At 37.4% G+C, this 144,179-nt stretch overlaps 6 protein-coding genes and 1 pseudogene across 8 annotated transcripts in view; 4 read left to right on the plus strand and 3 right to left on the minus strand.

Annotated features, from left to right (window-relative positions):
• The first annotated feature begins 11,666 nt into the window (after window positions 1-11,666).
• Window positions 11,667-46,441, plus strand: LOC132547260 (polycystin-1-like protein 2). Its single transcript, XM_060211025.1, has 21 exons — window positions 11,667-12,412; window positions 13,649-13,824; window positions 15,897-16,052; window positions 17,645-17,949; window positions 18,431-18,571; window positions 23,332-23,358; window positions 25,154-25,294; window positions 26,413-26,509; window positions 28,726-28,814; window positions 30,701-30,949; window positions 32,405-32,882; window positions 34,019-34,119; window positions 34,621-34,845; window positions 39,839-39,999; window positions 40,259-41,126; window positions 41,247-41,376; window positions 42,000-42,244; window positions 42,612-42,783; window positions 43,182-43,850; window positions 45,158-45,682; window positions 46,301-46,441. The coding sequence occupies exons 1-21, from the start codon at window positions 11,667-11,669 to the stop codon at window positions 46,423-46,425; spliced, it is 5,826 nt and encodes a 1,941-aa protein (XP_060067008.1). The 3' UTR covers window positions 46,426-46,441.
• A 5,418-nt stretch (window positions 46,442-51,859) lies between these two features.
• LOC132547270 (uncharacterized) lies at window positions 51,860-62,678 on the plus strand. Its single transcript, XM_060211033.1, has 7 exons — window positions 51,860-51,928; window positions 53,309-53,592; window positions 53,773-53,985; window positions 54,492-54,575; window positions 55,667-56,303; window positions 58,475-58,631; window positions 60,343-62,678. Exons 2-7 carry the CDS (start codon window positions 53,323-53,325, stop codon window positions 60,569-60,571), a joined length of 1,590 nt encoding a protein of 529 aa, XP_060067016.1. The 5' UTR covers window positions 51,860-51,928; window positions 53,309-53,322; the 3' UTR covers window positions 60,572-62,678.
• An 8,591-nt stretch (window positions 62,679-71,269) lies between these two features.
• LOC132547278 (stress-activated protein kinase JNK-like) lies at window positions 71,270-90,993 on the minus strand. 2 transcript variants are annotated; one of them, XM_060211044.1, is made up of 12 exons: window positions 90,906-90,993; window positions 87,470-87,714; window positions 87,066-87,195; window positions 86,807-86,865; window positions 86,220-86,358; window positions 85,216-85,381; window positions 83,566-83,637; window positions 82,745-83,055; window positions 77,698-77,761; window positions 76,850-76,936; window positions 75,919-75,932; window positions 71,270-73,844 (listed from the first exon to the last, which is right to left on the minus strand). In XM_060211044.1, the coding sequence occupies exons 2-12, from the start codon at window positions 87,595-87,597 to the stop codon at window positions 73,818-73,820; spliced, it is 1,197 nt and encodes a 398-aa protein (XP_060067027.1). In that variant the 5' UTR covers window positions 87,598-87,714; window positions 90,906-90,993; the 3' UTR covers window positions 71,270-73,817. The 2 variants fall into 2 exon arrangements, with proteins under 2 accessions (XP_060067027.1, XP_060067026.1); XM_060211043.1 differs by lacking the exon at window positions 75,919-75,932.
• Window positions 90,994-108,367: 17,374 nt separating this feature from the next.
• LOC132547275 (rho GTPase-activating protein 24-like) lies at window positions 108,368-126,767 on the plus strand. Its single transcript, XM_060211039.1, has 5 exons — window positions 108,368-108,605; window positions 109,316-109,339; window positions 120,828-120,950; window positions 122,209-122,338; window positions 125,438-126,767. Exons 1-5 carry the CDS (start codon window positions 108,368-108,370, stop codon window positions 126,765-126,767), a joined length of 1,845 nt encoding a protein of 614 aa, XP_060067022.1.
• Window positions 126,768-128,961: 2,194 nt separating this feature from the next.
• On the plus strand, window positions 128,962-135,382 carry LOC132547273 (uncharacterized). 2 transcript variants are annotated; one of them, XM_060211037.1, is made up of 2 exons: window positions 128,962-134,136; window positions 134,351-135,382. In XM_060211037.1, the coding sequence occupies exon 2, from the start codon at window positions 134,365-134,367 to the stop codon at window positions 135,316-135,318; it is 954 nt and encodes a 317-aa protein (XP_060067020.1). In that variant the 5' UTR covers window positions 128,962-134,136; window positions 134,351-134,364; the 3' UTR covers window positions 135,319-135,382. The 2 variants fall into 2 exon arrangements, with proteins under 2 accessions (XP_060067020.1, XP_060067021.1); XM_060211038.1 differs by having other exon boundaries at window positions 128,962-134,091.
• LOC132547261 (uncharacterized) lies at window positions 133,245-133,636 on the minus strand (annotated as a pseudogene).
• Window positions 135,383-138,767: 3,385 nt separating the features above from the next.
• Window positions 138,768-144,179, minus strand: part of LOC132547262 (sphingosine-1-phosphate lyase 1-like) — an 18,497-nt gene continuing 13,085 nt past the window's right edge. The window contains exons 12-16 of the mRNA XM_060211026.1: window positions 143,386-143,506; window positions 143,042-143,159; window positions 140,354-140,500; window positions 139,937-140,060; window positions 138,768-139,696 (exon numbers count right to left, since the gene is read on the minus strand). Coding sequence (XP_060067009.1) covers window positions 139,595-139,696; window positions 139,937-140,060; window positions 140,354-140,500; window positions 143,042-143,159; window positions 143,386-143,506 — 612 coding nt within the window. The 3' untranslated portion in view covers window positions 138,768-139,594. The remainder of the gene's footprint in view (window positions 139,697-139,936; window positions 140,061-140,353; window positions 140,501-143,041; window positions 143,160-143,385; window positions 143,507-144,179) is intronic.

The raw sequence follows: 144,179 nt of genomic DNA on the forward strand, positions 1-144,179 counted from the left end.
TGTCCTAAACTGTATAGAGTCTGTCCTAGACAACAGTGTCTGTCCTAAACTGTATAGAGTCTGTCCTAGACAACAGTGTCTGTCCTTCAAATTAGAACCTCTTCCAGACTAATGCCAGACTCTCAAGACAGTAGTGTCTGTCCTTGGCTTAATTGTCTGTCTTACACAGTATTTTTTCCTATACAGCAGTGTCTGGCCTTATAAGTAGTATCTCCTAGTATTGTCTGTCCTAAAATGTGGTTTCTGTCCATCGTTAATACATTAAATTGTTTCAGTGGTAAGAGAATGTATGCTGCAATAATGGAACTGAACTATGTATGGGAAGGTTGGATTTGGGTGGTCACACAAGACTGGGTCCACATTGCTGTCACATGGCAGAGGAATCTAGGCCTGAGGTTCCATACAAACTTCCGTCATGTGTACACTGTTCCTAAGAGGACTATCCTACCAGTGTTCTCTCCCGAGTCAGTACCCTCCAGTAACCTCTCCGTAGGCCTGTGTGCAAACTCTGTCCTACTGCTCCTGGACGACCTGGAAGTATATAACTACGCACTTGAATCCAGGGAAGTTTTAGAATTACAGAAAACCCAAGGTATGATTCCAACCATTACATCCTTTACACTACAAGTATTGTCAATAATGAGACTATATATTCAGTGAAGTCCAGAGGAAGATCCATGGATTGATATTAATTTTTTGTGATAGTGGAAAAGTGATCAACTTTAATAATTATGTATTACAGCATGAAGATCCCTTTGTACCCTCTTATTTCAGATATTGAGAAAGTGATCGACTTTAACATAGCTATGTCCACCACTAATGTGAATTTGGAGAAGAACGGCTCTCTAACCAGCATAGCATGGAGAAACTCCCTGTTTGAGACCATCATACGAGTGGACAACCCTGCAGGACAAAGCCCAGCTATGTACAGTAATCAGCTACCACACTGCTTTACCAGGGCAGGTAAGTGTCATCAGTAAGACAGAGGGTAGGGGAGGGTCCACATCTCTCTGATGAGGACAGGTGTGTAATATTGGACATTGAGGGTTAGAGGGAAGGGGGTCATCATCTCTCTAATGAGGACAGGTGTGTAATATTGGACATTGAGGGTTAGAGGGAAGGGGGTCATCATCTCTCTGATGAGGACAGGTGTGTAATATTGGACATTAAGGTTTAGAGGGAAGGGGGTCAACATCTTTCCAAATAGGCCAGATTGCATGTAATATTGTATTTTATGAGGAAATGAAGTACACAGGTATGGATAAGTTTGCTATTGCAAGGGTTATGTCAGCCAAAGAGAAATAACTTTGAAACTTCCTCACAGAATTAACAAATGACCGTAAATGTTGACGCTAAGAAGTTGACATCAGTATGAAGGCATTAGGGTGTTGTAGATGGGTACCTGTTGGTCTGGAAGGTTTGATTTGTTAGGACAGTGTTTTATGTCTACAGATCTATGCAGTGGCCCCTTTACCACCTCCCTGTGGCTGAGACCGATGGATATGGAGACTGACCAAGTGTTCCTAACTGCTGGGACAATTATGGACTTGGAGATGACCTCGCTTAAGATTTGGTATGATTCCTATGTCGACACCTATATACTAGAAGTGTTCTATGACAAAATTCACTTCACCATTCAATTCTACCTAACCCTGTACAAGTGGTCTCACCTGGTCATCAACGGAGATCTCACAAACTCGGAGCTGCATCTCTATGTGAATGGACAACTGGCTGTCACCACAACCACGGTGTTCGTGGTGGACAGAATGTCACCACAGTATGATGTGACCTTTATATATGTTGGTGTGGTAGGGACATTCGACATTGACGATATACGCCATTTCCCGTCTATTAAACAAGCTCAAGATCTGTATGGTAAGTGTCACAGTCTTATAGAGGTGTCCTCCATGATAAGTGAATGTCATTGAAAATGGTAATAAAGCATAGTCAAATATACTACAGTGTATTGTTACCATCTTGTCACACTATTTTCCACCTTAGTGTACAAAAGATTTTAATACAGTACATCAGTGCTAGTACGCTCCACACTGGTCATTTATCTGATGAAGGTGGCCATGTAGTGATTGAAATGTCATGCTCCAATCTTCTACTGGTTGTGTTATAAGAACTTCTATTCTATTGACATGACCATCTTGAAGAATGTAACATTTACAAATGTCTTTGAGAATGACCTACACCATTGTATTTGTATCTGATCACATATTGAATTGTCACCTACCACTTTTTACCAAAATAATTCAAATAAAATTGAAAAATCATTTTGCAAGTAGCTCATTAACTGAAACTTTAAATTTTAATTTGTTTAGATGTGATACTTAAATAATGATGATATCTCGCAATGTTTGATATATTATCTGTATATGTGTGGATTTTCACCAGCTTTGAAGTCCTGCCATGAATATGAACTTGCTGGATTTAATGGTATACAACAACTGACAATAGATCTCGACCCTTGGGACAATATTATTGGATTCTCAAACAGCACATGTGACCTCCAAGGTTGGTTGATTAAATCAGTGCTAAATTTCATGTGGAATGTTTCTTATCAGCTGTTTTTGTCAACATTTTACGAGAGAATGATAATCACTATTTGATCTGACTTATCATGAATATTTGATATATTTTTTCAGATTTCCAGACTTTTCATTTTACGATGGATAAAAATGAGACACAGACTGGACTATATAATATCACTTTAGAGGATAACAATACAAACGCTATGGTATTCACAGAGGGTGTTCTAAATGAAGCTATTCTTCTGAATACCTCTGGGTTGATTGTTAACATCACTAGTGAGACCTGTTTTGGGAGTGTAGCCCATTGTTACTTTGGATTTTCTATGGCTATGTGGATAAGGCTGCAAACTGACCATTTGGTAGCCAGCGGTGACCAAGTGGTTGTCATGAGGATGGGTGGCAACTTAACTAGAAATGAGAGTGGTATTGCTGTAGTGTGTGCCAACCACACAGGACAGTACCAGTCTGACAGTGCCCTCTGCTCTCTTGTCCTGGTGAATCACACGGTCAAGTGGTCAACAACTTTCTACGTATTGTACAACAGCTGGAGCCACTTGGCCATCACATGGAATCCCTACCACACTCTTAACTTTTACAAGAATGGTCACTTGATATCAGACTTAGGAGAAATAACGACAACAGAAGTCATCCATGCATACAGCTTTGTCAACCAATCAGAAACAAGCTTTTGTATTGGTTGTTCCCTTGGTAACACTGGCTTGGCGATGGCTGTAGATGAACTGTACCTTCTTGATATGGATATGTCCAAGGAAGATATTCTCAAACTCTATGGTAAGCTTGGTCAGGTAACAACAATCACACAAACTCTATGGTAAGCTTGGTCAGGTAACAACCATCACACAAACTCTATGGTAAGCTTGGTCAGGTAATCACACAAACTCTATGGTAAGCTTGGTCAGGTAACAACAATCACACAAACTCTATGGTAAGCTTGGTCAGGTAATCACACAAACTCTATGGTAAGCTTGGTCAGGTAACAACAATCACACAAACTCTATGGTAAGCTTGGTCATGTAACAACAATCACACAAACTCTATGGTAAGCTTGGTCATGTAACAACAATCACACAAACTCTATGGTAAGCTTGGTCAGGTAACAACAATCACACAAACTCTATGGTAATCTTGGTCAGGTAACAACAATCACACAAACTCTATGGTAAGCTTGGTTAGGTAACAACCATCACACAAACTCTATGGTAAGCTTGGTCAGGTAACAACAATCACACAAACTCTATGGTAAGCTTGGTCAGGTAACAACAATCACACAAACTCTATGGTAAGCTTGGTCAGGTAACAACCATCACACAAACTCTATGGTAAGCTTGGTCAGGTAACAACAATCACACAAACTCTATGGTAAGCTTGGTCAGGTAACAACAATCACACAAACTCTATGGTAAGCTTGGTCATGTAACAACAATCACACAAACTCTATGGTAAGCTTGGTCAGGTAATCACACAAACTCAACAATCACACAAACTCTGTGGTAAGCTTGGTCAGGTAACAACCATCACACAAACTCTATGGTAAGCTTGGTCAGGTAACAACAATCACACAACTCTATGGTAGCCAATTCACACTTAATTTTACTGTATGTGTACAGCAGTTTAACACCCTGTTCACTAGACTTGACAGCTACAGAAGTGTAAACCTTAATTTTGTTGGTAAGGACAAACAAAGAATATACACTGGAAATTTAGATATTGCCTTCACACACATTACCAAGTTATATGAATTACTCAGAGTATGTTCCTTGACTTTGTAGGAATTCATCACCTGTGTTCTAAAGACTGGAGGTATTTGTTCCACACAGACAGGTGTTACCATTTCTCTAGTGACAGTCTAACACATTATAACGGTGAACTTACTTGTCAGAGCTCTGGAGGTAACCTAGCTGATGAAGTCGACCTGCTGACACACCAGCTTTTAGGACAGATGGCAGATCTGGGTAAGAGATTTATTGTCTAGCTTGTATCCATACTTATTATTAAATCTTTGTACAAAGTCTTGATTCAATTTATTATCCTGGCCTTGCCACTCTGTGTCCTTCCTGTCTCACCCCAAATAAATTTATTTTCACCCAAGCACCTTACTGCAACTTTTTTTTAAAAACAAATTATTGAAAGATTTATTTTCAAAATTAGATTTATTTAGAAATAGTCAGTATGTATACTGTAATGATTCATAGCCTAAATGAACTGTTGATATATGTGATTACTGTCTCCATAGATGGATTGACTGGACAATACTTCCTGAACTATAAACAGTTACCAAGGGAGGGAACTCATGCTTTGCGAGTCCCAGATGGCAGTGTAAGGAACTTTGCCAGCTTCGGCATGCCATCATCAACCAACACGAGGATGTGTGGCATGCTAACAAGGACATCAACATGGATTTGGGATAACTGCAACTGTAATTCTGTTAAAAAGTACATGTGTCAGACAAAGCCTTGGTGTAAGTATCTACCTCTGTAGTAGAAAAATAGTATTTCAGTTTATAAACAGTGGAGCATAACTTTGCCCACAGACAATGTGCTCTGTACCAAATTCAAAGCTGGTGACCCCTCAATTACAGAGTTATTGTCCTTTGTTAAAAATATCTTGTCCAGAGCATAACTTTGCTTGCATTTTGTTTTTTTCACAAAAGACACACAAGTGAATAGCACCTTTTCATAATTAAGAGTGAGATAAGTAAAACCAAAAACTGAATTAAACTGCATTATGGAGCTGTTTCATCCTTCTAGGACTTGTCAGTGATGCTAAGGGCCTCAATTTTGAAGCCTCGGAGGCGACAAAGGAAATTCAAAAGCGATCAAAAGAAAAGTCAAAATCTAGACGGGGAGGTGTAACAGCCCATATTAAATAAATTTCATAATTTTCATACATCAGGTAATTTTAAGTTAGGATAATTAAACTTGGTGTATACATTGATAATACAAAGGAAATATGCAGTGTACGAATGTAAGGTCCCACAACCCCTTAATTACAGAGTTATAGCCCTTGGCTAAAATTTTGTGTCCAGAGCTTTACTTTGCCTGTATTTAAACTAGAATATTGAAATGTGTTGATACATCAGTCATTCAAAAGCAAGGTACAGTGCAAGAGCAAAGTATGGGTCCATGACACACCTCAGTACAGAGTTGTTGCCCTTTGTTAACTTTCTGTCAAGAGCATAGCTTTGTTTGCTTTAAAATTAAGATAATGAATCTTGGTGTATACAGTAGTCATATTAACAGTATGTTCAGTATACCAAATTCAGTGTCTGCAACCCGTTAATTACAGAATTATGGCCCTTTGTTAAATTTTTGTTTCCAGGAAGCAGTCATCAGTTTTACTGTTACTCTTATCTAGATTTTATTTCTGTATTTCATAGATGCTATGGCTGAACTATTGACTCTGAATCACTCGACAGTCTCTCTAAGTCCAGACCCGTTGGCTGGTCAGTGGACAGGAAGTGTAGGATATAAGAGAGGTGTGACTTTGACTAGTATGACATTTAACAACACACACATTCATCAGGTATTTTCTGACCAGTGCTTGGTCAACCACAACTTCTGTCACAACGGACTGACTATCTCCTTTTGGCTGCGGATATGTAACACATCCATGACAGAGGGTAAACAGACAGTGCTGTCCACCATGACTGGGGATACAATGTATGGACTAGCAGTTTACTGGGAAAATTCAACGACCCTGGTGGTAGAGATGAGGACAGAACACAACTTCACCAGACATAGTGTTTTTATCTCTGAGTGTCACTGGAACAACTTTGTCTTATCAGTGGACAACGCTACAGATGTCAAACTGTACGTCAATGGAAAGGAGACTGTAGCAGAGTTGACCTTCAATGAGATAGACACTGCTGTTCGTATCCTCGGAGAGGAAGTACGTGTGTCTGTAGGAACACAGTTTAATGGTGGGGACGGACTGATTGCCATGTTGGATAATGTTACAGTCTTAGAGCACAAGGTGTTGGACGATATCCATCTTCACAAGACTGGTACTGTCTTCTCATGTTCTTTAACTATTTCACTGAAGTTTTGAAATTCTGAGATAGAGTTTATTGAAAATCAATCTTGAAACTGTAAATATAATTGCTATATTTTCTTACTTTGTTATAGTGTATGAGAATTTCCCAGACTTCCATCTGTCCTTCGACAAACACTCACTGGTACTTCCAAGCTCAGGTGTGACAACTAGCTCCGGTTGGCATGGCGATTGTCTGACTTTCAGTGGAAATGTCTCTTCCCAGTTTGAAGGTTATTTATATCAGGATTGCTTGGTTGCCCCTGCTTTTTGTTGGGAAGGATTTACCCTATCTCTGTGGCTATATCCAACAACAGATACACTAAACCAGGGAATCTTGTCAGCTAGGCGGGACTACAGAGGCTTGGCCATGGCTTACTATCTATCATATGAAGGACTGGCAAACCATTACTGGTTCATTGTACAAGAGAATAACATAGCATACAACATACCATTCCAACTCTACAGTCAGGTGTGGTCTAATATCATCCTTACCTGGTATAGAAATGGCAGTATCATACTACATGTAAATGGTGTAGATCAGAGTCAGTCTGTGTCAACAAATGATGTAACCACTGGCAACCCACCCCAGCCAACAACCTTGACCCTTGGTGGTATCTCTGGTTACAATGATATAAATGCTGATGGATTTCAGGGAGCTATAGATGAATTCTGGTTTCGGCCACGACCATTGAATAGCAGCAGTATGCTGGAACTTTACAGTAAGCATGGACAACATATGATAGGTTTTATAAACATAGTGCACAGATCTGTAATATTTTCCAAATGCTTTTTAAACTGTCTTTTGAGTTTAAATCAGAAGTTGCCATTTGTGTACAAACTTACCAGGTATGTGAACAATATGGTTTTATATGTATTACTGTGTTGCATAATACTAATAAAAAATTATATTTATTATGTAAATCAATTGAAGATCTTATGCAGTTGCTGAAAATTAAAGCACTTTTGATGTTGCAGAAAATTCTACATACGTACGCACAAAGTTTGTAGAAAGTTTTGAAACATCGCCATCTCCTGAGGATGGCCGAGCGACTCCTGTAGAGGCTGTGTACATGAATGGCTCCAGTCTGGTGTCTGGTGTAGACTGGGTCAATCTGACCACCAAACTGGCAAACCAGTCTACCTGTGTCCTTGACATTGACAGGTGTGAGCACGGCTTCACCATTAGTCTGTATCTACAGATGTCACTAGAGAATGATACTGATCAGGTGATCTTCACCACCGGAGGTCATGACCCTCATGGCCTGGGCATTGCCCTCCTCTACACAGCCATGAACAAAAGTCTACCGTTTAGGCGCTACTTTGAAGTGACTATACTGCAGACCTCCATGGAGTATAGAACTTGGTTTAACTTGCAGTGGTGGACGTGGAATTTGGTTACTCTAACTTTCCACCCGATGTTTGGTGTCAAAGTCTATGTAGATGATGTCTTGTCATCTATGAGTGATACAGGAACTGTGAGGTCTACTGCTCCGACCACAACCACCCAGCACCTAATGTTTGGTGACACTCCGTCTCAAGCTGCAGTGATGGGTAGATTTGCTGTGGACGAGTTTCAAATATTGGACAGGGCAAAGTTTGATGGTAAGTTCATAAAACGAAGAAAATATGAGATTTAAACTTTATTATACTTTACCTAACTTTTTATCTAGGTCAATTAATGACCAATGGAGTCCTTTGATTCGTTGTCATGCACCATCTGCCTCGCGTTAACTTTTTACGTTTTAAACTTTTCAAGTTCTACTGTGGGATTGAGCTTGAATGAAATGATTCTGAGCTGATCCTGACCAAATTTTGTTATTTTTTGGATTGATCCAAAATCCAAGATGGCCGTCGTGGCCATTATTTTGAAAAGCACATTTTTAAGTTCTGCAGTTCCCCTGATGCCATTGAGCTGAAATTTTGGAATGTTGAGAAACTGAATCGAAAAGAGTTTTTTGCCATTACTGCTAAAGTATTCTGAACTGTTTTACTTAATTTATAATTGTTCCCACAACTGCTACTGCTGTTACCAGCATATAATATATATGTCTTTATAGTCAGATGACTATTAATGCCCATGGACCTCTTGTTTGTTTTTTTTGTAGGTTTTTTTTTTGTGGCTCATTCACCTTCAGAGGCTCTATCTATACAAACTAAACTGATTAATACAATTTTTGTTATAGCCCTTAAGTGACATTTTCAAAATAAATTTATTATAAGACGTGATTTTCCTAATATTGTAGTTGTTATTTTCTAACCTTATAAGTATGGTAACATCAACTTGTACAACTCATTCAATTCTTGCTTTGATGTGTCATGGCCAGAGGGGAAAAGGTCACATTTCATCATTATTAAAATTTCTATATTATACCTTTATATGTTAACCTGCTCCTTTGTTTTGACCGTCCCATCAGGTGACCTATGGATGCAGTATGTGCACACTGACCTCCAGGATGATGGCTGGACAATGTGGGAAGATGTGACCAGGGATGAATGCCACCACATCTGTGACAATGACACCTGTTCTGTGTTTGGTTTCTGTGATGATAGAGCATTTGGTTCCTGTATGGTGTATCATGCCAACATCACTAGCAACTTCTCCGAGAATGACATTCATCATCACCCCAGCTGTGACCTGTTTACAAAAATCATAACACCTATTAAAGGTAATACGAATGACACCATCACCCCAGCTGTGACCTATTTACAAAAATCATGACACCAATTACAGGTAATATGAATGACACCATCACCCCAGCTGTGACCTATTTACAAAAATCATGACACCATTACAGTTTGACAGTTTAAAACATTAACTGTTTGTTTTGTAATAACATAATGATTTTACTGTAGATCAGTTCATTTGTCTTTTCAGTTCAGAAGTATGGCTGTTTTCCCACATCAGTTGAGAGTGACCTTCTGCAGTTATTGGGGCCTGGTGACATCACTTCCTGTATACAGGCCTGTCAGGACAGTGTTACAGATGTGAGGTTTGCAGGCTTCCATCTTCAGTGTTACTGTGGTCTAGAGACAGCTCCGTTAACAATCACACACAATGACTATGAAGTCAACCCTGTGTGTGGTTACAATGATTTCCTCATCTACCAGCTGAGTGGTCTTCGTGACTTTCTAAATGTTACTGTCCCAGTTACATTGCTGGACATTACTTTAGACCCTGGCATGGCAGTCTTAGTTGACCAGGTTCTATCTGTTACCATGGTTGCAGGTACGGAGCTTGCATTTGCAGGTTTCAGTATCAATGGAGGAGATGGCCGTGACACGTACTACACCGGCCGTAATTACACAACACTTGTTTATCCTAACGGAGGCTTGTATACTCTGCAGATAGAAGCCCTGAATGAAATCAGCTGGAAAAAGGTTTTAGTTCCCATCTATGTACTGACCTCTTTAGAAGGTGTAGAAATATACTCGGACAATGTTACAGCCACTGACACCTTACTCAACATTACAGTGAAAGTTTTAGGTGGAAATTTTGTGACCTGTACACTACAGTATGGTGATGGATCTCAGAACAGTGTTTACCATGAGAACACGTCAGAACCATTCCAGTTCAGTCACATTTACTCTCAAGAGAATACGAATCTGTTAAATGTGTCCTGTACTAACAACGCCTCTGTGGCTGGGACTTCTAAAACCCTGATCAGTTTACACCCTATAGTGAACCTCACCCTTCTCTCTCCTCAGTGTTACCAGTATGGTGATGTTATCAACATCACTTGGCTTGCTGACAAAGGATCCAATACCTCAGTCAATCTCTACTACAAAAACCTAACACTTTTAAATGAGGAATATGCTTCTCTGAGTATCCCACAGAGTTTGTTTGTGAATCAGTCTGTCTACCAAACAACTGGAATACATACCTTCAACTTGACTGCCTCAAATATTGTGTCAATGGTTCTTCATCAAGCTACATCTGTAAACATAGGATCAGAACTTCTCTTCCTTACACTCAATACCTCAAAGCAATTTGTTAAAGTTGGTGAAATTTTTTCTTGTGATCTGAGTGCACTCAATATTTCCATAGCTGATGTCTTCATTAACTTTGATGATGGAACAGTTGATCATTTTGTGGTGTACCACCTTTTAGATTACAAGTACTCTGTAGCACACTCGTTCTCATCCAGTGGAAGTTTCCTGATCAAGACCAATGCTTCTAACTGCTTGAATTCTGTGTCTAATTCATCCATGGTTATTGCTGAGCATCCTGTTGATGTACTGTCTGTGTCTATCATCACTGTGGCTGACCCATTTCATCTTGTTAAAGTCAATCTGACGTTGGTCAATGTTTCCCACCCTACAGATGCTGTATGTGATATCTATTTTGGTGATGGTGCTTCCGATACATTTGACCCTCTCATTCTGGTTGATGGATACATAAACACAATGCACAATTACACTGTAAATGGATTTTTCACAATCTCCATCTTCTGTCATAACAATGTCAGCAGTTTCTTGTACAATGAGACAGTTCAGGTTGGAAGTGAAATAGAAAAGCTGTCTGTAGATGCTGCCAGTTATCTCCCCCTAGGTATGATCTCCACCATTACTACTGATATAGATGCTGGATCACTGGTTTTCTACTCCATTGATTTTGGTGATGGAAGCCCACTATACAATACTACCACACCTGTCACCTACCCAAATGGCAAGGTGAACATCACCCATGTTTACACCCAGATATCAGTGTACACTCTGATAGTGACAGCTACCAACTCATTTGGAACAGTCATCAACAACACTGAAACAATATCAATCATGGAAGAAACCAGAGGACTCATCTTATATGGGGACAGAATAAGTAAAATCAGCTGGCCTGTAGAATTTACCATTAGATTTTTAACCGTTGGCACCAACACATGTATTCACTTCAGTCCTGGTGACGGGAGTAACTATGTATTTGGAGGTGCCAACTGTCCATTAAAGCCAAAATACAGTGGTTTCATTTTCACAGCCTCTTCAGGAAACTCTTTGTCTATCACTCATTCCTACAGCCTAGCTGATACTTACACTGTTACTGTAGAAGCTGAAAATGAAGTGTCTCTTGAGCATGCTCAGATGTCTGTTGTCATTCTAGAATTTCCTTGTACTTTCCCGAAGGTAACCATATTGGGATTTTCCAGTAATAGTTCCAAACCTAGTAACACTTATCCCTCGGTGGCGCTCAGGTTGCGGGCGTTGGCAGATACCTACTGCATGCCAATTCAGCATGTTGTGTTTTTGTGGAATATTTCGCGTCCTGATGGTGGAAGTTTCAATGAGTCTGCAATTAACATGGCTTCCCTTCCGTACCTGTATATACCACCAGCTTCTCTCAGATATGGTCTCTATGCAATCAATGTTACCATATACATAGACGGATTCTCGTTTTTCAATGATACAAGTGTTGTTTATCTTTATGAAGAGCCAACTCCTCTGGTGCTAGAACTGGAAGGAGGTGACCAGCGCACCGTCCTCTTGGGAAATTCTTTTAATCTGGATGCCAGGAAGTCTTTAGATTTGGATTACCCTATCCACAAAACTTGGTATGACATTACTTGGTACTGCTGGATGATAGGTGACACAACAAAGTTTGATCCTAACCGCCATGAAAATTCTGCTGACTTGAAATCCCTGGAATACTGCTTTTCTTCTTTGGCGATAGGCGCCGGTGAAAACACTACTACTGTTACTATTCCGGGCACAGATTTACAATCGGCGTCAATGAAGAGTGTTGTGGCCAAAATGACTCAAGGAGGACTAGTGCAATGGAAGGCACAAGACATCATAGTGATTCAAAATTCAGCTGCTATGCTCTCAATTAAGTAAGTATTGCTGATGAAAATAAGTTTCTCCTAGTATACTTGGTTGGTTAAAAAGCAAAAACAGAATCATTTAATGGACAGTAATCCAAACGCTATTTTCCAGGTGAAAGGCTCATAGTATAGATACACATATATATCCTATAATTAGGTTACAGCCCCCTTCCCTCTCCCCCACATATATATCCTATAGTTAGGTTACAGCCCCCTTCCCTCTCCCCCACATATATATCCTATAGTTAGGTTACAGCCCCCTTCCCTCTCCCCCACATATATATCCTATAGTTAGGTTACAGCCCCCTTCCCTCTCCCCCACATATATATCCTATAGTTAGGTTACAGCCCCCTTCCCTCTCCCCCACATATATATCCTATAGTTAGGTTACAGCCCCCTTCCCTCTCCCCCACATATATATCCTATAGTTATATAGGTTACAGCCCCCTTCCCTCTCATATATATCCTATAGTTAGGTTACAGCCCCCTTCCCTCTCCCCCACATATATATCCTATAGTTAGGTTACAGCCCCCTTCCCTCTCCCCCACATATATATCCTATAGTTAGGTTACAGCCCCCTTCCCTCTCCCCCACATATATATCCTATAGTTAGGTTACAGCCCCCTTCCCTCTCCCCCACATATATATCCTATAGTTAGGTTACAGCCCCCTTCCCTCTCCCCCACATATATATCCTATAGTTAGGTTACAGCCCCCTTCCCTCTCCTCCACATATATATCCTATAGTTAGGTTACAGCCCCCTTCCCTCTCCCCCACATATATATCCTATAGTTAGGTTACAGCCCCCTTCCCTCTCCCCCACATATATATCCTATAGTTAGGTTACAGCCCCCTTCCCTCTCCCCCACATATATATCCTATAGTTAGGTTACAGCCCCTCCCCTCTCCCCCACATATATATCCTATAGTTAGGTTACAGCCCCCTCCCCTCTCCCCCACATATATATCCTATAGTTAGGTTACAGCCCCCTTCCCTCTCCCCCACATATATATCCTATAGTTAGGTTACAGCCCCCTTCCCTCTCCCCCTCATATATGTTAACAGGTATATAGAGAATTGTTACAGCATCTCACCTGTGTTATATTTATAGAGAATTGTTACAGCATCTTACCTGTGTTATATTTACAGGTGTATAGAGAATTGTTACAGCATCTTACCTGTGTTATATTTACAGGTGTATAGAGAATTGTTACAGCATCTTACCTGTGTTATATTTACAGGTGTATAGAGAATTGTTACAGCGTCGTAAGTGCCTCCTTACCTGTACGTTTGAAGGGAGAGTGCCTTACCTGTACACTGTACAATCGACTTGACCTTACCTATACTTGGCGTCTCTATAAAATTGATGATGGAAAAGCATACCTGATTGACTATTTGGATGCCTGGACATATACTGGTATTTAACATCTATTTAACTCCATTATCATATTAAGATCCTAGCCTGATATTTCTGATGCTAATGAGTTTTCTAATACTTTTGTGGTCTGTCCATCTGTTAATGATAATTGTACACTATTTCTGGTTCAGAGTTTGTTATTGAGTTTCATAGGAAGACATCTTCAGAAAATCCTTATCAACACTCTACTTAATTTCAAATCCTTAAGAGAGTCGACCATCATTAGTCAATTAAGGCTGAATTATGAAATGTATTGTTCATGTTGCCATGTTCAAAATTGAAGGAATGAATCAACAACAGGTGTTTGTTTGGTAGGAATGAATCCACAACAGGTGTTTGTTTGGTAGGAATGAATCAACAACAGGTGTTGGTTTGGGAGGAATGAATCAACAACAGGTGTTGGTTTGGTAGGAATGAATCAACAACAGGTGTTGGTTTGGTAGGAATGAATCAACAACAGGTGTTGGTTTGGGAGGAATGAATCCACCACATGTGTTTGTTTGGTTGGAATGAATTCACAACAGGTGTTTGTTTGGTAGGAATGAATCAACAACAGGTGTTTGTTTGGTAGGAATGAATCCACCACATGTGTTTGTTTGGTAGAAATGAATCAACAACAGGTGTTTGTTTGGTAGGAATGAATCCACAACAGGTGTTTGTTTGGTAGGAATGAATCAACAACAGGTGTTTGTTTGGTAGGAATGAATCCACAACAGGTGTTTGTTTGGTAGGAATGAATTCACAACAGGTGTTTGTTTGGTAGGAATGAATTCACAACAGGTGTTTGTTTGGGAGGAATGAATCCACCACATGTGTTTGTTTGGGAGGAATGAATCCACAACAGGTGTTGGTTTGGGAGGAATGAATCAACAACAGGTGTTTGTTTGGGAGGAATGAATCCACCACATGTGTTTGTTTGGGAGGAATGAATCAACAACAGGTGTTGGTTTGGTAGGAATGAATCAACAACAGGTGTTTGTTTGGTAGGAATGAATCAACAACAGGTGTTTGTTTGGTAGGAATGAATCCACAACAGATGTTTGTTTGGTAGGAATGAATCCACAACAGGTGTTTGTTTGGTAGGAATGAATCAACAACAGGTGTTTGTTTGGGAGGAATGAATCCACCACATGTGTTTGTTTGGGAGGAATGAATCAACAACAGGTGTTGGTTTGGGAGGAATGAATCAACAACAGGTGTTTGTTTGGTAGGAATGAATCCACAACTGATGTTTGTTTGGTAGGAATGAATCCACCACAGGTGTTTGTTTGGTAGGAATGAATCCACCACATGTGTTTGTTTGGTAGGAATGAATCCACCACAGGTGTTTGTTTGGTAGGAATGAATCCACCACAGGTGTTTGTTTGGTAGGAATGAATCCACCACAGGTGTTTGTTTGGTAGGAATGAATCAACCACAGGTGTTTGTTTGGTAGGAATGAATCCACCACATGTGTTTGTTTGGTAGGAATGAATTCACAACAGGTGTTTGTTTGGTAGGAATGAATCCACAACCGATGTTTGCTTGGTAGGAATGAATCCACCACAGGTGTTTGTTTGGTAGGAATGAATCCACAACAGGTGTTTGTTTGGTAGGAATGAATCAACAACAGGTGTTTGTTTGGGAGGAATGAATCAACAACAGGTGTTGGTTTGGTAGGAATGAATCAACAACAGGTGTTTGTTTGGTAGGAATGAATCCACAACCGATGTTTGCTTGGTAGGAATGAATCCACCACAGGTGTTTGTTTGGTAGGAATGAAACCACCAAAGGTGTTTTGTTTGGTAGTAATGAATCCACCACAGGTGTTTGTTTGGTAGAAATGAATCAACAACAGGTGTTTGTTTGGTAGGAATGAATCCACAACAGGTGTTTGTTTGGTAGGAATTAATCCACCACAGGTGTTTTGTTTGGTAGGAATGAATCCACTGCATAGCTGTATAGTGCAATGTCAGTTTTAATAAATTTCTTTGAAAAAAAATGAAAGTCTGATTTAATGAAATATAAAAGGTAAAGATTATAAATGGCAAATATGTGGACTGTATCTTATTAATATGTTTCTGTTACACCAGGAACCAGCAGTGCAAACCTAGCTATCAAACCAGGTCTTTTGGAAGTGGGAGAATCTTATGAAATACAACTGCTTTCTGGGAATGATTACACCAAACGTTCATTTTGGGTAACATGGCCACCATACAATGGAAAGTGTAGCACCAACATCAACATAGGTATGTATAAGATAGAAAAATCAACACGGGTAACATATCACGGTCAAAAAGTAACATCAAGGTGGGTAACATCACAGTCATAAAGTAACATCAAGGTAGGTAACATCACAGCCATGAAGTAACATCAAGGTGGGTAACATCACAGCCAATAAGTAAAATCAAGGTAGGTAACATCACAGCCAATAAGTAACATCAAGGTGGGTAACATCACAGCCAATAAGTAACATCAAGGTAGGTAACATCACAGCCATGAAGTAACATCAAGGTGGGTAATATCACAGCCATGAAGTAACATCAAGGTAGGTAACATCACAGCCATGAAGTAACATCAAGGTAGGTAACATCACAGCCAATAAGTAACATCAAGGTGGGTAACATCACAGCCATGAAGTAACATCAAGGTGGGTAACATCACAGCCATGAAGTAACATCAAGGTGGGTAACATCACAGCCATGAAGTAACATCAAGGTGGGTAATATCACAGCCATGAAGTAACATCAAGGTAGGTAACATCACAGCCAATAAGTAACATCAAGGTAGGTAACATCACAGCCATAAAGTAACATCAAGGTAGGTAACATCACAGCCATGAAGTAACATCAAGGTGGGTAACATCACAGCCATGAAGTAACATCAAGGTGGGTAACATCACAGCCATGAAGTAACATCAAGGTGGGTAACATCACAGCCATGAAGTAACATCAAGGTGGGTAACATCACAGCCATGAAGTAACATCAAGGTGGGTAACATCACAGCCATGAAGTAACATCAAGGTGGGTAACATCACAGCCATGAAGTAACATCAAGGTGGGTAACATCACAGCCATGAAGTAACATCAAGGTAGGTAACATCACAGCCATGAAGTAACATCAAGGTGGGTAACATCACAGCCATGAAGTAACATTAACACAGTAACATTCCAATCACCCGATGCCTGCGGTCATCTGTTCATGAATTATTCTTGTTATTACAATTTCTTCAGAAGCACTGGTTGTATATTTCTCAAAATTCTGGTGTTGTTGCACCTTGGTTCCTAGTTTTGCCATTCCAATTTTGGGACTGATCAAGAAAACAAAATGGTCAACATGCATCCATTTTGCATTTTTACAATGAAAGTTTGTTTTTGTTATTTCTTGTGAAATTCTCACATTTTTTATGTAAGTTCTCATAGGGCCCTAGTTGTTCCATTTTGGTTTTGATCAGAATAACAAAATGGCCACCAAGCAACAACCTTGGATTTGGCTATTGAAAATTCTTTTTGGCTATTTATCATGGGAATGCTCAAATTTGATAAAATTAAGAGTGAATTCTGAGGAAAGAAGAGAAAAGAAAGGAAAGGATCTAGTTTTTAAAAAATATAAAAAGATCAAACAATGATGGGGGCCAAGATCCCCTATGGATCTCTTTGTTAGTTCTAGCAACACTCATAATGTAAATTGTCATTTCTTGTTTCTTGTGAAAATGTCTTCCCCACAACATAGCTGTTAAATCAACATAGAACATATAGCAAAATTTATACAATCTTGGAATTATGTTATTTCTTCACACAGAAAGCACTTTTGTAGTTGGACATTTCTTTCTGTTCTCAGGTACAGCATTCAGAAGTAAATTTATTGTATCGTGCATGGATTGGCTGGATGAAGGGGTTCAGAAGACACGAGATGTATCAGTAGATAAAACGTACAGACGTAACTTCGATTTTACCTTCTACGTTGCCTCGAACACCAGTAGTGAGTACAAGAGGACTCCATTTTTCCGTGTACTGGGATCATGGGCTACAGCTCCAGAGATGATCCTCGGTGAGGGTGATCCTAACAACGACTACAAGGTGGACCTAGTGGTTACGATAAAAGACTTTTATGGAAGTGTCATAACTGTCACTAACACTGTGCAGGTAAACAGTTAAACAGGAGGGGATTTATTCAGAAAATCTGGGGGTTTTTTAAACAAACTCGTTAGACACATTTTCATCCGTCAGTGGTGTAGGAGCAGACAAAAGTCTATTTATATTGAATTTTCATCAGCCTTTCGTTTGGCATCAATCTTTAAACTCCACATCAACATTTTATGTCTGAGTGTCAGTCAGATTAAGTGTGTTCCAACTAAACTATAGGATGTACAAATTAAGTGTGTTCCAACTAAACTATAGGATGTACAAATTAAGTGTGTTCCAACTAAACTATAGGATGTACAAATTAAGTGTGTTCCAACTTCTAGGGAAAATAGGTAAAAGTCTTTTGACTACTTTTTATTTCTTTTAACGAAGCAATTTCAGCAAACTTAATGAGGTGAGCACTACAGACCCTATGGGCCTCTTGTTATTGATGACACCAACTGTGTCATTGTAAAGTAAACGAGAGTTTTATGGACTTCAGGTGATGCCTCCAGATTACACTCTCCTAGAGGTCACCAACTGTACAGAGATGTTATTATATGAAGCAGAGAAAGACATGATGGGAATCATCATGTTGTCTAATGGTCTGATACACAAATTGACACAGGACATCAACAATAATGTAAGTATCTCACAGACTGATACAGGACATCAACAATATCCCACAGACTGATACAGGACATCAACAATAATGTGGGTATCCCACAGACTGATACAGGACATCAACAATATCCCACAGACTGATACAGGACATCAACAATAATGTAGGTATCCCACAGACTGATACAGGACATCAACAATATCTCACAGACTGATACAGGACATCAACAATAATGTAGGTATCCCACAGACTGATACAGGACATCAACAATAATGTAGGTATCCCACAGACTGATACAGGACATCAACAATATCCCACAGACTGATACAGGACATCAACAATAATGTAGGTATCCCACAGACTGATACAGGACATCAACAATAATGTAGGTATCCCACAGACTGATACAGGACATCAACAATAATGTAGGTATCCCACAGACTGATACAGGACATCAACAATATCCCACAGACTGATACAGGACATCAACAATAATGTAGGTATCCCACAGACTGATACAGGACATCAACAATAATGTAGGTATCCCACAGACTGATACAGGACATCAACAATATCCCACAGACTGATACAGGACATCAACAATATCCCACAGACTGATACAGGACATCAACAATATCCCACAGACTGATACAGGACATCAACAATATCCCACAGACTGATACAGGACATCATCAATATCCCACAGACTGATACAGGACATCAACAATATCCCACAGACTGATACAGGACATCAACAATATCTCACAGACTGATACAGGACATCAACAATATCCCACAGACTGATACAGGACATCAACAATATCCCACAGACTTATACAGGACATCAACAATATCCCACAGACTGATACAGGACATCAACAATAACCACAGACTGATACAGGACATCAACAATATCCAGACACAGACTGATACAGGACATCAACAATATCCCACAGACTGATACAGGACATCAACAATATCACACAGACTGATACAGGACATCAACAATAATGTAGGTATCCCACAGACTGATACAGGACATCAACAATAATGTAGGTATCCCACAGACTGATACAGGACATCAACAATATCCCACAGACTGATACAGGACATCAACAATATCTCACAGACTGATACAGGACATCAACAATATCCCACAGACTGATACAGGACATCAACAATATCCCACAGACTGATACAGGACATCAACAATAATGTAGGTATCCCACAGACTGATACAGGACATCAACAATATCTCACAGACTGATACAGGACATCAACAATAATGTAGGTATCCCACAGACTGATACAGGACATCAACAATAATGTAGGTATCTCACAGACTGATACAGGACATCAACAATAATGTAGGTATCCCACAGACTGATACAGGACATCAACAATATCCCACAGACTGATACAGGACATCAACAATAATGTAGGTATCCCACAGACTGATACAGGACATCAACAATAATGTAGGTATCCCACAGACTGATACAGGACATCAACAATATCCCACAGACTGATACAGGACATCAACAATATCCCACAGACTGATACAGGACATCAACAATATCCCACAGACTGATACAGGACATCAACAATATCCCACAGACTGATACAGGACATCAACAATATCCCACAGACTGATACAGGACATCAACAATATCCCACAGACTGATACAGGACATCAACAATATCCCACAGACTGATACAGGACATCAACAATATCCCACAGACTGATACAGGACATCAACAATATCCCACAGACTGATACAGGACATCAACAATATCCCACAGACTGATACAGGACATCAACAATATCCCACAGACTGATACAGGACATCAACAATATCCACAGACTGATACAGGACATCAACAATATCCCACAGACTGATACAGGACATCAACAATATCCCACAGACTGATACAGGACATCATCAATATCCCACAGATATCCCACAGACTGATACAGGACATCAACAATAATGTAGGTATCCCACAGACTGATACAGGACATCAACAATAATGTAGGTATCTCACAGACTGATACAGGACATCAACAATATCTCACAGACTGATACAGGACATCGACAATATCCCACAGACTGATACAGGACATCAACAATATCCCACAGACTGATACAGGACATCAACAATAATGTAGGTATCCCACAGACTGATACAGGACATCAACAATAATGTAGGTATCTCACAGACTGATACAGGACATCAACAATATCTCACAGACTGATACAGGACATCGACAATAATGTAGGTATCCCACAGACTGATACAGGACATCAACAATAATGTAGGTATCATACAGACTGATACAGGACATCAACAATAATGTAGGTATCCCACAGACTGATACAGGACATCAACAATATCCCACAGACTGATACAGGACATCAACAATAATGTAGGTATCCCACAGACTGATACAGGACATCAACAATATCCCACAGACTGATACAGGACATCAACAATATCCCACAGACTGAATGTAGGTATCCCACAGACTGATACAGGACATCAACAATAAATATCCCACAGACTGATACAGGACATCAACAATAATGTAGGTATCCCACAGACTGATACAGGACATCAACAATATCCCACAGACTGATACAGGACATCAACAATAATGTAGGTATCCCACAGACTGATACAGGACATCAACAATATCCCACAGACTGATACAGGACATCAACAATATCCCACAGACTGATACAGGACATCAACAATATCCCACAGACTGATACAGGACATCATCAATATCCCACAGACTGATACAGGACATCAACAATATCACACAGACTGATACAGGACATCAACAATAATGTAGGTATCCCACAGACTGATACAGGACATCAACAATATCCCACAGACTGATACAGGACATCAACAATATCCCACAGACTGATACAGGACATCATCAATATCCCACAGACTGATACAGGACATCAACAATATCCCACAGACTGATACAGGACATCAACAATATCCCACAGACTGATACAGGACATCAACAATAATGTAGGTATCATACAAACTGATACATGACATCAACAATATCCCACAGACTGATACAGGACATCAACAATATCCCACAGACTGATACAGGACATCAACAATATCCCACAGACTGATACAGGACATCAACAATATCCCACAGACTGATACAGGACATCAACAATATCACACAGACTGATACAGGACATCAACAATAATGTAGGTATCCCACAGACTGATACAGGACATCAACAATATCTCACAGACTGATACAGGACATCAACAATATCTCACAGACTGATACAGGACATCAACAATATCCCACAGACTGATACAGGACATCAACAATATCCCACAGACTGATACAGGACATCAACAATATCCCACAGACTGATACAGGACATCAACAATAATGTAGGTATCCCACAGACTGATACAGGACATCAACAATATCTCACAGACTGATACAGGACATCGACAATAATGTAGGTATCCCACAGACTGATACAGGACATCAACAATAATGTAGGTATCATACAGACTGATACAGGACATCAACAATAATGTAGGTATCCCACAGACTGATACAGGACATCAACAATATCCCACAGACTGATACAGGACATCAACAATAATGTAGGTATCCCACAGACTGATACAGGACATCAACAATATCCCACAGACTGATACAGGACATCAACAATAATGTAGGTATCCCACAGACTGATACAGGACATCAACAATAATGTAGGTATCCCACAGACTGATACAGGACATCAACAATATCCCACAGACTGATACAGGACATCAACAATAATGTAGGTATCCCACAGACTGATACAGGACATCAACAATATCCCACAGACTGATACAGGACATCAACAAAATCCCACAGACTGATACAGGACATCAACAATATCCCACAGACTGATACAGGACATCAACAATATCCCACAGACTGATACAGGACATCAACAATATCCCACAGACTGATACAGGACATCAACAATAATGTAGGTATCTCACAGACTGATACAGGACATCAACAATAATGTAGGTATCTCACAGACTGATACAGGACATCAACAATAATGTAGGTATCCCACAGACTGATACAGGACATCAACAATAATGTAGGTATCCCACAGACTGATACAGGACATCAACAATATCACACAGACTGATACAGGACATCAACAATAATGTAGGTATCCCACAGACTGATACAGGACATCAACAATATCTCACAGACTGATACAGGACATCAACAATATCCCACAGACTGATACAGGACATCATCAATATCCCACAGACTGATACAGGACATCAACAATATCCCACAGACTTATACAGGACATCAACAATAATGTAGGTATCCCACAGACTGATACAGGACATCAACAATATCCCACAAACTGATACAGGACATCAACAATATCTCACAGACTGATACAGGACATCAACAATATCCCACAGACTGATACAGGACATCAACAATATCCCTTAGACTGATACAGGACATCATCAATATCCCTTAGACTGATACAGGACATCACTTATAATGGAAGTGACATACAGACGTGTATTATTGTTGACATGCTCTGTCAGGTGATATCATGTTAGATGCACAGTTTTGCTGACATCACATTTAATTACAGACTTACAGATAATGTTAGGACACATGAGTTATAACTTGATGAATCACATTTGATCAGAGAACTACAACATTGAAGATATTTCCTTTTTATCTGTTACAGGATAACAACCTGTCACATGACGTTAAGGTAAGTAATTTTATACCTGTGAATGGTTGATTCTATGTTGACTGTTTAGCCATCCGTCATTGTTTACTTTTCTCTAAAAGACTGATGGTCCAGATGATGTTATTTTATTTGAACTGGTGACAACTTGCATATGGCTCAAATTTGTAAGGAGCCAGCTGTAGACGAGAGTAGAATATACTGTTTAGAAACCTGACTTCAGAATTAGCTCCTCTTCTGTCTTGTTTAGGTTGTTCACTACAAATAGAAACCTGCATACTACGAGGTATCTACAAGAAGCCTGACATATGAACTACAACACATACTTTGTAGGATGTTGATTCTTGGAGAATTTCTTCTGCTCAAGATTTTGCTCATGAACTGGATCATCAGAGAGATAATTTTTATGTACTGACAATTCCAATAATAGTATTAAGTCCCATCTTATTTGCAATTAATAGGATGGAATTGAGGCCATTCATGTCTCAAAGACAAAATAAATGTCCCTCCTTCCCCACCGTCCCGCTACCCTACCAACCACATCCCCCTCCCCCTACAACCACCTCCCCCTCCCCTACCAACCACATCCCCCTCCCCCTACAACCACCTCCCCTTCCCCTACCAACCACATCCCCCTCCCCCTACAACCACCTCCCCCTCCCCTACCAACCACATCCCCCTCCCCCACCAACCACATCCCTCTCCCCCACCAACCACATCCCTCTCCCCCACCAACCACATCCCCCTCCCCCACCAACCACATTAACTCTCCCCCACCGACCACATCTCCCTCCCCCACCAACGACATCCCTCTCCCCCACCAACCACATCCCTCTCCCCCACCAACCACATCCCCCTCCCCCACCAACCACATTAACTCTCCCCCACCAACCACATCCCCCTCCCCCACCAACCACATTAACTCTCCCCCACCAACCACATCCCCTCCCCCTACAACCACCTCCCCCTCCCCTACCAACCATATCCCCCTCCCCTACCAACCACATCTCCCTCCCCACCAACCACATCCCTCTCCCCCACCAACCACATCCCTCTCCCCCACCAACCACATACCTCTCCCCCACTCTCCCCCACCAACCACATCCCCCTCCCCCACCAACCACATCCCCCTCCCCCACCAACCACATTAACTCTCCCCCACCAACCACATCCCCCTCCCCCACCAACCACATCCCTCTCCCCCACCAACCACATACCTCTCCCCCACCAACCACATCCCCCTCCCCCACCAACCACATCCCCCTCCCCCACCAACCACATCCCCCTCCCCCACCAACCACATTAACTCTCCCCCACCAACCACATTAACTCTCCCTAAAACTAAAAGTAGGGAAATAACAGTATCTTAAAATCTCACCATCAGGACAAGTGAAGGAAGTTTGACTTGAAACGCCTTTACTATTTAGAACCTTCAAATTTGGCTTAAGAGATTGGCTTTGTTGGATGGTATCGTTGAAAAGTGTCTGTTCAGATTTTGCTCAAGACGATGACTATGTTCGATGATCTTGAAATAATTAAACTCATTGAGTATTGATTAAGAAATATTGGCCGACATGCAAATTCTGAATCAAAGGTTTTAAACGTTTCCTTTCTGCATACTTTTGTCTATATTTCTCTAATTCATGTCATACAAAGTAAGGGTAAATTCTGTAGCAGTGTTAGAATGGCTTGAGGACGGTAAAACCAGGTAATGATAAAACATAGTGGTTAATAACAAGGTAATTTATGTACATTCCCTATTTATATCAGTTTTGTAGCCGCTGACTTATAGTTTTAGTTTATTTTATATCTTACAAAGGTTATGACAGCAACTATTGACAGATTGTCAGCCAATGAAAACTTGATCCAAGATGAGGTTTTAGCTGCCAGTACAGTCGACACCTTAAATAGTATGTTGTCTCTGGAGACTACGGTGACAAGCCTAAGTAGAGAGAGCAAGGTTGGTGCCCCCTTCTTAATTACCTTTAATTTGGACTAACTATGAACCACGTGACATCACTCAATACCTTTAATTTTTAACTTTTACTGTACATCTGTCCCCAAAAATAATGTTTCATCCTCAAAATATTATACATATCAGAGATCTTGTTTATCACTTTATAACACTTATTTTGTAAATCAATGATATGACAGAGCATCCACCAAAAGATAAAAAACATGTAAGGCTGATGTTAATTCCATCCTGTAATGTCCCACACTGTTACAACAGTCTTACACAAACTCCATCCTGTAATGTCCCACACTGTTACAACAGTCTAACACAAACTCCATCCTGTAATGTCCCACATTGTCACAACAGTCTTACACAAACTCCAGTCTGTGGTGTCCCTCACTGTCACAACAGTCTAACACAAACTCCATCCTGTAATGTCCCACATTGTCACAACAGTCTAACACAAACTCCATCCTGTAATGTCCCACACTGTCACAACAGTCTAACACAAACTCCATCCTGTAATGTCCCACACTGTTACAACAGTCTAACACAAACTCCATCCTGTAATGTCCCACACTGTTACAACAGTCTAACACAAACTCCATCCTGTAATGTCCCACACTGTTACAACAGTCTAACACAAACTCCAGTCTGTAATGTCCCACACTGTCACAACAGTCTAACACAGACTCCATCCTGTAATGTCCCACACTGTCACAACAGTCTAACACAAACTCCATCCTGTAATGTCCCACACTGTCACAACAGTCTAACACAAACTCCAGTCTGTAATGTCCCACACTGTCACAACAGTCTAACACAAACTCCATCCTGTAATGTCCCACACTGTCACAACAGTCTAACACAAACTCCAGTCTGTAATGTCCCACACTGTCACAACAGTCTAACACAACAGTCAACACTCAACATCCTGTAATGTCCCACATTGTCACAACAGTCTAACACAAACTCCAGTCTGTAATGTCCCACACTGTCACAACAATCTAACACAAACTCCATCCTGTAATGTCCCACACTGTCACAACAGTCTAACACAAACTCCAGTCAGTAGGGTTTTTCCTCAATCATGGTAATAACTATTTCAATTTATTGTGTTGTAGATGAAAATTGGAAGCTCCTATCAGAATATTGCCAGCTCTCTTGAAACTAACTTCAAACTTTCCATGTCATCAGATGAGAAACAGGCGTTAGCACAAGGTAAACAAACATATTTACAGATACCTGTCATCAGATGAGAAACAGGCACAAGGTGAACAAACATATTTACAGATACCTGTCATCAGATGAGAAACAGGTGTTAGCACAAGGTAAACAAACATATTTACAGATACCTGTCATCAGGTGAGAAACAGGCGTTAGCACAAGGTAAACAAACATATTTACAGATACCTGTCATCAGGTGAGAAACAGGCATTAACACAAGGTAAACAAACATATTTACAGATACCTGTCATCAGGTGACAAACAGGCACAAGGTAAACAAACATATTTACAGATACCTGTCATCAGGTGACAAACAGGCACAAGGTAAACAAACATATTTCCAGATACCTGTCATCAGGTGAGAAACAGGCATTAACACAAGGTAAACAAACATATTTACAGATACCTGTCATCAGATGAGAAACAGGTGTTAGCATAAGGTAAACAAACATATTTACAAACATGTCATCAGATGAGAAACAGGTGTTAGCACAAGGTAAACAAACATATTTACAGATACCTGTCATCAGATGAGAAACAGGTGTTAGCATAATGTAAACAAACATATTTACAAACATGTCATCAGATGACAAACAGGTGTTAGCATAAGGTAAACAAACATATTTACAGATACCTGTCATCAGATGAGAAACGGGTGTTAGCACAAGGTAAACAAACATATTTACAGATACCTGTCATCAGGTGAGAAACAGGCATAAGGTAAACAAACATATTTACAGATACCTGTCATCAGATGACAAACAGGCACAAGGTAAACAAACATATTTACAGATACCTGTCATCAGATGACAAACAGGCATTGACACAAGGTAAACAAACATATTTACAGATACCTGTCATCAGATGACAAACAGGCATTGACACAAGGTAAACAAACATATTTACAGATACCTGTCATCAGATGAGAAACAGGTGTTAGCATAATGTAAACAAACATATTTACAGATACATGTCATCAGGTGAGAAACAGGTGTTAGCACAAGGTAAACAAACATATTTACAGATACCTGTCATCAGGTGAGAAACAGGCACAAGGTAAACAAACATATTTACAGATACCTGTCATCAGATGAGAAACAGGTGTTAGCACAAGGTAAACAAACATATTTACAGATACCTGTCATCAGATGAGAAACAGGTGTTAGCACAAGGTAAACAAACATATTTACAGATACCTGTCATCAGGTGAGAAACAGGCACAAGGTAAACAAACATATTTACAGATACCTGTCATCAGATGACAAACAGGCACAAGGTAAACAAACATATTTACAAACATGTCATCAGATGAGAAACAGGCATTAACACAAGGTAAACAAACATATTTACAGATACCTGTCATCAGATGACAAACAGGCACAAGGTAAACAAACATATTTACAGATACCTGTCATCAGATGAGAAACAGGTGTTAGCACAAGGTAAACAAACATATTTACAGATACCTGTCATTAGGTGAGAAACAGGCACAAGGTAAACAAACATATTTACAAATACCTGTCATCAGATGAGAAACAGGTGTTAGCATAATGTAAACAAACATATTTACAAACATGTCATCAGATGAGAAACAGGTGTTAGCATAATGTAAACAAACATATTTACAAACATGTCATCAGATGAGAAACAGGCATTAACACAAGGTAAACAAACATATTTACAGATACCTGTCATCAGATGAGAAACAGGTGTTAGCATAATGTAAACAAACATATTTACAGATACCTGTCATCAGATGAGAAACAGGTGTTAGCACAAGGTAAACAAACATATTTACAAACATGTCATCAGATGAGAAACAGGTGTTAGCACAAGGTAAACAAACATATTTACAAATACCTGTCATCAGATGAGACATCTTTACAGGTAAAACACCAATAACAAAGGTGAGTTTATTTATCAGGAAAATGTGCAATATAACAGGTTAGTTTAGCGACAAAATGCTTTTCTATAAACATTGGGAATATCAAATTTTATCCTCCTTTTGACCATTTAAGAGGGAACTAAAATATTTCTCAACTGAAATCCTACAGTTCAATGTTTACCATGTGTCTTACAGTATATTTCTGAGAAGATAATGATTTCTCGACTCATTCAGCTAATACTAATGCTGTTGCTGTTTTCTCCATGAGTTTAGATAATTGTTGTATGTAACAGATATAAGTAAATTGTTGCTACTGGTATTTCAGACCTGCTAAGTGGTGTGGTGACTTTCGCTCAGAATACAAAGTATTCTACTGATTGTTCCTCCAGTGATTGTGACGAACAGTTCAAACAGGTGAGGACAGTTGGGAGTTTGAATGTTTTATTTCAACTGTGCCATGAAACACTGAAGAAATCACACATTAATTTTTCTGTACAACAAGAACATAATAGATAAGATTTATCTATGTTTTCTGTACCACACAGACACCATAGATATCATCTGTTTATGTTTTCTGTACCACACAGACACCATAGATATCATGTGTTTATGTTTTCTGTACCACACAGACACCATAGATATCATGTGTTTATGTTTTCTGTACCACACAGACACCATAGATATCATGTGTTTATGTTTTCTGTACCACACAGACACCATAGATATCATGTGTTTATGTTTTCTATACCACACAGACACCATAGATATCATGTGTTTATGTTTTCTGTACCACACAGACACCATAGATATCATGTGTTTATGTTTTCTGTACCACACAGACACCATAGATATCATGTGTTTATGGTTTCTGTACCACACAGACACCATAGATATCATGTGTTTATGTTTTCTGTACCACACAGACACCATAGATATCATGTGTTTATGTTTTCTGTACCACACAGACACCATAGATATCATGTGTTTATGTTTTCTGTACCACACAGACACCATAGATATCATCTGTTTATGTTTTCTGTACCACACAGACACCATAGATATCATGTGTTTATGTTTTCTGTACCACACAGACACCATAGATATCATGTGTTTATGTTTTCTGTACCACACAGACACCATAGATATCATGTGTTTATGTTTTCTGTACCACACAGACACCATAGATATCATGTGTTTATGGTTTCTGTACCACACAGACACCATAGATATCATGTGTTTATGTTTTCTGTACCACACAGACACCATAGATATCATGTGTTTATGGTTTCTGTACCACACAGACACCATAGATATCATGTGTTTATGTTTTCTGTACCACACAGACACCATAGATATCATCTGTTTATGTTTTCTGTACCACACAGACACCATAGATATCATGTGTTTATGTTTTCTGTACCACACAGACACCATAGATATCATCTGTTTATGTTTTCTGTACCATACAGACACCATAGATATCATGTGTTTATGTTTTCTGTACCACACAGACACCATAGATATCATGTGTTTATGTTTTCTGTACCACACAGACACCATAGATATCATGTGTTTATGTTTTCTGTACCACACAGACACCATAGATATCATGTGTTTATGTTTTCTGTACCACACAGACACCATAGATATCATGTGTTTATGTTTTCTGTACCATACAGACACCATAGATATCATGTGTTTATGTTTTCTGTACCACACAGACACCATAGATATCATGTGTTTATGTTTTCTGTACCACAGACACCATAGATATCATGTGTTTATGTTTTCTGTACCACAGACACCATAGATATCATGTGTTTATGTTTTCTGTACCACACAGACACCATAGATATCATCTGTTTATGTTTTCTGTACCACACAGACACCATAGATATCATGTGTTTATGTTTTCTGTACCATACAGACACCATAGATATCATGTGTTTATGTTTTCTGTACCACACAGACACCATATGTATCATGTGTTTATGTTTTCTGAACCACACAGACACCATAGATATCATGTGTTTATGTTTTCTGTACCACAGACACCATAGATGTCATGTGTTTATGTTTTCTGTACCACACAGACACCATATATATCATGTGTTTATGTTTTCTGTACCACACAGACACCATAGATGTCATGTGTTTATGTTTTCTGTACCACACAGACACCATAGATATCATGTGTTTATGTTTTCTGTACCACACAGACACCATAGATATCACTCATTTATGTTTTCTGTACCACACAGACACCATAGATATCATGTGTTTATGTTTCTCTACTACAGGGACAATATGTCGTAGAATTTATAAGTATCACCCACAACATATCAGCTATTTTACTGGAGGGTACAGTTCCTGGGGAGGAGGAGATTATCATATCCATCCCCCAGGGTAACACTGTCATGGCTGTCAGGCGCTTGGAAACCTTGGAGGTGTTTAATTCAACCTTGTCTCTTCATGGCCATCCACTCGCTGAAGTGCCTGACCTGTCTGACGTTGTCAACTGTGAAGAGCATGGCCATATGGATGTGGAGGTAAGTTCATCAAAGAAACAGAGACAGGAAAGTCATGTGATCGTGACTGATACAGAGACTGATGATAGAGAGGTCATGTGATCTTGTCTGATACAGAGACTGATGATAGAGAGGTCATGTGATCATGTCTGATACAGAGACTGATGGTAGAGAGATCATGTGATCGTGACTGATACAGAGACTGATGATAGAGAGGTCATGTGATCTTGTCTGATACAGAGACTGATGATAGAGAGGTCATGTGATCTTGTCTGATACAGAGACGTATAATAGAGAGGTCATGTGATCATGTCTGATACAGAGACTGATGGTAGAGAGGTCATGTGATCTTGTCTGATACAGACACTGATGATAGAGAGGTCATGTGATCATGTCTGATACAGAGACTGATGGTAGAGAGATCATGTGATCGTGACTGATACAGAGACTGATGATAGAGAGGTCATGTGATCTTGTCTGATACAGAGACTGATGATAGAGAGGTCATGTGATCATGTCTGATACAGAGACTGATGGTAGAGAGATCATGTGATCGTGACTGATACAGAGACTGATGATAGAGAGGTCATGTGATCTTGTCTGATACAGAGATTGATGATAGAGAGATCATGTGATCTTGTCTGATATAGAGACTGATGATAGAGAGGTCATGTGATCATGTCTGATACAGACACTGATGATAGAGAGATTATGTGATCATGTCTGATACAAAGACTGATGGTAGAGAGGTCATGTGATCTTGTCTGATACAGAGATGTATAATAGAGAGGTCATGTGATCTTGTCTGATACAGAGACTGATGATAGAGAGGTCATGTGATCTTGTCTGATACAGAGACTGATGATAGAGAGGTCATGTGATCTTGTCTGATACAGACACTGATGATAGAGAGGTCATGTGATCTTGTCTGATACAGACACTGATGATAGAGAGGTCATGTGATCTTGTCTGATACAGAGACGTATAATAGAGAGGTCATGTGATCTTGTCTGATACAGAGACTGATGATAGAGAGGTCATGTGATCTTGTCTGATACAGAGACTGATGATAGAGAGGTCATGTGATCATGTCTGATACAGAGACTGATGATAGAGAGGTCATGTGATCTTGTCTGATACAGAGACTGATGATAGAGAGGTCATGTGATCTTGTCTTATACAGACACTGATGATAGAGAGATCATGTGATCTTGTCTGATACAGAGACTGATGATAGAGAGATCATGTGATCATGTCTGATACAGAGACTGATGATAGAGAGGTCATGTGATCTTGTCTGATACAGAGACTGATGATAGAATGGTCATGTGATCTTGTCTGATACAGAGATGTGTAATAGAGAGGTCATGTGATCATGTCTGATACAGACACTGATGATAGAGAGATTATGTGATCATGTCTGATACAAAGACTGATGATAAAGAGGTCATGTGATCATGTGAATTGTGTTTGCAGATTATGGTGGGAGACAACTTGTACACGACAGATGCCTCCTGGACTCAGGTAAAGACACAGACCAATGCTGTAGCTCTTATTGTGGATGGAGAAGTCCTACAAGTGGCTGACCTTGTGACACCCATCAGGATCCTGTCTCATCCACCTATCCTACAGGGCCTGAATTTTACCTCTGTCAACCTGTCATCTGACTCCAGCCTCTTCTATATACAGCTATCAGTTAATGAATCTTATGTGACCCCTTTGTTTGTCCTCCAGACACCTAATCAGAATGTGAGTCTGAGGTACTATTTGAAGGTTGGAATCCCTCCAACCTCAGAGGATTATGATTTCAGTGGACCAGTAACTCCTCTGGATTTACAAGATATAAGTGGAAATGGAACCCGCTGGCAGGTCATCATACAGTTATCTGACCCAGCCATAGCCATGTCACTAGATACCTCCTCCAGTAACCTGTTATATCTAGGACTCTGTTCAGGTATGTATATACAAAAGTCACATTCACATTAACATTGGTGAAAATATTATTGTTTATGCTTTTTGCATTTCAGTCAATGGTTACACACAAAAATTGGTAGTTTTTTCTGATAGAAATAGCTTTTCCAATGGTTACACACAAAAGTTGGTAGTTTTTTCTGATAGAAATAGCTTTTTTTACACATCCATTTGGACAGATCCACACCGATCTTGACAGATTGTATTGTGATCTGCCTGACATTTATACATCTGTAATCTCTTCTATCTTCAGAATAGAATTGTAAGCTTCCCAAATTCTATGTATCTAACAATAGTCTAATTACTGATTCTGTTGTACTATTTTTCCAGAGTTATTGCCCCTTTTTGACCCACCATCCCTCACCACATGGTGGATAAGGGCTGTTTGTCACTTTTTCTTGATAAGCACTGAAGAGATATTTCTCAAAATAATTTGTAACTTCCCCTTTGTCCCTAGCTGTGCCAATTTTGACACTAACTAGTAAAATGAAAATGATGGACAGACAACCATCTTGTATTTTGATGTGTGTATATTTCAGTGACTGTTCAGTGAAACAAAATGACCAGCAGCTGGCTATGTTGGATTTTTGCAATTGAATGTTGTTATTGTTATTTCTAAATGTTTTGTTGATGAAAATAATCTGCAATCTGTTTTCATTGTTAATTTATTGCTACAAAATTATGTAGTTTTGCTCATTTTGTCTGCCCAGGCTACTGCTGTATCATGTATATATATGTTGTCAGCATTTTCTCACTGAAGTGGCTGAAAAAAGGCACTATTTACTGTAAAAAGCACAGACAGAAGTCCTGAAGTCCCTTGTGATATTACAGACCTACTGTGACATTGTAGTATCCCCATTTCTTAGACTCTACTTTATGAAAAATTGTAAAAATATTAATCCCTCAATGACATTTGCAAAGATATCACTCCGTATTACACTTATTTTGTATACTGTATCATCAAAATGGAGTCTTTAGACTCCCATCAATTTGGTTTTTGATTATCATTCATTTTTTATGTAAAAATTAGTCTAGATATTTGTTGATTAAAGGTCCATGTGATTGTAATATGAAGTGACATGACAGTACAGAGTTATAGACAGGGTTTCTATTAAACAGAGAATGAAGAGAGAACCACAGCATTAGACATAGCTCTATATGTACTGGACTGCCTGTTCTGGGAGGATACAATGAAAAAGTGGTCCAGGAGAGGTCTATTGGTATGTATGAGATAAGTTTGTTCCTGCTCAAAGAAATAGTCTTACTTGTTAATTGTTCATCAGGATCCTGCTACATAGGGTGAACTATTTATATAATTCTGTTATTCTAGGCTGCGTATATTTTAACACAACTTGTTTAGATAACAACTACAACAAAGATTGTCCTTAATTAAAGGAGCAATGATACGTAGGGTAGCTAAAGTTTTGATAAAGTTCTGTGATCACCTTACCAGACATTTAATTTTCAATTATGGCAAAATGTTGATATGAATCTATAAGCCAAAATGATTAATTTCACAAGATGTGATTGAGTAAAAGTACTAAGATTAACTGGAGGACAGAAAAGTGTGACCAATTAAAATTATAGTCATATCACCAAACAATACATCTTTACTAGAAGAAATTCTTCCGTTTTCAATATTCAACAATATGGCATATACAATGTACCTTGTTTCTTGAGGCTCGTGATAATAGTCATAATGTTTACCTCTTTTGTGACAGTTAGGGAATGTTACCAACTATGCTGAGGCCCCTTGTGAATCCACACATCTTACCACCTTTGGAACCAATGTGTTTGTACCACCCAACACCATCGACTTTAACACAGTGTGGTCTAAGTTCTCGGCTGACAACGTGGCCGTCATATCTACTGTGGGTGGTTTGTTAGTGGTCTATTTCCTGGTACTGTTGTGGGTCCGCAGAGCTGACAAAAGAGATGTGTCAAAGGTAAGTTTACATGTGAATAAACTGTCCTGTTCAGTACGTACAGCCATATCTCCCTCAGTCTATATCTTACTTTATATGTCTCCATTCCAGTATCTCTTTATCTGCTGTAAATTTGATGTCTCCACTCTGATGGTTCTCTATCTGCTGTAAATTCAATGTCTCCACTCTGATTGTTCTCTATCTGCTGTAAATTTGATGTCTCCACTCTGATGGTTCTCTGTCTGCTGTAAATTTGATGTCTCCACTCTGATGGTTCTCTATCTGCTGTAAATTTGATGTCTCCACTCTGATGGTTCTCTATCTGCTGTAAATTTGATGTCTCCACTCTGATGGTTCTCTATCTGCTGTAAATTTGATGTCTCCACTCTGATGGTTCTCTATCTGCTGTAAATTTGATGTCTCCACCCTGATGGTTCTCTATCTGCTGTAAATTTGATGTCTCCACTCTGATGGTTCTCTATCTGCTGTAAATTTGATGTCTCCACTCTGATGGTTCTCTATCTGCTGTAAATTTGATGTCTCCACCCTGATGGTTCTCTATCTGCTGTAAATTTGATGTCTCCACCCTGATGGTTCTCTATCTGCTGTAAATTTGATGTCTCCACCCTGATGGTTCTCTATCTGCTGTAAATTTGATGTCTCCACCCTGATGGTTCTCTATCTGCTGTAAATTTGATGTCTCCACCCTGATGGATGGTTTTATCTGCTGTAAATTTGATGTCTCCATGGAGACACAGAGGTTCTCTATCTGATGGTTCTGATGGTTCTCTATAATCACCAGAGTGTACACCTATCTGTCTCAGTGGGTAAATTCACCAGAGTGTACACCTATCTGTCAGATACCACTACCAGATGACGGTATACACAGGCATGAGATAATCACTCTGGTACACCTATCTGTCAGTCACGGGTAAGATAATCACCAGAGTGTACACCTATCTGTCAGTCACGGGTAAGATAATGAGTGTACACCTATCTGTCAGTCACGGGTAAGATAATCACCAGAGTGTACACCTATCTGTCAGTCACGGGTAAGATAATCACCAGAGTGTACACCTATCTGTCAGTCACGGGTAAGATAATCATCAGAGTTCACACCTATCTGTCAGTCACGGGTAAGATAATCACCAGAGTGTACACCTATCTGTCAGTCACGGGTAAGATAATCAAGTGTACACCTATCTGTAATCACCAGAGTGTACACCTATCTGTCAGTCACGGGTAAGATAATCACCAGAGTGTACACCTATCTGTCAGTCACGGGTAAGATAATCACCAGAGTGTACACCTATCTGTCAGTCACGGGTAAGATAATCACCAGAGTGTACACCTATCTGTCAGTCACAGGTAAGATAATCACCAGAGTGTACACCTATCTGTCAGTCATGGGTAAGATAATCATTAGAGTGTACACCTATCTGTCAGTCACGGGTAAGATAATCACCAGAGTGTACACCTATCTGTCAGTCACGGGTAAGATAATCACCAGAGTGTACACCTATCTGTCAGTCATGGGTAAGATAATCATTAGAGTGTACACCTATCTGTCAGTCACGGGTAAGATAATCACCAGAGTGTACACCTATCTGTCAGTCACGGGTAAGATAATCATTAGATCGGGTAAGATAATCACCAGAGTGTACACCTATCAGTCAGTCACCGCTAATATCATCACCAGAGTGTACACCTATCTGTCAGTCACGGGTAAGATAATCACCAGAGTGTACACCTATCTGTCAGTCACGGGTAAGATAATCACCAGAGTGTACACCTATCTGTCAGTCACGGGTAAGATAATCACCAGAGTGTACACCTATCTGTCAGTCACGGGTAAGTTTAGTTAATCACCAGAGTGTACACCTATCTGTCAGTCACGGGTAAGATAATCACCAGAGTGTACACCTATCTGTCAGTCACGGGTAAGATAATCACCAGAGTGTACACCTATCTGTCAGTCACGGGTAAGATAATCACCAGAGTGTAGAGCTGAATGTCACACGTCTGAACTCAAGTCACAGTTTTGAAAAGCGATATGGCTGTCACGGGTAAGATAATCACCAGAGGTAAGATAATCACCAGAGTGTACACCTATCTGTGTCACGGGTAAGATAATCACCAGAGTGTACACCATCACCAGAGTGTCAGTCACGGGTAAGATAATCACCAGAGTGTACACCTATCTGTCAGTCACCGGTAAGATAATCACCAGAGTGTACACCTATCAGTCACGGGTAAGATAATCCAGAGTGTACACCTATCTGTCAGTCACGGGTAAGATAATCACCAGAGTGTACACCTATCTGTCAGTCACGGGTAAGATAATCACCAGAGTGTACACCTATCTGTCAGTCACGGGTAAGATAATCACCAGAGTGTACACCTATGTCACGGGTAAGATAATCACCAGAGTGTACACCTATCTGTCAGTCACGGGTAAGATAATCACCAGAGTGTACACCTATCTGTCAGTCACGGGTAAGATAATCACCAGAGTGTACACCTATCTGTCAGTCACGGGTAAGATAATCACCAGAGTCACCAGAGTGTACACCTATCTGTCAGTCACGGGTAAGATAATCACCAGAGTGTACACCTATCTGTCAGTCACGGGTAAGATAATCACCAGAGTGTACACCTATCTGTCAGTCACGGGTAAGATAATCATTAGAGTGTACACCTATCTGTCAGTCACGGGTAAGATAATCACCAGAGTGTACACCTATCTGTCAGTCACGGGTAAGATAATCACCAGAGAGTACACCTATCTGTCAGTCACGGGTAAGATAATCACCAGAGTGTACACCTATCTGTCAGTCACGGGTAAGATAATCACCAGAGTGTACACCTATCTGTCAGTCACGGGTAAGATAATCACCAGAGTGTACACCTATCTGTCAGTCACAGGTAAGATAATCACCAGAGTGTACACCTATCTGTCAGTCACGGGTAAGATAATCACCAGAGTGTACACCTATCTGTCAGTCACGGGTAAGATAATCACCAGAGTGTACACCTATCTGTCAGTCACGGGTAAGATAATCACCAGAGTGTACACCTATCTGTCAGTCACGGGTAAGATAATCACCAGAGTGTACACCTATCTGTCACATGTAAGATAATCACCAGAGTGTACACCTATCTGTCAGTCACGGGTAAGATAATCACCAGAGTGTACGGGTAAGATAATCACCAGAGTGTACACCTATCTGTCAGTCACGGGTAAGATAATCACCAGAGTGTACACCTATCTGTCAGTCACGGGTAAGATAATCAGTCACGGGTAAGATAATCACCAGAGTGTACACCTATCTGTCAGTCACGGGTAAGATAATCACCAGAGTGTACACCTATCTGTCAGTCACGGGTAAGATAATCACCAGAGTGTACACCTATCTGTCAGTCACGGGTAAGATAATCACCAGAGTGTACACCTATCTGTCAGTCACGGGTAAGATAATCACCAGAGTGTACACCTATCTGTCAGTCACGGGTAAGATAATCACCAGAGTGTACACCTATCTGTCAGTCACGGGTAAGATAATCACCAGAGTGTACACCTATCTGTCAGTCACGGGTAAGATAATCACCAGAGTGTACACCTATCTGTCAGTCACGGGTAAGATAATCATCAGAGTTCACACCTATCTGTCAGTCACGGGTAAGATAATCACCAGAGTGTACACCTATCTGTCAGTCACGGGTAAGATAATCACCAGAGTGTACACCTATCTGTCAGTCACGGGTAAGATAATCACCAGAGTGTACACCTATCTGTCAGTCACGGGTAAGATAATCACCAGAGTGTACACCTATCTGTCAGTCACGGGTAAGATAATCACCAGAGTGTACACCTATCTGTCAGTCATTAGAGTGTACACCTATCTGTCAGTCACGGGTAAGATTATCTCCAGAGTGTACACCTATCTGTCAGTCATGGGTAAGATAATCATTAGAGTGTACACCTATCTGTCAGTCACGGGTAAGATAATCACCAGAGTGTACACCTATCTGTCAGTCACGGGTAAGATAATCACCAGAGTGTACACCTATCTGTCAGTCACGGGTAAGATAATCACCAGAGTGTACACCTATCTGTCAGTCACGGGTAAGATAATCACCAGAGTGTACACCTATCTGTCAGTCACGGGTAAGATAATCACCAGAGTGTACACCTATCTGTCAGTCACGGGTAAGATAATCAGAGTGTACACCTATCTGTCAGTCACGGGTAAGATAATCACCAGAGTGTACACCTATCTGTCAGTCACGGGTAAGATAATCACCAGAGTGTACACCTATCTGTCAGTCACGGGTAAGATAATCACCAGAGTGTACACCTATCTGTCAGTCACGGGTAAGATAATCATTAGAGTGTACACCTATCTGTCACTATATACATACACTACATATCTATAATAAACTGCTACCATTTTTGTACCCAAGTTCCTAATGGGATAAAAGATGAGGTCAAACACTTTAAAAGTAGGTCTTGTAACCTTCTGTATGTCAGCAATAGCCCTTCACTGACTACACCTGGGGCTTGCCTTCTGTCATTGTAAATATTTCTTGTGATGGTGTAAAATGTTGTACTTAGATACCTGTTTAAATAGACATTTATTTCTCAAGGTCATACAAAGTGTCAACTTACACTTTATTTATGTCAGAGGAGTTCTTTTAACAAAAAGACACATTTCAATTTATAATGAAGTTGGACCTGTTGCCATGACTACCAGGTGATTGTTTAATTTGCCTGTGAGTTTGACAAGATTAACTTTGAATGAATGGTATATTTACTAACATCCTAAAGGTGATAGTAATAACATCTATGTAACAAATGTGCCACAGAAAATTGTACAATTTTAATGCTGACGAGAACTCGAGACCTTTTCATTATGGTCGTGATTTAGTTTGTATCTTTGATTTACTTGTTGTGACATCTGATGCAGATTCTGTTTCTTACTGAGAGTGCAGAGCTTTGTTGATTGTTTTCTAGCCACTGACTCGCGGTAGTGTAAATAACTACCTTCTGAGTGTGCCCTTTAACCTTGGAAATCTGACCTTCTTACGGATCTGGCATGACAACACTGGCAAAGGCAAGGATGCTGATTGGTACCTCAATATGGTGCTTATCAAAGACCTTCAGAACAACCAAAAGTAAGTTAGGTCAAGGTCACACCTATCAGAATCTCTTAAATATAAATATGTCTATTTTGAACTTAATGTTTTCAGAGAAGAAAATTGTAGATTTGTAAATTTTGGTATCTTCAAAAATTCAATCTTACTTCATTGGAAAGGAAAGTCTTCGCTTATCACACTGTCCTCTTGTGGCCATCTTTCCAGTTAAATTGAGTCTGATTTGTTAAACAAGGTCAATCTGAGTGTGTTGCAATGAGTGATACCGTTGTGTTTCCAGGTACGTGTTCCTATGTAACCAATGGCTTGCTGTAGACAAAGGTGACCAGCAGGTAGAGTGGCTACTTCCTGTTGCCACACAATCAGAACTGAGCAATTTTGACCATCTGTTTTACACAAGGACACGACAAGATCTGACCGATGGGCATCTGTGGATATCAGTTCTGTCTCGTCCAACACAGAGTGTGTTTACACGGGTACAAAGGCTGTCTTGTTGTCTCTCCCTTCTCTTCCTCACCATGGTAACTAATGCCATGTGGTATGGTACCATGGATACCACTCAGCAACAGAATGTTCACCTTGGTCCTTTTACCTTCTCAGGACAGGAGTTAATTACCAGCATAGCAGGTAGTCTTATCGTTGTTCCAGTCAGTATTATTATAATCACCCTGTTCAAAAAATCTGAGAGGCGTAGGTCCAAGCATGCAGACAAAATGTCTGAACCCAAAGAAGAGGAGTCAAACCACATAAACAGAATGATGTCTAAGCGAGGCCTGGATCAGTACTGTTCAGATGAGTGTTCTGATGAACGTGAGGGCTGTGTTACTCCAAGCGTGATAGATACTGCTCTCATTCAGCCATTCAACACGTATAATTCTTGGGCTGACTTTGAAAATAGAACGAGTCGTCTGATTAACAGCAGAAAGAATCAGCAGAAGTTATCTGAAGGAGGGAAGAAGAAGAAGCGGAATCCATTGCCGTTTTGGTGTCTGTATTTGTCATGGATTCTGGTGGTGCTATCGGTCCTTGCTTCAGGCTTCTTTGTCATCCTGTACAGTATAGAATGGGGGACGGAGAAGTCCTCACGATGGCTCACAGCCTTCTTCCTATCCTTCGTTGAGTCAGTCATCCTCATACAACCTCTCAAGGTAAGGAAGAATGTTCTCTACATATGGGGCAGCAAAATTCCTCTTATACAGTTCTCATGATGTTGTGTTCTAACCATTTTGTTGAAACTTTGATGAACATTTGTGTTTCTTCATTGACAGGTGGTATCAGTGGCTCTTATTCTAATTTTGGTGTTCAAACGCGTAGATGATGAAGATGAAGAAGCCTATGTGAACAAAATTGTCTCGCCTGAAATGATGGCAACAAATCGACTATCGCCATCTTATCCGGGTATGTTTTGGGATATTAATCTTCACATCTAGCTGACTAATAAATATAGAAATCTATCTGCTTGATCAGCTCTGATTTTAAGTTTGCTTTATCAGTGAGTCATAACAGAAAAAGAAGCATTAATTGCAGAATGATTGCCCATGGTTAAAATTTTTGTGTCCAGAGGATAACTTTGCTTGTATTCAAACTTGGATAATGAAATATGGTGTATACATTGGTAGTCTTAGGCGATGTGCATATTGTTAGTATTAAGACCAAGTGCAGTGCACAAAATTCAGGACTTGCAACCCTTTGATTACAGAGTTATCGCCCTTTGCTAAAATATTGTGTTGGAGCATAACTTTGCTTGCATTTAAAATAGGATAATGAAACTTTATTTCTTCATTTGTCATACCAAGATGATGCGCAGTATGGACAAGTTGGAACCAGCAACCCTTTAATTACTGTCCTTTCTTACTATTTTGTTTCCAGTTGTTTTTTTAAGGATCATCTGTTCATTAAAACAAATAAAACAATAATATTGTTTTCATTATGAACAAATTGATGTCATTGTATTTCACAATATAACTATGAAATTCAATCTTAATTTTTTTTTTGGGTTTTTTTTTGTTGATATTTTCAAGCTCATCGACGTCCATACCAACAAAACACTTCTGACTACAGTCAATTAGAAAGTGCCAGGAAACACCGTAAAAGGATGAATCGTCTTTTCAACATTGGGCGTGAATTAGGGGCTTATATAGTATACCTGGTTGTGGTCTGTATCCTGACATATGAGAACCGGAGTAAAAATGCATATCCAACCTATTCCCACCTTGAAAATACATTCCTGAAACCTCCAACAAAGTATCGTGCTAGCTTCATCAATGTAAGATTTCCTGTAATATCTAACAGATTCTCTAGAATCTATAGCATTTATTTTCTCTGTCTCTGATGTGTAGTAGTCTAAGGCACTTGATTTGTTACTTAGTGTTCATTTGTGTATGACACCACTGGGCCACAGGCCCCTGTAATAAGGTAGGACTGTGATTTGTGTATGAGCACCACTGGGCCACAGGCCCCTGTAATAAGGTAGGACTGTGATTTGTGTATGAGCACCACTGGGCCACAGGCCCCTGTAATAAGGTAGGACTGTGATTTGTGTATGAGCACCACTGGGCCACAGGCCCCGGTAATAATGTAGGACTGTGATTTGTGTATACAATTTCATAATTTGTGTAGCCTTTTGTTCTTAGATTTCCTCAGCTGAATATTTCTGGAATTGGGCTCATGACATATTGATCCCTGGACTTTACTCAGATGGCATGTACTCTGGTAATGATACAGCAGATTTCCAGGGTTATCTCAGTGACAACATCCATTACAGAGTGGGCACACCCAGACTGAGACAGGCGAGAGTCACACCAGGTATGGTTTTTAATTCAAATCACCAGTTTGAGCAATAAATATTTTTTATGACTATGGGATGAAGTGCTACCAATATTGTTTAAATGAACAAACTTGACCTCCTCTCAAGGTCACAGGGGTCAAATGTGTTCAAATCTTCATACAACTTCTCAATAATCCACGATATGTGGCCAGTAGCATGGTAAGATAAAGGGTTAACAAGGTTGTAAAAGTCCTTACAGTTGGCCATTAGGTAACTAAAATATTGTTTCAGAAATTTTACAAATAGGAAATTCATTAGATTAAGTGAGTATCTCTAGGCCAAATAAGCGTACGTTAACTGCCTGGAAATGTATAGGTAGGTATAGCTGTCTGTTCTCCCTAGTAGTACTACCCATGTATACTGTTTCTATCAACAGCTGATTGTACAATCCCAAGGGAGTTCAAGGAGTTCTTCAAACAATGTTACCCTGACTACGGACTGGACACCTATGACAGTAAGAGTTATGGCGAGGGCTGGAACACCTTGTCTCACAGTAACACTAGTCAAGCCTGGCAGTACCAGGACTCTCTACAACTCAATGGCTACCCTGTGGTTGGTACATATGACTCCTACGGTGGAGGCGGCTACGTCACCACTCTTGGTAACACCAACCAGACAGCTGTCGCTACGTTTGATTACCTACATGATGCGGGGTGGATTGACCGTAACACAAGGGCAGTCATGGTGGAAGCAAACATCTACAATCCCAATGTGAATCTCTTTAGTGTTATTTGTCTTGTTCTGGAGTTCCCAGCCTCAGGATCAATCATCCCGTTCTCCCAGATTTCTCCAGTTGTGCTCTACCGATATGTTGGGGCATCAGCTCTTTTTCTACTCATCATGGACTTCATCTTTGTGGCATTCACATTGTATTACCTGTACATTTTGATTAAAAAGATAAAACAAGAAAAATGTGCCTTTTTAAAACAGTTTTGGAATATTATAGACTTAATCAACATGGCATTTTCTATCACAGCATGTGTTTTCTATGGAATGCATTTCATCATGGTAGAACTGGCTACCAGTGACTTTCACAGAAATAAAGGTGAGTTAACACGTATGACTCCTATTTGAACCTCCAGTACATTGTGTTATGTTACTACTTACAGATGCCTATTTGAACCTCCAGTACATTGTGTTATGTTACTACTTACAGATGCCTATTTGAACCTCCAGTACATTGTGTTATGTTACTACTTACAGATGCCTATTTGAACCTCCAGTACATGTTATGTTACTACTTACAGATGCCTATTTGAACCTCCAGTACATTGTGTTATGTTACTACTTACAGATGCCTATTTGAACCTCCAGTACATGTTATGTTACTACTTACAGATGCCTATTTGAACCTCCAGTACATGTTATGTTACTACTTACAGATGCCTATTTGAACCTCCAGTACATGTTATGTTATGTGTTATGTTACTACTTACAGATGCCTATTTGAACCTCCAGTACATGTTATGTTACTACTTACAGATGCCTATTTGAACCTGCAGTACATTGTGTTATGTTACTACTTACAGATGCCTATTTGAACCTCCAGTACATGTTATGTTACTACTTACAGATGCCTATTTGAACCTCCAGTACATTGTGTTATGTTACTACTTACAGATGCCTATTTGAACCTCCAGTATATGGTGTTATGTTACTACTTACAGATGCCTATTTGAACCTCCAGTACATGTTATGTTACTACTTACAGATGCCTATTTGAACCTCCAGTACATTGTGTTATGTTACTACTTACAGATGCCTATTTGAACCTCCAGTACATTGTGTTATGTTACTACTTACAGATGCCTATTTGAACCTCCAGTACATGTTATGTTACTACTTACAGATGCCTATTTGAACCTCCAGTACATTGTGTTATGTTACTACTTACAGATGCCTATTTGAACCTCCAGTACATTGTGTTATGTTACTACTTACAGATGCCTATTTGAACCTCCAGTACATGTTGTGTTATGTTACAGATGACTATTTGAACCTCCAGTACATGTTATGTTACTACTTACAGATGCCTATTTGAACCTCCAGTACATTGTGTTATGTTACTACTTACAGATGCCTATTTGAACCTCCAGTACATTGTGTTATGTTACTACTTACAGATGCCTATTTGAACCTCCAGTACATGTTATGTTACTACTTACAGATGCCTATTTGAACCTCCAGTACATGGTGTTATGTTACTACTTACAGATGCCTATTTGAACCTGCAGTACATGGTGTTATGTTACTACTTACAGATGCCTATTTGAACCTCCAGTACATGTTATGTTACTACTTACAGATGCCTATTTGAACCTCCAGTACATGGTGTTATGTTACTACTTACAGATGCCTATTTGAACCTGCAGTACATCGTGTTGTGGGAAGCTTTGTATGGATATATGTTGGCCTTCCTTCTCTTCTTGTCCATGCTGAAGTTGTTACTGATTCTTCGCTTCAATCCTAAAATCACCCAGTTATCTGGGACACTGAAAAAGGCCAAGGGACCTATCTCAAGTTTTATGGTTGTGTTTGTGCTCACTTTTCTGGCGTTTGCTCAGTTTGGCTATTTGGTGTTTGGAAGGGTGGACCGTGGTTATTACACATTCATTGCAACTCTTGAAACACTCATGTCAATGCTGATGATGAAGATGGAGATTGACAACATGATCCTGGTCAATGGTCTGCTTGGATCACTGTTTGTGTTCCTGTTTGTAATGGTGATAGTCTTCATCCTTATAAACATGCTGTTGAGCATGATCAATGATGCGTTTACAGAAGTACGCAAGGATCCATCCTTCCTGCCAGATGACCCTGCCATGGCTACCTTCCTACTGGATCAAATAAAAGCTTTTGTCCTGGGTTACTATAAAGGTAAATAAGTCTATACTCTGGAACCTTGTTTGATGTTTCAGTTTGTATATTCTAAGGAATCAGAATATTTCCCAAAGAGTCCTACAAAAGAACTAGTCCAAAGTCTGTTTGGTAGGTGCTGCTTGTGTCCGAGAGGAATGATTTCTGTCCGTATTTCCCACATTCTATATTTGGTACGATTTATCACCTGTTTCTCCAATAGGACGAAGATATAACTCTGTAAATTAGTCTTATATTGTTACTGAAATCATGCTTTTCATTCTTTTTCTCTCTCTGGAGATTTCATCTCTGTTTATACCATCATTCTTACAGTCAACATTATTTCCTTCATGATTGAATTCATCTTCTCCTCCCTCGACATAGTATTCTACCCCATCCTCCATTATATCAGGTTAATTATCTCCCTTTGATATGCCTTTCTCTACATAATATGATATAATATAATATACAGGAATGAAAAAACAGGGTTTAACATTGATACAAATTTATAAGGAATTTGACTTGTGACTTTTGGCAACCTATCTACTAACCATTCAATTACACCCCCATGAAATCATAATTGTTTAATTTGTTTAATATGACTATATATATAATATATACTAAACTTTGTTTTTATAGACTCCACAGATAAAGGGAAGAAAGAGAAGACAAAGGAGAGTAAAAAAGATCTGGAGGAGAAAATAGATGACCTTGACCTTCGATTGCGGACATTCCTACAAGTTCTTCATAGAGACAGAATTTAACTTGTTGTAGTGTATTTTGTAGCAGAATTTTATTGATTTTAATTGAATGAAAAAACTTTTTATGACATTAACAGCCGATAAGATGAAGTTTCCATAAGTATACAAACTCCTGGTATTTCACCGAGCTGACTACACAAAAATGTTTTTATAAAGTTGACTTTGATATCATGATGATTGGATATGAGCAGGTTTTGTGACATTTACTAATAACTTGATTAATATAAAAAAAATAGAGTTGTTAATACATCAGTGTATGATTTTAAAGGAAATTTCTGAAGCATTCATACAGAATAAAATCCAACTAATCATAGTCAGATGACAGTAAGGCTCCTTAATTGTTATATTTTACAGGTATGTTTGAATGATATTAAGCCTCCTCTGAGAACATGGAGTGTTATTTCCTGTCTAATCCTCTAGCGACTATTAGGGACTTTGTTTGGACACAATGTCCACTATTAAGACAGGAATATTTATTAAGCCTCCTCTGAGAACATGGAGTGAATATTTATTAAGCCTCCTCTGAGAACATGGAGTGTTATTTCCTGTCTAATCCTCTAGCGACTATTAGGGACTTTGTTTGGACACAATGTCCACTATTAAGACAGGAATATTTATTAAGCCTCCTCTGAGAACATGGAGTGTTATTTCCTGTCTAATCCTCTAGCGACTATTAGGGACTTTGTTTGGACACAATGTCCACTATTAAGACAGGAATATCTAAAGTCACATGAAACCATTTCCAGAAATGATCTTGTAATATCAAAGATGCCCAGTATATGATTAACACTTCTAAACATCCATAACAACAATGACCTACATGTACAACTAATAACCCAGACCATTGTCGGCCAATAACCCAGATCACTGTCGGCCAATAACCCAGACCATTGCCAGCCAATAACCCAGACCATTTTCAGGCTATATACCCAATCATTGTTGGCCCATATACCCTGTCAGGCTATATACCCAATCATTGTTGGCCCATATACCCTGTCAGGCTATATACCCAATCATTGTTGGCCCATATACCCTGTCAGACTATATACCCCAGTCATTGACAGGCTATATACCCCAGTCATTGACAGGCTATATACCCCCGTCTTTGTCAGGCTATATACCCCGGTAACCGTCAGGCTATATACCCCGGTCTTTGTCAGGCTGTATACCCCGGTCATTGTCAGGCTATATACCCCTGTCACCGTCAGGCTATATACCCCAGTCACCGACGGGCTACATACCCCGGTCATTGACAGGCTACATACTCCGGTCACCGTCGGGCTGTATACCCCGGTCACCGGCGGGCTGACTACCCCGGTCACCGACGGGCTGTATACCCCGGTCTGTTGTTAATTTAATTGTTCTGTTTGGAGTTGGAGGATATAATATATTATCATACATCAGATACAGATTTCTTCTTTAATTGTCTGGATTACTTTGTTAATAGAAGTAGTATAATGTAGTCATAATTCTGTTGAGTTACTAACAAACTATTGGATGTTTTTGTTTTTGATGTTTTGGTAGCCTATTATCACCAGTTACCACTAATTTCGTGTTTCCCTTGGTCTCTATTTTGACAGTTGAAGTTTGTCCTAACTATTTGATGGATCATTTTCAAATTTGGGTACGACTCCCTGTTGGTCCCTAGTCATGCATGTAAAATTTTGGGACTGAACGGAAGAATAAAATGGCTGACATACGGCCATCTTGAATTTTTGAAAGTTTGTTAGCGCTGTCACCTAAGAAGAACCAAATGATCTTTCTTTATTTCCACATGTTTACTCCTCTCTTGGTCCTTTGGTAACTGTGATAGAAGACACCTGGGCTGGTGTATGGTGTATTTTGCTCATAGGAATGATCTTGATTGATTTCTAAGGTAACATGGGTCAAATATGTTAAAAACTTTAAGAACCTTCTTCTCAAGTTCCAGAAGACCCAGGGTACTGATATTTGGCAAGGTAGTATGGTACATGGGTAAGCTTCCTCGTATAAATGACCTTTACCAATTTCAATGTCTCAGGGGTCAAATATGTTAAAAACATTTAAGAGTCATCTCAAGTTTCAGAAACCTTAGGATCCCAAAAATTTGTAAGCAGGTAAAAGTGTCAAGTGGTGGAGTAATACAAATGTTCAAATAATCATTTGAGAGATACATGCCCTGAGGGCCTCTTGTTTGACCATTACATACAGGAGAACAATATGGTGTTACCTCTTAATAAGATACTGTAAGATCTGTGTTATGGCTTGTGCTGCAATCAGGATTATAGAACCTTAAAAATGATTTTATTACAATGTAGTTTGTTTTGACTATTATGTTTTTACCCAACTTCTCATCATGCAGAAATATGAGTTTAAATCATTGCTGTAGACAAATTTGTGTTTTACTTTTGATACTGTTTTAAATGTCAAAACTTTTGGCTTGTGCTGCAATCAGGATTATAGAACCTTAAAAATGATTTTATTACAATGTAGTTTGTTTTGACTATTATGTTTTTACCCAACTTCTCATCATGCAGAAATATGAGTTTAAATCATTGCTGTAGACAAATTTGTGTTTTACTTTTGATACTGTTTTAAATGTCAAAACTTTTGGCTTGTGCTGCAATCAGGATTATAGAACCTTAAAAATGATTTTATTACAATGTAGTTTGTTTTGACTATTATGTTTTTACCCAACTTCTCATCATGCAGAAATATGAGTTTAAATCATTGCTGTAGACAAATTTGTGTTTTACTTTTGATACTGTTTTAAATGTCAAAACTTTTGGTTTGATATAAAATTTCAGATTTAGAGCATGCTGAATATTTCAGTTTACAACGAGGGACTATTTTTGTCCTGAATGTATATTAATTACTGATTGTCCAATAAATGCTGATTAAAATGAATATACAAAACTTCACTTGTTATTTAAGCTTCAATGTTTGATATAAAAGTGTTTCCTCAGTGAACATTTTTATTGAGCCTGACTAAAACATATTACTTCGCCATAAGTTTCATGTGTATGTAGAGAGAATGTTCCCACAAAAGAGTTATACCCACTAAACTTATTCAAACTTTTAAATACAAAAACAATTTGATAGTTCATTCAAATAATCCTTACACTAAAAGATTCATTAGTCTCCACATACACTATAGGAATCATTGCCATACGAAAAAAGCCCCCTTACTATAACATATACACAAAAGGGCTCCAATTTTTTCAGTCAAGTATTTGTATCTGAACCCACTAATGATGATATACCAAGAATTCCAAACAAAACGACAACTGTGGACATGATACCACTCCATATCAATAAACAGCAAGTGCATGAGTATCTTTCTAAGCTGAAACCAGATAAGTCACCAGGACTTGATGAAATACATCCCGCATATCTAAAAAACACAGCGAGCTCTGTAAGCAGACCAATATCAATTCTTTTCAACCAATCACTATCAACTGGGGACCTACCACTAGATTGGAAAAAAGCAAAGGTTTGTGCCATTTACAAGAAGGGCGACAAAAGCGAAGCCGGAAATTACCGCCCTGTAAGCCTGACATCAGTGATCTGTAAGATTATGGAGAGTATTATAAGGGAACATATAACAAAACAAATGAGGATTAATGATTATTTTTCAACAAAACAATATGGATTTATAACTGGAAGATCTACTTCTCTTCAGCTACTGGAGGTGCTAGACAAATGGACGGAAGCACTTGATGAGGGCCATGCTGTTGATTGCATATATATGGATTACAAGAAGGCTTTCGATACCGTTCCTCATCTGCGTCTAATCAACAAGCTTGTCTCTTATGGGTTATCAAAACAGTTGATATTATGGATTTCAAACTTTTTACAAGGTCGCCAACAAAGGGTTACAGTGAATGAAGAAGTCTCAGATTGGCAAAATGTTACTTCCGGTATACCTCAGGGATCAGTCTTGGGGCCACTCCTTTTTGTCATCTTCATCAATGAACTGCCAGACTTGGTGAACTCAGAAATGTACCTTTTTGCAGATGACACTAAGATATTCAAAATTTTGTCTAAGGAGGGAGATTCAACAAAACTGCAAAAAGACTTAGATATTATGTGTAACTGGAGCGAGGAGTGGCTGCTGAAAATGCACCCGGACAAGTGCAAACATATGCGTATAGGAACACATACAGATATGGCTATATACCATCTAAATGGAAATCAACTTCAGACAACATCGAAGGAGAAAGATATTGGAGTTATTTTTGAGTCTGACTTGAGTTTTGAAAATCATATCAGTGAGAAAGTGAAAAAAGCTAACTCAATGTTTGGGATGCTAAGAAGAACTTTCCAGTTTATGGACATCAAATTATTCATTCCATTATATAAATCGCTTGTTAGATCCCAGCTAGACTACGCAAGTGCAGTATGGTATCCCTACAAATACAAATATATAGATCTTATTGAAAATGTTCAAAGAAGAGCAACGCGGTGCCTACCTGAATTACGGAATTTATCATATGAAGAAAGATTAAAAACACTAAAACTGCCTACCTTGGCCTATAGACGCTTGCGAGGTGACATGATCGAGATATATAAAATGATCAGCGGGGTGTACGACAAAGAGTGCTGTACATGCATAAAGTTATGGGAGAACATGTCCGATAAACACATTGTTAGAGTAAACTCAAAAAAACTTTTTCCACAAAGAGCTAAATCTAAACTAAGAAGTAATTACTTTTCTGTGAGAGCAGCACGCATTTGGAACACATTACCAGAAACTGTTGTATCTGCCTCAAACACAAACTGTTTCAAAAATAGGCTTGATAAGTTATGGGAAAACCAAGATATCATTTTTAATTATAGAGCTGATATATCAATATAGACTGTCTTAATAGTAATTCAACGGAACTAAAAGCTGGACATATTATTTTGATTTGTACATACTATATTTATTATATGAAATATCATGTATATATATTGTATGTTTTTTGAGACCAGAGTAGAGGATAGGTATATCCTGTTCTGGTAATAAACTTAACTTAACTTAACTTAATAACATTACATAAAAGGGCTATTTTACCATATCACATACATGAAAAGGGCCCTTAGACTGGAACATACAATACAAGACGCTTGCCATACCACATAAACAAAAGGATCTTATCATAACCTTTAAGAGCCTTAGAATGAGATGTCTAAGATGTTGCGTAATTGGATAATGTGTGTGGTGGTGTTCGCATCCACTGCCGTTGGCATACCATATATATGAGATTAACTTCACCAAATTACCATACAACATTTACTATACTGTTCATTCATGGAGAATTTTACCTTAGCACTCATTATCAAATAAAATTGCCATACAAGCCTTATTAGTCAGAAAAAATGATAATTTAAAAATACCGCCCAGGCATCTTTAAGATAGGAAAAAAAATACGAAAATAAATGTTTAGCTTTACACTAATGGCCGCCTCCTTCAATGAGAGTACGACTACGGGAGGAGACGTTGTGTAATTCTTTACATAATTCTGGCGTGCTAAAACATTCAAGGGTTTGTACTTGTAAATGTTGTATTCAATAGATGATACTGATAATTACCAGTGACAAACTGAAGGCTGTCGCTTTGAACGTTGTTTGTTTCATCACTCTTTAACAGCAGTGATATGAACTATATTTTTCCGCGCATTGTGTTTTTTGCATTGTCCACAGTATCAAATTAATGTTATTCACGACTAGAATTGAATTTTACTGAGAAAAAGAAAACTTCTGTTGAGAGTGTACGATGCAGCGGCCCAGATGTTGCTTAAGTTCCATGTGGCCCCAGCATCGGCATTTACATAGACATCTTGACGGACAGATAACATACATATATGTCTCAAAATAGATCTTGCAGTGTTCGGACCGGAAGTGTTATCAGCCACCAAGCATTGTTTCAGAGTCCAGTATCTAACATATTTCAAATCAGGGCTCTGTCACAGCTCATAAGGCTATCATCATTTTTATCTTGTGGTTTATTAACAAATAAGAACATAGTTATAAAGCATTGATGCTTCCTTTCTTCAAATACACCACTTCTGTATGGGACCTCTACCAGAAGCCCTTATGCAGATCAGTTGTGTGAGACCCTACCAGAAGCCCTCATACAGATCAGTTTGATACATGCAAACTGCAAATAGTGACCAGAACATATTAAAACCCCTTCTTTATCAAACTGACTGGAACTGACCCTCAAACACAGCTATGAATTGTGACTTTGTTGAAGCATCCAAAGTGGTCCTCAAATCGCAAAATGGCTAACATCCTTAGTATGCTCACCTGGCTGCAACTATGCCAGTTGGATTTCCAGCAGCATAACCATACACATACTGAAATACATTTAAACCAGTTATCCTGGGGTGGAGTAGTGGATCCAGAACCCAGCAGCTAACATTCATATTGAGTCGGGGCCATTGCAAGGCAGCCTACAACTTTAAGTAGCCCACCTTGTAACAGATTTATTTCCTCATTTGTTTCAAAAAGACCAACACAGAGGTCTGGATTGCAATTGGTTTGATGCTTTCCTTTGTTAAATCTTTATCAATTTTGACTTGTTCAAACTTAATGCAGCGACAGTATGTTGAAGTAAAGCATTCTAGGTATCAATAATTTGACAGCTGAACCAATATTTTGTGGTTGACAATTTTGACTTCAATATCTTGAATGCCTTTGAGTATGAAATAGTTTTTATGAATGAATTCTTGTATGTTTGTATCTGTTTCGAATCTCTCCTGGGATTTTTGTGTTACAATGGCTTATGATGTGAACTGGAATCTCAAAGTTGACTTAATATTTACACTAGTACAATTTCAATTGATTTTCATGTCCAAACTTTCAATCTTTGATCACATGTTAGTATCCAGTATTGTATTATTTTATGTCACTATACTTTCAGAGCCTTAAAATCAGATGTCTAAGATGCTGCGTAATTTGATGAAGTGTGTGGTGGTGTTAGCATCTAGTGCTGTAGCCTTACCATATACTGTCTCAGTTCTGTGTAATGTTCTGTATGGATGGCCACAATCAAGACACAAATTCCGCAGGGCTTTTCAACCCAAAAAAGTGTATGCATTGAACTATGCTATGCTTCAATGTCTTATAATGCAGTTACGCTACATTCCTCGTTACATACAGTGGAACATGTTTTACAGATCAGCAGATCAGTCCAAGTTACGCAAGGTAAGAAATCTGGGGTTGGTCTTATAAAGCTGATCACAATAGGATATCAAAATTTAGGAGTAAAAAGAAAAAAAGTTAATTTAGAAGGAGCAATGAGCCCAACAACTATGATGATGCTGTTGAATGTGATATATCCACTACAGACATATCAGTATTAAACTAATCTTGGTTTAATTGCAGAACTTTGTATATGGAAGAAACAATCATAATCTTGATCTGTATATGCCTGATGTGCGAGGTCTACAGCCTGCCAGACCTCACCCAGTTCTGGTGTTTGTTTATGGAAGAGAATGGTGCTCAGGTGACAAGAATATGTATGGGATGTTATGTTCTGAACTTGCAAATAGACTCCAGGTTTTGGTTTGCTGTCCCAACTATTCCATCTATCCACAAGTAAGAATCACACATCTTCCCTCTGTATGTGTTTGCCTTAGTTGATATTATCTCAATTCTTTCCTATTGAAAGGTAAAAGGAAACAATCATGGATAGTCAGGAAAATGTTAGAAACCTAAATTTGGTTAATTATTGATTGAAATTTCTTTTGATATATTGAAATTGTCAGAAAGACTTTGTTGTTTACATCCCTTGAATGACTGGAAGGCTTTTTAATCTGAAACATACAAATTATAACTTACACTACTCAGAAGTCTAGAATTGTAACTTACCCCCGTGGAAAGAATTGGTTTATACTCTACATAGGAGTCTAGATGAATTGATTATATCACTAGGGAGACTAGACTTGCTATTTACTCTGAATATGAGTGGGGAAGAGGGTTGATTATACTACAAGGGAAAATAAAATGTTTGTATAGACTTTAACATTATGTCTTTGTTTTGGATGTAAAATTGAAGTATGTATTTCAGACATGAATAAAATTGTGTGTTGGTTTGACTGTAGGGTTATGTGGATGATATGGTCCAGGATGTGGTAGACTGTGTATCATGGGCATACCAAAACATAGATGTCTATAGTGGAGATAAGGTAGGTCACACCAAAGCATAGAGGTCATAACAATGATTTGTCTGGATGTATATAAAACAAATGTAATGTGCCACTCTTAACTCCATTCATCTGAATGTATATAAAACAAATATAATGTGCCACACTTTACTCCATTTGTCTTGATGTATATAAAACAAATATAATGTGCCACACTTTACTCCATTTGTCTTGATGTATATAAAACAAATATAATGTGCCACACTTTACTCCATTCATCTTGATGTATATAAAACAAATATAATGTGCCACACTTTACTCCATTCTTCTTGATGTATGTAAAACAAATATAATGTGCCACACTTAACTCCATTCTTCTTGATGTATGTAAAACAAATATAATGTGCCACACTTTACTCCATTCTTCTTGATGTATGTAAAACAAATATAATGTGCCACACTTTACTCCATTCATCTTGATGTATATAAAACAAATATAATGTGCCACACTTTACTCCATTTGTCTTGATGTATATAAAACAAATATAATGTGCCACACTTTACTCCATTCATCTTGATGTATATAAAACAAATATAATGTGCCACACTTTACTCCATTCTTCTTGATGTATGTAAAACAAATATAATGTGCCACACTTAACTCCATTCTTCTTGATGTATGTAAAACAAATATAATGTGCCACACTTTACTCCATTCATCTTGATGTATGTAAAACAAATATAATGTGCCACACTTAACTCCATTCTTCTTGATGTATGTAAAACAAATATAATGTGCCACACTTTACTCCATTCATCTTGATGTATGTAAAACAAATATAATGTGCCACACTTTACTCCATTCATCTTGATGTATATAAAACAAATATAATGTGCCACACTTAACTCCATTCTTCTTGATGTATATAAAACAAATATAATGTGCCACACTTTACTCCATTTGTCTGGATGTATATAAAACAAATATAATGTGCCACACTTAATTCCATTCATCTTGATGTATATAAAACAAATATAATATTATAATATGCTACATCCTACTCATGGATCAAGTTTATAAACACATTGTAAATACAGGTACAATATGCCTCTTGTTGCTATTTTCTACACAGGAAAGAATTATGCTGGTTGGACACTCAGACGGTGCTCATCTATGTATGATGGCTGTGCTGGAACTTCTTCATGATGAGCTGCTACAGGAAGGTATCAGTCAGTCTCAACTGATGCTACAAGAGAGTCTAAGGTTTCAGGACTCACACTTTGATGGCAGTAAGAGGAGCAGGATTGACACTCTAGATGAAAGTTCAGGGTCATCAGGGTCATTCTGTGTGCTCAATGATAATGGGGACAAAGGGGGTCCTCTTGACCCAAGTGGGGCAACAAGTATGTATGAAATGATATCAATAAAATCAGACAAAAATGAAAATGCTGAGAGCACTGAACAGGTGTCTGGAGATGCAAAAATCCAGTGCAAGGATGATGACGAGGAAGAGGTGGCTCCAGACAGTCAAGGGGGTGCCATGAACAGACAGGTCAGCCAGGATGTATCTGAGGTCAAAGTAGAAGTCACAGAGGTCAGTGGTGAGGAGGTCACAGATGTCAAGGAAGAAGTCAGACATTCTGGGAAAGTAGTGGAGGAAGAAGAGGAAGAACACAGTGAAAATGAATCTATAGTGACAATCAGACCTCGAGATTCAGAATGTCATCCAACATTACTGGAGTTGGGAAAATCCATTAAAGCTGTAGTAGGTAAGTAGATATATGGCCATTGAAACTTACTAAAGAACACTTGGTGAATAAACCAGACTGACAGACTCTGAATTTTATCCAGATTCACAACCAATTCAGGAAAAAGAGAGAGTAATCATTATAAAACCACACAAATTTTTATTTGAGTTGATAGAATAGGAGTACACTGGATGGCTGTAATTGTTAGTGAGTGTAAGCCATACTGGATGGCTGTAATTATTAGTGAGTGTAAGCCATACTGGATGGCTGTAATTATTAGTGAGTGTAAGCCATACTGGATGGCTGTAATTATTAGTGAGTGTAAGCCATACTGGATGGCTGTAATTATTAGTGAGTGTAAGCCATACTGGATGGCTGTAATTATTAGTGAGTGTAAGCCATACTGGATGGCTGTAATTATTAGTGAGTGTAAGCCATACTGGATGGCTGTAATTATTAGTGAGTGTAAGCCATACTGGATGGCTGTAATTGTTAGTTAACCATAAGTCATACTGGATGGCTGTAATTATTAGTGAGTGTAAGCCATACTGGATGGCTGTAATTATTAGTGAGTGTAAGCCACACCTGATGTATGAGTGTAAGCCATACTGGATGGCTGTAATTGTTATTTAACCATAAGTCATACTGGATGGCTGTAATTATTAGTGAGTGTAAGCCATACTGGATGGGCTGATGTATGTAATTATTAGTGAGTGTAAGCCATACTGGATGGCTGTAATTATTAGTGAGTGTAAGCCACTGGATGGCTGTAAGATGGCTGTAATTATTAGTGAGTGTAAGCCATACTGGATGGCTGTAATTATTAGTGAGTGTAAGCCATACTGGATGGCTGTAATTATAAGCCATACTGGATGGCTGTAATTGTTAGTTAACCATAAGTCATACTGGATGGCTGTAATTATTAGTGAGTGTAAGCCATACTGGATGGCTGTAATTATTAGTGAGTGTAAGCCATACTGGATGGCTGTAATTATTAGTGAGTGTAAGCCACACCTGATGTATGTAATTATTAGTGAGTGTAAGCCATACTGGATGGCTGTAATTATTAGTGAGTGTAAGCCACACCTGATGTATGTAATTATTAGTGAGTGTAAGCCATACTGGATGGCTGTAATTATTAGTGAGTGTAAGCCACACCTGATGTATGTAATTATTAGTGAGTGTAAGCCATACTGGATGGCTGTAATTATTAGTGAGTGTAAGCCACACCTGATGTATGTAATTATTAGTGAGTGTAAGCCATACTGGATGGCTGTAATTATTAGTGAGTGTAAGCCACACCTGATGTATGTAATTATTAGTGAGTGTAAGCCATACTGGATGGCTGTAATTATTAGTGAGTGTAAGCCACACCTGATGTATGTAATTATTAGTGAGTGTAAGCCATACTGGATGGCTGTAATTATTAGTGAGTGTAAGCCACACCTGATGTATGTAATTATTAGTGAGTGTAAGCCATACTGGATGGCTGTAATTATTAGTGAGTGTAAGCCATACTGGATGGCTGTAATTGTTAGTTAACCATAAGTCATACTGGATGGCTGTAATTATTAGTGAGTGTAAGCCATACTGGATGGCTGTAATTATTAGTGAGTGTAAGCCATACTGGATGGCTGTAATTATTAGTGAGTGTAAGCCATACTGGATGGCTTTAATTGTTAGTGAGTGTAAGCCATACTGGATGGCTGTAATTATTAGTGAGTGTAAGCCATACTGGATGGCTGTAATTATTAGTGAGTGTAAGCCACACCTGATGGCTGTAATTATTAGTGAGTGTAAGCCACACCTGATGTATGTAACTGGCTTTCTCACTTATGATTTACTTTAGTTCTAGCAGTGAGTTGACTTCATGGAGTATGTCACAAATGTAGCCTAATCTTTAAGCAAGATTATTTTGTACTGAACACAGTTGACACACTTGTTGACTGTGTTTGATATAAACATCCTTTAATTACTTCTAGAGATACTTTTGAGTTATCACTATTGCTGTATTTGATTGGTTGACAGTTGTAAGTTTTAAAACACTTTTTCTAAAAGAAAACAACATGCTTTAAATAATTTTCTATCCAATTTCAGATTGACAACTTAAAAAAAATAATTACGTTTGTCATAATCATTCTGATTAATGAAAATCCTTTTTCTAAAATCTGGATATTTTTTGTTGTGTACAGGACTTGCAGGGATATATGATATAAATGACCATTTTGAACATGAGAGTTTCCGAGGTGTTGAAGATGTGTCCTATATGGCCAGAGCAATGTATGGAAATGAACACTTTGAACGATTCTCCCCTTCATCACTGGTGAGAACTCTGTCAAGCAGTGTCAGGTAAGAATATTAACATCCTCCCTATTTAGTGAGGGAGCCTCTAGGTACTAACAGGAGGACCCATCTTAAAATGGCTGGCTGTTCAAAGACGGATAAAGCCTACAGGTGTTTAATCTTAATGAAATTAAACAATTATCTTAACACAACTGATATAGATGACCTGTTTTCCTCGTGAACATTTCTTCTACAAATAATTTGATTATGATGAATGTCCACATTCATTTCAACTTTTGCTATAATTATATATATATATATAGAGAGAGAGAGAGAGACAGAGAGAGACACACACACACACACAGAGAACAATCAGGGAGAAATCCCTAAACATGTTTTATATGATATAGATAGAACAATCAGGGAGAAATCCCTAAATATGTTCTATATATAGGACAAATGGGGAGAAATCCCTGAACATGTTCTATATGATATAAATAGAACAATCAGGGAGAAATCTCTAAACATGTTCTATATGATATAAATAGAACAATCAGGGAGAAATCCCTAAATATGTTCTATATATAGGACAAATGGGGAGAAATCCCTGAACATGTTCTATATGATATAAATAGAACAATCAGGGAGAAATCCCTAAACATGTTCTATATGATATAAATAGAACAATCAGGGAGAAATCCCTAAACATGTTTTATATGATATAAATAGAACAATCAGGGAGAAATCTCTAAACATGTTATATATGATATAAATAGAACAATCAGGGAGAAATCCCTAAACATGTTTTATTTGATATAAATAGAACAATCAGGGAGAAATCCCTAAACATGTTTTATATGATATAAATAGAACAATCAGGGAGAAATCTCTAAACATGTTTTATATGATATAAATAGAACAATCAGGGAGAAATCCCTAAATATGTTTTATATATAGGACAAATGGGGAGAAATCCCTGAACATGTTCTATATGATATAAATAGAACAATCAGGGAGAAATCCCTGAATATGTTCTATATATAGGACAATCAAAGAGATTTCCTTTAATACCGGGTATGTTCTAATTTTAGAATAATCCACGAAAATAACAAAACATGTTTTATATAACTAGGACAATCAATAGCAACTCAACAAACAGTCTCTAAGAAATCTCAAAATTCTGTTGTTCTATATACTGCCTGTTCTGTTGCTATGATAACCAATGATAAATCCTTATTAAGCCTGTTCTGTTGCTATGATAACCAATGAGAAATCCTTAGTAAGCCTGTTCTGTTGCTATGATAATCGATGAGAAATCCTTAGTAAGCCTGTTCTGTTGCTTTGATAACCAATGAGAAATCCTTATTAAGCCTGTTCTGTTGCTATGATAACCAATGAGAAATCCTTAGTAAGCCTGTTCTGTTGCTTTGATAACCAATGAGAAATCCTTATTAAGCCTGTTCTGTTGCTATGATAACCAATGAGAAATCCTTAGTAAGCCTGTTCTGTTGATATGATAACCAATGTGAAATCCTTAGTAAGCCTGTTCTGTTGCTTTGATAACCAACGTGAAATCCTTATTAAGCCTGTTCTGTTGCTATGATAACCAATGAGAAATCCTTAGTAAGCCTGTTCTGTTGCTATGATAACCAATGAGAAATCCTTAGTAAGCCTGTTCTGTTGCTATGATAACCAATGAGAAATCCTTATTAAGCCTGTTCTGTTGCTATGATAACCAATGAGAAATCCTTAGTAAGCCTGTTCTGTTGTTTTGTAGTTTACCACCAGTAATTATGATCCATGGCACTGAGGACTACATCGTTCCCCTGTCGTCCACGACCAAAATGGCTGAAGCTATACAGGAGATTTATGGTGACGTGACAGTCCGAGTTTTACCTGGTTGTGACCACTACAGTGTATGCTACGACATCATGGACTCTAACAGTAAATACTATGAAAGTGTGCTTGGTGTAATCTTAGAAACTGCTGCCAAAGTGCTAAAATAAGTGTTAGTAGTTTCTAGTCAGAAATAATCACATTGTCTTTCAAATTCTTGTGTAGATTATGCTGCATTTTGATTACCAGGTATGTATGATTGGGATGTTTTCTGATGTTTTTGGGTTAAATGTACTTTTGTATGCTAGACTGGACATTGAGAGGTCTTCTATAGTGTCATGGCTTGGTAACAGTGGTATAATGGAGAGGTGCTGTATAGTGTCATGTCTACATAAGGCTTGGTAACAGTGGTATAATGGAGAGGTGCTGTATAGTGTCATGTCTACATAAGGCTTGGTAACAGTGGTATAATGGAGAGGTGCTGTACAGTGTCATGTCTACATAAGGCTTGGTAACAGTGGTATAATGGAGAGGTGCTGTACAGTGTCATGTCTACATAAGGCTTGGTAACAGTGGTATAATGGAGAGGTGCTGTACAGTGTCATGTCTACATAAGGCTTGGTAACAGTGGTATAATTGTCATGTAATGAACACATTTTTATCCGACAAGCTCTATCATACATGTCTTATGTAACACATTGTTACCTGACAGGCCCCTATTCTGCATTATCCAAGTAAACATTTAATTATTAAATTGTTATCTCACTATATATCAATCTCATGAATCTGATGTTCTTATGTGACATTCCTAATTTCTGTGATCCTGGAGAACAAACTAACATTTGTCTTTTACACTTTTACAGAGGGTTACACTGATGTGAGACATGTCTAACAGAGGCTTACATTGATGTGAGACATGTCTAACAGAGGCTTACATGATGTGAGACATGTCTAACAGAGGCTTACACTGATGTGAGACATGTCTAACAGAGCTTACATTGATGTGAGACATGTCTAACAGAGGCTTACACTGATGTGAGACATGTCTAACAGAGGCTTACATTGATGTGAGACATGTCTAACAGAGGCTTACATGATGTGAGACATGTCTAACAGAGGCTTACACTGATGTGAGACATGTCTAATAGAGGCTTACATTGATGTGAGACATGTCTAACAGAGGGTTACATTGATGTGAGACATGTCTAACAGAGGGTTACACTGATGTGAGACATGTCTAACAGAGGCTTACATTGATGTGAGACATGTCTAACAGAGGCTTACACTGATGTGAGACATGTCTAACAGAGGCTTACATTGATGTGAGACATGTCTAACAGAGGGTTACATGATGTGAGACATGTCTAACAGAGGCTAACATGATGTGAGACATGTCTAACAGAGGCTTACATGATGTGAGACATGTCTAACAGAGGCTTACATTGATGTGAGACATGTCTAACAGAGGGTTACACTGATGTGAGACATGTCTAACAGAGGCTTACGTTGATGTGAGACATGTCTCACAGGAGCTTACACAATGTGAGACATGTCTAACAGAGGGTTACATGATGTGAGACATGTCTAACAGAGGGTTACATGATGTGAGACATGTCTAACAGAGGCTTACATGATGTGAGACATGTCTAACAGAGGCTTACGTTGATGTGAGACATGTCTCACAGGAGCTTACACAATGTGAAACATGTCTAACAGAGGCTTACATTGATGTGAGACATGTCTAACAGAGGCTTACATTGATGTGAGACATGTCTAACAGAGGCTTACATGATGTGAGACATGTCTAACAGAGGCTTACATGATGTGAGACATGTCTAACAGAGGCTTACATGATGTGAGACATGTCTAACAGAGGCTTACATTGATGTGAGACATGTCTAACAGAGGCTTACATTGATGTGAGACATGTCTAACAGAGGCTTACATTGATGTGAGACATGTCTAACAGAGGCTTACATTGATGTGAGACATGTCTAACAGAGGCTTACATTGATGTGAGACATGTCTAACAGAGGCTTACATTGATGTGAAACATGTCTAACAGAGGCTTACATTGATGTGAGACATGTCTAACAGAGGCTTACATGATGTGAGACATGTCTAACAGAGGCTTACATGATGTGAGACATGTCTAACAGAGGCTTACATGATGTGAGACATGTCTAACAGAGGCTTACATGATGTGAGACATGTCTAACAGAGGCTTACATGATGTGAGACATGTCTAACAGAGGCTTACATTGATGTGAGACATGTCTAACAGAACAGAGGCTTACATTGATGTGAGACATGTCTAACAGAGGCTTACATTGATATCAGACATGTCTAACAGAGGCTTACATTGATGTGAGACATGTCTAACAGAGGCTTACATTGATGTGAGACATGTCTAACAGAGGCTTACACTGATGTGAGACATGTCTAACAGAGGCTTACATTGATGTGAGACATGTCTAACAGAGGCTTACATGATGTGAGACATGTCTAACAGAGGCTTACATGATGTGAGACATGTCTAACAGAGGCTTACATTGATGTGAGACATGTCTAACAGAGGCTTACATTGATGTGAGACATGTCTAACAGAGGCTTACATTGATGTGAGACATGTCTAACAGAGGCTTACATTGATGTGAGACATGTCTAACAGAGGCTTACGTTGATGTGAGACATGTCTCACAGGAGCTTACACGATGTGAAACATGTCTCACAGGAGCTAACATCTCAAAGAGGCTTACATGATGTGAAATATATCACAAAGGCTTACATTGATGTGAAACATGTCTCACAGAGGCTTACATCAATGTGAAACATGTCTCACAGGAGCTTACATTGATGTGAGACATGTCTCACAGAGGCTTACATTGATGTGAGACATGTCTAACAGAGGCTTACATTGATGTGAGACATGTCTAACAGAGGCTTACATTGATGTGAGACATGTCTAACAGAGGCTTACATGATGTGAGACATGTCTAACAGAGGCTTACGTTGATGTGAGACATGTCTAACAGAGGCTTACATTGATGTGAGACATGTCTAACAGAGGCTTACATTGATGTGAGACATGTCTAACAGAGGCTTACATTGATGTGAGACATGTCTAACAGAGGCTTACATGATGTGAGACATGTCTAACAGAGGCTTACATGATGTGAGACATGTCTAACAGAGGCTTACATGATGTGAAGCATAGCTGGCTTAAGATAATATTGTTGTAAAAGATGTGATTACTGTGAATTATTGAAGCAATGCATTCTTGTTAGTCTTTAATCATTTGTAAACGATTGTTATATAGTTGTTAATTAGTCATAATTTGAACAAATTGCCTGTAATGGTGACTAAGAGATTTGTCATCACACATGATTTTTTATGTCCTAATTCAGCATCTGTGTGATATTTCGCTTTACTTATCATTAACTCAGGACAGTGTGATCTATAGGTCAAGAGGTTCTGTTTATCACCTTTAAGTTCTGTTTATCACCTTTAGGTTCTGTTTATCACCTTTAGGTTCTGTTTATCACCTGCTTATAGAATTCCCTTTAATATTGACCAGGTATTCTTGTGAAGTGTCAGGCTTACAGAAGTTATTTACTTGAGTTATGATTTTAGCTGTTTTAAGTTATATGTTTAATCTGATCTTTTATTTTTTGCTATTGTTGAATAATAATAATTTTTAGTGGGGTATTATCAAAACTACATCATGTCGTCATATATTTGTGTTTTTCCATATAAAGTCACTTTTATTTTCACTCATAAAAGCTCCATGTTTTCTTTTCTGCACCTGTATTCTAAACGTTCAAGAAGTAATCTTCTTAAAATATCAAAGATAAATACATCTGATGTTTTAAGATGAGGACTTCTTGTAAGTTTAGAAAACAGGTGTCTCACAGATCTGTATTTACAGATACTATAGTACTACACATTGTCTGTGTTAACAGATGGTATGAGAGATTGGTTGTCAGCTGTTAACTAATGATGTAGGATAATGTAACCCTACCAGTAATACTGTTAATTGTAATCAGGTCAGTTCTGGTTATTGATCAGGTTATTGATCAGGTCAGTTCTGGTTATTGATCAGGTCAGTTCTGGTTATTGATCAGGTTATTGATCAGGTCAGATCTGGTTATTGATCTGGTTATTGATCAGGTCAGTTCTGGTTATTGATCTGGTTATTGATCAGGTCAGAGCTGGTTATTGATCTGGTTATTGATCAGGTCAGTTCTGGTTATTGATCTGGTTATTGATCAGGTCAGATCTGGTTATTGATCTGGTTATTGATCAGGTCATTTCTGGTTATTGATCTGGTTATTGATCAGGTCAGAGCTGGTTATTGATCTGGTTATTGATCAGGTCAGTTCTGGTTATTGATTAGGTCAGAGCTGGTTATTGATCAGGTCAGAGCTGGTTATTGATCAGGTCAGTTCTGGTTATTTTCTGGTTATTGATCAGGTCAGAGCTGGTTATTGATCTGGTTATTGATCAGGTCAGTTCTGGTTATTGATCTGGTTATTGATCAGGTCAGTTCTGGTTATTGATCTGGTTATTGATCAGGTCAGTTCTGGTTATTGATCTGGTTATTGATCAGGTCAGTTCTGGTTATTGATCTGGTTATTGATCAGGTCAGAGCTGGTTATTGATCTGGTTATTGATCAGGTCAGAGCTGGTTATTGATCTGGTTATTGATCAGGTCAGAGCTGGTTATTGAACTGGTTATTGATCATTCTGTTCATTATTGCTTTGTTGATAGGATTTTCATACAAAATGTTTGAATTAAAATGCAATAAATAAATCAGTTAATGATAATTATACAAGTTTCTGTTTTTTATTCATGATAAGTCTGGATAAGCAAGACAAAGGTCAAGGTCAACATTACTGATTTTAGAAATTCCTTATAGATACTCAGCGGCTTCATTCCTAGAGGAATTTTGATCACACTTCTTACGCTCCTTAGATATTATAATATACTGCACTGTTCAGTTTCAAGGTTATAGAGTAGAGGTCATTGTAAATACTTATGGAAAATTCTTGCCAGTGCCTTGTAGCTGCATTTTTCTGGAGGGATTTGATTAAATTTCATACACTTAAAAAGAACTATTATGTCTTGGACAAGTTCAGTTAATTAATTAATAGACAGGTATTGTAGGGTCAAGGTCTTCGTACTATTTTTAGAAACCTTTGTCAGCACTCCACCAGCTTCATTTCTTTAGGAATTTCGATCAAATGTCACTCATACCAATAAGACCATAATATTTCTAACTAGTTCCATTTTCGGGGTTAAAGTGTCAAGGTCAAAAGTCACCAAAACTGTTTTTAGAACATCTTGTCAGCTCTGTAGTGGCTTCATTTCCGAGGGATTTTTATCAAATTTCACATCACATAAAGATCAATACCTTTACAGACAGGTTCAAGTTTCAGGGTTTTAGTCAGGGTCACTTGTTGCTATTGAAGAAAATCCTTGACAGCTCTTTAGTGACTTCATGCCTTGGGGAATTTTTATCAAACTTCACACATTTGGCTATCTTCTTTATTGCACACAAGTCAAGGTGGAACCTCAAAGGGAAACATGTCATTTGCAATGCCTTTAACTAGAAGTGCAACCTTCATCATAAACATATCTCGCCATGTATTAGACCAATACCCTTACTGGTAGATATTATGATGACTATTACGATGCAAAGTCAGTTAGATTGGTAGAGTTAAGATGAACACAATGATCAAAGAACAAGGTCAATGGGCAAATGTCAAGGTCAAATGGCTTATATCCAACTTGGTAAATATTTTTTAACAAAACTTTGAAGGAAAGTTAATTGGTGGAGGCCATCAGGTTTAGTTTTCAAATGACATTTCTTCTTGATTTATGAAGGAATGTTTAACAAAATCAGAAGTTAAGTCTCGTGTTAAAGTGTGGAATGTAAATATAACACATCATCTGGTAAATTTTTGTTTATACAATGAAAAAAGTGAGTGTATTCAGTTGGAATGGACTGTTGAGGGTATTAACTAGTACATACCATCTTTTACATTTTATATTATTAAGACAAATAATGAGCCAAATAGAATTATTTTAAAGTTTCACATTTATAAGCTTTATAAGCCATTCGGACATTTCCTTACATTGTCAGTGCATCCAAAGCTACTAATCACTAATGTTTTGGCAAAAAAGGGGTAAACAAATGTTTTTGTTCACACAAAAACAAATATTCCAAGTGAAAGCTAATGTACAAAATTAGTTCAAAATGGATCAAAGTTTGAATATAGAAGTGTTCCAAGTAATGGTGATGCTGTTTTATAAGATATGGATTATATTCAGTTAAGAAAATAAAACCAAAACACTTGTTCAATTTTTCTATTTACCACTGTTTTATTGGCAATGCCAGGAATAACCATACACAAAATGGATATTTATTATCCAGTGCCCCACGGAGGGGATTCACAGCCTCCCAATGCTGACACTGCATACAGTAATATGTACAGACATCAAGTAGGGCATACACCAAACAAATAGGTCACAACACATACTGATCAACAACCAAAGGCTGACTGCAGGCCAACACCATAGCCCAGGCAAACTTGTAGGGCACCATGGGTGATCACAAGCACACAAGGAACTTCTTAAAAGCTTCCATGTTGTGAAGAAAACATGGGGCAGCTTGTAAGCATTCCATTTTGTAGAGCTTGTGATACCTGCACCCCAGACTGCTTGCTTGCACCCAAGTAGAGCTTTCAAATGCCTGAGGTAGAGCTACAAGCACCCATGGCAAGGCTTGCAACACAATCTTAACCAAACTAATGTTGAAGACAGAGAGAGTATAGTTACACAACAGGTAAATGTTAGGACATGGATTCATTAATGTCATTTCTATCACTCATACCTATGTACAGATGTTCCACGATATCTAAATACATTAAGCTTCACAAAGCACAACCTAATTCACTATTTTGTATACATACCATTATAACTCCCAATGTGAGCTTCTGAATTCACTGATTTAACAAATCTGTACATACACATGAGTATTAGGATAACATGTGTACCCCTATTGGTAAAGTGGTTTGACAGCTTCACAAGAACTGTATTTGTCTTGTCTTACATGTACAATCTAGTTAAACTAGAGCTGATGTTATCACTCTATACATACACACCACAGAACCAATTATTGGGGTAACACTAGCTTACTTGTCCATGGAACTATTGGGATGAATCACAAATCGTACCTACAACCATGGTTATTTAACTCCATGACGGCCAATTCGGTGTGCCCCTAATGAAGACGACTTGATGATGTACAAGTGGCAGATCGGCAGATGATTTAACCAAGTGGTACAGATGAAGACTACTACTGAATTGCACATCAAAGGAACAATATTTAACATTACTCTGACTTATCAACATATTTAAAACAATTGGAGAGTGTAAAATATCAAATAAAAACAAGAAATCATTCTCAGAAAATAGGCTTTGGTTATTCAGATCTAAGCAACTCGCATTCACACTTCCATAAAAGCTGATATTTCACAGAGACATCTTCAATGTATCCTGTGGTAACATTTTCCAAATCCCACAAACCCTTTCCCCTACATAATCTCAGCCCACCCCACCCCCACAACATGTATGTGGAATGAAGAGTCTGAGTGAAACATAAATAAAAAACAGAAAAGGTAACATGCTTTTTTCATGCTTTTTGCTCATATCAGACCATTTTATGTCACTGAAGCACTAGACTGTGAAATATACAAGGGATAAAATCAATACTCCCAAGGAAGGCAGGCTCTCAATATATGTATTAGAATGAAGGATTGGTAAGACTTAGTTATCAGCTGGCAGAATCACAAATGTATCTTAATTGCTTAAAGGTCATTCTCATAGAGCAAAGTATTGAAGTAATGGTCGTACTTATATTCTTAACTTCACAACAATGGTGTTTCAGTGTGAGGCTGCTGGAACTTACTAAAAAACAATGTACTCGTTCAGGCAAGATCAGAAATCACAAATTGGGAAATCATATCTATCAATAATGACCTGAGCAATACAAATTGATGAAGAGGAAAGCAACACCATAATTATTTATGACATAGGACGATCCATTCATCCACATTTTCAACCCCCAACTCAACATCACAGTGCTTAACATGATGCTAGTGAAGATAATTTTTTCTGTGATCAATTACATCTTGTCCAAAATTTCACATCAGACTGTGAGACAGAGGATTTCTCAGATCAAAAATAGTAGAAGTAATGAAGGGTATTAATTTTCTCTCTGCATTTTTGTACAATATACCTAAGAATGAGTTTTATGGTTGCCACATCAGTGAGAGCAAGTCCAATACTTTATACATGGAATGTTGCAAACTGTTTTTCTACAGAGTAAACAGTCCTTTGGCCAATCAAAAGTAAAGGCTGACAGGACACCCAATCAGAGTCAACCAATTTTCCTTTTTCAAACTCAACTGGTTTTGTTTGCTTATGTGTAATGACAGCAACACTATCTGCATACCAGTGACACACCAATTCTAATTTGAGTATCAGGGTAAAAACTGCAGTCTACACACTTATTCTTAACAAACTTTTCTTTTAATGATATATACCAGAACCTGATACCTAGGAAAACTCACTTCCAGACACTGTTGTAGCAGAACAGATTTCTTTTTATAAGATTTCTTTTTCTAGAATCTGTCAGGACTCTACAGAATCTGAGCGAACAGTCAATAAATGTCATGATGGTTTATTTCTAATCACTAATATGAATGAAACCTCTTAAGCATACTGGCAGTAAAATTACAATCCATGATTGGTGGAGCTAGTTAGTCTTTATGGCACAAACAATGACAAAACCACAGCATGAAATGTGACAATTCTATCACAAGGCTACTTATAAAGCACTTAAACACTCACTAGCAGCCATCAAAATAATTTCAAGACTTCCAATGTCACCTGCTGTAATCTATAATTAATTTCATTGTACAATTCTAACATTTTTCTACCACAAGACATCCCTTTTAACTTCAGTTTTGGTTTACTTTAGATAAAAATGAATTAAAATCTAAATTGATCTAAGATAAAATCTCACCCAAAGTACCTGGTATATAAAGTCAGGTAACAAAGTAACCATCAGAAATCCTTTTCTTTAAAAATGGAAATACAAAAAAAGTTTTTAAGTGGCACATGTACAATTTATGAGATAAAATTATAACAAAGTGAAAAAGATTATTTAAAGACTTTCACTGTAAATGTCTTGCGTAGGAAATTCCGAACTACCTAATGCTGTACCATACCTTTGTATTGTGTTTTCTTTATTTTAACATGTTTACAAATATTTCAACTACTAAGACCTGATAGTGCCACTAGCCAAAGTATAACGGCCTATTTATAGCCAGAGAAATACTATATACATAAACTACATTGCCCAATACTTATTAAATTGGTATAAAAAACACCAGGTGATATGTCCTCAGTATTTTTAACAACTGCACTAGTTGCCATAGCAACAGGAAGAAATTTACTAAAACAATTCAATAAAAAAAAAAAAATGAGTATTAATGCATAACATGTAATTATTAGTCGTATTTCCTTCCATACATGGTACAATAATGATTCATTTGATGGTGGAAATACATTTCCAGATAAGAGAAAAACATCAACTTGGCATTCTCCACACAGTGCAATCTGAGCAAACTAAACCTGATTGCTTCTGATGCTGTAGCCAGGAAGCCTTCAAGCTCTTTTGTCCAAATGTCCATAAAATAGGACGGTTTGTTCCTAGAGGTCAAGTCAAAGAGACTATTTAGACAAAACAACACGACTGAATCCTCAGATATATATATATATATTAGCTGACAAACAAAACATTGTCTGTGATGACGTAAGCATATTGCCCACCAGAACCATGTCTATATAGACCAGCGAAGCCAAATATATTTCTTTTGACAATGAAAAGTTGTCACCAAATTATTCCTAAAATATACCAATATATGCATAGCGAAAATTGATCAGGCTAAAAGGCTGCAGAGGCTAGTTCACCCACGTAAAAGGATGAAATCAGGACCAAAACCATATTACAACATGAAATATTCTATATTGTTTCAATCTGAAACGCTTTCATTCTTTCAAAAGTGGACATTTTCATTGAACTACAAACACTCCTAACATGTTTATACAGTAATGACATCCCAACATGAACATGTGTACTTAGAAAATCTGAAGAATGGATTAAAATGGTACAGGACACCAACTATACCTTCTATTATCATGTGCAGAGGAGACTTAACTTGGGTGTATCAGTATTATACTGTCCAACAGGTATCAATATTGTCATAGTACATTCAATGTGTGAAAAAAAGGACAAATGTACTATGTATACTTTAGAAAATATAAGTATGAATTGTTACCATGCTCAAAATATATTTAGCCAACAAATATTATTGGTATAGACATGAATAAGACATCTGTTATATGGTATTACAGTAAATCTATATTGTATTACTGTACTTAGCAGGCAGAAATTTTCCATATTTTTTCCTGTTTTATTTATCCTGTCACTTTTATTGCATTAGACGTATATCTTCTTCAGACTTGCTAAGAAAAGTTAAAATTGTACTTTTTCATGTTTATTATAATTATTTTATCTTTGTCACATCACAAACAAGTTGCTTCTAACAAAATTGCAATAATTTCTCTTCCTGATAATAAATCTGCAGTTTATGATATGTTTTAAATTAACTTGCTTTAAACATGTTTTCAATCTGGTTTTTTTTTTTTTTTTTTGTTTGTGTGTGTGTGTGTGTGTGTGTGTGTGTGTGTGTGTGTGTGTGTGTGTGTGTGTGTGTGTGTGTGTGTGTGTGTGTGTGTGTGTGTGTGTGTGTGTGTGTGTGTGTGTGTGTGTGTGTGTGTGTGTGTGTGTGTGTGTGTGTGTGTGTGTGTGTGTGTGTGTGCAGTGTATAATACGCTTTGATGTATTAAACACACAATGATCATCTGCCATATAAAAATGGGATGACCTTCAGTACTATCTTCACCGGTTTTTGAAACTTTGATTCTTAAATCTGAATAGTCTATGTCACCTCAAAAGTAACAGATGTGGAGATGTACAAGGTCAAAGTCAACCTAGATCTTTTTATGGAATAGAACTTGCATGATAAATTCAATCTACAGGTGTGTTGGGTTAAATACACACTCAGCTGCCGAGGTCACAAGTGACAATACTGAAGTTTCACTGCATAGACAAAATCTGTTCAGTCTGCATGTAAATCACTGAACACTGCCGGTGTAAACAGTATTTTAATTCTGTGTCTGGATTTATCCTCACATACAAAATCTCTCAACACAATTGAATCAATTGATGTGAATGTAGAGGTTCGTTATAATCAAAAACTTTAAATGTTAGAAGCAGAGGAATTATGTGCAACATATCAAGGCAAGAAGAATCATAAACATTTTATATATTCTGTACATTTAACACAATTAGGTGTATGTCTAAAACCCAGCTTTTAGATATTATATTGAAGATTGTGTCAGAAATGGTTTTTTACCAGTCACCATAATATCCCTTAAGCTTATGACCAGGTCATGGAGGTTGTCTTTTGTGGTTTTGTGAACAACATATAACTTAATATAATTAATTTGTGATGGTAGTATATATGTGTAACAAAACATAATACAAAGCAGAATTCACATTTCCTTGTCGGTCTCCTTTCAACAAGTTGTTCAGGTGAAAGAAAGAATTTTTTTCTTTCATCTGAAGATTATGGTGAAAAAAGAAAAAGTACATGTGAATTCTGCTTTCTCTTAGCTTAGTGTTTAACTGGACAAATACCATAATGATTAATGAACAAATAACAAGAAACAGATAAACAGCTTAGAGCATGAGACAAATTGTATAGCATCATATAGATGTATACTGTGTACTGTCCCACAGTCACAATCTATACGTCAAGAAAAATATTACTTTCTAATAATATGTACATCCTTCAATCAGATTTACTAATAATAAACGTCACAGTGTCTCTATGGAGGCGAGAATCATCAAGTCTGTGATGTATGGGAACCAACTGTACAAAAATCTGCTAAATATAATATCTTAATATTATTTATCTACAATTTATCAAAATTATCTGTACATGAATAAGAACAAAATAGTGCTTTTCTTTATCTTTAAGTTACAACCCAACATAATCCAATGATTCATCGACTTACACAGTAATCCAGTATTCTGGCAGTATGTACACCACTCAACAGATTGATAACCGTCAGGTGAATAGTGTTTATAAACTATAATTTACTATGTTATATCATGATTAAGTATATAAAAACAAACAACAGGTCGATGCACACTGTTCCAGATACACAATCTTCAGAAAAATTCCGAAATCACACAAATTAATTCATCATAGAAAAGTGACAATCCCATATCTATTTGAGGTACCAAACATGATCATAAATGTTAGTTAGAAACAGTATTTCAGAGAAGATTTTAATATAGAGAGCAGAATGGGACATCACTTCATAAACATATTCAACACTGCATTATAAATTATGATTGTTCAACTACCTCATGAATGATTATACATGTACCTAACTTCCTAAATTTCATTTCAGATGATATAGCACTTTTCTTCGAGGTATATAAGAAAAATGCTTTCAACTCCCAACAACATCAATGAAACTCACACCCTCCCCCAACCCACATCTTACTGGACACCAGTATAGCTCAACCCATCCCCATAACATCACTATTATTCCTACAAGAAACCCTGATTTCTATATACCCCACTCCCTATCCTAATGGCTTAAAATACTTTTTTTGTCACTTGAAAGAAAAAAACAAGGTCTTTAATGGAAAAAACAAAAAACAAAAGTGGGGGGGAGGAGTTCTTCACAAACAAAATCATTTTTGTGACCAGCTGCTCTAACCAACTAAACTGAGTGGCCAGCTGTTCATACACACTAAATCACATGTATGTCCAATTGTTCATACACAATAGATTATTTGTATGAAAAGGTTGAATACTCTGTATACAGTTACCAACTGTTCATACAAACCCAATCATTTGTATAACTAGCTGTTCATACATAAAACCTCATGTATTTAATTAAAAATTTTGCTTATGGACTAAATTACCAGTTTATGACAATCACTTGTTTATAGAGATGAAATGTAAAAATGTGTGTTAATAAAGGAATTTCCTCCTAGCTACATTTCAGATTACTTTGTAAGTCGACGAGTCATTAGCTTGATAAAGAACATCTGGACATGAATGTGTAGATCTATTGTTCTCGTAATGACAGACATGGGTGAGGAGAAAGAAATAAATTATGCGGCCTAGTATAGTACAAGCTCTATATATACAGCAGTTATCGACATCTGTTGGAATTCGTGCCTGCCACACTGTCATTCGTCAAGCTCTCGTTGTTTGCAGCTCCAACTGAAACATAAAAACACATCTATAGCTGGAATCATCAAAACTACGGTAAATCAGGTTTAAAACACTTAATTTATAGCTATGTTATGTCAATGTCTGTGGGAAGCCTATGTTAACAATTCTTAAATCATCAACATGTGATTCACAAACAAAATGGCAGCATCACCTGACCACGAATAACTGACTGGTCACAGGACAAGAAATGAATCAAGTATATAATGAGGTGTAGCATTCATTGACGATGATATAAATTACAAAAATATCATGATATATAATACAAAAACACAAATAACTGTTACTTCATAATCTCAAATTATTATTAAGATATAAAATATCTTTAGTCATCTACACTTGCTATCTTCACCAATGTGATATAAAAATCATCAGTACAGTTAATGTTTTAATTCAAATTCAACTGCTTTCACAGATCACTTTGAGACCAATTATAACAAGATGTATATCTTAAAGAGAAAAAGGTTTTGTTATTCATCCAGAGTAATTATCAGTGGCATCACATATCACCGTCTTCCACATCCAAGCAGAAATCATAAATACAATAAAATGAAAAAAAAAAAAAAATAGCCATGTATGATAAAATCTAACACTACTGAGCATCCATGAGATTCAATTGTAAGGAAAGCATTATCATTCCATCCTGGCAATGTAAGCAGAGGTAAGGACGCAGTGCGTGGGCAGGCTAGACTTAGCTGGAGGAGGATGCCAAGTCTTTCCATTGAAAGCAAAACATATTTTTGATAAAATAACCACAAACACCCAATTTCACATGGTACAAATTCCCATTATGGTTTTAGAGTATGAGAGCATGGATGACTTGTATTTACTGGGGTATTCCAGACAACCCCCAACCCCCTCCTCTGGTCAGTAGGTCATCAACACAACCACTGTATGATCACATAACTCCAATACTGGCACATTCTTGTGAGTATGTTCACACCCCAATACTTTAATCATTTATTTATATTGTCTTTGCTTTTCCCCCATTTTGGCGAAAAACTAAATTTAGTTAACTTAGAGGCGATTGAAAGGCCTTTTATAGAACAAACCATAGTTCTGCAGTAGTTCTAAGTTCCTAAAACATTTGACCTTTGACCTTAAAATTTGATCATAATAATTTCATGGATAATTTTGTTGACAGCTCTCTTCAAAAAGAAACAAAGCTGATTCAAGCTTAATAATTCCGAAGAACTGTGAAGAAACTTGAGGGAAAAGATCACAGCAAAGGGATACAACACAGCAATTTCTATGTGATATTTGTTTCCAGGCAGTACAAAATCTTTTCATATAGATCTATCATTTCATACATTTCTTATTTGATGACAATTAGATTTGTAACTCAAAATTTTGTTTAAAGAACACTTACAATGCTTTTATTTTCAGTCAGTAACTGGTAACCTAAAAGCTATGTTTGAACAGTTCATTCTATTCAGTCCTTGATACTGAAGTACATGTGGTCTTATACAAACCCTGGACCATCTATAGCAATCAATGCAATAATCATACCATGCTTATGATGGGCAAATTGAAATGGCCATTTACAGGGCAGGGACACCAGCACAAACATCAACGTACAATCTGAATAAAGCCGTCTTAACAGGATGGAATGAACACAACTTATTTGTTATGTTATTGATGAAAATGATTGTGTTAAGATGTCTGCTATCTACATCACTTGCTGAGTAAATTGAATGTTGACAGTATCATGATGCATTGGTCAAAGTATGAAACTGTTGTCAAAATAGGATGCATTATTAGGCTGATGATGATCTTACATAAATCTACACTAATACAATGGCCGACATATGTTCCATGAATGTTAGACAACAATAATGACCATTACACGTATCAGATCCATAAACGTTCCCATCAGTTCCACACATTAACAATAATTATCTATAAAACTACAACAAGATCTCAACTTTTTCCAAACCATTGGATACTATTTTGTTATTTAATTTGCGATATGTTTGGTGTACCATTGTAATGGCCACAGTGAGGCGATTAGTTAAGGGGCACCACAAGGGGAAAGATGCACCACGTTTATAGGCACAGTCATTACCTCTGCAACATTGCCTGAAAACACCACAACAAAAGACATTAACTCAGGCAAATCTTTAGAAAAATGGAGGTAAATATGGGATGTCATATAAGAAACACATCGTTCTGATATCAATGTTTATCCCATCTAATCCCACTTAAAATCAAAGGATGTATTCTGCACTTTTCTGGTATATTTCAGTCAATAAAAACATGGTTGTGTACTTGCTATAGATACACAACAGTGTGGTAATAAGATCTCACATTAAACCGTTCTGTTCTTCTACATTGTCTTGTTTCTCCCTAAAATATCAGTAGTACCATTCTCTGTTCTATAAAGAATACATATGATACTTTTTAAGAAAAAGTCCTCCCTGCTTTCTTATAAAAGCCAAAACAAACTCAATCCCTCCAATTCCAAGATGGAAGCCTCTTCAGCTCTTCCAGTCAATTACAGAATTAGGGATGCGCAACTAAGGACCATGATGATCTATTAACCTGGCTGTGAAATAGTGATAACAAATTTTAAATATATCAGCTCCATTAAGGCTATAAAATGGTACCATAGGTTGTGTTGAAATGCAATGTGGATAATTTAAATGACTATCGGATCTGTGATCTGACCTGTGAATTGGTTAATGATCTCTACAACCCAATCTTGCCTCAAGTCTTCAGAAGGATACATCACTGTAGTGAGATTTACTTTGTTGTCACAACTGTTATCACATCAATGAGGATGACTATTACTTTGTTACCTTTTTATACTTTGACCCAATAAATGTAAAATGAAAATGTCACTGCCAATATTTGTATCATTATAAATACAAATATTTTGCACTGTAATACTACCAAGATAGACTCTCACACTGGTTCTATATGACAGAGTTCAAATGACACAGGGACTGATAAAACAACGATGAAAGTATTAGTGAAGCTTAAACAGACAAACATACCAGCGTGGTTTTGCATAGGATTGGAGGCTGTTTGTAACTTCTTCTTATCCTTGAATTCAAATGACATTACTTCATCATATATCAACTCTGAAAAGCAAAAACAGAAACAAATGTAGGAAAAGAAAATTATCATACTATGTGACTTTGATTCATTACTTTGTACAAAACGTTTATGTCAGTACTTAATATTTCATAAGAAGTTTCAATTGCAGGAACACTCTATCTCCTGCGAATTATCTCAAATATTTCAAACAGAAATAATAAATATTATATCATAATTGATTGTGATGTAAATCCTTGTTAGAACATTTGTAATCCATTGATAAGAGGAAAGAGAACTGAACATTTCTACCACTGCCAAAGGCTACAAATATAGCTGATATCAAGTAAAACACTAAACCAATGTCAATATCAGGGATGACTTGATAGCAAGATCTTTGTAGATCACCTGGACATTAAAACATTTATAGCAAAATATTCCTTTTACGTAAAATACTCCCATTTTCAATAACAGTCAAAACAATACCGTCTGTAGAATTTTAACTGCAGGAATCAAAACCAGTTTTATCCGTTAAAAATGCATTGTTGATTGAAGTTGTGTACAATCTAAAATGTCAAGATGTAATTGTTGAATGATTAACAATCAAATTTCATAATACAGCAACATTTCATGTTGTTTACCCAATATTTGGATCATAATAATCCAAAGCTACATGTTCAAGATTTGACTGGTATATTCATTGACCTAGCTATAAACAATGGCTGGTTGCTTTAGCACTAATATGGAAAGAGCTAAATACAACTTCTAAACATGATAAAAATGACCAGGATTCCAGCCTTGTACAGACCTTTCCACTGCTCCACTGTGTGTTCCTGCTCATCTACTGTGTGATCATATGAGTCCGGAGCTGGCTGTAAACACAACACATACTCTGGTAACCATATTGTACATCTCAACCAAATTCTTTCATGTGCATAGTAGTATTCAGATCACCAAGCATTGCTTAATGTCCTAACTCTTCATACAGGTATGGTCCTACATCTCACTTAGCATAATGTCTTCCTAACTCTGTTACAAAGTATAGCCCTACATCTCACCTAGCATAACGTCCTCCTAACTCTGTTACAAAGTATGGCCCTACATCTCACATTGCATAACATCCTCCTAACTCTGTTACAAAGTATGGCCCTACATCTCACCTAGCATAATGTCCTCCTAACTCTGTTACAAAGTATGGTCCTACATCTCACCTAACATAATGTCCTCCTAACTCTGTTACAAAGTATGGCCCTACATCTTACCTCCTAACTCTGTTACAAAGTATGGCCCTACATCTCACCTAGCATAATGTCCTCCTAACTCTGTTACAAAGTATGGCCCTACATCTCACCTAACATAATGTCCTCCTAACTCTGTTACAAAGTATGGCCCTACATCTCACCTAACATAATGTCCTCCTAACTCTGTTACAAAGTATGGTACCTCCTAACTCTGTTACAAAGTATGGCCCTACATCTCATAATGTCCTCCTAACCTGTTACATAATGTCCTCCTAACTCTGTTACAAAGTATGGCCCTACCTACATAATGTCCTCCTAACTCTGTTACAAAGTATGGCCCTACATCTCACCTAGCATAATGTCCTCCTAACTCTGTTACAAAGTATGGCCCTACATCTCACCTAGCATAATGTCCTCCTAACTCTGTTACAAAGTATGGCCCTACATCTCACCTAGCATAATGTCCTCCTAACTCTGTTACAAAGTATGGCCCTACATCTCACCTAGCATAATGTCCTCCTAACTCTGTTACAAAGTATGGCCCTACATCTTACCTCCTAACTCTGTTACAAAGTATGGCCCTACATCTCACCTAACATAATGTCCTCCTAACTCTGTTACAAAGTATGGCCCTACATCTCACCTAGCATAATGTCCTCCTAACTCTGTTACAAAGTATGGCCCTACATCTCACCTAGCATAATGTCCTCCTAACTCTGTTACAAAGTATGGCCCTACATCTCACCTAGCATAATGTCCTCCTAACTCTGTTACAAAGTATGGCCCTACATGTCTCACTCTGTTACAAAGTATGGCCCTACATCTCACCTAATGTCCTCTCACTCTGTTAATGTACTAATGTCCTCCTAACTCTGTTACAAAGTATGGCCCTACATCTCACCTAACATAATGTCCTCCTAACTCTGTTACAAAGTATGGCCCTACATCTCACCTATGTCCTCCTAACTCTGTTACAAAGTATGGCCCTACATCTCACCTAGCATAATGTCCTCCTAACTCTGTTACAAAGTATGGCCCTACATCTCACCTAGCATAATGTCCTCCTAACTCTGTTACAAAGTATGGCCCTACATCTCACCTAGCATAATGTCCTCCTAACTCTGTTACAAAGTATGGCCCTACATCTCACCTAACATAATGTCCTCCTAACTCTGTTACAAAGTATGGCCCTACATCTCACCTAACATAATGTCCTCCTAACTCTGTTACAAAGTATGGCCCTACATCTCACCTAGCATAATGTCCTCCTAACTCTAACTCTGTTACAAAGTATGGCCCTACATCTCACCTAACATAATGTCCTCCTAACTCTGTTACAAAGTATGGCCCTACATCTCACCTAACATAATGTCCTCCTAACTCTGTTACAAAGTATGGCCCTACATCTCACCTAACATAACATAATGTCCTCCTAACTCTGTTACAAAGTATGGCCCTACATCTCACCTAACATAATGTCCTCCTAACTCTGTTACAAAGTATGGCCCTACATCTCACCTAGCATAATGTCCTCCTAACTCTGTTACAAAGTATGGCCCTACATCTCACCTAACATAATGTCCTCCTATCTATGTTACTAAGTATGTCCGTACTTCTTACCTCCTAACTCTGTTACAAAGTATGGCCCTACATCTCACCTAACATAATGTCCTCCTAACTCTGTTACAAAGTATGGCCCTACATCTCACCTAACATAATGTCCTCCTAACTCTGTTACAAAGTATGGCCCTACATCTCACCTAACATAATGTCCTCCTAACTCTGTTACAAAGTATGGCCCTACATCTCACCTAACATAATGTCCTCCTAACTCTGTTACAAAGTATGGCCCTACCTCCTAACTCTGTTACAAAGTATGGCCCTACATCTCACCTAACATAATGTCCTCCTAACTCTGTTACAAAGTATGGCCCTACATCTCACCTAACATAATGTCCTCCTAACTCTGTTACAAAGTATGGCCCTACATCTCACCTAACATAATGTCCTCCTAACTCTGTTACAAAGTATGGCCCTACATCTCTAATGTCCTCCTAACTGTTCAAAGTATGGTTACAAAGTATGGTACATCTCCATAACTCTGTTACAAAGTATGGCCCTACATCTCACCTAACATAATGTCCTCCTAACTCTGTTACAAAGTATGGCCCTACATCTCACCTAACATAATGTCCTCCTAACTCTGTTACAAAGTATGGCCCTACATCTCACCTAACATAATGTCCTCCTAACTCTGTTACAAAGTATGGCCCTACATCTCACCTAACATAATGTCCTCCTAACTCTGTTACAAAGTATGGCCCTACATCTCCCCTATGTCCTCCTAACTCTGTTACAAAGTATGGCCCTACATCTCACCTAGCATAATGTCCTCCTAACTCTGTTACAAAGTATGGCCCTACATCTCACCTATGTCCTCCTAACTCTGTTACAAAGTATGGCCCTACATCTCACCTATGTCCTCCTAACTCTGTTACAAAGTATGGCCCTACATCTCACCTAACATAATGTCCTCCTAACTCTGTTACAAAGTATGGCCCTACATCTCACCTAACATAACATCCTCCTAACTCTGTTACAAAGTATGGCCCTACATCTCACCTAGCATAATGTCCTCCTAACTCTGTTACAAAGTATGGCCCTACATCTCACCTAGCATAATGTCCTCCTAACTCTGTTACAAAGTATGGCCCTACATCTCACCTAACATAATGTCCTCCTAACTCTGTTACAAAGTATGGCCCTACATCTTACCTCCTAACTCTGTTACAAAGTATGGCCCTACATCTCACCTATGTCCTCCTAACTCTGTTACAAAGTATGGCCCTACATCTCACCTATGTCCTCCTAACTCTGTTACAAAGTATGGCCCTACATCTCACCTAACATAACATCCTCCTAACTCTGTTACAAAGTATGGCCCTACATCTCACCTAACATAATGTCCTCCTAACTCTGTTACAAAGTATGGCCCTACATCTCACCTAGCATAATGTCCTCCTAACTCTGTTACAAAGTATGGCCCTACATCTCACCTAACATAATGTCCTCCTAACTCTGTTACAAAGTATGGCTCTACATCTCACCTAGCATAATGTCCTCCTAACTCTGTTACAAAGTATGGCCCTACATCTCACCTAGCATAATGTCCTCCTAACTCTGTTACAAAGTATGGCCCTACATCTCACCTAACATAATGTCCTCCTAACTCTGTTACAAAGTATGGCCCTACATCTCACCTAGCATAATGTCCTCCTAACTCTGTTACAAAGTATGGCCCTACATCTCACCTAGCATAACATCCTCCTAACTCTGTTACAAAGTATGGCCCTACATCTCACCTAGCATAATGTCCTCCTAACTCTGTTACAAAGTATGGTCCTACTTTTTGTCTATAGTGGACCCTTGATAATCTGGACACCTTCATTTCCAGCTTAATAGTCAGGATTGCTAATTTTCTGGAGTGTCACATTTAGATAGCAGGCTAATTAACTGGAATTATCTCCCTTGATTACATAACCAAGTTGTCAGTGTGATGTTGTTGGTTGTTTCCAAAAGGTCTTTTTAGTATTTAATGTAAATACATATGTATAAATATTTTCGTTGTCTAATTCTATTTCCTTACAATATGTTTCACTTAAGAATTATGATAACAACCCTTGCTTTCAGAGTATGATATGCACTACAATACCTTTTACTGCATTTTGACACAATTCTGAAGCTAATGATTTGTTGCATTGAACTATTCTTATTTAGGATCAAGCTAAGTGAAACCATGTGAGCATGCAGCAGATATTTACTACATGATGAGCATATTTAAAAGCGATAACATACTGTAATTAAAAAACTGAAGATCAATTTTATCTCTCAGTTCAACTTCATATGCATCACTGATAACACTGAATTCCTTGCCATGTTTTTCTCTGTTAAATAATGTGATTAAGGACAGTATTCCATCCATCATTTATCAATAAATCAATGATTACTTTGTATTTCTATGAGTAATATCAAGAGTTGATAACATGGTTTCTATTTACTTTTTTGTCTTGGTTAATATCAACATTCAAAATTATGTGAAATATGAAACAACATTTCTCTACATATAGATGTGACCATGTATAAATATTGAATAATTCAGAATTAATTGTCAAGCATTAGAAAACAAGACCAAACAAAGACTCTCTCTTCTGACCTTTTTCTTTACAATTAATTCATCATGTCCTGTACCATCAACTCGGACATGAGTTCCATAGATAATCGCTCCGAGTGATAATTTGACAGCTGTCTCTTGCACACAGAGTACAATTAATGTTATTAAAAATATTCCCCAACATTTGTATCCCAATTGCAAGTTTTCCAACGATTAACATCGGAATGATTCCAGGTCCTATAACCATAGTGTCCTGCTATCTCATTACAAAGGATGGCTCTACATATTGACTACTATGATAACACATGTATCAAGAGTTTTATTTATAACTAAATGAGGTACAGTTCATGAACATTCTAAAACAATAGTCTACATGTTAAAAGCATGGCATTTCTATAGAACACTGTTTTTTTAACTAATAAATATAAGTAACATTGACTTACCCCATTTACTTCATTCTCATCGTACCACACATTTATATATGGGTGCATTAATGCTTCATTAACAGAAATCCTTTTTTCTGGGTCTACCACTAACATTCTAGATAGGAGATCACGAGCCATGCTGGCCCTTAGTCCACTGTGGTCAGCACTGTCCTGAGGAAATATCACATCTGGGAATAGTCTATCAAAGTTATAGCCAGCATGACGAGGCCGGTTTTCCACATAACTCCTAACAGTTGGTTGCAGTCTTTGCATAAATTCCCGTGAAGGCGTTCCTAACTGCTCAATAATTTTGTTCCACTGATCGATATCTGAATAACGTTAAGGAAATCTCAAAAGCAGCGTTAAATAATTGATAGGCTAACTCAATAATTTTCTAATTTTCAATTATTACAGCGGGTTAAACACATTCAGGGCTCTCCATCTGCCAGATTTGGTGCCGATATTCGGCCCCATTCCCGATGCAAAATAGTATCTTTTTTTCCCAATTTATACCCCAAGTTTTCTCAATTCTAAGTAAAACAACGTTATTTTTCCCAATTCTAAGGGTCCCGAGCCCCAGTCCCAAAATGGGGTGTGATAGCCCTGACATTCTTACTCGATGTTTGACATCACCTGTGTGAGGCACAGCATGTGTGGCATAACATTAAATTACTTTGGGTAACACTGAGTGCCTCTTAAACTATATATATACTTTCTGTATACAACTATCTGGGTAACACATAGTCCCTCTTACATTATATGTAAGTAGTCATTTGTGAGAGCTTCAGCATAACTGTACAAGTATAAATTCATACATATGCAAATGATTATAAGGATACGATCACTGCCTGGAAACATCACAGCCCCTCGGATCAACTCTGCCATGATACATCCCACACTCCATATATCCACTGTCAAAAGAAAACGTCATTTGTATTGTTTACTCTATAAAATATTTATAATTGCTCTCTTGGATACAAACAATCATGGCAAAATATATTACTATATTTAGGTTATGCCAGTTACCAGAGAACACCATATCAGCTTCACAGAACTGTTCAGAAACTGAAAAGGTGAGGATTGACTGGAAATGGCAAAATTAAGTCTTTATGACATATCAATCAAGGGATTGGGGATGGCAAAACTAAGTCTTTCTGACATATCAATCAAGGGGTTGGGGATGGCAAAACTAAGTCTTTCTGACATATCAATCAAGGGGTTGGGGATGGCAAAATTAAGTCTTTATGACATATCAATCAAGGGGTTGGGGATGGCAAAACTAAGTCTTTCTGACATATCAATCAAGGGGTTGGGGATGGCAAAACTAAGTCTTTCTGACATATCAATCAAGGGGTTGGGGATGGCAAAACTAAGTCTTTCTGACATATCAATCAAGGGGTTGGGGATGGCAAAACTAAGTCTTTCTGACATATCAATCAAGGGGTTGGGGATGGCAAAACTAAGTCTTTCTGACATATCAATCAAGGGGTTGGGGATGGCAAAACTAAGTCTTTATGACATATCAATCAAGGGGTTGGAAATGGCAAAACTAAGTCTTTCTGATATATCAATCAAGGGGTTGGGGATGGCAAAACTAAGTCTTTCTGACATGTCAATCAAGGGGTTGGGGATGGCAAAACTAAGTCTTTATGACATATCAATCAAGGGGTTGGGGATGGCAAAACTAAGTCTTTATGACATATCAATCAAGGGGTTGGGGATGGCAAAACTAAGTCTTTATGACATATCAATCAAGGGGTTGGGGATGGCAAAACTAAGTCTTTATGACATATCAATCAAGGGGTTGGAAATGGCAAAACTAAGTCTTTCTGACATATCAATCAAGGGGTTGGGGATGGCAAAACTAAGTCTTTATGACATATCAATCAAGGGGTTGGGGATGGCAAAACTAAGTCTTTATGACATATCAATCAAGGGGTTGGGGATGGCAAAACTAAGTCTTTATGACATATCAATCAAGGGGTTGGGGATGGCAAAACTAAGTCTTTATGACATATCAATCAAGGGGTTGGGAATGGCAAAACTAAGTCTTTATGACATATCAATCAAGGGGTTGGAGATGGCAAAACTAAGACTTTTTTGGCTATCAATCAACTTTAAAAATCTTCATCCACACATATTTTTCCCAATGACCCTTGGAGTTTTGAAAGTATACATATATTTGCCCATTGGGAGTTGTCTCTTAGATTTGGGAATGGAAGGCATGATATAACTTCATACAACTTATGATTCCTACTGTCCTAGCAACACTACAGGCCAAACTAAGTCAAAACCATTCAGACATTCAAGGAAAGGAAGTTATACAGTTTGAAGATGGACCAACAGATATCAAGATGGATAGATGTCATATAATAGCATAATATGATTTTGTCCTAATTTGGGTATTTTCATTTTGATAACTTAAAAACTTGATTACCCATTTTTTGTACCAACTTCAATATTAATATTTTCTGCCTATTACTGCCTACCATTCTCCTTGTATCCCATCCCAAGGATAACTTCTGGGGCTCTGTAATACCGGGTAACAACATAAGGTGTCATCATGAATGCCGTTCCTTGGGTTCGTGCCAGGCCAAAGTCTAAAATCTTCAGCGTACAATCTGACTTTACTACTATATTGCTTGGTTTCAAATCCTGAAAAAAACAAAACATACAAATATAAACAGACATATTTCAATGTAATATGACCATTCCTACAAAGAATTTCTTATAAACTATCATCAAATTACATTTCAGTTAGCCGGTAACCTCAGTAAATATGCATGTATGGAATTTTGATACTAAAAATGATAAGGAAGTGTGTCAGAAAATAAACAAAACATTGTTCAAGAAAATCTGACAATCAATTCCTAAACTAATGCCCAATGCTGATTCTGGTCACAAAAATGAATCAATCATGGTGGAATACGGCAATGAACTAATTGTGAGAAATGGGGTTAAAATATCTCAACTATGTCTCAACGAAATCAATTTGACAAGATTTCCAGAAACCATCAGCCAACCATGAAAAGTGCATTTATCACACAGTCACTCAGAGGGGTATACTGTAAAGGTTTTCTTTCATTGGTCCAATTTTTTGCATGTTTACCAAACTCGTCAAGCAAAATGCATGCAACTTTCACCAGTCATGAAAGTGCCTATGGTTTCCTCTTCCAAATTTGTTTAAAAGATATCTGATTTTTGCAGTTTTATCCAATCCTCCAAGATAAAGAGAAATATAACTCCTCAAAAATGACAATCTTAACAGTATACAATTTTTTGCACACCTGTTTCATTAGCATATAAATTTAATCAGATTAGAAATTCATTATGGGTCATGAGCTATCTTGTGGATATATCGACACAATGTAATGCAATGCAATGCACACACAAGAACAGAGATACAGATGTACAAACACAGTGACTAATAATACACAAATCATTTACTGTGTAGAAGGTATATGTCAATTATATAGAAAATTTGGTGACCTACCCGGTGGATAATACCGGCTGAGTGTAAATGTTTTATACCACATAACATCTGGTACAACAGATATGACATTCTTTCATGGTCAAGGTCCATGTTGATCACTTGGCATAAATTCGCATCCATAAGTTCCATTACAAGATACCTGTTCAAATGAAAATATACAAAATCGTGTGATGTTTCAATTACTTGTTCTGCAATGTTCATAAAGTCATACACAAGTTTTTGATACTTTATTCATAATTGTCACTAAATAGGTTAATTGTACATCAAATATCAAACCTATCCTTTTGTTTCATACTTAAACAGTGGAAAACTTCTGATGTGGATTTGTTGTCACTGTTTGTCAAAGGTGAGGTCGTCTTTTTATGTTTATGTTTGCTTATCGACAACGTACACTGCATCCTGACTCAATGATTTTTGTAAATTTCTCATCATAGACAGTTTTGCTCCTATGGTATTTAACATCCTCATAACAACCAGACTCGTATGAAAATGGAATCACGGACAGAGTTTAGTCTGTAAATCACATGTTACCATATAATCAAAAGTGGTCATCTAAGTATGAGAAATGCTTTCAAAACACTACTTACACATCCTGGAAATCTTCTAGTGTCTTTTGTGGAGTAAATGCATTTAACAAGCCTATTATCTGAAAATCAGAAATTACAAACAATGGATCAATATTCATCAAGTGATACATACAAAGTATTAGAAAAAAAAACATGCACTTTGATATTTAGTAACCCAATTTGAACAGTACAGGAAATTTTCATCAACAAATTATATCACATTTACTAATTATGTCAAGAGTTTAAATGTCAATATTCACTAGTTTCTGATCCAACTTACATTCTTGTGATTTACCAACTTCATCAATACAAATTCTCTGTATGCCCTTTTGGCATGGGTAACATTTTGAAATGGACGACTGAGTTTCTTTATTGCCACGTTTGCGCCAGCCACAGTGTCATAGGCAGCACTGAAAAAATAATTAGCCATTTTACATCATCACTGTAATAACAGCAGAGAAATTTGAATCCAACAAACCTTTACAATGAATTCTAAAAATTAGAGACAAAGAGAAACAAAAGGTTTCTCATATCTTCAATGTTTATAATATAAAATCCAAATTAATATTAGTAACATAATTTGATTACAATAAATTTCTTCAAAAATGAAATTTTAAGGCCTAGCTTCACCTTCTTGAATAATCTATGAAATGATAAAACTGCTTAAAATTCTTCCATAACTACCATACAATTCCTTGAGCTCCAGATCCTATTGGCTTGAGACTCTGGTATCTATCTAATATTGTAAAAGTTGAGTCACCAACTTCTACCATGTAGAAGTTGGGAGGGGCAGCAGCGGGAGGGTTACTCATACTGCAAGAAGGTTTGGACAATCGAGGAACACTCTATACGTCCATTGGTGAACACAGGTTTAAAGAGTGCTTCAAAGTTGACCTGCTACAGCTTCTTTATTTCAGGTCAAATGTCATCTGAAAGAGAAAAATATTGTTTTTATATCTTTAACATCGACCATGAAAAGATCATGAAAACACAAGGTTTAGTTTAATATCCTGACTCTATGTTACTGGACATTGGTACATTTCGTATTGTATTTACATTCATAATTTTGTTAAATATTTGAGGAAAACAACTCAGTTTAAGAGTAAAGCACAATATGTTCCCTGTAAGTAAATAGATTAGATTTTCAAATTGAATTATCTCCAATTTAGGACCATATTATATTGGAGAGTGCCACATCTACTAAAATGAACTGGGGCTCTTGTCCAAAACTGGAGACTGAACAGGCACATTGATTATATTAGTGGTTCTGATGAAGGACATGAATTCCTATGGATATACATTACCAATGTTTAAAATGTAACTTCTACATTTAATTTTAAGTATTCCTGAAATCAATTTTCACAACCAACATCAATGATTACCTGTGTACAGTCTCAAGCCACTGAACAACAGTATTAAGACATGAAGTGTATTAATGTCCTGTAGAAACAACTTGTTTTCAAAGACCATTGTTAAGTATAATGTAGATGCTGACTGAATATAAATTGCATGAGAAGCAACTTAATCAGGGGGTCTTTATCTTTTTCTGTTTTTCTGAACTTTATCTTTCAAAGAATATATCACAATAAGAAATGCCATTTTTCAGGAAAAGTGACCATACATCATTCAAAGCAATTCAAACATGATTCACAGTGAAATTGTCAAGTGATCCCTGCAAACGACTTTATTGGACATGACATTTTAACAAAGGGCAATAACTCTGTAATCGAGGACCCTGAATTCGGCACACAGCACATTGTCTTAGTAAGGTCAATGTATACATAAGCTTCAAGATAATTGCTTAACCATAGGCAAATAATGCTTTGGACAAGGAATTTTTAAAAGGGCAAATAACTCTGTAATTGATGATTCAACGGCCCTGACTTTGGTACAATGCACATTGTCTTAGTATGATCAAAGTATCCACCAAGTTTACTTATCCTACTTAACATGAAAGCAAAGTTATGTTCTGGACAAGGATATTTAACAAAAGGTGATAACTCTGTAATTTACCAGTTGAGGGCCCTGAATCTGGTACAGTGCACATCCCCTTAGAATGTATACAACAAGTTTCATGATACTTGCTTTGCTGTCATGAAAGGTGGATACTATATGCTTCCCTGAAAATTTTCTGGGAGCACAATAAATAATACTCAAACCAAACCCTTGTAAATACGAACTGTTATCAGGTAATATACCTGTAACCCCTCAGCTCTTTAGTGATGAGACGACTCAAAATTTTGGTACTTCCATTTAATCAGTAATTAAGAAAACCTACAACATAATAAATACGAAACTAAGGAACTTACTTTTACTTTCATTGTAGGAACACATGATATACATTTAACTGTCGCGACAATATAAATTGGTTTGGAATATTTGATTATTTCCTAAGACTTACCAGAGACCCATGAGGTACGTGGCACAGCTGTCTCTAAGAGTCTTGATCATGATCGTCCAGCAGTCAGATGGAAAGTGACTGGTAGTGGACGTGAACAGGGCTTTGGTATGTGTGCAGGGTGGCGTGAGTACGTAAATACCCGTGCAACATACACTCTTCATACAAACTTCGTACTAGTTATGACAAGAGCACAGGACAGATATTATGTACGTAAACATAAATAGCTTAGTGCATTGAGTACATTGAGTAGACCCTGTTACATACCACTCAACTAGAGAACTTCTCTTTGATATACCTTGAGCTTATGACTAGTAAGCATGAGGTCTTTGAGTTCCATCTCTAGTACAGGTATTGAAAAAAGGAATGACCACTATTACTTTGTTCCCCATATAGGAACCCAGAAGGTATCAATGGAAATACTTAGCCTTGTTCCACAAGCATTGCTGTTACCACTGAAGCTTTTGATCCTACAACCATGGTAAATGTATCTCTCAGCTAGAGAGAACTTTTCTTTGGCTCAATCAGTTGAAAATATGACTGCAGTAGACCAGAGGCCCCAGGTTCAATCCCTTACAGAGGCATTGAAATAAATAATGATCACTGACTTTTTTTTTACTTTATTTTTTCATTATTTCAAATATTAGGAAGGTGCTAGTATAACACCTCCATCATATGTGTAATATGTTAATCTTACTTCAAATGAGCAACAGAAGTAACCTAAATAAACAAGACAATGCAGCAAATTGAACCCATATCCCTAAGTATGAAGTTCTAATGGTTACAATGCAACACTATAGTCTGATAAAACTGGTGGATGCCATGGTCATCACAAAACAAATGTTTAACTTTGATGACGGTTTAAAGAATCTGAATATTTGTAATTTACTGATCTTACAAATATAAGTTACATAAGTTAGTACCTGATAAGTGCCCATGAGGTATTGTCTAATTGGTGTTTTCCAAGCTCATTCCTAATGATTCATTGTCTGAATATTTGGACAGATGATGCCAACAGTTTTACGACAGGATATGTATTGTAAATTATACACTCAACTGAAGAAAAAATTTGATTTGATTATTCAAACCATTCCTGAAAAGATGTATCTAATGGTTTAGCTACAATAAAAATTTGTCAAAAATGGCATTGTTTCACTAGGCTGATGGAGTTCCTTACCTTTAATATACAATAAGTATTTTGACAGATGCAACATTTTCACAACTGTCTTTAAATGTCTACTGTCATTGCATTACTTATCAAAATTTCATTTAAAAATGAAAAGGTTAACTGACACATTATTATCAATTTATATTAAAACAGATACCGATGCTCAATTATACAGTATTATTCTACTGTACTTTAAACAAAAAATAAAAGAAACATGTCTTACTAGATCGGTTTTTTTTCAATATTTCATGATTTTATCGCATCGTGACAGGCTTACAGATAACGGAAGATTCGAGGGAGAATTCGCCTCAATTCGCAGGCAAGTATTATGTTCCAACAACACATTAATGAAAGCAGTGAAATAGCATAGATACATAACGGATACGTGGAGAGAATCCCGATCTGATGAAGCTAATACACAGACGACTCGGGGACGTGCACGAAAAGTCACGCCAATGGTGCCGCATCGGCAACTTTCCAATAAGTAGACACTTGCTCTCAGGAAGTAGATTAACAAATGTGTAGAAATCTAACGATTATTAGCACATGTTTACCTAGGTAATTCAACAGGACAATAATTCTCTGTGATCAAAGGAAGAAGACAAGAAATCCTGTGGTTCGTATGAAGTCTTTCGATAAATATTCCTCCATTAGAAATCGTCTATTTTGGTGCGTGTGACGTAAGCATGTCTTGTTGTAATTAAATTATCGTTTATTACGAGACTATATATATTTCCGATACATTCTATAAATAGGATCATTATCAAAAATATAATATTATTTTGTTGATGCTTTGTAATATAAAAGTATTTCTATCGCATATATTAAATTCTGGAATTTTCTTACGTCATCAATTTATGTGCACATAGGAAGTAAACCTCCCAGCCAAGACGATGTTTATCAATATATCGATTTCTGGTTCCTAGTTGGTATTGACACGATATGGGGAAGTTCAAGGAAGCTTAAGACATACAAGTGAACATATCTGTAAATGGAGATGACTATTTTGCAGGAAAAACATCAGGTACAGTATTTAATTAAAAAATATTTTAGTGCCATGTAAAGGCCATCATGACACTTTTTTTATAGACATATATAAGCCTGTCACATTTGGTTGTATGGTTGTTGGTGTATGCTATATCAGTATTGTCAGGTATTTACCTGTTGATCTTTGCATAGTCGTGGACTTTGTAAATAATTCAGTAATTTATGTAGCATGCACACATTGTTAGTTCATAGCAATGAAATACTAGGTAGTGGAACTTTAGAACGTCTTCTTAAATCAGAGAAACTAAGAAAGGAACTTTACATGAACTTGATAAATCTTGTCACCTGCTCATCTAGCACTTCTACAGGTGAGAGCATAGTAAACTCTTTAATACTTCTATAACAATGATATTGTTTACAAATCTTCTACGTCACATTGTCTGTACAGTGCAACTACAATGTGCAAGTATAATTCTACTGGGGCATAATCAAAATTATTGAATCAAAATATTAATACTGAATTGCACCTCATATCAATACTATGGTATAGAAATAATGATTGGTGAAATAACAGATCCTCTATTTTGCATAATTACAGAGGTAACATTCAGGTGTAATACTTAACGTGATGTTATGTTTTGTTTTGTGTCATTCAAGCGCCCAAACTCATAGATTGAAAAGTCTCAGAATTCCCTCTGTACCCACAAATGAAAAAGTTTCTCCAAAAACAATGAGTACTGACAGTACACAAAAGACATTGTTTTCACATGACCACATTCAAAGTAAAATTCATGAGTGATTACAAAAATAATTATTACATAGAATCAACAACAAAGTAATGTTGATCAAATCAGACCAGGAAAAAATAGTTGTTTAACAAAAGGTTGTGTGTGTCCTTTTTTCAGAGTGTTTGGAGTTATCATCCATGGTAATCTTTATATAAGTCCTCTTCCTTGTTTATGCTCCTATGATTCACTCTATTTAAGTGAGAGATAATCTGTTCCAGTTGACAGATATGTTGTCTCTTGATAAGAACTTATAATAAACATTAGATCTGCTGCACTCTCACATAGACCTTTCCTAAAATTATGTTACTGTTATTTATTTTTCCCGGTCATGTGAAGAGAATCAAATACATTTTGTGCCAGAAAATATTTGTGTTTAGCTTATTTTGAAACAGAAATCAGCTGCCACAACAGGTCTGCACCATCATAATACTAAATCAAATATACATTGCATTTATACTGTCAAATACCATACATATGTGCAACTCTTCAAAGGGAATAAATGAGAAACCTGTAATAAAAACATCTAAATTCCTTCAGATTACCATAAAGGTAGTTCTGTGGTTAGAAACTTCTCCAGTCCTGAGCTGGAGCTATCAGAGTTTTTCATCATGGCAGTTCAGATAAGATTTTGCCCCCTGCATTTGCGATAAATTGATAAATAACTACATAGTTTGTTACAAAATATACTTCAGGTGGCATTTTTTCTCAGAATTATAGGGAAAAAACTCTAAAACATGGTTCATAAATCACAAACATGTAAAGTATAAGTGTTATGAAAATCACTCGGATTGCTGCAGTCATGACAAGGGCTTTGATACAAGAGATAAGATTGCTGCAGTCATGACAATGGCTTTGATACAAGAGATAAGATTGCTGCAGTCAAGACAATGGCTTTGATACAAGAGATACGATTGGTGCAGTTAAGACAATGGCTTTGATACAAGAAATACGATTGGTGCAGTTAAGACAATGGCTTTGATACAAGAGATATGATTGCTTCAGTTAAGGCAATGGCTTGATACAAGAGATATGATTGCTTCAATTAAGACAATGGCTTCGATACAAGAGATACCATTGCTTCAGTTAAGACAATGGCTTTGATACAAGAGATAAGATTGCTTCAGTTAAGACAATGGCTTTGATACAAGAGATACGATTGCTTAATAACAGACAGAGGAAGAGGAGACTGGATATTAATATTATTAGAACTTACTGCAATGCAATGTGATGTATATCATAGCATTGCACAAGGAGACTAATTCATCAAATCCTGCTACAGATGCAATGCTATCAGAAATATGCTTGTTTGCTGAAATTGCCCACAATAAGATAACTTTTCCGTTAAGCAGCCAAGTCCTTACAAAAATATTGTCAAAACAAAAATCAGCCTTGATTACAATCATAGTGTGACGTTATCTCAGAATTCATTTCCATATACATTGTATTGCATATATAATCAAACATGATTTGTGATTTTATTCTATATTTTGTCGTGGATTTTAAGCCATTATATATGAAAATCTCATCTAAGTCTTAAAGTAACCAAGATGCAAAATTTTCCATCATGGCATCCATAACTGAAAAGTTGTCACCATGAAAGCAACAATTTGGACAGTTTTACTTTGGGAAACACATCTGAAATGAATCTGACAAACATAATGTAATCCTGATTATTTTATACCAGCAATGCTCTGGACTGGTCTCATATTAATCCCTCAACTCGATGAAATACATATTTCAAACATCATATAAAGTTCTAGTGTGAGATTAAGCCAAAACTTAATTGATAGGAAAGTTCAGTTAATGTGACCCTTTTGATTGCTCGCAAAATATTGTGCTTTTATACACAAAATACATTTCAAACTTCTTGCTTCTATCGTTGGGATTTAGTTGATATATTTGAGGAACTGATATTGTCAGAAGATGATCTGCTTCTACAATGATTTAAACCTTGGACCACAGGTTTACTTGTCATGCCCTCAACAGATTAAGCTGAAGTCATTTTCCCTTTGATCAACCAGCATATTGTGACTAGTATTTTACCAGGGTTACGTACTACCCCTTCAGAAAATAACTCGGCCTGAAGTTTCTAGAGGTTACAGCAATGCCTGTGAAAGTAACACTAAGTATATATTCCAGAGCGCCTGGATTCAAACACAGAACCTCCTTCTTACCAGTCTTATAATCAACCAATCAAGCTAAAGAGAAATTCTTTCTTGTCAAGTATTTTACCATGGTTACACATGTGTACAAGTGTTGGGATTGTCAGCTTGAAATTCAAGATGGCTGTATGTTGACCATCATTTCACCCCTTACATGTCAGCAAGACAGTTCAGAAATGACCCTGAAATTACTGAGTTAGTGCTAATATATTTGAAGCATTGTCAACATCCAAAAGATTAACCTCTTAAAAATACAGCCAGATTTTGTTTAGACCTGCCAAGAATGTGACAATAAAATTGTTTCTTTAAGAATATCCTGTAATATATGAAAACAATAACACATGACATGTGGGTAAAGATCAGGGTTTTATTTCATTTGGAATACACCATGATACGTAATGAAATCTAAAAGAGTTACTACCTAAAGGCTTCAAATGATTATTATTGTGATATGTGTACTGACTACAGTGATGTTGTTATAAAGGACTTGTTGTCACAGAAGAAAAACGGTGCTCCAAATACAAAGTGTATATCGTGAAATCCCATTAGAGTGAATCTGAATTTGATCAAGCAATTTGAGATTAACTTGTGAGAGTATTGATAAATGAGTTGGAGAAGAACATGCTAATACTATTTGGAAGATGGCTTGATTAGCTCAGAAAGATATTTGTAGTTTTTGATGTAAACAGTTTGTATGTATTGACAGGCATTTTCATTATACACACATACATTTGTAACTGTTACCATCTGATCCATTTCATGAAGAAAAAAGATGCTAATTGATATTTTATTGAAAGATAACTTATGATAAAAAGCTGAAGTTTGTTGACAACTTAAATATATACCACATCATACAGGGAAAAAGGAACAGGGAAAATGTCTTTCTTTTTTTCATGACAATCCTGTCAACCTGACAAAATCAAGTGAGTATGTGATTCAGGTCCTGCTGTGATAATCCAGTCAACCTGACAAAATAAATTAAGGTGGTGATTCATGTCCTGCTGTGACAAGAACCTGTGAGAGACTTTCTTGTTGCTTTCTCGACAATGTCAGTAATGTTATCATCAACATTTCCCTTAAAGTGTAATGTTTTTCTGTTGCTCAGAACTTATATAGTTAAGTCATATATTGGATGCTTCCACAGACCCATGATTTACACATTATCTAAAAATATTTATAGTCGTTGGACATTTTTATGTACCTGCAGTGTGTTAGGAATTTTTCAGTTTGAAGATATTGTATTGTGAATATAATTGATTCAGTTATGTATTTGACACAATTACAGATACATTAAGTGGTAAGGCAGTGTGTCAGTGTCCAATTGTGATTTATTAAAATCACCTAAATCTCTGAGCGTCTTGCGCATTGCATGTTTTGGTTCCACAATTAACATAATAAAGAATCACAAAGTTGCATATTCTATATGAAGATATCTTATATACCCGGTACATGTATGAGGATAACCAGAGATTTTATGAGGAGGGAATTATGATGTTAGGTAATTGAATTCTACAATAACATGGCTGAAAACTGTTCCATTTAGTTAATGGTACTTGAATATATCATGATGTCTCTAGTTCTGTACCTAAGTTACAACAATAATATGTGTCATATTAATTAACAGGGTTCAAGTTAACCTGGCCTGTGACATTGTAGACATGCATGTTGTTTCCTTAAAGATAATCAATGCGGAAGTTTGCATCCATATCTAGTGTTAGTGAAGGGTGAATGTCCTCAAATATGTAATGTGTATATATCAATGTCTGAAGTGTTGGTGAGCTGGGATGTGGTTATCTGTCTATGTCCTTGCCATTTTATAGGGTGAAGTTAAGGGTGTTATTCACATCCATCCTCTCTCATTCAGATCAATTTTATCTCTTGAACAACATTGTGTTAAAGGTTTCATTGTTGGATAAAAAAGTGAGGGATAACATTTCTTCAGCCTTCCATTTGATTTACTTTGAATTCTTCAGAAAATTATTTCCATTTTCCATTCTCACTTCAGTTCTCAAAATATTTTCAAAAAGCTGTGATTGAACAATATCTTTATGTCAGTATTAAAATTGTTTGATATATAAAAATACATGGTTTGTTGGAAATATCTAAGTCTTACACGTTCTGATCAAAATGTAATCCATATTTTGTGGCTAAATACATGTATGTAGTACTACATATATACATTCTTAGAAGTTAAAATATCTGTAAATGTAAATTTTAAAAAGTCATTGGTAAAGAAGTACAGAGATAGCCAGACACTCCCTTCATATGTGATGGTTAAATGAGTGAAAAAAAGACATCTATTTGTTGTAGTATGTTGTTGATTGAAGATCTACAAAATTTCACTTCTGTTAAAAGACATTCTGATTCTCTACCAAATCTTAATACTTTTTTTTACCCAAATATTGGATTTACACACATGTATTTAAGATTTAAGGCTGTTGTCCTTGTTTGAGTTTTAACCTTACCATCTGACTCTGTATTCAATTTGGTTTCATAAGGTTAATGCCTTCTTTAAAACTTGGATGAACACAACATTTTAATGTTTTAGAGTAATGTCACCTTCACATCCTGTTTTATGTAAACATGATGAACCAGACTAACCACTCCTGTGTAGATCATAAAAACATAATTGCTGACAGCTGATTTTAACTGTTCAATATATTATCTCAATACTTGTACACGGCTCTTTCTCAAATTTCAAAGATATGTTCTCCTTGTTCCCTAATTATCATGATGATCACCCTCTACTGACGAGAAGAAATAAGACAGGAAGTCGTTTTGTATGTTGACAATTTAAAGTTGGTGAGTTCTACTTCTTTTGAAGAACTTATTGATTTGGATATTTTGGAATTCTTTTCTGAAATTGAAATGGCTGACAGATGGCCATTTTGGAATTTGACTTCTGTGGCAGATTGTTATTGCTGTTTTTCAGATTGCAATTGAAGAATCATTTCCATGTTACACAGTGTTATCACTTGATGTGTTCACCAGTAAATACAACAAAATTATAAAGCAAAGAAGAGGAAAGATGAAAAGGGTTACAATCGAAGGATACTAGATATGTGTTAGATCTCTTCTTGTGTTTACTTGTTCAAGTTATTTATAGCAGTTATCTGGGAAAACATTACACCCCAAAATATCTATGCAGTATGCTCTTTTATTGATAGTTACAGATGGGCATTGTTGAGGTATTTTTATAATACTGTATATTGAGGTTATCATGGAGCAAAGATAACAACTGTACACTGTGACTCTTAAAAACTATTTTGACAAATGAACCTGCTATCTTATCACTGTACCAGCAGGTGTCATCCTACAAATTTAATAAACAATGGGATAATACTGTTGAGTACTTCATCTTTACTAATCCTTCCTGTGTAAATAATTGATCATGTGATAATTCTGATAGGACATTGTGATTGGACATTGTTCAGTTTTTAATTTTATGCTGATGATATTGTCTGCAACTTAATTAAAAGGGAAAATAGCTGGAGTACATCACAAGTAATAGCTTGAAATTGATGGAGAGCACCAGTTCATGTGTAAGTTCAAACCATCCAATTACAATTATACTTTGATTTCTGTTTCTCTGTGATCCTCAGTAGCAATAGAGTATTGTTTGATTTCTGTTTCTCTGTGATTCTCTGTAACAATAGAATATTGTTTGATTTCTGTTTCTCTGTGATTCTCTGTTACAATAGAGTATTGTTTGATTTCTGTTTCTCTGTTATTCTCTGTAACAATAGAGTATTGTTTGATTTCTGTTTCTCTATGACCCTCTGTAACAATAGAATATTGTTTGATTTCTGTTTCTCTGTGATTCTCTAACAATAGAGTATTGTTTGATTTCTGTTTCTCTGTGATTCTCTAACAATAGAGTATTGTTTGATTTCTGTTTCTCAGTGATTCTCTGTTACAATAGAATATTGTTTGATTTCTGTTTCTGTGTGATTCTCTGTAACAATAGAATATTGTTTGATTTCTGTTTCTCTGTGATTCTCTGTAACAATAGAGTATTGTTTGATTTCTGTTTCTCTGTGACCCTCTGTTACAATAGAATATTGTTTGATTTTTGTTTCTGTGTGATTCTCTGTAACAATAGAATGTTCTTTGATTTCTGTTTCTCTGTGATTCTCTGTAACAATAGAGTATTGTTTGATTTCTGTTTCTCTGTGACCCTCTGTTACAATAGAATATTGTTTGATTTCTGTTTCTGTGTGATTCTCTGTAATAATAGAATATTGTTTGATTTCTGTTTCTCTGTGATTCTCTGTAACAATAGAGTATTGTTTGATTTCTGTTTCTGTGTGATTCTCTGTAACAATAGAATATTGTTTGATTTCTGTTTCTCTGTGATTCTCTGTAACAATAGAGTATTGTTTGATTTCTGTTTCTCTGTGATTCTCTGTAACAATAGAATATTGTTTGATTTCTGTTTCTCAGTGACCCTCTGTTACAATAGAATATTGTTTGTTTTCTGTTTCTCTGTGACCCTCTGTAACAATAGAATATTGTTTGATTTCTGTTTCTCTGTGACCCTCTGTAACAATAGAGTATTGTTTGATTTCTGTTTCTCTGTGATTCTCTGTTACAATAGAATATTGTTTGATTTCTGTTTCTGTGTGATTCTCTGTAACAATAGAATATTCTTTGATTTCTGTTTCTCTGTGATTCTCTGTAACAATAGAATATTGTTTGATTTCTGTTTCTCTGTGACCCTCTGTAACAATAGAGTATTGTTTGATTTCTGTTTCTCTGTGATTCTCTGTTACAATAGAATATTGTTTGATTTCTGTTTCTGTGTGATTCTCTGTAACAATAGAATATTCTTTGATTTCTGTTTCTCTGTGATTCTCTGTAACAATAGAATATTGTTTGATTTCTGTTTGTCTGTGACCCTCTGTTACAATAGAATATTGTTTGATTTCTGTTTCTCTGTGATTCTCTGTAACAATAGAATATTGTTTGATTTCTGTTTGTCTGTGACCCTCTGTAACAATAGAATATTGTTTGATTTCTGTTTCTCTGTGATTCTCTGTAACAATAGAATATTGTTTGATACCTGTTTCTCTATGACCCTCTGTAACAATAGAGTATTGCAGTGTAATGTAAAGGAGTGGAAATTACATGTGTAAATTCAAGTAAATTGCAATTAAATCTTGAACAATCATTCATTGAACACTGTATAGATGTACAATGTTATGACAACTTCTAATAAAACCATTGATTTGTACTAGCAATGGATGTGCAGTATATATATCAATTGTATATATTGTATACTGATGACGTATTGACACTGCATCCATCTATCTACTTTAAGCTAGCCTGACTCAGACAATCATGTGAACTTGCATATGTACCCTGTGGTTAACCTTGTTCTCTATTTCATCAATATTTTCCTTAAACCCCTACTTTTTCTGAATGGCTGATGATATTACACCAATTTCAGTCTGATGTGTATCATGGCCAATGGGACTCATTTCAATGTTTTATTTTGAAAAAAATAATGGTTGGTGTCTCCCTTGGAGCTTTGCAGCATCAAGCTAGCTTGGGCAAATGCTTGTATGAACAGAAGGGTAACTTGCTTGGTTCAGGTAGACAAGGCCAAAAAAGAAAAAAAACACAAGTAAAAGGCTGCTTATCTTGATAAATAGTTTGGTAGAATCATCACAGGATCAAGCTGATGGGATTTATTGTTGTAAAATAGAGGTGTAGCTCCTGGTGTTAAGGAGAGGAGTTGAAAAGGAGAAATAAAGGGAACATTTTTGTAAGTATATGTAAGCATATGTTATGATCTCCATTTAGTAACAAGACCCAATAAAGGAAGTATTTAACTTCTATGTTAGTGGAATATACTAGATTACTAACTGATGAGTAGGAAATGTTCAATGAATTACTAACATACATACAGAAGAACTTATCTATTACCAGCATCCCCAAATTTAATCTAAAATGGCACTATTTGTCACAAACACCCACTATAGCTTTACACTGGAACTAAATACTTAAAACTTACTACTTCAGTATAGGAAACTGAGATACCCCAAGGTGGCAGATAAGACAGAGGGAAATTTTCAAGCTTCCTCACAGTGATTTGATATTGACTAAAATTAATGATTATCTGGCCCTGGTTGTTCAAAAGAGAAAACCTATGGTTAGAGAAAATTTTCAAACATGAATTAAACAAAATTTGAAATATAGGTTATCAATTTACAGGTGTAGGTTTGTTTAGATAGGTCAGATTGATATAGTTTTAGTGTTAAATTGACCTTTAATGTTCTTGTTTGTTCAGTGGCAGCAATTTGAATTTTTCACTAACCGTTGGTTAATTCTAACAACTAAGCCCTGATGTTAATTATCGTTATAGGCTCATCAACTCACCAACTTATGTAGAAATTACAATATTATAAAGATGATCAAACCGTCTGTAGCGTAACATTACAGTCACACTTTAGACATCAGAAATAGTATTATTTATATAGAATTATGGTACATGTGTATCACACCTGTTTTTACCAAGACGTTTCTCCAGTGTTGTTCCTTATAAAAATGTAGCGTGTAGGAGCAACAGATGAAGCCTATAGGTTTATATCTACTGACATGTGTGACTGTGGAAGTCGGGATAGGTGGAAGAGTTTACATGAATTATAAACATATAGGCTAGTGTTATAGGTCTTATTGGCCAGACAAGCTTTAGTTTGATGTTCAAACAAGGTACCAGTGTTATCACCTTGATTACTGGTTGTGGGAGAAACTGTAGGTATCTTTGTGTTTACACTGATCGGTTTGAGATCACTTTTTAGCAGCTAACACTTGCATCATCATTTTTGGATAATCAAAACTACATTCTGAAATGTTTTAGGGCTTTTTCAGAGTCCTGAGCTATGAGACTCTTTACATATATGTAGTTACTTGTATCTTAATTTTCAATTTGGAAACAATTACAGGACATTTTCAGTTTTCAGAGGTTTTTTTTAAGATATTCTGATTTATCAAGAAAATCATGATTTGTTTTATATGGTGATACACATTGAAAATTTTCTGATTTAAGGAAAAAAGAGAACAGAACAAATCAGAATACAAATGTTAGGGAAAGCAAATAAATCACCTGAAAATATAGTGCATACCAAAACAATAAGACTGGGGGCTGTATATGTTTGTGAGATAAATCATAAAAACTTAATCGTGATCTGTAAACAGAGTCTGTAGTGCATCCACATACATATTAATGACAAACATACCGGTAGTGCATTGATAAAAGATCAAGGATTGTTACATCATCAACAGTATATAGATAGATCTCTGAGTTCATCAATCTCTCCTACCTTTGATTACACTGTGTGAAAAGGACAAGTTGTTGATAACCGGATCTGCTGAGAGACAGGGGACGGTGTAACAGATAACCGAGTCTGAAGGTGAATATTTATCAGGTGAGATCAGATCGTGTTGTTATACTTGACAATGGCTAACTTGTAATCTGTAGATTAATTATGAATTGTTTCAGCTGGGAATCCAAATTACTCAAATCTACAATCTGTACTACCATGAAATGTTTTAATCAAGCCCACATTAATGTCTTAGGTTCTGTAATTTAGTTGACAGACACACAAGTTAATGACCTCAACGAGTTCTGTTAGGGGGATGCCACAGAGAGTTAATACTTGTATTACCAAATCTGTTTACACAGGTGTGTTACCCAGATTGCTGACCCAGTGAGCCAGCCTAACATTATAGAAGTCATAAAAGCTACATCCACAGGGGCATGTGGTTAGGTGTGGCATAACTCTCTGTGACAGGGTATAAACGTACATATGGATACAGGTATCAGTCTTTTGCAAGAATTTGGTAATCCTAGTTTTGAAATGGCTGACCAGAATTTCCTATATATGTAGTGGAGGAAAAAAAGTTTGTCCCTGGATCCATTGTAATAGGACATGTGACCCTTCATGTAGTGAATTTCAATTTGTCCACAGTTGAGACCTACATACAGATTAGGGATGTGTCTCCGTGACTTCTGTTCAAAGGACATCAATGACCTCAAACAAAATATGGCCTGATGTTTTCCACTGCATGGCAATAGAGGTGATTTGCCCTGCAGGATTTGGTGTTTCATTGAAGAGACCAAAATAGTTCTGTTGCCCCAGTTACCTCAATTTGATTTCCCTCGGAGCACAATTGTTTTGAAGTACACTGATGTTCAGAAGACACTTGCACAAATAGGTGTAAGAGCTTTTGGCGATCACAGCATTTCTGGCGTAGTATTGTGCTGATGTTGAACGATGGTATATATCCATTCATTTTCAAAAGGGCAAATATTATTTCTATTTTTAAATCAGGTAAACCTAATGAAGTTTCTAATTACAGACCAGTTTCTCTACTTCCTATTTTATCTAATGTTGACATCCATTTTTGAAATTTTATAAATCCACTTATATGCAATGAGGAACACGGTTGTATTCCAAAAACATCTGCTGTATCAAACCTTGCATATTTCACCGATCAGATTTCCAAAGTCTCTAAAAGTTTGTCAGTTACACTTGTATCAACTGCTATGATCATAAATTGGTGGCAGTAATTTTATTTCTTCTTTAGATCAGATAACCAATTACAAACTGTTAGCCATACATGATACAGGCCCAATTACAAACTGTTAGCCATACATGATACAGGCCCAATTACAAACTGTTAGCCATACATGATACAGGCCCAATTACAAACTGTTAGCCATACATGATACAGGCCCAATTACAAACTGTTAGCCATACATGATACAGGCCCAATTACAAACTGTTAGCCATACATGATACAGGCCCAATTACAAACTGTTAGCCATACATGATACAGGCCCAATTACAAACTGTTAGCCATACATGATACAGGCCCAATTACAAATTGTTAGCCATACATGATACAGGCCCAATTACAAATTGTTAGCCATACATGATACAGGCCCAATTACAAATTGTTAGCCATACATGATACAGGCCCAATTACAAATTGTTAGCCATACATGATACAGGCCCAATTACAAATTGTTAGCCATACATGATACAGGCCCAATTACAAACTGTTAGCCATACATGATACAGGCCCAATTACAAACTGTTAGCCATACATGATACAGGCCCAATTACAAACTGTTAGCCATACATGATACAGGCCCAATTACAAACTGTTAGCCATACATGATACAGGCCCAATTACAAACTGTTAGCCATACATGATACAGGCCCAATTACAAACTGTTAGCCATACATGATACAGGCCCAATTACAAACTGTTAGCCATACATGATACAGGCCCAATTACAAACTGTTAGCCATACATGATACAGGCCCAATTACAAACTGTTAGCCATACATGATACAGGCCCAATTACAAACTGTTAGCCATACATGATACAGGCCCAATTACAAATTGTTAGCCATACATGATACAGGCCCAATTACAAACTGTTAGCCATACATGATACAGGCCCAATTACAAACTGTTAGCCATACATGATACAGGCCCAATTACAAACTGTTAGCCATACATGATACAGGCCCAATTACAAACTGTTAGCCATACATGATACAGGCCAATTACAAACTGTTAGCCATACATGATACAGGCCCAATTACAAACTGTTAGCCATACATACATGATACAGGCCCAATTACAAACTGTTAGCCATACATGATACAGGCCCAATTACAAATTGTTAGCCATACATGATACAGGCCCAATTACAAATTGTTAGCCATACATGATACAGGCCCAATTACAAATTGTTAGCCATACATGATACAGGCCCAATTACAAATTGTTAGCCATACATGATACAGGCCCAATTACAAATTGTTAGCCATACATGATACAGGCCCAATTACAAATTGTTAGCCATACATGATACAGGCCCAATTACAAATTGTTAGCCATACATGATACAGGCCCAATTACAAATTGTTAGCCATACATGATACAGGCCCAATTACAAATTGTTAGCCATACATGATACAGGCCCCAAATACTTTTGTTCCAATTTAATGTTTGATTTGTGATTCTGTGAGAAATCTGTAGTGAAATGTTGGTTTGTAATTAGAGATTGCTTTCTGGGCAAAACAAATTTCCATTTGAATGAATGGTAGACTTTCCTTTGATGGCAGTGTCCTTAGGGTGTACTTTTTATTGTTTTACTACAAATTGACAAAAAAGAAAGAATTTCAAATTCTCTCCCTTTATGAGAGAACATTGCTACAAAAGTTGTAGCCTACACAGTTCTAAAGATGATGGAGATAATTATTAGCCATGTGTAGCTCCATATCAGATACTAACATTTAGTTTATAACATGTAGGGACATGTCGTGCTGGCAAGTATTTTATCTCTTAGCCTATTAATAACTTGCAAATTAACAAATTCATCCATCTTGTTTAAAGAGATGAAGTAAATCCCAGGAATAGCTGCTTGATTAGAATCACTTTTAAAGAACAACTAGAGGATTGACATTGACATATAAATTAAACCCCACAATGCTATTAATGGTGTGCGTTTTCATATTTCAAGGCAGAGATGCAACAGTTAGTTGCATGATGTTTTGATATTACTGGTGAGGTGACCCTCTTGGGAGACTAGCCACAGGAACCTGATGCCATTCCTATACACGGTGAGGCAGTCTGTCTCAGTCAATGAATGCCTTACACACAGCTAGCCCAGGAAATTAGTTTTCAAATATGATCTACCAAAATGCCAGAAGCTTATAGACAGAGAAATCAATAGAGACATAAATTTTGGTTAGTGTTTGTATAGAGCTAAGTATAGTGGTTGTCACTGGAGTTAGGGACAAAAAGCTATAGAGCTAAGTATTATGGTTGTCACTGGAGTTAGGGACACAAAGCTATAGAGCTAAGTATTAAGGTTGTCACTGGAGTTAGGGACACAAAGCTATAGAGCTAAGTATTAAGGTTGTCACTGGAGTTAGGGACACAAAGCTATAGAGCTAAGTATTATGGTTGTCACTGGAGTTAGGGACACAAAGCTATAGAGCTAAGTATTATGGTTGTCACTGGAGTTAGGGACACAAAGCTATAGAGCTAAGTATTAAGGTTGTCACTGGAGTTAGGGACACAAAGCTATAGAGCTAAGTATTAAGGTTGTCACTGGAGTTAGGGACAAAAAGCTGTAGAGCTAAGTATTATGGTTGTCACTGGAGTTAGGGACACAAAGCTATAGAGCTAAGTATTATGGTTGTCACTGGAGTTAGGGACACAAAGCTATAGAGCTAAGTATTATGGTTGTCACTGGAGTTAGGGACACAAAGCTATAGAGCTAAGTATTAAGGTTGTCACTGGAGTTAGGGACACAAAGCTATAGAGCTAAGTATTATGGTTGTCACTGGAGTTAGGGACACAAAGCTATAGAGCTAAGTATTATGGTTGTCACTGGAGTTAGGGACACAAAGCTATAGAGCTAAGTATTAAGGTTGTCACTGGAGTTAGGGACACAAAGCTATAGAGCTAAGTATTAAGGTTGTCACTGGAGTTAGGGACAAAAAGCTGTAGAGCTAAGTATTATGGTTGTCACTGGAGTTAGGGACACAAAGCTATAGAGCTAAGTATTATGGTTGTCACTGGAGTTAGGGACACAAAGCTATAGAGCTAAGTATTATGGTTGTCACTGGAGTTAGGAACACAAAGCTATAGAGCTAAGTATTATGGTTGTCACTGGAGTTAGGGACACAAAGCTGTAGAGCTAAGTATTATGGTTGTCACTGGAGTTAGGGACACAAAGCTGTAGAGCTAAGTATTATGGTTGTCACTTGAGGTAATGATACAAACCTATACAGCTTGATGGTATGGTTGTAACTTAAGTTTGTGACACAAATATGTAGCCTGATTTTGCTGTTTTTATTGTCCTGTGAACAGTCATTTTGAGGCGAGATCTTTTTGCAGTTGCTCGAGGCTACCTCACTGACAACATACAGGTGGCCAACATTCCCAGTAAAGATAAGGGTTCTTTTAATCTTCTCTCCCAGTTACATTAATGGTTGATTTCCAGACCAAACATTCCCAGTAAGGATATATAATGGTTGGTATTCTGCCCATACTTTCTTAGACCAGGAATATGGCTGTCCTTATCCTGTTTGATCCCTGTTAATATTTGGCACCGCTTTCAACCCAATTAATGGAGGTTTGATGTGCTCACACTCTGCCAGATGAATGTTTTTTATAGTCTGAACTCCCAGACAAGTTAATAGTTGGTCAAGCCACCAGGCTGCTGTGCCTTTATGTTTAATGTTACATGAAACTATTGCTGTATCAGCTTGTCACTTAGAGTTGTGTATATATTTAATTACAGTGTTGTGACCAGAGTGCTGTGCTGGCTGACTCTGTGGTAGCTAGCAGCAGACAAATGTGAAGTCTTCTAGCTTTTGGAATCTAGTTAGGCCCCTTAATAGGGATACCAACGCTTTTTTTCTGTCACATTAGGTTGTTAATCAATTCAGGGGTACTGATTTGATTTAGTGAGAAAGTATAGAGGATTGAAAAGGTCAGACTATTGGTAGTGAAGCCTGGTAATATCAAGGATTTCTGAGAAATGATTTTGTGAAGGAAGAAGAGCACTTGAAAAGTTGCTTAACAAGCTGAAGTGCTTGTGTGTGGATAAATCCTGGTCATAGTTTTGGCTCTTGATTGTTTATTAAATTTTCATGAAACTGCTGTTTAAATACAGAGATGTTTTTGCCTGTTATACAGCTGAAAATAAGGTGTTTCCCCTACTTAACATTGTTTTCTTTCTAAGATAAAGAAAAATCAGGAACACTTTTCCGAAGAAAATCAATATTTACTGAAATTTCTGTAAGATACAGTGAAAGGTGTTCTTTTTGTGTGGTTGTAATTTTTGCATTTTCACAGTTGTATTTCATTTGCAAAATGTAGATTCTGTGATAATTTAGTCCAAGATAGATAACATGTTTACTGTATCAACCGATTTTATCCCCCAAATGAGGTAAAAAGGACAATTGGAATTTACTGAGTTAATCGAAAACTGCAAATACAACTTTTGAAATATGATTTTAACTTACACAGGGAGGTAAGAATTTTCCAAAAAATATGGAATCTTGTAACCTATTTTGTGATATAATTAATTAATCTTAATTTTTCTGCACATCAGTAACACAATAAATCAATCTAATGAAATTTTCTATTTGTAACCCGTTTTGGCGGAACATATTATTTTTTTATTCATCCTTCCATATTTCCATTTGTCTTTGGGTCTACAGTGTAAAGTTACCCACAGTTAAGCAAGGATCATGCAACTTTGCTTACACATTGGTTATACTAAGACAATGTGCATTGTACCAAATCTAGAGCCGACAATTGCCTTTTTTTTACAGAGTTATTGCCCTTTGTTAAAATTTCTCATCTGGAATAGGACTTTTCATGCATTTTAAGAAGTACAATTATACTTAGTGTATATATTGGTTATATTTAGACCTTGTGCAGTGTACCAAAGTCAGGGTCCACAACCCTCTTAATAACAGAGTTATTGTCCTTTATTTAAATTTTGTTTCCAATGAAGTTGTTTTCAGGGAGCATTGATCAGTTTCACTGATCATCTTGTATCACTTTGCCTTTTATTGTCTTTATTTAGTGTTAACAGACATTATTTATTCTTTCTTATGTTACACATTTAAAGTCAGAATGTGAAAGATGTACCAAACACTTCATGTCTTAAAGATTATCGTGATCACATATATGGTACATTGTACAACAGTTTGTATCATACTCTTACTACCATTTGTATCATCTAATGCCTGGTCAGGATATTATAGTGGCAACTATAGAACTGACCACCATCATACAGACTGGTCATAATATTAATGCAATGAACCATAGAATTAGGGAACTCTTACAGTTTGTTCACCTTATCAGAACATGTTTGAAGGTAGGGAACACAAACAGGACTAAGAAAACATGATGTAATACTCATTTAGTATTTACAATACTTCAGGTACCTTTGTAAATAATACCTGTTTGTTTTATTTACAGCCCAATGACCAGGGAAACTAATGCTGGTGCTTCTGTCTGAAGATAAACATGAACAACCCTGTTCACCGACAGCGAATCAGAAAATGTGGTTGGTTGCGAAAGCAAGGTGGGATGGTGAAGACATGGCACCGTCGCTGGTTCTGTCTCAACGGTGACTGCCTCTTCTACTTCAGCAAAGAGGATGACCTAAGGGCACTTGGCTCCATCTTCCTCCCAGGCAACAGGGTGGTGGAGCATCCCTTTAACCCAGATGACCCGGAAAAGTTTCTACTGGAGATATTTCCAGGTACACATATGATTGTATATGCAATTTTTCCAACATAGATTTAATAGATTCTCAGAACTTTTTACTTTGTAGTGAAGGAAATAGACAAATTCTTTGCTTTCTTACCTACACTCTTCTTATCTGGTGAAAGATTTTGTATAATAAAGGAATCACTAAAATAGGATATTTGAACGCTGGAGGGTTACATCACTGCCAGTCCATACACTGGATTAATGTCAAAGTCATTCCTGTCCCGAAATAGGGTCATAGTTCAAAGTTCAAAGAGTGCACATAGATTCCTGTATCTTATTTCATTTCTTATGGCCTGAAGTAAAGTTAGTGTGTCCAAAGAATTCTTCACTAAATATGGGTGTATATCCCTCAATATTTTTGCTTTTAAGTGTTTAGAAAAGAACTTGAAGCTTTTAAGTTGTATCATGCCTTGACAAATTCATTGTGTAAGAGGATGACTTTTGACCTCAAAAGCAGACTTTCCCTGTTACTAAGTTTCAAACAGATTGAATCGATCAATTTTGTTGAGTTATTTCCTGATGTTTTTGTCTAGTAGTATTGAGATTTGAGAAGTGAAATAAGAAAATGAGTTAAAAAAAATCAGATAATGTATTGTGAGAGGTTTTGTTGCATTACAAACCATTGTTAGAAATACAAAGAATTCTCCTTTTTTACACGAAGTGTGGTTTGTTGTAAGGTATGACGATGATGTCTTTCAGATAAAAAGGGAAAACGTATGACAGGTGAGACTTGTTTGTACACATTGTTTTATTCGTGTCCAGGGTTTCACTAACTACCTTCCTGTAGCCATGCTTACGTTGAAGTCTTTTACACTTTTACTTAAGGCAGTTTTAGATAACTTCACCTAAAATCTGCCCACTATCCAAACAGTTCAAATAATGCTGTTATGAAAGTTTATTTCATTGCATGATCAACCTGAAGAAATAATCTGATTTTTTATTTTGTTTGCATATAATTTAACAAGTTTGATATTAGAATTAATTTATATGACTGTTACTTGCACATGGTATGCATGACAAGTTCAGTGGCTAAACACTGAAGCCATAACCGTCCTGTTCTAAAAGCATTTAACCTGACCATCTGACAAATATTTCATCTATGGAACAGCTTTTGTATTTCAGTTTTATCAACTCTGTTGTATGCTTTTATATACTTTCATTTTATCCCCTTTAATTAGATGAGAGTGAACTACTTGCTATTCCCCTATCAGTCCCCTACTAGTCCCTTACCAGTCCCCTACTACTCCCCTACCAGTCCCCTACTACTCCCCTACCAGTCCCCTACTACTCCCTTACCAGTCCCTTACTACTCCCCTACTAGCCCCCTACCAGTCCCTTACTACCCTACCAGTCCCCTACTTCTCCCCTACAACTCCCCTACTACTCCCCTGCCAGTCCCCTACTACTCCCTTACCAGTCCCCTACTACTCCCCTACTAGCCCCCTACCAGTCCCCTACTACTATCTTACCAGTCCCCTACTACTCCCTTACCAGTCCCCTACTACTCCCCTACCAGTCCCCTACTACTCTCCTACCGGTCCCCTACTTCTCCCCTACCAGTCCCCTACTACTCCCTTACCAGTCCCCTACTAATCCCTTACCAGTCCCCTACTACTCCCCTACCAGCCCCCTACTTCTCCCCTACCAGTCCCCTACTACTCCCTTACCAGCCCCCTACTACTCCCCTACCAGTCCCCTACTACTCCCCTACCAGTCCCCTACTAGTCCCTTACCAGTCCCATACTACTCCCCAAGCAGTCCCCTTCTACCCCTTTGCTAGTCCCTTACTACTCCCCTGCCAGCTCCCTACTACTCCCCTACCAGTCCCCTACTACTCCCTTACCAGCCCCCTACTAATGAAACTGAGATTTCTTTTCATTAAACCTACAGATAATGTGGCTTCATAATTACAAGTTGCAGGTCAACACAGGTCAAGTTTGAAAATCATATGTTTTATATCTTAACATAATGAAAATATACTACTATACATTTTGGAAACCTTTAACATTCAATGGTGGAAAATAGGTCACTGTCACTATAAATAAATACCTTATGTTATTATTCTATAGACTTTTATCTTATCTGGTTATCACAAAACTTGACAAGTGTGTGTTTTCCACAAAACTTAACGAGTATGTGTTTTACAAGAAAAGGTTATAGTTTCTATAAACTGAATCTGATCTCATTCTTTTACAGACTATATTTCTGCCATGCTTTCTGAAAGTTTAACATACTTGTTCACAAACACTTCTTGTACAAGTTCTCTCTCAAACTCTCATGAGTGAAAAACAAGTTCATTGTTGCTATCATCACTGTTCAGATTTTCTTTTACTCCATTATCTTGGATTTCACAAACATATTCACAAGCAGCAGACTGCTATGTTTAATTCTCTGAGATATATCATCAATCAATATTTTTATGATTTTCAACACCAAATTCATTTCAGATGCCATGGCACCATCATTCTGCTGGCTTTATTAAAATATGTCCCCACAATCTGTGGTGGGGGCATGTGTTGTTATCCATGTCATCATTATATCGTAAACCGAAATCCTCAGCAGTTCTGCATACATTTCTTAACAAAACCAATAACACTCAATAATTCCAAACTTCTCTTTGGTTGGTACTTGTTGTTGATGAAATGCTATAAACAGTTTCAAAACATCCCCTCTTTGACTGAGTTTGGGTTTGATATGAGTATGAAGTTTGCCATTATGTAAATAAAAACATTTCTGATCCTAGAGTTTGTGGTATCACCTCTGGTGTTTATAGTTTAGTTTGGACATGATGTAGACAAGTTCAGTTCATGATTTGTTAGTTTGAGGTCACAATGAAAATTCATTTCAGGTTCTGCCATCACTGCAGTCACCATTGTTCTCCATAACATCGCTTTTTAGCTTGCTTTGGACACAGGTTTGAAAACTTTGGATATGGAAATCTTTGGTCAAATATTTATAAATTTCACTGTCATTTAAAAGAACGTCACCATTCTTACAATGTTACTAGTGTGTGCAGATTTTGTCACAGATCTACATTAACTGTGTACTTGTCTAATACTAATAGCACTGCAGGTACCTCTAAATCTGGTGCCAGACTAAAGTCCTGTATACCAGACTCCAAAATCATAAACGTGTAAAATCAAATAAAATATCAAAATTTAATAGAATTATTCGAGACTAAATATTGTATGTTGAGATTGCCTTCCGATGAATTGGACTCTAAATCTCCAAATTTTCATGTCTGCAAACTAATCAACAGATAGACCTAGACAAGGATCATAGTACTATTGGATTTAACCATGATATCAAGTGCCGTTTTACATTTTTTAAAAACCGTCAAATTTGAGCAGCACAAAATTATCTAGGATTTTACAGTATAGTAGATTTCCCTCGGCAGGTCAGGGTACGAGGGTAATGTGAGTCTTGTTCTGTGTCAACAGACTCTTCCTTGCTCTGTGCTGATATAGTTTCCCTTGTCGATCTAGACATGCAGGGTACAAATAGGTCCATCTATTCTAGCTTGTGTAATTAAATTGGTAGTGCTGCTGTAAGCTCCATGTAACCTGTGTTTGGAGGAAATTAGAACATTATTTCATCTAAGGAACAACTATATGGAATTTAAGTTGAAAAAATACTGAAGTAGAAAGAAGATTAAAAATGTTTGGGTAGTGAGATGAATGTGTATTGCAAGAAAGTTACATTGGCTGACATATGTGGTCTGTCAACTGTGTGGGAGATAGGAGTGCTGGCAGTGACATCATCTCAGTGTCGCCAGTCTTATCGATGTTAACACCACTGGAGGTGTTAATGCAGTCTTTACAATTCCCATATGTACACAACTTCTAATGCTAATTAATTACATGAACTATCAGACAAGATTTATATGATATTGTAAACAAATTTGAAAATACAGTTAATTACGAAGATGATTTTTTTTAAAAGAATTTTTCCTGTGAATATTTTACATGTTGTTGTTTGAATTTCTTTAATCTAACCCATACTGATTAAACATTGTGGCTTCCAAAATTATAAGTAATCTGTACTTATAATTTATATTGGGCTGAAAACAAATTATTGTCGCATTGGCTAATATTGACTGTGAATGTTGTTAATGTGAAGCTCTGAAGTTCTTATCATTGGCCTGTCAACATGTTAATGTGTCTCCTCAGCTTCCATTCCCTTTTAAGTAATGAGTATGTCTCCTTGACAGCCTTCAAACATGTTAATTTGTCTCCATGACTACCATTGGCTTTTCAACATGTTAACTTGTCTTCCAGACTGCCATTGACCTTTCAACATGTCAACTTGTATATGCGACTATCACTGGCCTTTCAACCTGTTCACTTGTCTCCTTGATTGCCATTGGCCTTTCAACATGTTAACTTGTCTCCTTGATTGCCATTTGCCTATCAACATGTAAACTTGTCTACTCAATTGCCATTGGCCTTTCAACATGTAAACCTATCTACTCAATTGCCATTGGCCTTTCAACATGTAAACCTGTCTACTCACTTGACATTGGCCTTTCAACCTGTTAACTTGTCTCCTTGATTGCCATTGGCTTTTCAACCTGTTCAATTGTCTCCTTGATCGCCATTTGCCTTTCAACATGTTAACTCGACTACTCAATTGCCATTGGCCTTTTAGCATGTTAACTTGTCTCCTGGACTGCTGTTGGCCTTTTAGCATGTTAAGGTGTGTCTCTGACTGCCATTGATTGGCCTTTCAACATGTCAACATGTCTCCTCAACTGCCATTGGTCTCTGTTGGTTGTCATCAGTGTGATACATTACAGTACAATAGGGAGTGTTGTGTACAGCCAAACAGCACGGTTAGTTTGTAGTCAGTACTCACTGCCTCCCTTCACTTTTGTTGTATTTTTGTATATTTTTGTTATCTTGAGCATTTTTAGTAAACAGCATACTACTTACAGAATTAATTATTCTGGAAAACAGGTATATATATGTTAAAGAGAACTAGAGATTTACATTGCCCACATTGACATCTGAATATACTAGGTTTTTGCAATGATTCCATATCATTATTTTGTCATATGCCATCAACAAAACCTTTACATTGTGGATTCATTGTAGCATGGAATTTTTAAGTGTTGTTTATCTATTGACAAATCTCTTGATTACTATGCAATATTTTGATGAAATGTTAAGCATGCACTTTTGTGATATAATTCTCAGACCTCATTGTGGTGTCATTTGGTTTCTGCATGTGTTTTTTTTTAACTTATTCTTCAAAATTGATTAATGATACTTGATTTCAAGGGGATTGTTGTGGATAAAATTGATTCAGTTTTGGCATTGGAGTAAAGAAAATTTGTGAAACAAAACACATTATTACCGTTATACTGTATATCACTTAGATTTTGCAAAAAATTTTATTTTCCGTATTTACCTCTTGTGACATATTTGCATATACCTGATTTTGTGAATGGAAATTTGAAACAACTTTTAATTTGTGAATGATGGGCTATTAGATATATAGACTCCGGTATCGGTAACAGAACCAGCAAGGATGTTGTTGGAAATTATTTCTGTACAAAGAATTGTGAGGGATATCAATTGGCAATTGATTCACTTGGCGTATTAATCTATAGACATGATCATGTACACAGAAACAACCAGTAATTGCTATTGTGATTGAAGTTTTAAAAAAGATGACTTTATTATTTTGAAAACCTCTAGACTTAATTGTGTAGAGAGAGAAAAAACAATTAGTAATTTCTGTGAATGAAGTTTAAAAAAAGGTGACTTTGTTATTTCGAAAACCTCTAGACTTAATTGTGTAGAGAGAGAAAAACAACCAGTAATTTCTGTAGCATATCATGTAAAAAAAAAGACAAAATGTTTAGACTTGTAGAAAGAGAAAAAGCAAGCAGTAGTCTTTAGTAGTATCTACTAGTATTGTATTAATGTTTTAAGAGAGTCCTTAGTTATGTTATATAAAAGTGAGGATTACGTCATGCTTTTGACAGTTGTAACTTGTTCAGGTTGTAGAAACTTCTTATTTTAACCCATGTTTTATACAAGATACTGTTCAGGAAGGAGAAAATTAAAATAATGTAACACCCTTTTTCACAATGAGATCTGATTTGAGATCCTTGATCCATCTATCATTTATTTGCTTATCAACAATTTCTTTAAGTGACCTTTCTGATGATCCTTATGAGTCAAGGTGAAAGTGTAAAAGCTCACACTCTTTAAAGTATTATCAGATTTATTTTTACATTACAATATACAATGACATCAAGTGTTTATACATGAAACAGACAAAACTTTGCAGTCAAACAGGATTATCTATCAAACGATTAATGTTATTGCTTCCTGTTGATATCTACATATCATTGTGTGTGAATTTTCACTGATGAATTTAGAGGTGATTTGCGCTCTTGATAAGTATATACAATGTAGATTTTATATTGTGGACAGACCAGAAAATCTTCCTGATCATAGCTGATACACAATATTCTAACTTCAGAGTAATAACAGTAGTGAGGTGATGGTGGCTGCCTGAACAAGCTAAATAGATTTATACATCATTATTATTATGCCAGTGCCTGTAAATTGACAGTCCAGTTACTAGCATATATACAATATACCAATATAGTCTACAAGTATACACATAATGTACCAAAACAACACATTTATCATCATATTTGCTATATAATATTACCACAGTCTGCTAATATCTTTACATCATTTTATTTCATCTCAACCACATATAAGTTTTCATGAATTACCACTGTTATCCATGGTAAGGTGTAATGTTTAGCTCCCTTCCACTTCTTGGGAAGGAAAGGTAGTTTGTTGTGTTCTGATCATTTACAATCTGACTTTGAAAACCCGCAATAACTTAAATGATTCTGAGGTCAACATAATTTCCAGATATTCGAGTTTGTTCCTTTCTCCTATTTATCAATTAAACCACCATAGTAATAGTTACAGAGATATTTATGTCAGACAATTTCTTATCTTCTTAGAATCCTGTTTCAAACTCAGCCAATTTATGTCAGACAATTTCTTATCTTCTTAGAATCCTGTTTCAAACTCAGCCAATTTATGTCAGACAATTTCTTCTCTTCTTAGAATCCTGTTTCAAACTCAGCCAATTTATGAAAACAAATGGTTATCAGATTGTCAGGGATTTTGTGTGGATATTAAGTGACTGGATTATCATAAATACAAAAACTCTGAATGACCTTAGTCACTTTGTATTTCACCTTCAAATGCAGTCCTTTAGAAAACTGTCTGTTTGGATGTATCCAGATTAAGGGTGAAATTTGGTAGGTTTGATAGCTATTGTCATTTACACTTTAGTTTGAGATGGAATTGAAAGACGTGGAAGGCACAACAACTTGTTCCTAGCTGTGTCAGATGGCTTTAGATTCAGCCCATTTGGAAGAACAACTAACTGTCACCTTAGCTCGTAATTTGTATGAATACTGCATGTGAAGTTTGTTTTTGTGTAAAATTACTGAAAGGAACACGACAAAACTTTTCATATATTTTTTGTATATTGGTGATTTCTTTATTATAAGATGGATAAACATCAAACAAATTGTCCAAAAAATGTGATTTTCTTTACATGATCCTCTTAGAGCTTGTTCATTTATGTTCCTTAACAATGAGAAGAAATAAGAAAAAACCTCTATATAAATGTATCAGCATAAACATTTTTCCTTGATGGTCAAAAAGATGGCTCTCAGTTCTCTTGTTCCAACATTAATCCATGCAAGTTTTTACTTAATGTCTGCATTTTCACTGACAATGATTTAACAGACTGTAAATGTCTGCTGTTATAAAGTCCTAGCCAGTCACTCAGTTTCTAGCACAAGTAAATGTTACATTATTGTATGTTTTGCCTATGGTTGTATTGACATTCTTCACAAACTTTTGTTAAAATGGATGTTGTTTATTGTTCTTGGTATCAAACAGGATTTGGATCATGGCATTCAGTCGTTTGTTTTAAGTTTCTGTATTTGGGTTTTAATATATATGAGAGGAAGGATTTATATACATGTAAGTTCACTGTCACATAATTCTTAAACATATCCTGTTAGGAAGTTAGTCTGTGTTTGCCCTGTGGCTGTCCTGCCACCTGAACAGAGGACATAATTTAGTCTGTGTTTGCCCTGTGGCTGTATTGCCACCTGAACAGAGGACATAAGTTAGTCTGTGTTTGCCCTGTGGCTGTACTGCCACCTGAACAGAGGACATAAGTTAGTCTGTGTTTGCCCTGTGGCTGTACTGCCACCTGAACAAGAGGACATAATTTAGTCTGTGTTTGCCCTGTGGCTGTACTGCCACCTGAACAGAGGACATAAGTTAGTCTGTGTTTGCCCTGTGGCTGTACTGCCACCTGAACAGAGGACATAAGTTAGTCTGTGTTTGCCCTGTGGCTGTACTGCCACCTGAACAGAGGACATAAGTTAGTCTGTGTTTGCCCTGTGTCTGTACTGCCACCTGAACAGAGGACATAAGTTAGTCTGTGTTTGCCCTGTGGCTGTGCCACCTGCCATAAGTTAGTCTGTGTTTGCCGTGTCTGTACTGCCACCTGAACAGAGGACATAAGTTAGTCTGTGTTTGCCCTGTGTCTGTACTGCCACCTGAACAGAGGACATAAGTTAGTCTGTGTTTGCCCTGTGTCTGTACTGCCACCTGAACAGAGGACATAAGTTAGTCTGTGTTTGCCCTGTGGCTGTCCTGCCACCTGAACAGAGGACATAAGTTAGTCTGTGTTTGCCCTGTGGCTGTACTGCCACCTGAACAGAGGACATAAGTTAGTCTGTGTTTGCCCTGTGGCTGTAATGCCACCTGAACAGAGGACATAAGTTAGTCTGTGTTTGCCCCTGTGGCTGTTACTGTGCCACCTGAACAGAGGACATAAGTTAGTCTGTGTTTGCCCTGTGTCTGTACTGCCACCTGAACAGAGGACATAAGTTAGTCTGTGTTTGCCCTGTGTCTGTACTGCCACCTGAACAGAGGACATAAGTTAGTCTGTGTTTGCCCTGTGGCTGCTGCCACCTACTGCCACCTGAACAGAGGACATAAGTTAGTCTGTGTTTGCCCTGTGTCTGTACTGCCACCTGAACAGAGGACATAAGTTAGTCTGTGCTGTTGCCACCTGCCCTGTGTTTGCCCTGTGGCTGTCCTGCCACCTGAACAGAGGACATAAGTTAGTCTGTGTTTGCCCTGTGGCTGTACTGCCACCTGAACAGAGGACATAAGTTAGTCTGTGTTTGCCCTGTGGCTGTACTGCCACCTGAACAGAGGACATAAGTTAGTCTGTGTTTGCCCTGTGGCTGTACTGCCACCTGAACAGAGGACATAAGTTAGTCTGTGTTTGCCCTGTGGCTGTACTGCCACCTGAACAGAGGACATAAGTTAGTCTGTGTTTGCCCTGTGGCTGTACTGCCACCTGAACAGAGGACATAATTTAGTCTGTGTTTGCCCTGTGGCTGTACTGCCACTTGAACAGAGGACATAAGTTAGTCTGTGTTTGCCCTGTGGCTGTACTGCCACCTGAACAGAGGACATAAGTTAGTCTGTGTTTGCCCTGTGTCTGTACTGCCACCTGAACAGAGGACATAAGTTAGTCTGTGTTTGCCCTGTGTCTGTACTGCCACCTGAACAGAGGACATAAGTTAGTCTGTGTTTGCCCTGTGTCTGTACTACCACTTGAACAGAGGACATAAGTTAGTCTGTGTTTGCCCTGTGTCTGTACTACCACTTGAACAGAGGACATAAGTAAGTCTGTGTTTGCCCTGTGGCAGTACTGCCACCTGAACAGAGGACATAAGTTAGTCCGTGTTTGGCCTGTGGCTGTACTGCCACCTGAACAGAGGACGTAAGTTAGTCTGTGTTTGCCCTGTGGCTGTACTGCCACCTGAACAGAGGACATAAGTTAGTCTGTGTTTGCCCTGTGGCTGTACTGCCACTTGAACAGAGGACATAAGTTAGTCTGTGTTTGCCCTGTGGCTGTACTGCCACCTGAACAGAGGACATAAGTTAGTCTGTGTTTGCCCTGTGTCTGTACTGCCACCTGAACAGAGGACATAAGTTAGTCTGTGTTTGCCCTGTGGCTGTCCTGCCACCTGAACAGAGGACATAAGTTAGTCTGTGTTTGCCCTGTGGCTGTACTGCCACTTGAACAGAGGACATAAGTTAGTCTGTGTTTGCCCTGTGGCTGTCCTGCCACCTGAACAGAGGACATAAGTTAGTCTGTGTTTGCCCTGTGGCTGTACTGCCACCTGAACAGAGGACATAAGTTAGTCTGTGTTTGCCCTGTGGCTGTGCTACCACCTGAACAGAGGACATAAGTTAGTCTGTGTTTGCCCTGTGGCTGTCCTGCCACCTGAACAGAGGACATAAGTTAGTCTGTGTTTGCCCTGTGGCTGTTCTGCCACCTGAACAGAGGACATAAGTTAGTCTGTGTTTGCCCTGTGGCTGTACTGCCACTTGAACAGAGGACATAAGTTAGTCTGTGTTTGCCCTGTGGCTGTCCTGCCACTTGAACAGAGGACATAAGTTAGTCTGTGTTTGCCCTGTGGCAGTACTGCCACCTGAACAGAGGACATAAGCTAGTCCGTGTTTGGCCTGTGGCTGTACAGCCACCTGAACAGAGGACGTAAGTTAGTCTGTGTTTGCCCTGTGGCTGTACTGCCACCTGAACAGAGGACATAATTTAGTCTGTGTTTGCCCTGTGGCTGTACTGCCACTTGAACAGAGGACATAAGTTAGTCTGTGTTTGCCCTGTGGCTGTACTGCCACCTGAACAGAGGACATAAGTTAGTCTGTGTTTGCCCTGTGTCTGTACTGCCACCTGAACAGAGGACATAAGTTAGTCTGTGTTTGCCCTGTGGCTGTGCTACCACCTGAACAGAGGACATAAGTTAGTCTGTGTTTGCCCTGTGTCTGTACTACCACTTGAACGGAGGACATAAGTTAGTCTGTGTTTGCCCTGTGGCTGTCCTGCCACCTGAACAGAGGACATAAGTTAGTCTGTGTTTGCCCTGTGTCTGTTCTACCACTTGAACAGAGGACATAAGTTAGTCTGTGTTTTCCCTGTGGCTGTACTGCCACCTGAACAGAGGACATAAGTTAGTCTGTGTTTGCCCTGTGTCTGTACTGCCACCTGAACAGAGGACATAAGTTAGTCTGTGTTTGCCCTGTGGCTGTCCTGCCACCTGAACAGAGGACATAAGTTAGTCTGTGTTTGCCCTGTGGCTGTACTGCCACTTGAACAGAGGACATAAGTTAGTCTGTGTTTGCCCTGTGGCTGTCCTGCCACCTGAACAGAGGACATAAGTTAGTCTGTGTTTGCCCTGTGGCTGTACTGCCACCTGAACAGAGGACATAAGTTAGTCTGTGTTTGCCCTGTGGCTGTCCTGCCACCTGAACAGAGGACATAAGTTAGTCTGTGTTTGTCCTGTGGCTGTACTGCCACCTGAACAGAGGACATAAGTTAGTCTGTGTTTGCCCTGTGGCTGTACTGCCACTTGAACAGAGGACATAAGTTAGTCTGTGTTTGCCCTGTGTCTGTACTACCACTTGAACAGAGGACATAAGTTAGTCTGTGTTTGCCCTGTGGCTGTACTGCCACTTGAACAGAGGACATAAGTTAGTCTGTGTTTAACCTGTGGCTGTACTGCCACCTGAACAGAGGACATAAGTTAGTCTGTGTTTGCCCTGTGTCTGTACTACCACTTGAACAGAGGACATAAGTTAGTCTGTGTTTGCCCTGTGGCTGTACTGCCACTTGAACAGAGGACATAAGTTAGTCTGTGTTTAACCTGTGGCTGTACTGCCACCTGAACAGAGGACATAAGTTAGTCTGTGTTTGCCCTGTGGCTGTGCTACCACCTGAACAGAGGACATAAGTTAGTCTGTGTTTGCCCTGTGTCTGTTCTACCACTTGAACAGAGGACATAAGTTAGTCTGTGTTTTTCCTGTGTCTGTACTGCCACTTGAACAGAGGACATAAGTTAGCCTGTGTTGCCCTGTGGCTGTACTACCACCTGAACAGAGGACATCAGTTAGCCTGTGTTTGCCCTGTTGCTATGATGCAGTTGGAATATTGGCGTTATCCCATGTTTTACTCTGTGACAGTGATGTCACTGGAACAGTGTACACCTGAATGCCAACTTTTCTTTTCTAATCGTTTTTACTATATAAATTCATTTTTTTAATCTGTTTAGGACCAGTCCAATCCAAGATGACACCTAACCATGATACATTTTTATTATGGGCTGCAACTGCAGAAGAAAGAGACACATGGATCAAGGCCCTTCGCAAGATTATGCATGCACCATTTGGAGGAGGTAAGTTAGAGTTTATGAACACAAAATGATTGTTGAACAATTAAAAGATGACAGCATTAATGTTCAGGGATAATTAGGAATTCAAATGGGGGCGTGGTCAAATGGGGAGGGGGAGGGTCAAATGGGGAGGGGGAGGGTCAAATGGGAGGCGGTCAAATGGGGGGGGGGGTCAAATAAGGCATGGTCAAATGGGGGCTGGTCAAATCGGGAGGGGTCTGGTCAAATGGGGAGGGGGAGGGTCAAATGGGGAGGGGGAGAGTCAAATGGGAGGCGGTCAAATCGGGAGGGGTCTGGTCAAATGTGGAAGTGGAGGGTCAAATGGGAGCGGTCAAATGGGGGGGGGGGTCAAATGGGGGGTGGACAAATGGGAGGTGCTCATGGGAGGTGGTCAAATGGGAGCTGGTCAAATGGGGGGTGGTCAAATGGAGGGGGGGGTGGTCAAATGGGAGGTGCTCATGGGAGGTGGTCAAATGGGGGGTTGGGGGGTCAAATGGGAGCTGGTCAAATGGGGGGTGGGGGGTCAAATGGGGAGGGGGAGAGTCAAATGGGAGGCGGTCAAATCGGGAGGGGTCTGGTCAAATGGGGAAGTGGAGGGTCAAATGGGAGGCGGTCAAATGGGGGGGTCAAATGGGGGGTGGACAAATGGGAGGTGCTCATGGGAGGTGGTCAAATGGGAGCTGGTCAAATGGGGGGGGGGGGGTCAAATGGAGGGGGGGTGGTCAAATGGGAGGTGCTCATGGGAGGTGGTCAAATGGGGGGTTGGGGGGTCAAATGGGAGCTGGTCAAATGGGGGGTGGGGGGGTCAAATGGGAGGTGGTCAAATGGGGTTGGTCAAATGGAGGATGGTCAAAATGGTGGTGGTCAAGTGAAGGGTGGTCAAATGGGGGGTGGTCAAATGGGATGTGGTCAAATGGGAGGTGGTCAAATGGGAGATGGTCAAATGGGAGGTGGTCAAACGGGATGTGGTGAAATGGGGCGTGGTCAAATGGGAGGTGGTCAAATGGGAGGTGGTCAAACGGGAGTGGCCAGATGGGAGTGGCCAGATGGGAGTGGCCAAATGGGGAGGGGCTGGACAACTTGTTATACTATGTATCATAGACCTCTATGGATGGAGTGTATAAAGTCTTGTGTGCCTGGTTATATCAAGCAAAGGAATCATAGACCTTTATGGGTCGAGTGTATTGAGTTTTGCATACCTGGTTACATCAAGGTAAATTTCTTGATAGTGGAACTGAATAACACTCATCTTCATTTTCAGCTATTTTTGGGCAGAGTCTACAGGACACCATGGCATATGAGAGAAAGTACTGTCGTAGAGTCCCTTACATCATAACCCACAGTGTGGAATTTTTACGGCAGTATGGAATGGAAGCAGAAGGCATCTTTAGGTTTGTGTGCTTAACCTCCTTCTTTATCAGGTTTACAACTTATTCCATGATTTAGTTTCAATACTTGAGGATATTACAATGCATATATTAGGGTTCTGGTCAATACAATTTACAAAACATTAAATATTTACATCAAGCTGTACATTTGTAAAAATAAGTTCTAATTCATCAATTTTATGAATTTGCTTTGTATAATTAATCGTATTGTAATCTTACTGTGTTGCTATTCCATCAGTTGTCAAGCTGGCAATCGTGGAGTTTTAGGGAGCGTAAATGGGAAAAAATACTTTCATAATGTAAATATAACAGATAATTTTTTCTTTTTTTACCCACCATCATCAGATGGTGGGAATGGGTAGAACTATTCAAATCACCTTTAGTCTGTCCTCTATTGTCAGCTGTCCTAGTCTGTGGTATGTCCCTCCATTAACAATATTTGTTATTGCTATTTCATGAGAAGTACAAAATGGATCTTTCTCAAATTTCATATGAAGGTTCCCCTTGGTCCCTTGTTGTGCCAATTAGATTTTGAGACTGATCAGAAAAAAATAAAATGGCTTCCAGCTGACCATCTTGGATATGTTAAATAGATATTTCAACTTGATGCACTGAATGTCATTTGAAAAATTGAAAAAAAAAAAATGCAGTTTACACATCAGTTAACAAAAGAAAAAAATGTTTTTCTTAAGTCAAATCTGTTCATAAGGTTGGTTGTCTGACCATTATTATTATCAAAATATAAGTTGTCTCTCCAGTCTTATAATCACGAGTTTGGTTGTCTGTCCTTTTGTGTGATTATGATCCTGGTTATCAGTCTGTATGATCATGAGTTTGGTTGTCTGTCCTTTTGTGTGGTTGTCTGTCCTTTTGTATGATTATGATCCTGGTTATCAGTCTGTATGATCACGAGTTTGGTGGTTATCAGTCTGTATGATCACGAGTTTGGTTGTCTGTCCTTTTGTGTGATTATGATCCTGGTTATCAGTCTGTATGATCATGAGTTTGGTTGTCTGTCCTTTCGTGTGGTTGTCTGTCCTTTTGTATGATTATGATCCTGGTTATCAGTCTGTATGATCACGAGTTTGGTTGTCTGTCCTTTTGTGTGATATGATCCTGGTTATTAGTCTGTATGATCACGAGTTTGGTTGTCTGTCCTTTTGTGTGATTATGATCCTGGTTATCAGTCTGTATGATCATGAGTTTGGTTGTCTGTCCTTTTGTGTGGTTGTCTGTCCTTTTGTGTGGTTGTCTGTCCTTTTGTGTGGTTGTCTGTCCTTTTGTGTGATTATGATCCTGGTTATCAGTCTTATAATCATGAGTTTGGTTGTCTGTCCTTTTGTGTGGTTGTCTGTCCTTTTGTGTGGTTGTCTGTCCTTTTGTGTGATTATGATCCTGGTTATCAGTCTGTATGATCACGAGTTTGGTTGTCTGTCCTTTTGTGTGGTTGTCTGTCCTTTTGTGTGGTTGTCTGTCCTTTTGTGTGATTATGATCCTGGTTATCAGTCTGTATGATCACGAGTTTGGTTGTCTGTCCTTTTGTGTGATTATGATCCTGGTTATCAGTCTGTATGATCATGAGTTTGGTTGTCTGTCCTTTTGTGTGGTTGTCTGTCCTTTTGTGTGATTATGATCCTGGTTATCAGTCTGTATGATCATGAGTTTGGTTGTCTGTCCTTTTGTGTGATTATGTCCTTTTGTGTGGTTGTCTGTCCTTTTGTGTGATTATGATCCTGGTTATCAGTCTGTATGATCATGAGTTTGGTTGTCTGTCCTTTTGTGTGGTTGTCTGTCCTTTTGTGTGATTATGATCCTGGTTATCAGTCTGTATGATCATGAGTTTGGTTGTCTGTCCTTTTGTGTGGTTGTCTGTCCTTTTGTGTGATTACGATTCTGTTTATCAGTCTGTATGATCATGAGTTTGGTTTTCTGTCCATCTGTATGATCATTCGCTGAAGTACGAAGCCATCAGTCTTGATTGAATCCTGCTGAGGATGACCCAGTTTATAATGTGAAGATGACATGATGGCTTTTACCACCAAGATATAATGTTGGCTTTCAGAATCATTAAACCAATCATTGCCCATCACTAAAAATGACAGCTTAAGGTCTTCAAACATGTGCTACGTTGAATGTATATAGCTGTGCTACAAGGTAAATTGATCAAGATTTTCATGTGTTTAACCTTTACCGGTAATATCATTTGTTAGATGTAAATGTGGTCACTTACATCACAACTAAGTGACCCTTCTGATGGTGGTAAAGACAAGTTACAGGGTGATCATTGTGTTTTATCCTGCAACTGGTGCTGCCATTGTCAGATTGCCTGCCACATATAGATTTTTTGATATATTTAGCAGTGACAGAAAACAGCTGTATTTTAGCACATGTATTAATTCTACATATTCACTTTCATAAAATTGCTTTTAGTATCCTTTGAAGTTTGGACTTATTTTTCCATAAGAAGCAATTATTTGTAGGTGCATCTTCAAGTACAATTCAGCATAATGTCAACGTCAGGTAAACAAAGGTTGAAAAGACTTCACAAACTGTTGAAGTTTTGATACAATACACCACACCACTGATACAATACACCACTGATACAATACACCACACCACTTTTACAATACACCACACCACTGATACAATACACCACACCACAGATACAATACACCACAGATACAATACACCACACCACAGATACAATACACCACTGATACAATACACCACAGATACAATACACCATACCACTGATACAATACACCACACCACAGATACAATACACCACAGATACAATACACCACACCACAGATACAATACACCACTGATACAATACACCACAGATACAATACACCACACCACTGATACAATACACCACACCACAGATACAATACACCACAGATACAATACACCACACCACTGATACAATACACCACAGATACAATACACCACACCACAGATACAATACACCACTGATACAATACACCACACCACAGATACAATACACCACACAGATGATGTAGTTAACCGTTGACAATGATATTGGTCTGATTTATACTTACATAGAACAACTGACATACTACTGATTAATGATTTTGACAGGTTGGCTGGTAGGACCTCTTTGATCAAGGATTACAAGGAAAAGTTTGACTGTGCAGAACCGGTGAAGTTTGATATAACAGAGATAGATGTCCACTCTGTGGCATCATTGGTGAAGATGTTCCTCAGGGAGCTTCCCGATTCCATCATTCCATCTCAGAGTTATCAAAAGTTCATGAATATTGCTTTGAATTTTCAAGATGCGCGAGATATTGACAGCAAAATGGAAGTTGTGGTGGAAGCTGGTGCAGCTATATCAGAACTTCCTGATGAAAATTACAACTCTCTGAATTATTTGTGTACATTTTTCCATGATGTAGGTGAAAAATCAGCTATTAATAAGATGACACCTCTAAATTTAGGGACTGTTTTAGGTCCTAATATTTTACGCAATATATCAGAGGTCAACACTCCTGAATTACTGATGGCAACGGCTGATCTCACACAACAATTGGCTTACATGATGATTTGCTACCCAGATAGAATATTTACCAAACAAACTGAGAGCCCCCCACATGTGCCTGTGGACACACTGCTCGATCTGAGTCCAGAGGAAGAGTCTAAAGATATTGGTAACATCCTCAAACCTATGATGGGGGAAGATAGCCTAAGTCAGCCTCTGATTCGCACATCTCTGCTGGAGGAGCTCAAAACCATTCAGTTTGCTGACAATGATGTGTTTTCCTCTCTACATAATGATCTATCACCTGTCAGTGACCTGTCCGACAAAACTTCGGAATCGGTCAGTTCCACAGATAATATGTGTGATGATAATATTGACACCGACAGACCAATTGCCCCAAAAAGGAAGAGTAAACTAGAACGAGGTAGACGTGTTAGTGAAAGGGCTAAGAATGATCCATGTCCTCCATCACCCACCTCTCCAACTTTGTACAATCCTGACAGATCAAGTCGTATTAAGCGCAATGTGAACTCTTTGAAAGTGAATGGGGCGGACATACAGAATCATGAATCTCAATGGACCAGAAAAACAGTACATGTCATGAACGAGGATGACAACATGTCAAGGTTGCGTCAGGAGGTTAAAGACCTGAATCAAACAATTGATGACATGAAACAAAAACATGAAGTAAAGATGTCAAAGTATGAGAATTGTATCAAGGCACTGTCATCAGAGCTGGAAACTATGAAGGATAAGTATGAAAAACGTGTCACTTCTCTGGAGAAATTGAAGAAAGATGAGATAAAAAATCTCTGTGCAAAGCTTGAATCTGAACGTTATTCAAGAAATGATGCTGTAAGGCGAGTGATGGAACTGCAGACAGAGCTACAGCAATATCAGACACAGTTTGGCAAGATTGATACGAAATAATGGTACTCACATATATAAAGATATAGACAGTAGCTAACCTCTATAGAACTATAAAGATATAGACAGTAACTGACCTCTATAGAACTATAAAGATATCGACAGTAACTGACCTCTATAGAACTATAAAGATATAGTCAGTAACTGACCTCTATAGATCTATATAGATATAGTCAGTAACTGACCTCTATAGAACTATAAAGATATAGACAGTAACTGACCTCTATAGAACTATAAAGATATAGACAGTAACTGACCTCTATAGAACTATAAAGATATAGACAGTAACTGACCTCTATAGAACTATAAAGATATAGACAGTAACTGACCTCTATAGAACTATAAAGATATAGACAGTAGCTGACCTCTATAGAACTATAAAGATATAGTCAGTAACTGACCTCTATAGATCTATATAGATATAGTCAGTAACTGACCTCTATAGAACTATAAAGATATAGACAGTAGCTGACCTCTATAGAACTATAAAGATATAGTCAGTAACTGACCTCTATAGATCTATATAGATATAGACAGTAGCTGACCTCTATAGATCTATATAGATATAGTCAGTAACTGACCTCTATAGATCTATATAGATATAGTCAGTAGCTGACCTCTATAGAACTATGATATCAGGACATTCGTGTCCAAGGTGCCATGAATTCTAATATCAATACATTGTACTTGAACTAAATTGTAACTCTAGTACATTGCAATACAAGTACATTGTAATCATAACAACAGGATGATGCAAAACATTGTAATGCTGGTGTGTTGTAATACAAGTACATTGTAACACTAGTACATTATAATACTATGACATTATAACACTAGTAACATGTAAAGTAAGCATTTACACTACACATACCAGGATTTGGTTTTATACAGTTTATTTGAAGGTAATTTTTAGTTAAAATTGACATTTTTAAGAGTGTCTGAACAAATGAAGCCAAATGCGTTCATTTAGTTGTATTAATGGAGGTTATCTACTGAGCAATAAAATATAGGATGTATAGTGGTATCAGGAGAGGTTATCCACTGTACATTATGTGCTAATGTAGGTTGGATAGCTTCTCAAGGGGAGATAATCCATTGTACAGTAAGATATAGGATATATAGTTGTATCAGGAGAGGTTATCCACTGTACATTATGTGCTAATGTAGGTTGTATAGCTTCTCAAGGGGAGATAATTCGTTGTACAGTAAGATATAGGATATATAGTTGTATCAGGAGAGGTTATCCACTGTACATTATGTGCTAATGTAGGTTGTATAGCTTTTCAAGGGGAGATAATTCATTGTACAGTAAGATATAGGATATATAGTTGTATCAGGAGAGGTTATCCACTGTACATTTTGTGCTAATGTAGGTCGTATAGCTTCTCAAGGGGAGATGATTCATTGTACAGTAAGATATAGGATGTATAGTGGTATCTGGAGAGGTTAACCATTGTACATTATGTGCTAATGTAGGGTGGATAGCTTCTGAAAGGGAGATAATCCATTGTACAGTAAGATATAGGATGTAAAGTGGTATCTGGAGAGGTTATCCATTGTACATTATGTGTTAATGTAGGGTGGATAGCTTCTCAAGGGGAGATAATTCACTGTACAATAAGAATTGGATGGGTGGTTACATAAGAGTGAAATCAATCACAGATGAATAGTCCTAGTGATAAATTGGTTAAGCACAGTAAGCTGTTTTTAGTCGATGACATATTAATGCTTTGTTATTTAATGTCATTGGAGAGATCTTCTGTATTTCTTGCCAAAATCTATAATTAACTTTATAAGTTATATGCAAATCACTGCTTGCTCAAAGGGTTTTCCCTTGAATATCACCATGTAACTGTGCATTAACATTAGAATTATTTTAAAGTGGAGAACTGTTCTGACTCGGTTTTACAAATTATTTCTAAATTTGATCATTTTTATACACACGATTTTGTCTTGTATGAATTTTGTCCTGCTTATTTTTCAATACTCCAGATTAGTGGCCTACAAATGCTTTGTTTCATGTAGATGGTGTGTGTGCTGTTATGCCATGTGATATACGTTTTTTGCCCCAGTAATTTGGTGCTACGTTACAGTTTTATTTCTCTTACATTTTATCATGAAATTGGTCAAATATAAGGGAAGCATGTGTAATATTTTTGGAGGTTAACTTCCTTGGTTTTCCTAATCGTTTTAAATGTTTTCTCTTTTTAACCTTTTAAGAAATACTCAATACTCTATACTAAGTATATTCAGAATTTTTAAGCCATTACCATAATGAAGTGATAATGTTATTTGTGAGAATTATGAGCCCAGCTGAAGATCTGGGTGGGAATCTGCTGTATCAAAAGGCAGGTTGTCTATATGTTCAATCTTAAACACACTACAACAGCATTGGTTATACAAATGTCTTGCCCTGGCCCCAGAGTCTCACAGTAATAGTAAGGGCTCTAAATTTACAATCCTTTGTCTGAACACAGTAATAGTAAGGGCTCTAAATTTACAATCCTTTGTCTGAACACAGTAATAGTAAGGGCTCTAAATTTACAATCCTTTGTCTGAACACAGTAATAGTAAGGGCTCTAAATTTACAATCCTTTGTCTGAACAAAGTCTATAGGTTTTTTGTATGGTTAAAGACCAATGTGCGCTGGAAAGTTATAAATTAGGGACACTTTAATAGCGTCGAAGTCTTTGATACCTGAACTGCTTCTGATGAGTTGGCTACATTTGAAATATATCTGTTTTGTCCTTTGGATCAGGAATCACATAATATAAAGGGAAAAGTGCTGTATCTCTTTGTGTGCTGTATCTCTTTGTGTGCAGCCCCCAAATGGATGTATATACATATATATTTGCTATTGTTTTATTAATATCTAGGTGAGCAATACAAGCCCTTTGGGTCATTTGTTTTCATTACCATATTTGTCAACTTCCCTGTTTCCAGAGCAGTTTCCTGGTGTTCATTGATCCACTCTCCTGAAAGTTGCAGTAATTATTGTCTATTTGTTAATTCATATCTTAATAACAAAACATTTTCGCTACATCGTCTTCATAATTGTTGTTTCTTTACTTTGATTATCGACACACCATCAAAAAAATAACTGCAGTCTGTAATGGTTGGCTAGAATTGACACAGCATAACATTGCTAACCTAATAGACCAGTACTAAATCTCAAGGATTTTTAACATTCCAGCTAACAGAGAAGTTCACCTCTCCCTACAGGCAAGCTCCTTTCATCCAGTTTTTTAATCAGTCCATCTTTTCTCTGTAAGAGTGCTAATGTATCGTTTCAATATGAAATTTTGATATAATTTTATTTGGTCTTCGACTGCTGAAATGTGTAAATTGTGTTCAACAATGATTTTTTTTCTTTTGGGCAATGAAATATTGAGTGCATGTACAGTAATTATTTAACGTGTGAAATGTGCTTTTATAAGGAAACACAGGTCCTTTCTATCTTGCTGATGAATTATATTACAATAATTTACTTTAAAGTTGACCTCAATCTGACTGGGATATATATACACATATCCAGAGAGGAAAGATTTCTCTCCTCAAATTGACCTAGTATGAAGTCCAGTAGCTCTATCTTTGAAATGACCAGTGGCCAGCACACTAATCAATATTGATGTTGACAGTCGATGACTCAGTGAGAACTGATTAGGCTGCTGTGGCCCAGGTGTAGTATAACATTGTGAGTCAGTCTGACCCCATGTTAGGTACCACTGACAAGCATGTGTCACCCCACGATAGTTAATCCACGTTAAAGTTAATCAGTTCCTGAAGAATTATGTGGTAGTCTGTCTAGAATGTTCACTGTTTACAAAGATGTTCTTATTAGAGAAACCAGACACCCGATGCTTATCGTTTATTTTATGGTTTGTTTTCACACTATCCCAAAGTATTGGACAGATATTTGTGAGATTTTATGCACAGGTTTCCCTTTGGTTCCATTTGTTTATATTACTGCTATGGAGCAGTGACAAGGTCAAAGGTGAGGAGAGACAATTCCTCTTAGCAGTATTATTACATAATGTGAAAAATTGATAGGATTTAGTACAAAAGGTCTAAGACCAAATAATATAAGGTTAAGTGCATGATGATACACATCATTAACTTTGTTGCAATTGATATCAAATGTGTCATAGGTGAAAGGTCAGAATCATGTGAGCAAAGTTCAAAGTCATTAAGGTCAATTTAAACACTATGTCACAAAATTGGGAAACATTGGCTATGTATATTACATGATATATTGTACTATGTCAAGGTCACCATAGAGGTCAAGGATTTTTTAACAGTACATGTATAACATTTATGAAATCATTATAATATTGTTAGAATTGATACAGAGTAACCTATTGAGGTTAATCTCTTATTTAATATTTTCATTTTGTAAAAATTCTATAAAATACCAGGTTTGGAATTAAAGTCTTTGAGAGAAACATTCCAGTAAAGACAGTTCTCAGGGTAACTACCTTCTGTTTTGTATACACGTCGCCTCAGCTGATGTCTCTGAGAAAGTCAGTGCTGCAAGGTGCACATGTAGATATACAATTGCACAAGCCAAAGATGTTTATAACTTTACATATATGAGAAATTCACTTTTAATTAAAGTATACCTGGTACATGAATCTAATGTTAACAGACATTTTTCAATACTAGACATCACTTAATTTTATCAGATATTTTAATCGACAGTTTGCTAGAGGAACACATCAGCTGGAAGAAAGTTGAGATTTTTGGAGGATGACCTTATAGTACCTAGAACCTAATGCCTGTATTATAACGAACTAATTCCCAAGCTATTCACCTTTTAGGTTTGTTATCCAAAATGATGAAATCCAATAATAAGATGAGGGATCAGTTTGCTCAAGCTTCAGTGGTAGAGAAACATGTTTACTTGTGTGTATAGTTGCTCAAAAAATCATGTTTATATAGATTTGTCTCCATAGGGCTGTTAAAATCTCACTGTTTTTTTTATTCTAAATCAGACTTCAGGTTTGTAAAACAGACTTGAGATTAACTTCCTGTGAATTGTAGTGATATTGGACTAGAGAAAGTGCTCAAGTTGAAGTATTGTGATTTAAAGCTTGTGTAGTACTTCAGGAAATAGATTTGGATTGTGCCATGATAAGAAATATTACAGAGTGTGTTCTACATTTATTTAATGTTATGTACATAAACAATGTGCATGTTTTTCCTGGTTATTGTTGGGATATTGTTGTTAGCCTCACATTTGTAAAGCTTGGCATGGATATGGTGATTCACTGTTATAATTCATTAGAAATCTGTTATAATTAATTAGCCTATATTAAAGACATTAAATATTGTTAAACACTTACCACATTGTAATCCTTAATTCAAGTCCTTGTAGAGTAATATATCTATTTGTAAGTACATGTGTGGGTATATAGAACAAAATTGTATAATAAATGTACCAGCCAGAACCTCCATAACCCTGGGGGGTTAGTGACCAACCCAAAATACCTGTATCTCCGATGGGGGTTTAAAGGTGTGGTCCAGCCCTGCTCTGTCTCTGAGAGTATGACAGATATGAGCCAACTCAAATCCAGGTATCTTGGAGAGGTTGGATAGATATGAGCCAACTCAAATCCTGGTATCTTGGAGAGGTTGGACAGATATGAGTCAACTCAAATCCTGGTGTCTTAGAGGGGTTGGACAGATATGAGCCAACTCAAATCCTGGTATCTTGGAGAGGTTGGACAGATATGAGCCAACTCAAACCCTGGTGTCTTGGAGGGGTTGGACAGATATGAATCAACTCAAACCCTGGTGTCTTGGAGGGGTTGGACAGATACTAAAAGTCATGTATTGCATGAAACAGTAGTGATCATATATCTGTATTTAAGTCATACAAGAATAATGAATTATTTTGTAATTTCAAAATTGTTTTACATTTACTAGTCTTACTGTAATAAATATACTGTAATTAAGTGAATTGTATCTATTTGACTGTATTAAATATCTTCATCATTTTACAGTTATTTTTCTGACCATCATAATGTCAAAAAACTCCTTAACTCGTCAGGAAAATAGAACATAATACTGACACATGTACATGTTCTAACATCCAAATAATTTTCAGAGTAAAACATTATATAATGATTTATGTCAGGTATACACTACAACACAGTCTGACTTACTGTATGTACATAGTTACAGCTCCTGGGTGTTGTACCTGTATCTGTAGTATTTACATAGTTACAGCTCCTGGGTGTTGTACCTGTATCTGTAGTATTTACATAGTTACAGCTCCTGGGTGTTGTACCTGTACCTGCAGTATTTACATAGTTACAGCTCCTGGGTGTTGTACCTGTACCTGCAGTATTTACATAGTTACAGCTCCTGGGTGTTGTACCTGTAGTATTTACATAGTTACAGCTCCTGTGTGTTGTACCTGTACCTGCAGTATTTACATAGTTACAGCTCCTGGGTGTTGTACCTGTAGTATTTACATAGTTACAGCTCCTGTGTGTTGTACCTGTACCTACAGTATTTACATAGTTACAGCTCCTGGGTGTTGTACCTGTACCTACAGTATTTACATAGTTACAGCTCCTGGGTGTTATACCTGTACCTGCAATATTTACATAGTTACAGCTCCTTGGTGTTGTACCTGTTCCTGTACCTGTAGTATTTACATAGTTACAGCTCCTGGGTGTTGTACCTGTACCAGATGTATTTACATAGTTACAGCTCCGTGTGTTGTACCTGTACCTACAGTATTTACATAGTTACAGCTCCTGGGTGTTGTACCTGTAGTATTTACATAGTTACAGCTCCTGTGTGTTGTACCTGTACCTACAGTATTTACATAGTTACAGCTCCTGGGTGTTATACCTGTACCTGCAGTATTTACGTAGTTACAGCTCCTTGGTGTTGTACCTGTTCCTGTACCTGTAGTATTTACATAGTTACATCTCCTGGGTGTTGTACCTGTACCAGATGTATTTACATAGTTACAGCTCTGTGTGTTGTACCTGTACCTACAGTATTTACATAGTTACAGCTCCTGGGTGTTATACCTGTACCTGTAGTATTTACATAGTTACAGCTCCTGTGTGTTGTACCTGTACCTACAGTATTTACATAGTTACAGCTCCTGGTGTTATACCTGTACCTGCAGTATTTACATAGTTACAGCTCCTTGGTGTTGTACCTGTTCCTGTACCTGTAGTATTTACTTAGTTACAGCTCCTGGGTGTTGTACCTGTACCTGTAGTATTTACATAGTTACAGCTCCTGGGTGTGGTACCTGTACCAGCTGTATTTACATAGTTACAGCTCCTGGGTGTTGTACCTGTACCTGTAGTATTTACATAGTTAGAGCTCCTGTGTGTTGTACCTGTACCTACAGTATTTACATAGTTACAGCTCCTGGGTGTTATACCTGTACCTGCAGTATTTACATAAATACAACTCCTGGGTGTGGTACCTCTACCAGCTGTATTTACATAGTTACAGCTCCTGGGTGTGGTACCTGTAGTATTTACAGTTACAGCTCCTGTGTGTTGTACCTGTACCTGCAGTGTTCAGTATGTCTTTACAGCTCCTGTGTGTTGTACCTGCAGTGTTCAGTATGTCGTTACAGCTCCTGGGTGTTGTACCTGTACCTGCAGTGTTCAGTATGTCGTTACAGCTCCTGTGTGTTGTACCTGTACCTGCAGTGTTCAGGATGTCGTTACAGCTCCTGTGTGTTGTACCTGTACCTGCAGTGTTCAGTATGTCGTTACAGCTCCTGTGTGTTGTACCTGTACCTGCAGTGTTCAGTATGTCGTTACAGCTCCTGGGTGTTGTACCTGTACCTGCAGTGTTCAGTATGTCGTTACAGCTCCTGTGTGTTGTACCTGTACCTGCAGTGTTCAGTATGTCGTTACAGCTCCTGTGTGTTGTACCTGTACCTGCAGTGTTCAGTATGTCGTTACAGCTCCTGTGTGTTGTACCTGTACCTGCAGTGTTCAGTATGTCGTTACAGCTCCTGTGTGTTGTACCTGTACCTGCAGTGTTCAGTATGTCGTTACAGCTCCTGTGTGTTGTACCTGTACCTGCAGTGTTCAGTATGTCGTTACAGCTCCTGTGTGTTGTACCTGTACCTACAGTGTTCAGGATGTCGTTACAGCTCCTGTGTGTTGTACCTGTACCTGCAGTGTTCAGTATGTCGTTACAGCTCCTGTGTGTTGTACCTGTACCTGCAGTGTTCAGTATGTCGTTACAGCTCCTGTGTGTTGTACCTGTACCTGCAGTGTTCAGTATGTCGTTACAGCTCCTGTGTGTTGTACCTGTACCTGCAGTGTTCACTATGTCGTTACAGTTCTTGTGTGTTGTACCTGTACCTGCAGTGTTCACTATGTCGTTACAGCTCCTGTGTGTTGTACCTGTACCTGCAGTGTTCACTATGTCGTTACAGCTGTCTGGTTTTTCTGTTAGAGGTGTTTACACTAGCTTGCAGTGTTTACTTGGTATACCAGGTAAGAAAGCTTCTGGTGCTGCTTACATTATAAATGTGCCTCTAAATCAATGTATATCTTTCTGATAGGACCACATCTTTATTATCTGTTATTCTATGTATTAATGTACAATAAAATATTTTTATTGAACTTTTTAGTTTTATGTTAAGTGTGAAAGTGCCCTTGTGAGTTGTCAATCATCCACCACATGTTTTTATCCCCGCCCAACACAAGCTCAACCCAATTATGGAAAGATGGAAATAATGATACAAGAAGACTGATAAGATTCCCTGATGTGCAAATAAACACAGCAAACAGGGGCTCATACAGATATACCATGCCATCTTATCTTTTTGTTTTCAACTTTTACCTTTGCTAATGAACAAAAAAAAAGTTGTCCCTGGACAAAAAACAGCATGTGATGATCCACAATCTTTTCTTCCAGGAAATACAAACCTCTAAGTAGGGACGGAACAAGACACCTCGGTTCTTCACCTGATAAAATCTGATGCTTCACCCACTCAGCCATTGTTGTAACTGAACAATGTAGAACCCGATGTGACTTCATCATCAATATAATTCTGAAGAGGTGTTCACAAGAGATTTATTAAGCAATTTTATGGCTCCAAGTGTGCATTCAAGGACAGACATGCATATATAGACTACTTTATACATCCCTTAACTATGAGGGGAGGAGGGAGAATTACATATTTTATATGTTTTAGTATCTTGATGCACTTAGTTAGGCACATCTCACCAGAATTATTTCAGGGGTTTCAATATGAGATATTCACATGTTCAATATCTTCATTTTTACACAACTGATTAACACAGTTTAGGCAGTTCTTCCCGTTAGCCCAATTTCCTTGATACTGAATGTGTAATACATGTATTCAGGACAAAATGGGAGTCTCTCTCCTCAGCTGCCTTTACAGAAACAGTATAATTCAGTGACAACAAGAACATGTACTGTTGCTGCCAAAAAAAAACATTTCAAGAGGCTGAAAATGACAGCAAAGGAACAGAAAAAAAAAACTTAAAAACAAACCAAGCAACTCAAAATTAGAACAACATTTTATTCTTTCAAGTACAAACGTACATGTCTAGAAACTAAATATACACCCTGTTATTTGACAGCAGATTGGCCTCCATTTCTCCTGACTGAAACCCACACAGGTATCCAGCCTGGGCATGTCAATACTACTGACGCTTCAGTCCAAACAGTGCTAACTCACACCAATAGCACACACAAGTTCTATTATTGCATTGTTTGTGCTTCTTTTAAATACATGCAAAAACATAGTCTTTCAAGTAAAACATTAAATAGTTCTATAATCATCATCTAAATTTAATATCAACATTTTGTTTTTATAAGCTTTGTTACCTGTGTACATTAGCCTTCAATGTAATACATTAGATCTTACAACAACCCATTCATTGTGAATCTACACTGCCATCTTCATCAACACAACTTCCACTTAACATCTATTTATTATCATTGGTTCTCTAGCATTTAACCCTTTGGTGAGTGGTATTATGGTCGTGTTGTAGCTTTCCTTTCTTGTCAGTTTTTACATTGTTAGGGAGGAAGAAATACCATAAGATACTGTTAAACAGTACTGTAACCTTGTTCTTATATACAACTCTCCAACAATCACATAGCTTGTCACCAGATGGTTTTCACCAAAACATCAAGCATTCCTTGTATCTTGTAAACAGGTTGTAATGTTATAAAGCTACCAGGTACTCTCATAATAAAAAAGAGTTACCGCACAAAAAAATCATGTAAAATTTACATTGAAACAATTCAAATCAAAAGAATTCATGTATATGGAATGAAACAAGAAATTGTAAGTCCACAAAAAGATAATCATATATTTCAACACAGAATAAGACAACAGGCAAACAACATCAAGAAAATGTATGTCTTCTTTGTCTACTTAAACATTCCAGCAGACATATACAAACCTTCTGATTGAGTGTAATGAGCTAAAAAAAATGACCATGTCCTCGTGAGTGTTAGTGCCCCAGCAGTACACAAACAAATTCCTTTAATTTAGTGTTTTTTTGTTAATAATTAGGACTTCTTGAGGCATTAATGGGTTACTCCTAACGACTCGTACTACACTGGCTCATTATTAAATCATCTTGGCCGTCCACTCACACTACAGATATAACTGTACATTTTATGACTACACATAACTTTAGAATAAATGTATTGAAGATATGCACCCAATGAATTCAATATATTAAAACATATAAAGTCAGTTTAAAGCAGTTATATATATTGCTTCTGTATTATAATGTCTTGTGTACAATATAAGCACTTTTAAATAAAAAATAAATCCTTCTAAACAAAATAAACTGTATACAAAGGCTAAACTGGGTCAAACGTTCACACAGTATGGTAATACACTGTTACCCACAGGACTTTATCTACAGACATACGTTCACACAGTATGGTAATACACTGTAGCCCACAGGACTTTATTACAGACATACGTTCACACAGTATGGTAATACACTGTACAGACATACGTTCACACAGTATGGTAATACACTGTGGCCCACAGGACTTTATCTACAGACATACGTTCACACAGTATGGTAATACACTGTGGCCCACAGGACTTTATCTACAGACATACGTTCACACAGTATGGTAATACACTGTGGCCCACAGGACTTTATCTACAGACATACGTTCACACAGTATGGTAATACACTGTAGCCCACAGGACTTTATCTACAGACATACGTTCACACAGTATGGTAATACACTGTGGCCCACAGGACTTATCTACAGACATACGTTCACACAGTATGGTAATACACTGTGGCCAACAGGACTTATCTACAGACATACGTTCACACAGTATGGTACATGTTTTGTAGTCTATAGGACTTTGTCTACAGACATACGTTCACACAGTATGGTACATGTTTTGTAGTCTATAGGATTTTGTCTGCAGACATACTTTCACACAGTATGGTACATGTTTGTAGTCTATAGGATTTTCTCTACAGACATACTTCCAAACAGTATGGAACATATATCTGCTGACAGCAAAATGACTATCCAAAATTTACTTAAACTGTCCTTTTGGTTTTTATCTCTTACATTCACCACCAGCCTCAAAAAAAATAATAAAATAAAATAAAAATATGCCTTCATGAATTGGATTTCTGTCTGACATGATAGGGAGTGAATATCTTTTTACTCTATAAATCACAGCTATATTGGCACAAATTCTCCTAAAAAGTCACTGTCAATAATTCTTGATATCACATATTTGTCATCACTAATTCTCTGTATAACAAAATTTCACCATCTCTAATTCTCTTATCATGTATTGTCGTTGTCTCTCATCACTGTTTCTCTGTACGGTACAACTTCATTGTAAACAAACCAGTAGACAGAACAGTAGACTACCATCAATATTGTAACAAAGACAAGCTTCACTACAGACTTTCCCTTATACAAATATCTTCTTTAGCCAAAAATAAAATCTAAAACATATCCGATTTGAAACACAAAATTTTTTTTTAGTAAAATTCACCAAATGTGTAACAATATAAAACATAAATACTTACACAAGTCTTTCAATAGAAACAATAAAAACAATGTGTTACTTGGACCCCTAAAGCTCCGTTTTAAAGAGCGGCTTACTCCAGCATACAGCTGATACAATATTATATAAAAATCTCCTAATATCACATCTAAAGTTCCTTAAAATCAAAACCATCAATTATCAGTATTAATATCTAACAATATCTTAATTCTGTTCACACATAGTCAAAAGTATTTTGCATGTGTTATTTTCACCAAACTTATCACATAGGAAAATGTGTTAACACACAAATACTACTTGTATGATCACCAAACTCACAGGTTTTTCACACAGAAAAATGTGTTATCACATATTCAGTTGACAGCACCTGCAGGGAATAATACATAAAAATATATTAAAATACATAATCATTCACAAAATGCCTGTATAAATTCTCTATTTGGGAAGTACTGTGCTCACTCAAAGGATAATGCCAAGTCTGTGCTTTCTCTACAACTACAACATCAGTTTCTTTCTATAGACAGCACAATGCCTGCCTTCTATTACAGTTAGTCGAGTGCGAAGTCTGTGCTTTCCCAATGGAAAATGCTTGATCTGTTTACATCCAAAGGTCTGCACTCTCCATAGAGAGGAAGTTCAGGTCTCTCTTTTTCTAGTGCTTCATCTGTTTTTCTCTAAAGACAGTGGCGAGTCTTTCCTGGCCCTACAAAATTTGTTCGGTTCTCTTCATAGACATCATTTAATCTGTATTCTGTCCTTGAGCACTGCCACTTTTGTTTATACTGTGTCCTTACTCCTTGTTAGTACTGTACACTGCCTCCAGGTAACAACCAGCCAGCTCACCAACCATCTTTTTGTCAGGGATACTCTGTGCCATGCCATATATGGCACCCTAGAACAGACATATTTAGCAATGATCTGGATTTTTCATTTTTTATTTATACTGTTTGATTAAGTTCTTTGAAATGTTTAGCAATGTTTCTTAGAATCTAAATTTCAAATATTTTCAACACTCTTCAAAAACTTCATTAATCCTGGACATTAAAAATACAAAATTCCAATTGTTTCAAAATTAAGCTTTAAATCTGTGCCACAGATAAAGGAAGCTTCCTTCAAACTAAGTCATTCCTACCATGCCACCAATCTCATGGTCCTGTGGATCAGCTAGAATCTCCTCTACTGCATTACGTACATCGCTGAGGAACTTGTCTGCCACGCCCTCCTTAGTGTGTACCAGAGTACAACATAGATGTAGGCTGGAAGGAAGTCAGACCAACTCTCATACATTTTTACCAGAAAATGAAGAGTACAATGAAATATCTACCCAATCAAAAATTCATCATTCTTATCATTAAACATCTTACACACTGTGAAATTACCAGTATACAATGCTTAAAGAAAATCCCAGGACATCCTCACTTCATTTTATTATATCTATCATAAAAACAAACACTATTTGTGTTTCCAATTACCAAGTGTTAGATGTCCTAACTGACTTAATTCTCAACCAAAGATGATTCATACTACTTTATATTATAAAGAAACTTACCTGTCTGGGTACTGAAGGGCGTTTAGGTTGTATCCTCGACTGGTCAGAATGTCTGCTAGTCTGAATATGTTGAACCTGTCAGATCCCATTCCAACCACGGACATCAGAGGCTCACCATAAACAATAAGTCCATCAATGTCCCTCAGGCTGTACAAACATGTAAATAAACACTGTTATTACAAACATGTAAATAAACACTGTTATTACAAACAGGTAAATAAACACTGTTATTACAAACACGTAAATAAACACTGTTATTACAAACAGGTAAATAAATACTTATTACAAACAGGTAAATAAACACTACAAACAGGTAAATAAATACTTATTACAAACAGGTAAATAAACACTGTTATTACAAACAGGTAAATAAACACTGTTATTACAAACAGGTAAATAAACACTGTTATTACAAACAGGTAAATAAACACTGTTATTACAAACAGGTAAATAAACACTGTTATTACAAACAGGTAAATAAAATATTACAAACAGGTAAATAAATGTTATTACAGGTAAATAAACACTGTTATTACAAACAGGTAAATAAACACTGTTATTACAAACAGGTAAATAAACACTGTTATTACAAACAGGTAAATAAACACTGTTATTCCAAACAGGTAAATAAATACTGTTATTACAAACAGGTAAATAAATACTGTTATTACAAACAGGTAAATAAACACTGTTATTACAAACATGTAAATAAACACTGTTATTACAAACAGGTAAATAAATACTGTTATTACAAACAGGTAAATAAACACTGTTATTACACAAAGGTAAGTAAGAACAGCTATTACACATAGGTTATATATCTGTCTGTCTCAATAATTCATAACTCACCCCTTTGTTATATATCTGTCTGTCTCAATAATTCATAACTCACCCCTTTGTTATATATCTGTCTGTCTCAATAATTCATAACTCACCCCTTTGTTATATATCTGTCTGTCTCAATAATTCATAACTCACCCCTTTGTTATATATCTGTCTGTCTCAATAATTCATAACTCACCCCTTTGTTATATATCTGTCTGTCTCAATAATTCATAACTCACCCCTTTGTTATATATCTGTCTGTCTCAATAATTCATAACTCACCCCTTTGTTATATATCTGTCTGTCTCAGTAATTCATACTCACCCCTTTGTTATATATCTGTCTGTCTCAATAATTCATAACTCACCCCTTTGTTATATATCTGTCTGTCTCAATAATTCATAACTCACCCCTTTGTTATATATCTGTCTGTCTCAGTAATTCATAACTCACCCCTTTGTTATATATCTGTCTGTCTCAGTAATTCATAACTCACCCCTTTGTTATATATCTGTCTGTCTCAGTAATTCATAACTCACCCCTTTGTTATATATCTGTCTGTCTCAATAATTCATAACTCACCCCTTTGTTATATATCTGTCTGTCTCAATAATTCATAACTCACCCCTTTGTTATATATCTGTCTGTCTCAGTAATTCATAACTCACCCCTTTGTTATATATCTGTCTGTCTCAATAATTCATAACTCACCCCTTTGTTATATATCTGTCTGTCTCAATAATTCATAACTCACCCCTTTGTTATATATCTGTCTGTCTCAGTAATTCATAACTCACCCCTTTGTTATATATCTGGCTGTCTCAGTAATTCATAACTTACCCCTTTGTTATATATCTGGCTGTCTCAATAATTCATAACTCACCCCTTTGTTATATATCTGGCTGTCTCAATAATTCATAACTCACCCCTTTGTTATATATCTGCTGTCTCAGTAATTCATAACTCACCCCTTTGTTATATATCTGCTGTCTCAGTAATTCATAACTCACCCCTTTGTTATATATCTGCTGTCTCAGTAATTCATAACTCACCCCTTTGTTATATATCTGTCTGTCTCAGTAATTCATAACTCACCCCTTTGTTATATATCTGCTGTCTCAGTAATTCATAACTCACCCCTTTGTTATATATCTGCTGTCTCAGTAATTCATAACTCACCCCTTTGTTATATATCTGTCTGTCTCAATAATTCATAACTCACCCCTTTGTTATATATCTGTCTGTCTCAATAATTCATAACTCACCCCTTTGTTATATATCTGTCTGTCTCAGTAATTCATAACTCACCCCTTTGTTATATATCTGGCTGTCTCAGTAATTCATAACTTACCCCTTTGTTATATATCTGGCTGTCTCAATAATTCATAACTCACCCCTTTGTTATATATCTGGCTGTCTCAATAATTCATAACTCACCCCTTTGTTATATATCTGCTGTCTCAGTAATTCATAACTCACCCCTTTGTTATATATCTGCTGTCTCAGTAATTCATAACTCACCCCTTTGTTATATATCTGCTGTCTCAGTAATTCATAACTCACCCCTTTGTTATATATCTGTCTGTCTCAGTAATTCATAACTCACCCCTTTGTTATATATCTGCTGTCTCAGTAATTCATAACTCACCCCTTTGTTATATATCTGGCTGTCTCAGTAATTCATAACTCACCCCTTTGTTATATATCTGTCTGTCTCAGTAATTCATAACTCACCCCTTTGTTATATATCTGGCTGTCTCAATAATTCATAACTCACCCCTTTGTTATATATCTGTCTGTCTCAGTAATTCATAACTCACCCCTTTGTTATATATCTGGCTGTCTCAATAATTTATAACTCACCCCTTTGTTATATATCTGGCTGTCTTGACAATTTTGCGAGTGGATTCCACATATCCATCAAGACCTATGTGCATCATGGTCGCCCAGCATGCTGCTATAATGGCTCCAGCCCTGCTGCCTGTGTTAAGATGTTTAGATAGTAATTGTTCACATAATTTTGTTCATAGATGAAACTGTGTTGTTTCATCGTAAAACATGAATATAGATTAGTATTGTGTCAAACTGAATCCAGTGAAGAAATCAAACAGACATACAAACTCGCAACAAATTTGATCACTTTAGATCTTTAATATAAATATATATTAGAATTCTTTACTTTGTGGATACTACATCAGCTGACTTACCCCCTGTAGTGGACGTCGCGTAGATACCACCTGGCCATTCTGGCTGGACAAAGAATTGCTGCTGTCTGAACGTTGGATTTCTATACAGGATCACAGATGACCCTTTTGGTGCAAAACCATACTGGAAATGACAGAAATTAAAATACAGAGAAACAACCCACAAACTTAATGTATACAAGGTTAAATCCTATTAAATCCTATGAAATAAATCCTATTAAAAAAGGTAATCTCTGGCCAGGTAACAAGATCAGTGTTAAAGGAAACGTAATGTTACATCATATACAACCTGAACAATCAGAGATCAGTGTTAAAGGAAACGTAATGTTACATCATATACAACCTGAACAATCAGAGATCAGTGTTAAAGGAAACACGGTCGTAATGTTACATCATATACAACCTGAACAATCAGAGATCAGTGTTAAAGGAAACGTAATGTTACATCATATACAACCTGAACAATCAGAGATCAGTGTTAAAGGAAACGTAATGTTACATCATATACAACCTGAACAATCAGAGATCAGTGTTAAAGGAAACGTAATGTTACATCATATACAACCTGAACAATCAGAGATCAGTGTTAAAGGAAACGTAATGTTACATCATATACAACCTGAACAATCAGAGATCAGTGTTAAAGGAAACGTAATGTTACATCATATACAACCTGAACAATCAGAGATCAGTGTTAAAGGAAACGTAATGTTACATCATATACAACCTGAACAATCAGAGATCAATGTAATGTTACATCATATACAACCTGAACAATCAGAGATCAGTGTTAAAGG

Source organism: Ylistrum balloti, unplaced genomic scaffold (assembly GCF_031769215.1).
Source record: "Ylistrum balloti isolate Yb309-2 unplaced genomic scaffold, AGI_CSIRO_Ybal_v1 Utg369944, whole genome shotgun sequence".
In the NCBI taxonomy this organism is placed as follows: Eukaryota; Metazoa; Mollusca; class Bivalvia; order Pectinida; family Pectinidae; genus Ylistrum; species Ylistrum balloti.

Bases quoted from the DNA above. Each gene is read 5' to 3' on its own strand.
- LOC132547260 (XM_060211025.1), top strand. From the start codon at position 11,667: ATGTCTGTTGTCATTCTAGAATTTCCTTGTACTTTCCCGAAGGTAACC. The intron at 12,413-13,648 runs GTAAGTATTGCT...TTATATTTACAG, and splicing joins GCTGCTATGCTCTCAATTAA to GTGTATAGAGAATTGTTACA. The intron at 42,784-43,181 runs GTATGGTTTTTA...TTCTATCAACAG, and splicing joins ACAGGCGAGAGTCACACCAG to CTGATTGTACAATCCCAAGG.
- LOC132547270 (XM_060211033.1), top strand. From the start codon at position 53,323: ATGTCTAAGATGCTGCGTAATTTGATGAAGTGTGTGGTGGTGTTAGCA. The intron at 53,593-53,772 runs GTAAGAAATCTG...GTTTAATTGCAG, and splicing joins ATCAGTCCAAGTTACGCAAG to AACTTTGTATATGGAAGAAA. The intron at 53,986-54,491 runs GTAAGAATCACA...GTTTGACTGTAG, and splicing joins ACTATTCCATCTATCCACAA to GGTTATGTGGATGATATGGT.
- LOC132547278 (XM_060211043.1), bottom strand. From the start codon at position 87,597: ATGAGTAACCCTCCCGCTGCTGCCCCTCCCAACTTCTACATGGTAGAA. The intron at 83,056-83,565 runs GTATCCTTATAA...AACGTTATTCAG, and splicing joins GATGTTTCCAGGCAGTGATC to ATATCGATCAGTGGAACAAA. The intron at 76,937-77,697 runs GTCTGTACAAGG...TTTGCTTTTCAG, and splicing joins CACAGTGGAGCAGTGGAAAG to AGTTGATATATGATGAAGTA.
- LOC132547275 (XM_060211039.1), top strand. From the start codon at position 108,368: ATGAACAACCCTGTTCACCGACAGCGAATCAGAAAATGTGGTTGGTTG. The intron at 108,606-109,315 runs GTACACATATGA...GATGTCTTTCAG, and splicing joins TCTACTGGAGATATTTCCAG to ATAAAAAGGGAAAACGTATG. The intron at 122,339-125,437 runs GTTTGTGTGCTT...TGATTTTGACAG, and splicing joins GAAGCAGAAGGCATCTTTAG to GTTGGCTGGTAGGACCTCTT.
- LOC132547273 (XM_060211037.1), top strand. From the start codon at position 134,365: ATGTCGTTACAGCTCCTGGGTGTTGTACCTGTACCTGCAGTGTTCAGT.